The sequence below is a fragment of the Vicugna pacos genome, chromosome 14, assembly GCF_048564905.1.
Source record: "Vicugna pacos chromosome 14, VicPac4, whole genome shotgun sequence".
NCBI lineage: Eukaryota > Metazoa > Chordata > Mammalia > Artiodactyla > Camelidae > Vicugna > Vicugna pacos.
In genome coordinates this window covers 38243175-38387353 of record NC_133000.1, presented here as the reverse complement: position 1 = coordinate 38387353, position 144179 = coordinate 38243175, and positions in this window count along the sequence as shown.

Genomic DNA, 144179 nt, shown 5'->3' with positions numbered 1-144179 from the left:
TATTGGATTGGTGTTGTTATTGTTTAGTAAAAATCATACAGAGGTTTGGCCATAAGAGAGAAAGTTGAAATGCAGTCTTGACAATAACCAACTAGCCTGAGAAAACCTCACAGTTTGCACTAAATTTTTAATTTTGGAAAACTTAGAATTCTCTCTGGACCTAAGGATAGCCCTTGCTCTGGTATCAGATGTCATGTATATAAAACTTACATTTGAACAAAATGGAATTTTTCTTTGGAAACCTTATACCCCTTTAAGGCTAATAGCTTTAGCAAATGGATAATGGTTAGAGAGTGGGAGTTAGCTTAATTTTGTTACTTAAATTCATAACAATCTTTTTTCAGTGCCAAAGTTCTTATCAACAATAGCAGAAGCAAGGAGGGTTTTGGTTTTCTTTAGAAGCCCTCATTTCTCGAGTTGAAGATAAGAATGTTGGTGTATTTACCTTTCAGGTGATTAATCTAGTATGCAAGAGACCTGCTTTGCCAGATTAACTAAATTTGGAGTAGACATAGTCTCCCAGTTGATTCTGATCATTTTTACTAGAAGAGAAAGATCCTGCTTCACCTCATTAATAAGCATAGAGTTAAAAGTTATCTGGGTGAAATCAACATCTGTATGAAGATCCAAATTTTCTTTCTAAAGGATTTTTATATCAATTGAAATAGTCATGAAAAAGTTCATCAAATTTTTGTGCAAAAGCCTGAATTTTGTTTCAAACAGCAGACTTTGGAAAACCCTAGGAATTGCCCGAAGACCTCACTTAGTGATCATCTGAGCCTGATCATATAATGAGTTAGTGTGCTAGTCTCCTGGTTGTAATTCTACAGAACTTTCAGAATTTTCCCAGTTAGCAATTTTCATCCAATGCTGGATCTGGTCTTTATCAACAAGCATTTGAATTAGCTGATATAAATTGGAGGAACCAATTTGATAAGTCTAAAGGACTATTTCAAATTTCTAAGCAAATCTATGAGGAACTTTAGTTACTGTGGGAAAATCTTTGACTAAGGCTCACAGTTCAGCTTTAGTCCAAGGATTATAAGAAATTAAGGATTTAGCATCTAGATCCTCAGAAGGGATCTTTCTTTAAATTTAAAGAAACAGATTCTGATAAGCTCAGAGAAAAAGGGAGTGGAAAGAATATTAAAAAAAGGAAGTTCTCCTAGAGAATTATTATAGCGTGGCTGAGGGTATAGAGGATGGGTAGGTGATATAGAAAGGAATGTGAAAGATGGCACTGGAGGCAGAGCCTGAAACAAAGAAGTCAAGGAAAAATTGTCTGAAGCTTCAGGAGTTATTTTACCTTTCTTAAATAATTTTTTTGCCTTGGTTGATCTTAAAATCTTATTTTGCAGACAGGCAACTTTAGACTCTTGATAATGTTGGAAAGCCTCAAAATACTAATTAAAATAGACATACCATTCAGTTCTGGAAATTTCTGAGCTATTGTAGTCCAATTCAGTTTCAAGAAAATTAAGTTTGGGGATTTCAAAAAATTCCCCATAATGGTTATTGATATTCTAAATTGCCTTTGGTCAAGTCAGTCCATTCAGTTAACAGTGCAACTGAGGAAGAACTACCATTTTTAAATACAAAATTGGCTGAAGTACCTTTTGGGGAGACCCCCTCAGAATATTTAGGTAACTGGGATCCCATTTCTCTGGAGTTTTTATCTAGGATGAAAGAATAATTTTCAGAAAACTTAAAAAACTTATAGCTCAAGCAGTTCAATTGAAACAGCTTACAACTCAAACAGCCTGCAGGCCTATTTGCAGACAGTTCTAAGGAAACAGCCTGATCCCACAGGAGCCAGTCCAAAGGCTTCTCAGCCAATTTCCATAAAACAGCCACTATTCCAGATAAATGGGCTGAAGACTGAAAAATGGCACAGTTTTAATGAAGCAACTTCTGCTCTCAAAGGAAATGGCTAAAAGCTTTTCAAGCAGTTTCAGATGTAACAGTGTGATCTCAAAATCAGACTAAAGTGCCAAATGAATACTTACATATAGAATAAGACATTAACTAGAAAGGGCAAAATTTTAAAATAGGTTTCAGATTCTGAAGAGCTTCAAACACAAAGAAAGCATGAGCTCAGATCCAGGAGAAAGATGAATCTTCAAACTCCAGGGTTGATGAAAATAGAAAGTGAACTCAGTGGGAGGGCTACAGTAAGCAAAGAATCCATGTCTTTTCATTTGGTGAGTTGTTGGCATGAAAAAAAATAGTAGTCTTTATGTTTCTGGCTCTCTGATATTGTTGCAGTGTGTGAGAGCTCCCCCTTTTTGGTCTTCCAGCTGTGTTTAATTAATGTTTCTGTTTATTAATTTTTTTTACAAAACTATTAGAACAAGTAAGATAAGAATATATTCTTTAAATCCTTAGTGAGGAAAATAATTAAAGAAAATATATATAATTTTTCTAAGCAAAGAAACAGGAATTGGGAATGCAGAATGGTATCAGTGATGGTTAATTTTAGATGTCAGCTTGACTAGGTTGAAGGATGCCCAAAAAGCAGTAAAATATAATTTCTAATTGTGACTGAAAGAATGTTTCCAAAAAAAGGTTAGCATTTAAATCAGTAAGCTAAATAAAAAGATTAGCCTCATCAATATGGGCAGCAGCATCTAATCTGTTGTAGCCTAAAACAGAACAATCGGGCAGAGAAAAGGTAAATTCTCATTCTCTTTTCTTGAGCTGGGACATCCATCTTCTCCTGCCATTAGTTATCTGAGACCCTTGTTCTTGAACCATCAGACTCTAGGATTTATACCAGAAGTCCCCTGTTCTCAGGCCCTAAGCCTTGGACTGGGAGTTACACCATCCACTCATCCGGTTCTCAGACATTTGGATTTGGACTGAATTGCACCATAAACTTTTCTGATTCTCCAGTTTGCAGAAGGCAGACTATGGGCATTCTTGGCCTTCATAACTGTGTGAGCCAATTCCTATAATAAACTTCCTCATGTATAAATCTATATATACTCTATTGTTTCTATTTCTCTAGGGAAACCTGGCTAACATGGAATCATAAATAAAAATGGGTTTAGTTCCACTTTCCAATTTCTTATCAACAGATATTTTCAGAGCTTCTATTTGTAACAAGTCCAGTGCTGGGCACAAGTCCAGTCATGAGCACTGACAAGATTAGAGGAGACAGATGTAAATCAAATAGACAACGAGAAAAGATAAAATCACAACTACGATAAATGCAATTAATTTAAAGTATGTAGCAGTGGACCTGACACTGCAGGTCAAGGAGAGCTTTCTCAATTTAATGGCATTTGACCCAAGATCAGAAGTTTTCAAATGGGGTGAGAAAGTATTTAAGGTGGAATGGTCATAGAAGAAAAGGCTTTAAGATGAGAAAGGAAATAAAAGGAAATAATATTTCTACTAGAGGAAAGTGAATTTGCTTTGCATAACAAAACTGTATCATCATGCATGCTGTCTAAAAGAGATCTTTATGGAAGTTAAATTATATGGAAGGTGAAGTAAAAATAATAGGCTAATATATTTTAACAAATACATAGGCTCAGGTTTGATTCGAGTTTAACAGAATTGATCATTAGTGTTCTCAGGAAGAATAATTTTAAAAGTTGTGTAGGACTGTCAAGGTAGAAGTGAATAGGATTCTAGGGAGCTGAACAAGTGCTCAAAGGCCATTTTTTTCATGTAATATTTTTATTAAATAGTTGAAAGAATATAGTCACTGAGGATAGTGGATTTTAAAGGGTCCAAAATAACTGTATTATACTAAAAATAAGAACATTGCCAACTATAACTAAATCCATGGTATAAATATTTCTCACTGCTTCCATCACCACCACAGTAGTTTTCATAGCATCCTAATTGATCACTACACATTCACCCTCTTTCCTTTCAGCTTAACAATTACATGAGGGAGTCTGTAAAGATATAAGACAAACCACATATGCATGCTCAAAATCATATAATTGCTTCCTATGTAATTCAGAATAAAACCCAAAGTCCACAGTGCCCTGCCCTCACTCATTTTATCACCAACAGATATCATGTGGACTCAGACATGGCAAGCACAAACTCACCACAAGCCCTTTGCCCTTGTGTCTCCCTCTGTATTCAGTATTCTTTTTCCAGCTATTTGGTTGGATGACTATCCATTTCATTCATATCTTTGCTAAACTAACATATGAAAATTTATTTTTCAAGACAACCCTGTCTAAAATGGCACCTCCATCCCTCTTCCTTACTTCTCCTAGCCCTTAACTCTACTGATAAGCATTTATTTTTTGTCTAATGCCTGATCCTCACTATTAGAATGTAATGTTTATGAGAGGAGGCTGTTACAGGCATCTAGCACATATATGAACAAGCATAAGTGACTATGAAGAGAGTTTCTTACTTATTAAAATAGGAAATACTAAGCCTCATAAATAATGTATATCTTATATAAACTGGATATAATCCTAGTTTACATTTAGTAAAATACAGTTGTCTGAATTTTAATTCCTACCCTTGGCATCTCAAAATGTTCTAGGCAGGCCTTCTGATTCCCTAATATTACAGCTTCAATGATCAGAATTTTGGCATGAAAGGATGTGAGCTGATGAAATGTGAGTTCCTACAGAAAGGTACGGATATGATGAATTATACTCCAGAGATAAAAAAGATAAGTTAAGATGTTGTCTCCATTTTAATGCCATATATACTTATTTTTCCTCTATTAGGTTGAATAATTGAGAATTGGGCATATATTTAATCATTTTTGCTCATGCTTTGCTGTATTATAATAATCAGAAAATAATGTAATTTCCATAACTGAATGAAATTAATTCTGGATCTTACCATTAAATATGTTTGAAAAATGATATGCAAATAGCACACATTAGGGAAAATATTTTAAAATAAACTATAACATAAGGTTTTCCAAAAATGTAAAAGTTTATCCTGGAAAATATACAAACAAAGAAAAAAGAATAATTATAATTTTCAACAGTCTAGTTTAAGAAACAAAAGAAATGGGTATATTTGTACTCATGGTATCATAATTGTAACTTTGCTTTTTGAATCCAGATGTTTAAATTGCAAAAGCAATTTAAAATTCTCAATTTTTTTTCTTGGTTGAATGTGAAGACTCATTTAATTGCATTAATTTTGCAATATTGGGTTTTAATATGTTAATTTATACTACTTTTGCATATTTTTCAGATAATTTAAGTTTTTACTTTTAACTTGACTATATAAATGCAGAATAATATTTAGCTTTATTGGTTACAAAATATATGTGCCTCTCATTCTACACATTGCTGATTTCTCCACTTGAATTTTACAGTTGGTTATGTAGTAAATTATTACATAAAAATAGTCATAATATCAATGGATATGACACATATATTTAGTTTAAAAAAATAGATAAGTTAACATTGGCAGGATTTTATAGGGTTATATAATTTATATTTATTATTTATGGATAATTGGGTTAAGAGTTATTTCTAGAAAGAAAACTAAGACAACAATAGTGCAACTAAAACTTCTAGCTCTTACTCTGATGTTTTGCTCACAAATAGATAAACAAAAGTTGCTGTGACAAATTGAGTTCCTTTTTAATTGAAGTATATCTCATATCTGTGACATACACTCATTAAAGTGAGTTTATGAAAGACAATACAGAATTTATCTGTGCATATATATAATTATTGTTATTATTTATTGAAAGTTTAATGTAATATTTCTTTTTTTTACATTTTTTATTGATTTATAATCCTTTTACAATGTTGCATCAAATTCCAGTGTACAGCACAATTTTTCATTTATACATGAACATATATATATATATATATATATATATTCATTTTCACATTTTTTCTCTGTGAGCCACCACAAGATCCTGTATATATTTCCCTGTGCTATGCAGTATAATCTTGTTTATCTATCCTACAATTTTGAAGTCCCAGTCTATCTCTTCCCACCCCCCACCCCTTGGCAACCACAAGTTTGTATTCTATGTCTATGAGTCTATTTCTGTTTTGTATTTATGCTTTCTTTCTTTCTTTCTTTCTTTCTTTTTTTAGATTCCACATATGAGCGACCTCATATGGTATTTTTCTTTCTCTTTATGGCTTAGTTCACTTAGAATGACATTCTCCAGGAGCATCCATGTTGCTGCAAATAGCATTATGTTGTCAATTTTTATGGCTGAGTAGTATTCCATTGTATAAATATACCACCTTTTCTTTATCCAGTCACCTGTTGATGGACATTTAGGCTGTTTCCAAGTCTGGGCTATTGTAAACAATGCTTCTATGAACATTGGGGTGCAGGTATCATCCTGAAGTAGGGTTCCTTCTGGATATATGCCCAGGAGTGGGATTCCTGGGTCATATGGTAAGTCTATTCCTAGTTTTCTGAGGAATCTCCATACTGTTTTCCATAGTGGCTGCACCAAACTGCATTCCCACCAGCAGTGAAAGAGGGTTCCCTTTTCTCCACAGCCTCTCCAGCATTTGTCATTTGTGGACTTTTGAATGACGGCCATTCTGACTGGTGTGAGATGATACCTCATCATAGTTTTGATTTGCATTTCTCTGATTATTAGAGATATTGAGCATTTTTTCATGTGTCTATCAATCATTTGTATGTCTTCATTGGAGAGTTGCTTGATTAGGTCTTCTGCCCATTTTTGGATTGGGTTGTTTATTTTCTTTTTATTAAGTCCTTGGAGCTGCTTATATATTCTGGAGATCAAGCCTTTGTCAGTTTCATTTGCAAAAATTTATTCCCATCCCGTAGGTTGTCTTTTTGTTTTACTTATGGTTTCCTTTGCTGTGCAGAAGCTTGTAAGCTTCATTAGGTCCCATTTGTTTATTCTTGCTTTTATTTCTTCTAGGAGAAAATTTTTGAGATGTATGTCAGATACTGTTTTGCCTATATTTTCTTCTAGAAGGTTGATTTTATCTTATCTTATGTCTAAGTCTTTGTTCCATTTTGAGTTGATTTTTGTGTACGGTGTAAGGGAGTGTTCCAGCTTCATTGTTTTACATGCTGCTGTTCAGTTTTCCCAACACCATTTGCCAAAGAGACTGTCTTTATTCCATTGTGTATTCTTGCCTCCTTTGTCAAAGATGAGTTGACCCAAAGTTTGTGGGTTCATTTCTGGGCTCTCTGTTCTGTTCCATTGGTTCATATGTCTGTTTTTGTACTAATATCATGCAGTCTTGATGACTGTAGCTCTATAGTATTGTCTGAAGTCTGGGAGAGTTTTTCCTCTAGCCTCTTTCTTTCTCTTCAGTAATGCTTTAGCAATTCTAGGTCTTTGATGGTTCCATATAAATTTTATTATGATTTATTCTAGTTCTGTGAAATCTGTCCTGGGTAATTTGATAGGAATTGCATTCAATCTGTAGATTGCCTTGGGCAGTGTGACCATTTTAACAATACTGATTCTTCCAATCCAAGAGCATGGGATATCTTTCCATCTTTTAAAGTCTTCTTTAATTTCCTTCATCAATAGTTTAGACTTTTCTGTGTATAATTCTTTCACCTCCATGGTTAGATTTATTCCTAGGTATTTTATTACTTTGGGTGCTATTTTAAAGGGGATTTGTTTCTTTACTTCCTTCTTCTGTTGATTCATTGTTACTGTAAAGAAATGAAACTGATTTTTGAACGTTAATCTTGTAAGCTGCTACCTTGCTGAATTCTTCAATCAGCTCTAGTAGTTTTTACGTGGACCTTTTAGGGTTTTCTATATATAGTAGCATGTGGTTGGCATATAGTGACACTTTTACCTAACCTAATCTTTCTTATCAAGTCACTTTGTGTAGGAGTGTGGTCATAATTTTTACATAGGCTATATTCATCATAAATAAAATTATTGAATGAAAAAAATTAAAGTAATTAAGTATGTTGTTGCCAAAATTATCTTTTAAACTTTTCTCTGGAAATTGTATGAGTTCATAATCATTGATGCTTTACATACAGATTGTTACATTAATATTTGTAAGGGAACACATAAAGTGTTAATTTGCCTCAAGTCTTGACATTGTAACTAATTAGCAACATATGCTTTAGGCATATTTGATCCCTCAGATTTACCTTGAAGATTCTTTCACCACTGAACACTTTTTTTTCACCTTTTAGTTTTGTGTCCATCTTTACTTCATCATGTGCCTATCCAAAGCTTTATCTTTGAATTATCGCTTTTGGAAAAGCACATTTAATTTGAGTAGTACTAGATTCACTAAAATGTACACCATACAGGAGAAAATGAACACAACAAATTATCGATAAATTCTGTAGTGAAACTAGGCAGCTAATATCTTAAGTTTTTTATTTCTATATTCCTATAATTTAACTGCTTTATATATCAGTCCCCAGAATAACTATTTCTTTCACTTGTGGATTCAAGATAAAAAATATAGAAACTATAGCATACATCTCTCTTACAGGTTATGTTAGTCTGAGTTCTAAGGAGTTAGTTTATGTGACCCAAGATCTGCATTTGGCAAGTTGAATACCAGAGGAGCCAATTCTGGTCTAAAGTCAGTTCTGGTCTAAGTCAAAGTCTGAAGGCAAATGACTATTATCTCAGCTCAAAGACAGATAAAAAAAGAGAGCATTGTTTCTTACTTAGCCTTTTATTCTACTCAGGTCTTCAACAGGTTGTATGAAGCATCCACTTTGGGAAGGACAATTGGCTTTACTCAGTCTGTGTATTCAGATGTTAACCTCATCCAAAGACATTTTCACAAACAGACCAAAAATAAGGCTTAGTCAAGTATTTGGGTACCTTATGGCCTTGTTAAGTTGACACATAAAATTAACCATCACTTAATTTCACATTAATTTGCAAACAAAAGAAGTCAATATCTTCATGATTTTTAAAGACCAATTGTTGTTTAACATGGAAAGAGATATTATGCATTTTTCATCTAAAAGTAAACATCCTATTTTCCCTAAAATGTTTGCCTTAATCATTGACTTCTATATTATATAAAAATAAAGCAAATAAGAACAGACATAAAAGTTTTTTAAAACAATTGTGTCATTTTAGACTAGCAGTGTATATTATTTTTACAAGTGAATAATATAAATGTTTTAAAAAATTAATGTCAAAAACACATTATTGTTACTACATAGTAGGAGTAAATCTATTGAATTACCATAATATGTAATGAATTCCAAATTGAAATTTAGAAACATTTCATAAAATATTAAACAAATTTAAATGTATACTACATATATACTCATTCTGTTGAACTTATTGAAGGTCAACAAAATAAGAACTAGAAATTATTGGATTTTGCAGCTGAAAGGCTGTCTTGATCCAAACAAATGAAGTCTGAGTAGAATGATGTAGACAGTGGAGGCATTAAATCCTAAAGAAAAATTCACTCTGGACAATCAGGTGGCATTCTCTAAGAAAATAAAGAATGAATAAACATTGGAAACATTGGAAATGAAATGTGACATTCAAAGAAGTTAAAATATAACATCCAACTGTGGATGTGTGTGAGAACAAAGGTATGGGAAGAGGACTAGATATCCAACACAAAATATGTGTAGTTTCAAAAGAAGAATTCCAATATGTGAAAATAGACTTAAATTTGTGTTCAAATATCACACTGGAAGAATAGAAAGAGGAGTGGCAAGGATAAAAAATCTGAAAATGTGGATTATTTAGAGGTAACTGAATTCAACCAGAATTGATTATTCTAAAGTTCCAAACTGATTCTCATTTTCCCAACGATGCCCAAAATTTCTACCAAGTCCTTGGGATACTGTGAGGAAATTGCTTTCAATTGCATGGAAGAAAATAGAAAACTTAGAAGACCTCTGTGTTGGGACTAAATTTTAAACTCTTTACCCTACCATATACAGAAAGCTGAGGCCTATTATTTTTGTCACCCCTCTCATAATAATCATGAACAGGTAACCATTTACTTGATAGAGTGCATTAGAATGTGTGATTTTATTTCATTAGTAACTGATGGTATAGGTTTTAACATATGATTTAAGAACTCAATTATTTTTCAGACAAACAATACGAACTTAGAAAAAAATTTTCTTCAAGGGTAAAGTAATTTTGCATGTCTCATTTTACCTAAATTTAATAATAAATCAATGATGGAAAAATATGTAATGCCAAAGAGGATATAATTATTTAAGGATTTATGATGTTATATCATACATTTTTCAATTATGAGATATGTTTACAATATGCCTGGTAGCAAACCAGTAATTTCAGTAGAATTTGGCTCAGAATAAATATGGCAAATTTTCTAAGAATCTGTAAACAAGAGTTGTTAGTATAAGATAGTACAAAAATTGGAAATAACTGGGGAGAAAACAAGAATTAGTACTGTCTTAATCTTATTTAATATCCTAATTATTGTTAAAAGAGAGTAAATGCAAAGTCAGGAAACTCACAGATGGTACTAAAAGGGAAAGTAGATAAAATGCTAATAAGAACAATGAGATAATGAAATAAATTGAGGAAATAAAATGTGAGAATAATTTCCCCAGATAATATGAAATAAGGGAGGAGATTTTTTAAACTTTAGCACAATAATAATAAAAATACAAGGCAGATAGAGTATACTTAAAATAGAGGTTGAAGACAGTTTAGAGACTTAAAATTCCCTTACAAAGAACAATTTCAATGGATTTAGAAGATTAATGAGGAGAGATGTAAAGCTGAAACAGTGGCAGATCAGATCCTTGGAAAGGAATATAATTTATTACACATATGAACTCAAGACAAGGAAGATCTTGAGCTGATTGGAGGGGTAGGGGACAGATGTTGTTTCAAAATAGAAAGTGTTACATTGAAATTTACTATTTTCTATGATATACAGTTTGTATATCTTCTATTTGTGATTAAGACCCAGATATGTAATTGAATTCAGTGGCCATGAAATCCCACTTTAAAGATTCTAATAAATAATGACCTTGAGATAATTGAATACTAAGTATAAAAAAGCATGAGTTCAGGAAACAGATCAAGGTTAGGGTCTCTTACTCCATCATATATTAGCCATGCAGATTAAGCAAATTATTTGAACTCTCTAAATTGCAATTTTCTCATATATAAACAGAGCCAATACCTTCAATTTACACATCTGTAATAATTAGAAGGGTTAGTATATGCATAGAAAATACAGCACAGTGTTGTTGTGAGAATTAAGTGACAATAATATATGTAAAGTACCTAGAACATGACTTAGCACTGTATTTGCTATTATTTGTACTATTCTATGGTCTCAATATCATTTTGAGACAAACATAATGTATGTAAATGTAATGTAAATGTTCAGGGGGGTTTATTTCTAGTGAAACTCTTTCAATTTGGAAACATAGTAATAAACAGGTAAAGTGAGTTAGTATATGTCACATGCAATTGAAAGTATCCATCTACAAGGTTTGCCTTTTGCTATATTATTTAACAATTTTTCAACATGCAGAATAAATAAAACATGTAAAGATTTTTTATGTATACTTAACCTTTGAGATAAATACTTCTGAAATTATTTTGTCTGAAGCCATTGTTATCAACACATAGCCTTACTATTTATTTTAATAAAATCTGCTCTTTTTACTATGGCATGATTATCCTTCAGAGTAAAGTAGTCAAGTGAGAGTAATTGCGGACTACGAATGCTTTTAAAACTAGTGTTCCAGATCTGTATTCCATGAAGATAGTTGATGATAAAGTCTCCTGGGAGTTTTAAAAACACAGATTATAGGCATCTTCCTTGGAGATTCTGAACATCTAAAACTGAAAGAATAGAATTCCTGGCTCTATTAACTTCCCTAGGTCATTCATATTATGAGACAAATTTGGGAATTTTGTTTAAAGCATTCTAGTGGTTTCAGTTTGTGTCTTTCTTTATTCAGGGAAGAATCAAATGATCCTGTTTTATGATAAGAGAACAAAATTTTGTAAATGTTAAATACATAATTCTCATTCAAATATATACAAGCTTATATGAACATTCCGTATAACTCAGCTTAAGGACTGGCAGAATGATAAAGTGGTTCAAAAGAGGATGCAAAAGAAAGCCTGAAATTAGATTGCTAAATTGGATATAATATGGCTAATGTCCTGTAGGAACAATAAGCCCATCACTTTTTGGATTGTCTTGTCTTTTAGACAGAAATTATTTACATCTTGTAAAGCCTCCAGAGCCTTAAACTGTCAACATGTCTAGAACCTGTTTAATTGTAAATAGTGTGTCAGAGTTGCCTGTCCTTTGGAGACAGAGAAAGTCCTTAGATGAGCTTGTAGTGTCAATGATATTAAAATGATTTGCTGTCAATGTTTTGCCTCATTTCTAATGTATGGGTAATTTTCCTTAAGAATCAATAAAGTTGCATAAATCATGTATTTGCTTTTGTTTGTATTTTTTAATTTAAACAAACTCTCAAATAGCATGCATATGGCCTTTGAAGTTAAGAAAGAAGTGAGTTTCTTTTTTTTTTTTTTTCTTTAAGCGATTCAGCTACAGGTCTAAAATGTGAGTTGAAAACTGATTGTATTGAATGGCTGTATCTAACTCAAACACAAATCAAATGATAAAATTTGATCTGGGTTGGTTTTTTTTTTTTTTTTGCACTGTTTATTGAAAAGGATTTGCTGATTAGAACCCTCTGATTGCTAATTCTCAAAGAAAGGAAGCTAATGATAATGCATCAAGTAACAACAACAAAAAAAACTCCAATTTCAGAATTTGGAAAGCTACTATGAGTAAACCTCAAATGAAAGATTAAAATAGTTTTAAGTAAATTATCTTTACTATGATTATATAATTAACTGACTATTTCATAGCAATAAGTGCTTTTATGCATACTTTTTTCATTAAGAAATGTTTGTAGTTATGGAAAAATCTAAAGCTATTATTTTATTCACATAATGATGTTCAGATATTATAAATTCATCTTGATTATTTGATCTAAGCTACTCTTCAGTTCAATGATATTAAAAAATATGTAAATATTTTGTCCTTTTGGTGACCTTATTTACATAGACTGTAATAGTAATTGGTTTTATTATGCTTCTCAAAAGATTACTGGTTACCAAATTCCTTCTTATATGATTCATGCATACTATTACTTCAAATATTTTAGGTATCAAAAAATGTATATAATAAAAAAAATTTAGCATTATTTAAAAATAAGAAATGAGAAACATTCTCCTACCAATAAATGTAAGCATTGGATTAAACCTAAGTTACTTTAAGTTTACATATTGAACATGCATATGAACCCAACAGAATATCACAACAAATTACACAAGGCAGTTTTAAAAAAAGAAGTCCAAATATTTTATATATTTATCATTTTTGTGCTTGCCTATTTACCCCACTTTTTATTTTTCTATAATAAAATTATGAGATAATAGAACTATATATATTATATATAGTTAATATATATAATATATATATATATATTATATATATATATATTACACACACACACACACACACACACACACATTGATCCCTGCCCCCATCCCTGGCTTGTAATTTCCTAAGTGATAAGAGCTTCTAGCAAGAATCTCTCTTCTAATAGTTGGTCTTTGACCCTGATTTCTTACACAGAGTTCCTAAATCTCTTGGGATTTCTTGGGTGATGGCAGTGTTTTTTGTTCTAATGAGGTTACTCTTGGTGAGCTCCAAAATTGGGGCTGCTCACCAGAAAGACCAGTCATGATTACAAGCTTATACTTTTCAGCTCTGCTACCCATTCTCCAGAGAGGGGAGATGGCCTAGAAATGGCTGATTTTGCACATGTGATGAAGCCATCATAAAAATTCTAGAAGTAGGGGGTTCAGAAAGCTTCCAGGTTGGTGAACATGTAGAGGTGCTGAGACAGTGGTGCACTCAGAGACAGCAGGGACACTCTATGCCCCTTTCCATGCACTTTGCCCTATGAATTTCTTCCATAAGGATACTTATCTCTATCCTTTATCATATCCTTTTATAACAAACTGGTAAACAGGAAGTAAACTGTTTTCCAGAGTTCCATGAGCCAAGGAAGGATTCATGGGAGCCTCCAATTTATAGCCGATGGGTCAGAAGCACAGGTAACAATCTGGATTTGTGATTGGCATGTCAAGTGGAGGAGGGGCAGTCTTATGGTTCTGAGTCCCTAAACTGTGGAATCTGAGGCATCTCTAGGTAGAGAGTGTCAGAATTGTTAAATTGTATGACACTCAGTTGACACACAGAATTGTCTGGTGTGAGAAAAGACCTCTTTCATCTGATGTCAGAAATGTTACCACATGCCATGAAACTGGAAAACAACAACAGAGAAACAAAGGAGAAAAAAAGAAAAGCATGGAGATTAAACAATATGTTATCGAAAAAACAATGGATCAATGAGGAAACCAAAGTGGAAATTAAAAAATACCTTGAGACAAATGATAATGAAAGCACAACCACTCAAAGCCTTTGGGACACAGCAAAGGCAGTGCTAAGAGGGAAGTTTATAGCGATACAGGCCTTCCTCAAAAAAGAAGAACAATCTCAAATAAACAAGTTAACACAACACCTGAATCAATTAGAAAAAGAACAACAAAAAGCCCCAAAAAGCAGCAGAAGGAAGGAAATAATAAAGATCAGAGAGGAATTAAATGCAGTAGAGATTAACAAGACCATAGAAAAACTCAACCAAACCAAAAGCTGGTATTTTGAAAAAGTAAATAAAATTGACAAACCTCTGGCCAAACTCACAAAGAAGAAAGAAGAGAGAGCACAAATTAGCAAAATAAGAAAGGAAAATGGAGAAATGACAACAAACAAAATAGAAATACAGAATATCATATGAGAATATTATGAAAAACTACATGGAACCAAACTGGATAACCTAGAGGAGATGGACAAGTTTCTGGAAACATACTGTCCACCAAAACTGAATCAAGAATAAACTGTAGACTTCAGCAATCCGATCACTAGAAAGGAAATAGAAATAGCAATTAAAAACCTCCCTACAAATAAAAGTCCAGGACCGGATGGCTTCACCGGGGAATTCTACCAAACATACAAAGAAGAACTCATACCAGTCCTTCTCAAACTCTTCCAGATGATTGAAAAGGAGGGAATACTCCCAAACTCATTCTATGAAGCCACCATCACCCTGATACCAAAACCAGACAAAGACACCACCAAAAAAGAGAATTATAGGCCAATATCACTGATGAACATAAATGCCAAAATCCTCACCAAAATTTTAGCAAATAGACTCCAACAACACATAAAAAGATTATACATCATGACCAAGTGGGGTTCATCCCAGGGACACAAGGCTGGTTCAACATACACAAATCAATCAATGTAATACATCACATCAACAAGAGAAAGGACAAAAACCACATGATCATCTCAATCGATGCAGAAAAAGCATTTGATAAAATTCAACACTCATTTATGATAAAAACTCTTGCCAAAGTGGGTATAGAGGGAACATATCTCAACATAATAAAAGCTATATATGACAAACCTATAGCCAGCATAGTTCTCAACAGTGAAAAACTCAAACGCTTCCCACTAAAATCTGGGATAAGACAAGGATGCCCACTATCACCACTCCTATTCAACATAGCCCTGGAAGTCCTAGCCACAGCAATCAGGCAAGAGAAAGAAATAAAAGGAATCCAAATTGGAAAAGAAGAGGCAAAAGTGTCATTATATGCTGACGACATGTTACTATATATAGAAAACCCTAAAAGGTCCACAAAAAAGCTACTAGAGCTGACTGAAGAATTCAGCAAGGTAGCAGTTTACAAAATTAATGTTCAAAAATCAGTTGCCTTTCTTTACAGTAACGATAAATCAACAGAAAAAGAAAGCAAAGAAACAATCCCCTTTAAAATAACACCCAAAGTAATAAAATATCTGGGAATAAATCTAACCAAGGAGGTAAAAGAATTATACACAGAAAACTATAAACCATTGATGAAGGAAATTAAAGAAGACTTTAAAAAATGGAAAGATATTCCATGCTCCTGGATTGGAAGAATCAATATTGTTAAAATGTTCACACTTCCCAAGGCAATCTACAGATTTAATGCAATTCCTATCCAGTTACCCAGGACATATTTCACAGAACTAGAACAAATCATAATAAAATTTATATGGAACCATCAAAGACCTAGAATTGCCAAAGCATTACTGAAGAGAAAGAAAGTGGCTGGAGGAATAACTCTCCCAGACTTCAGACAATACTATAGAGCTACAGTCATCAAGACAGCATGGTATTGGTACCAAAACAGACATATAGACCAATGGAACAGAATAGAGAGCCCAGAAATGAACCCACAAACTTTTGGTCAACTCATCTTCGACAAAGGAGGCAAGAATATTCAATGGAATAAAGACAGTCTCTTCAGCAAATGGTGTTGGGAAAACTGGACTGCAGCATGTAAATCAATGAAGCTAGAACACTCCCTGACACCATATACAAAAATCAACTCAAAATGGATTAAAGACTTAAACATAAGACAAGATACAATAAACCTCCTAGAGGAAAACATAGGCAAAACATTATCTGACATACATTTCAAAAATTTTCTCCTAGAAGAAATAAAAGCAAGAATAAACAAATGGGACCTAATGAAACTTACAAGCTTCTGCACAGCAAAGGAAACCAGAAATAAAACAAGAAGAAAACCTACGGAATGGGAGAAAATTTTTGCAAGTGAAACCGACAGAGGCTTGATCTCCAAAATATATAAGCAGCTCATACGACTCAATAAGAAAAAAATAAACAACCTAATGCAACAATGGGCAGAAGACCTAAACAAGCAATTCTCCAAGGAAGACATACAAATGATCAAAAAGCACATGAAAAAATGCTCAATATCACTAATTATCAGAGAAATGCAAATCAAAACTACAATGAGGTATCACCTCACACCAGTCAGAATGGCCGTCATTCAAAAATCCACAAATGACAAATGCTGGAGAGGCTGTGGAGAAAGGGGAACTCTCCTACACTGCTGGTGGAAATGCAGTTTGGTGCAGCCACTATGGAGAACAGTGTGGAGATTCCTCAAAAGACTAGGAGTAGACTTACCATATGACCCAGGAATCCCACTCCTGGGCTTGTACCCAGAAGGAAATCTACTTCAGGATGACACCTGCACCCCAATATTCATAGCAGCACTATTTACAATACCCAAAACATGGAAACAACCTAAATGTCCATCAACAGGTGACTGGATAAAGAAGAGGTGGTATATTTATACAATGGAATACTACTCAGCCATAAAAACCGACAACATAATGCCATTTGCAGCAACATGGATGCTCCTAGAGAATGTCATTCTAAGTGAAGTAAGCCAGAAAGAGAAAGAAAAATACCGTATGAGATCGCTCATATGTGGAATCTAAAAAACAAAAACAAACAAACAAACAAAAACAAAGCATAAATACAGGATAGAAATAGACTCATGGACAGAGAATACAGACTTGTGGTTTCCGGGGGGGGTAGAGGGTAGGAAGGGATAGACTGGGATTTCAAAATTGTAGAATAGATAAACAAGATTACACTGTATAGCACAGGGAAATATACACAAATTGTTATGATAAATCACAGAGAAAAAAATGTGACAATGAGTGTGTATATGTCCATGAATGACTGAAAAATTGTGCTGAACACTGGAATTTGACACAACACTGCAAAATGATTATGAATCAATAAAAAATGTAAAAAAAAATCAATTCACTAAAAAAAAAAAAGAAATGTTATGAGTGCCATAGTATTGTGAGAGTAAAGGAGAAGCATAGTAAATGTAATGTTGGCTCAGGACAGAACACCCTTAAATGTTCCACAAGACATAATGATTATTTTAAATTAAAGTTTCTTAAGAAATGACTGATGCAAGAGGGACACTCTGACCGTCCTCTGTGTCACTCTGAGAGCAGAAAATATATCTGTTATGTGAAAGGTGCACTCCCCAAATCTGAAGGTAATGAGACACCGTTAACTGCCAGAGAAAAAATTCAAGGGGAGAAGCCTGTATAAACAAACTTTGTTACTTCTTTAATTTACTCTCCTAAGTCCATACTCTCTTTAGATTATTCACTAATTGAGTGCCCAAAATTCATGTTTTTTTGTCTTGTCAATTCCTCACAAATTTACCATTATTTGTCTAATAAGTAAAAAAAAAAAAAAACTGCCTGCTTTCACCACTCTTAAGTTCCCATTTTTATGAGACCTTCATGTGCATGATTAATATGTGTTTCTTTTTCCCTGTTAATCAGTCTAGTGCCAATTTAATTATTAGTCCACCCAAAGAACTCAAAATAGGTATTGGGGACAATTATACCCCTTCCCTAAGAGTAGGTTTCTTAAACAATTATCTTATACCATAATGTCAGTTATGAATGAATTTTAAGAGATTTGGCGTTGATTAGTAGTTACAGAATGAAATGTTTCAAAATTATTCTTTTTAAATAGAAAGGTTTATACACACATGCAATATACATGATACAACACACATATACATATGTATATGTATTCATTGTGTGGATATATATAACATAAAACATATGTTATGTTTGAATATATTTATTTTGATTCATAAATTTCTTACTTGTTTATTGTCCTGATTTTAATCATTATTTCTTGTGTCAGTGACTGACACTTCTCCTTTCAAATTGCTGTTTCTTACGTGTCATGACTAGGATTACACATACATCAGTATAATCAAAATATGATATAAATATATCATAGGCTGCAGAATTATGAGCTTTTCAATAAAGAATAAATGTATGAATTAATCTGTATTTTAAAATATCTTAATTTATAGTAGTTATTATTACAAGCAAAGGGTTACTTTATAAAATTATCTTTTAGCTTGTTATCCAGAAAGTGACATTTGCCAAAGTCTGATCCAAAGATAAATTTATATAACTATGGTTAATTTATCTCTAAACATGGTGGCTTAGATTAATTTAGAAGGGAGTCTTCTTACTTTCTCACAAAGAAAACCACATGATGCATACGTTTATGTTATCCGACGTTTTACTGTCAGAGGTTGATTTTTGATCAAGATCTATTTTAGTGAAAGTTTGACTCTCCAGTGAATCCTCAGAACTGCCACCAGATTCTCGGGATGGAAGAAAATGGCATTCATCAGTAGTGGAAATAGATAACTTTTAACGAAGCACAAGCAGCACATTCTTAGACTATGAGGCAAGTATTTTGTATTCTGAGTTCTTTCTGATTTTATGATTACATTGTCTTTGATGTGAAAACAAAACAGATACCTGTTAAAATATCCACTTTTTTTTTTTGCCTTTTCCTATTGCTAAAGGTAATGAGAACTGTGTAACATGAAGATGCTCACACAAAATTTCAATTTGTGGAGAGAAAAGATGTTTAGGATGGCAGATTTCATGCTTGTTTCTTTAGGTGGATAGATGTCATTTTTATTTTAACTAGACACCTCAGGTGTGCAAAGGTTTAGGGGAGTTTGTTTTTCCAACATGCCACAGAAGATGAAATGAATAATAAACATTATCTTTCAGTTATTGTTATTTATAAATTCAAATTCTTATTTTTAGCTAATAAGTTTCCTTCAAACATCTTCTGTAGGTCCATCCTTTGTCTTTATGAGATCATGTGGTCTATTTTTGTTAGTAAATTTTACTTCAGATTTACTCACATGTGGTTCAATGAGGTAAATCCCAACATATAATTAGCATATATAAAGACATTTTTCTATTGATTATTTTTATAAAATATCACTGTAGACCATATTAGCAAAGCCATCATACATCTATACAATAGAGGTTTCTTGTTCTTTATTTGCTTTTTTACCGTGATTCAATTTAATAAATGTATACTTAAAACAACAACAACAACAACAAAAACCTACTACCTGCAAAGTACAACTATGAGTTATAAAACATATTTTTATGAAGGTGGATATACAGGTGATACAAAGGTGGAAATACCTTAGTGAATCATTATCCTTGCAAAACAAATTTTATTATTGACTTACTAGTCCAATTATTTATAGGTCAATACTACATTCTCCTGTCTCATTTTTTGAGAGAGATTATGAATAAGTCATACTGACTCTTTTAAAAGAATTTATAATCAGCTTTAGAGATAAACATAGAAACAAATATTTGCCCCTTGAAACAGAAAGCACTATATTATAACGAAATACATAGAAAGGATAGTCAAAAGTAATGACATTGCAGAAAGCAGCTCTTTGCCTCTTTCCTGTTTGCCCATTTCTGTTCCCCTCTAACCTTGAAAGAACTTAATCATAAGAATGGGATCACTAGGCAATTTAACCTAACCCCTGATTTATGCTCTCCTAAATGCACATCATGGCTTATCTAACCTGTTGATTATTTTCCTAGATTAAAAGAAGAATAAAGAATTAAGCAATTAAAGAATAACTGGCTCTCTATCCCAAACAACCCTTTTAGCAATTTTGCAGGCAGATCATGCAGGCAAGGTCACACCTGAAGAGAAAGTCAGCCAGTCTGCATGCAATGGAGAATGATGCAGAATCCAACCTGCTGCCTCAATGATTCACTGAGATTCTCCCCCTTCTTTCCCTTTAAAGACTTTCATGGCTGAGCAGTCTTTAGAGCTGATCTTAGGACGTGAGTCTACCTTCTCCCCAGATTGCTGGCTTTTCTGATTAAAGCACATTTCTTTCTTATTGACACTTACTCTTGATTATTGGCATTTGGGTAGTGATTAGTTGATCTAAATTTCAGTAACATTAGAGTAATATGGTAGTCTAAATATCTTGAAAAATAATGCTGAAAACCTAAAATTTATGAGTTAAATATAAACTATATCTGTATAATATAAAATAAATAAATGCATAATATGTATGTATAAGTATATATAATACATGACTTAACTGTTTAGAAATTATATACAAATTTTCAGAAATCAAAACTGTGTAAACCTTAGCCTTGTCCACAGGTATAAACTTGAAAGAGGCTACTCTTAATTAGAGAAACAAGAAAATGTGTAATCTGTACATTTACTCTTGGTAAAGGGACAAAATCTCCCCTGAATTTATCTCAATTATGGCCAGCGATTTTGAACCTCCAGTTGTCTTGCAAAAGCAAATAGAATTACTCCCAGTTTCCTCAGGAAAAAAAGTTTTAAGGAATGTGAACTTACCACTCATCTAAAAACATCAGTCAAAAAGAAAGGACCACTTACAAACACAAAGATTAGAGTAATAGTTGACTTCTCATCACCAACAATGCAGTATTACAATTAACATTTTCAATATAAATATTCTTCACTAAAAGGACTTAAAATTTTTCATTAGATTCAGTAATTTTGATATTAAAAATCAATATATGATCATTTGAATAAATTTGAGAGCTAACATGGAATAATTTAATATTATAACATTTTCAAATAAAGTCACTACATGTACACCTGTTATACTTTATATTGCACAAACATTAACTATTTGTTTTATTGCACCTATGATTTTTCAGTTTTATATGAAGTTATTTAGAAACATTTCTTGAGAAGTATAATTTCTGAAAATCTATGTTATCAATATTTAGCCACTCACATATTTAACTGTTAGAGTGAGAATCAAAATTAATGCAAAGTTATATTAGCTCATGCATGAGGTACATATGTTATATTTAGATTACCTAAGAAAATAATTTATTTTTAGTTAACAATGTTTTGTTCTCAATAATAAATGTTTTATTATTCTGCTCAAAATACCATATATTTAATATACTTAATAGTAAAATCATCATTTTTATTTTAAAGATGTTTAAATAGATAGTATATCTTCAATTTTAGACTATTGCCAATATTAGAAGCAATAATAAAATAGATTAAATTCAAGCTTAAAAGCTTGAGTGCTAAAGAACTAAAAAATATTTTTAGTTCTTATTTGCCTGTAATTATCTTTTCCTTGGTGAATAAACATAAAAACAGAAAGTAAGGCTAAACTTTAATATTTATTAAAAATCAATTATACTAAACATTCAATTAGCAACTTTCTCCTACATACTATAAATAGAATGGTGTTTGTGAAACATAAATATCTGTACTCATTTGTTAATATTAAATTAACTTTATATAACTTATTTTTTATGATTTCATTTAAAATAGTATGTAATTTAAACTAGTTTGGCATGAATTTGGTGGAGAATCTTGGTTTCAGGTTTCATAACCAAACTAGAGTAATATCAAAATTCAAAGGGAAAGCTATGACTCGGGATTTTAAAGTAATCCTTACTATTCCTCAAATATAAAAAAAAAAAATTGGCATACATATGCAATCATTTGGGAAACTATTTTAATGTGATACAGACAACCAAGAGGTTAATCAAAAAGAAAAAGCTGTGGGGAATGAGCTAGTTGTAAAGTGAAATATAATACAGAACTGAAATGGACCAATGATAAATATAATGGTTAGAGAATTAATTACAAAATAAATAGCCACAAACCAACCTTTTAAGAACTCTAATTTACATACTAGAACATAGGAGAAATAAGGATGAGTAACAATTATTAACAATGTTCTGAAAAGTCTATAATTAGCACAAATAAAATAGTGAAATGTATAGGAATATCCTAGGTGTCATGGTCTGAACATTCATATGTTGAAAACCTAATGCCCAAGGTATTAGGAGGGAGACTTTTGAAGGTGATAAGGTATGAGGGTGAAGCCCTAATGAATGGGATTAGTTTCCTTATAAAGGAGAACCCAAAGAACTCCCTTGCCTCTTCTGATACGTGAGGACACAGTGAAAGGCATCAGCAATGAACCATGAAAAGGAACCTCGTCAGAATGTGATCGTGCTGGTTCCTTGATCTTGGACTTCCCAGGGTCCAGTACTGTAAGAAATAAATGTTTGTTGTTTATAAGCCACCCATTCTGTGATGATTTTAATAGCAACCCAAAAAGATGAAGATGTGCAAATATATAACTTTAGACCACAGATCTCCAAATATTCCACTGAGTAAGAATCTCTAAAAATCAGTGGCTTGGGGTCATTTCCATATAAATCCACCAGCATGTCATCACATATATACATAAACATTTGTTCAGAATATATGCACTTCAGCCCAGCCTCCAGCTATAAATCTGGATTATGGATGCACAACAAATAGAACTGTGAATTAGGTACTATCTCCAAGTGAAAAACACTAAATTTTGATAGGTTTAATTTTTTATTTGTTGATATATGAAGTTAAAAAGACTTGTACAAGTGATTTGCAGAACAACTAAATAAGAACATCATTATAAAGCTTCAGAGGAACAGAATACCATTAGAATCTGAATCATTAGAGTCAGCAAATAAATAAGAATTAAACTATTTTCCTAAACTCTGAAGTTAATATGAAAAAAATAAAGCATTTTAAGAGTAAAAATTAGCAGAAGCAGAGCAATATTACTAGATGAAAAAGAATGTAAGTAAACTAGAGAATGTTGCAAATAAACTAATTTTGCACCAATAAACTTGAGATTCACATTGAGATTCATATTTCATAATGATTCAGAGTAGGGAAGAAAAATGTTTAGCATGGAATAGTACATTAGTTGAAGTGGTGAAAAAATTGGTATTTCAGATCACAATCCAAAAGAATAGAATAACTATTCAAGTACAGAGATAAATGCATATAGATTTTGAGGGCATTTAAACATGAACCAATCTGAGAACATTCTAAAAAAGAGGGGAAATTATATGGCACAGATAAATGATAATGGTATATCTTATATATGTTAAGAATATATTTCATGATCTGAAAGTGACTTGCATATGCATATCAAAATCTTTCCTGCATTTCTGGTAAATTTAAGAAAAATGGCTAAAGCAAAATACATTCATAAAAATTACATTTTGCTTATTTGTTTTGTTGTTATTATTTATTCATTTTTAAGTTACAAAATCAAAATTAAAAATATTGCAAACATCCAGGGAAAAAAAAACCCAGATGGTATAAATATTAAATATAACTAGAAAGATCATGACAATGAAATCATCTTTAAGAATATTATGAAAATTAATTTATACAAATATATTTATTAGTTTTATTGAAATCCAGTTCATGTATAATACTATGTTAATTTATGTGTACTACACAGTCATTTGACAATTACATACATTAAGAAATGATAACCATAAGTCTAGTAACATCTATACCTGTACAGTTATTACAATATTATTGACCATATACAATACTTATGCTGTATATTATATCCTCATGGTTTATTTATCTGATAACTAGAGTTTTGTACCTCTTTACCCCCTTTCCCCCAACCTCCTATCTCCATCCCCACTGACAACCACTCATTTGTTCTCTGTATCTGAGTCTGTATTCACTTTGTTTTGTTTGTTTTGCTTTTTGGTTCTTCAAATAAGTGACATCATATGTATGTATCTTTTTTTTTTTTGGCTTATTTCACTTAGCAAGATACCCTCTATCCATCCATGTTATAAGAGACAGTATTTCATTTTTAATGGCTGAATAATATTTCATTTTATATCTTCTTTATTCATTTATTTATTGATGAATATTTAGATTGTTTCCATATCTTGGCTATGGTAAACAATGCTGCAGTAAACACTGGGGTGATATGTCTTTTTGAATTAGTGTTTTTTTCCTTTATGTAAATGCCCAGAAGTGAAATTGCTGGGTCATATGGTAGTTCTGTTTTCTAAATTTTTTAAGGAAACTCCATACTGTTTTCCATAGTGACTGCACCAAATTACAATCCCACAAACAGTGTACAAGGATTTCCTTTCCTCCACATACTCACAAAAACTTGTTATTTGCTGTTTTTTTTTTTTATGATAACCATTCTGACAGGTATGAGGTGGTATTTTATTGTAGTTTTGATTTGTATGTCCCTGATGATTAGCAATACTGAGTAACTTTTCATGTGCCTGTTCGCCATCTGCATATCTTCTTTGGAAAAATGTTGATTCAGGTCCTCTATTTTTAATCAGATTGTTTGCTGTTTTTGATGTTACATTGCATGAGTTTTTTGTGTATCAATCCCTTATTGATGTATTATTTGTGAACATATTTTCCTCTTCAGTAAGGTGCATTTTCATTTTGTTAATAGTTTCCTTCACTGTGTAAAAGCTTTTTAACTTGATGTGGTCCCATTTGTTTATTTTTGCTTTTGTTTCCCTTGCCTGAAGAGACAGATCAAAAGCAATTTGCTGTCAAAGGGCACTCTGCATATGTTTTAAGAGTTTCATAGTTTCAGGTCTTAATATTTAAGTCTTTAGTCCATTTTGAGTTTATTTTTGTATATGGTGTGAGAAAGTAGTCCAATTTCATTCTTTTACATATAGCTGTCCAGTTTCCCAATGGTGTTTATTGAAGAGACTGTCTTCTCCCCATTGCACATTCTTGCCTTTTTTGTTCTAGATTATTTGACTGTTTAAATGTAGGTTTATTTCTGTGCTTTCTATTCTATTCCATTGATCTATGTGTCTGTTTTTGTGCCTGTACCATACTGTCTTGATCATTGTAGTTTTGTAGTATAGTTTCAAATCAGCAGTTGTGATACCTCTAGTTTTGTTCTTTCTCAAGATTGCTTTGGCCATTGGGGATCTTTTGTGGTTCAATACAAATTTTAGAATTATTTGTTCTAGTTCTGTGAACAATGCCATTGGTATTTTGATTACGATAACATTGAATTTGTATATTGATTTGGGTAGTAATATCATTTTAACAATATTAATCTCCCAATCCATAAGCATATTATATATTTCCATTTGTTTTTGTTTTCTTCAGTTTCAGCAATATCATATAGCTTTCAAAGTACAACTTTTTAATGTCCTTGATTAGATTTATTCTTAGGTATATGTAATTGTAAATGGAATTATTTTCTTAATATCTTTTTCTGATAGTGCATTATTAGTGTATAGAAGCACAACAGATTTTTGAACATTAATTTTATATTCTGCTAAAATTTATGGAATTCATTTAGTAGTTATAGTAATTTCTTTTGGTGGTGTTTTTAGGATTTTCTATATATAGTATCATGTAAAAACAGTGACAGTTTTACTTCTTTCCAATTTGAATTCTTTTCATTAATTTTCTTTGTCTGATACCTGTGGCTAGGATTTCCAGTATTATGCTGAATAAAAGTGGCATGAGTGGGCATCTTTGTCCTGTTCTTGAGCTTAAAGAAAATGCTTTCAGCTTTTCATATTGAGTACAATGTTTTCTGTGGTAAATTATACAAATTGAAATGTTAACTTGACTTTTCTTGTCTAATTAATTAATTTATTATATATATATATATATAGCAATTTTATTTATTTATTTATTTATTTATTTATTTATTTATTTATTTATATAAAGCATTTTCATTAGCCTCATTATCACACAGAGCAGGAGGCAAGGGGAAAGATAGCAATTTAACTACCTACATAACATATATTCAAAATTTGTACTTAATAAGAAAATAATTGGTCATGAAATAAGAATTGAAGTGTGGCTAACAGGACAGATTTTGTGTCATATTCTGATCTATACATGCATACACATATATACAATATGTAAACTATATATCATATGTGTATATGTGTGTGTGTGTATATATATATATATATATCTTAAGAGACTCATTATTCTCTTGAATATACAAAAATAGTCTAGCATAATTTGAGGCAAAAAATGCCATGTTTATTTTATCATGGCTGTATGTTGTATGTTTTCCATTCCACTATTTAAGGAGGAGAAAATAATTATGGTTATTTGTAGTACACAACAGAACTAAAAATCTAAAACCATTAAAAAATTCTTGCATAATTCTATTGTCAAACCAATGGTATTACTATACCCTTATGCAAAATGCACTTCTTAAATACTAAATTAATTTTTAATTCCCCTTTTCTATTGTGTTGGAAATTCCAGTTCTTCTTTGACTTAAACTGGTACATAACTTTTAAATTTACTTTCTGGGATAAATATGCTCCTATCTACAATTCACCCATATATATTTCACATCTTATAAATTTTATGACATACATATATATATATATATATAATTTGATTCTGCAACTATCTGTTCAATAACATATTGGATATTTCTGATATAAACTATAAACAACAGAGGAACCTATATTTTAATCCAATATATTAACATATTATTTATATACAGTATAGTCAGTGCATATTACATTTTTGAAAATACTGTCAGAGGCAAAAAGAAATGTTACATACAAGAGAGAATAAATTAGAATCACAGTTGGTTTCCCTCTGGTATCATTTTACTTAAGGTTAAAGACTAGCAATTCTTGAAGTACAAGTGTAGTAGGAGAAAATTTTCTGATTTTGCTTTGTTTTCTTTTGGTGTGAAATATTATTTAACCTTCATTTTTAAGGATGTTTTGGCTACTTATAGAATTTTGTATCAAAATGTTTTTTGTCTTTTCTTTTCATTTTACTTTCAGCATGTTGACGATGCCTTTTTGCCTGCATTTTCTTAAATGCAAGGAAAATTCTTATGTTTCTCCCCTGTATTTAATATCTTTATTTTCTTTGTCTTTTTAAAAATTTATCACTAGCTTTTCACAATTTGGTTATAATTACTTGGAGTCATATTGTTAAGATAATGCTGAATTTTATTTTGATGAGCTTTTAAGTTTAGACATTGTTTCTTTGATTTCCACATATTTAGGGAATTTGACAGTATAATTTTTTAATTGATTTTTAATTTTTTTACAGTATCAAATTTATTGAAATCCATGGAGTCGAACTTTTATTCCAGAAACTGTACTTTTGAATTTTACAAATTCCATTAATTCAGATTTTTTTCCTTTCCATGGTGAGATTTCCCATCTATTCATTCACTGTGACCATTATTTAACATTAGTGTTTTAACACATTTATTAAAGTGGCTTCTAAGTACTTGGCTGCTCATTTTCCATCCGTCATCTCAAGTTTTGTTACTATTACCTATATTTTTTTCCAAATAATAGATACATACTCTTGATTCTTTGCATATCTATTATTATATACTGAATACATTTAAAAGTACATTATAAAGATTTTGAATTTGATTACTCTCTTTTAAAAAGTTTTTATTTTATTCTATTAGGCAAGTATATTTTGAGCTGAAAACCTTACATTGTGAAGGCTTATTTTATGGTTTGTGAGAGTATGACATTTAGGAAATCTAAGACACTTTGAAACTTGTCTAACTTGATGGGGCTTAAATTTCTCTGTCCTTCTTTTGGTAAAAAGCAGTTAAAATCTCTGATCAATTTTTCCAGCCTTCCAATTGTTTTCTTTGCTTTGTCCCTGTTTATGTTTCAAACCTATTTGGCTCATTGGATTCTCCCTCACACATGCCCACTGTAGTTGTCAACTAAGAATATGACAGGAATTTTATGGAGATATTGAGACTTGTGTTTCTCCCCTTTTGTGGGTTTACCAACATAATGTCCAGTCCCTATAGCAGCCCTAAATTTAAATTTTGGCCTCTTCTATTCAATTCAATAAGACTTCAGATTTCTGCATGAGTTCTATCTTCATTGCTCCTTTAGAACATGTCCTTGGGAGAAAGTGCTTTATAAATGTGAATGTGATGTAGTATGTTTTTATTATTTAAACCACCAGTGATGTCTGATTTTAATTATTCATAGTGCCTTTAAATATTTATTTTATGTGTTTTCTTCAAGCTTCATAATTCCTATCATTATCAGTAGGACTAATATTCCAATACAAGGTCATCTATCATAAACAGTATTATATTCTCTATGCTTTTATTCTTGCTACAATGGAGTATTTGCAATAGATATCTCATGTCTCCAAAAGCCTAAAACATTTACTATTTGGCTATTTACAGGAAAATTTGCATACCATTGATACAGTCAGTAAAATTATTCAAGAAGACATTCTTTCCAAGTGTAATAATAACACAATAACATTATACATCTATCTTCATAAATACTGTTGTGACCATATGAAAAGATTTTCAACTCTCCAAAATATTATAAAAGGTTAGTTTGAAATACTTGTAACTTTAAAAGATGCATGATATATTTACTTTGGTTAAATTTCAGGATTAACAACTCTATGTACAATATTTAGAAACATATTTACTCTTTGTACACTTTTTATTTTGCACATACATTTTGTGGAAAAGATGTAATTTCCTACTCTCACTGCAAGAGACTTCCACCCACATACATACTATTATTTTTTGCACTGCTATAACTATGTAGAGATTTTACTATGTAAATGTAAGTCATTACCTTCACTGAGATAAAATAAGTGTATACTTCAATGTTTCAAATATATATTATTATCTATATTAGAACTCTATTATTCATTTTAATCACTATTCCTTCTTTATCAAAAATCTTTTTGCCACTTTTGTAGGCAAAAAAAAAAAATGTATCCATGCCTTATCACGGTTCCATTTAAATATGACTCAGCAATTCAATCTAACACACGAACTGATAATTTAAAATTGGTCTTATCATGTTTGCTGGTGACTAGTCATGTTATATTTCAAACAAAACATATGAAAACTCTGTTGGATGTTTTTAATGCTAAATCAAATGAATAAATCTGAAAAACAAGATAATTAATAAAAATTATAAAAACTATTATTTCTAGATATATTCAAACCTTAAAATGACTAATGCATGAAAATTGCTCAGACTAAAATGAAATTCAAAAGAAATAACATGTTTTTCAAAAGTCAGGAAATCAGCACACTAAAATACTTTTATATTTTGACATGATATTTATAATAGTAGATAGTTAGATTTCAAATTAAAATTCTCATGGTTTTTCAAAATCAATGGTAATCTGCTTTCAAGAAATAGTCAAAAGAAGTTTTTTTGATACAGTACCTCTAGATGTATATAAGGAGCAGTATGATGTAGTTCCTAAGGACACAGAATCTGGAGCAAGACTGCCCACATTCAAAATTTGACACCACTAATTAACCATAGTTGTGACCTTAGACAAGACACTGAACAGTGTACGTTAGTTTTTCTTACTAATATAGAAATAAGAAAAGTATTTGCATCAAAGAGTTGCCCTGAAGATTAAATATATAGATGTATTTAAACATTTTAACACAGTGCCCAACACAATGGAAGCGAAATGTATTAACTTTTTCTTTATATATGTGTGTTATCATTTTAAATGGTCTCATATATGTTTTTTCTGTGATCTATAGGAATACCAAAATTTAAATACAATGGTTATGAATATATAAAACACTTAAATTGTGCAACAAATTCTGATGGTAAAAATCATAATTTAATACTTGTAAAAAGAATTTTCAAAGACTAACAAGGAAAAGACAAGTAATTCATTAGAAAATAGAAAAAATATGGAAGAGCAAATCCAAATGTTCATCAAATATATGAAATGATATTCAAATAGACTAGTATTCAAAGAAGCTCAAAGTTATAAACACATATCACTTTACCTTTTAGGTATGATTATAAAAATTTAGGAAATGCAACCAAATTTTTTATTTTTAGGGATTTAGGGAAATACTTTTAAATATTGTTGGTGTACATGCAGCATTAGAAATTTTCTAGAAATCTAAGGGAATATATGTACAATTAAAAATACATATACTTAGCATAGCCTTCCTGTTTTTAATCATTGCTAAGTAGCTTTTATCAGACAAATCCTCTTGCCAATGACAATTAACTTTTTAAAGACACTCTAGAGTGTGCAAATCAGATTAAACTGGAGGCTTAATGACCTTAGGGAAAAGGGAAACCCAATAGGTGATGTCTAGGTTTAACTAACTTTTCCATAAGGGCACTCCCTAGGCTGCTTAACACACAGAGTATATTGCTAAGCAGAAATTAATATGTCTTACCGGGTAGAAATATCATAGGTCAGAGTTTGGGACTACACAATAGCTGGAAATTGAAGGAAATGAAAAATCAAAGAGGGCAAGTTCCAAAATCTGAATAAACTCTCTCCAGTCTTCTGCTAGCTTATAATTTGGGCATACTTGGGGCAAGACCACAGGGTCCCAGGGAAAAGCTATCTTTGAAAGGTTGAAAGAACTGAGTTTAGATTTCAGAAGTTTACTGAGTGAGTCAGTTTCTGTCAATGTAGAAAAAAAAAAGATTGGTAAACAAGTTGAGCTTTTCATGTAAACCCTAGAGTTCACATTTTAGGAGAAAAGCACCTTGGACTAAGGTGTAGGTCCTTGGACACAAGGAAAATTACACTAAACCTCTACTTTCAGCCCAGACAGGATCAAGAGCATCTACTAGTAATCCCTGCTTTCATGAAATTCAACATTCCATAAAAGAAAATAAAAATCCAGATCTATCCTGTACAACAATGAGCAGTGTAAATACAAATTATGAGACATGTAATGAAACATCAAATTTAACCTAGAATCTAGATAAAAATGTTTTAAATACACTCTAGTTTCCTTAATGGTAAAATTAGCAGTCAGCAATATATTAAAAAAACAAAAACAGACAAACAAAGGAGACATATTGGAGTTAAATGGCTTAAATGAAATATATGACAAAAATAACATAAATGACAGGGAGATAAAAATGGAATAATATGATCTTATAAATCTTATATTTCTTACATTGTGCAAAAAGTGGAAATACTTATCTAAAACAAAATTCCCTGATAGACAAAGAAGAAATACAATGAGTAGCCAGACATAAAGGAGAAAAACAATAATGATTACTAGTAAAAAAAAAAAATCTAAAAAAGAAATTATGCATGTACAACCTTGAATTCAAGAAGTCACGTGGAAAACAATAACTGGAATCCTTAAGGACCTGAACAGAGTTTTCAGCTGCTGAACATCTCAGGGGAGACATGAGAATTTTAACACAGTAAAGAGGCTTCATAAGCTCTTGGGGCTTCAATACACCCTGCCTTAACAAAGCAATAAATAACCCTACACAAATTCAATATTATTAGCTATTCCTTAAACTACATGATAGAATAATGCAGTGCAGCCTCACAGGCATAGAGAAGAAACTTCTGGTTACCAGTGGGGAAGGGGCTAGAAAGGGATAAATTGGGAGTTCAAGATTTGCAGATACTAATATATATAAAATAGATAAAGAAGTTCATACTATATAACACAAAGAACAATATTCAATATCTTATAATAACATAGTGAAAAACAATATGAAAACATATGTATGTTCATGTATGGCTGAAACATTATGTTGTATATTAGAAATTGACACAACATTGTAAACTGATTATACTTCAATAACATATATATATGTATATATACAAAAAAAATAAATAAAATAAAATTAGAAACAAAAAATGCAGTGCAAATATCCTTAAAGGTAAATTTATAAAGGTAAACTTATAACTTTAAACAATTATACTGGAAGAGAAGGAAATTCATGATTAGCTATATATTTAAACATTTAAAAATGTTAAGCATACCATGTTATATTCACACAATTTAATATTTTATTAAAATAATTTTATATTGGGTTTAATGACAGCAATATGAGTCATTATATTACATGTGTAATAATTTATAAAATTATATATAAAACACAGAATTTAGTGAATATGAACAAGTTACATTAAATAAAAATATCATAATCTTAAGTATGAAAATACTTAATACAAATTACATTGGGACACAAATGCAGAAATATTATTTCTGCCTAGTGAGTTATGTGATTTTGTAGTTGTTTTAAATATATATATATATATATTTAATTTCCAAATGTTTCAATAGTTGGATGTGTACATTTAAAATGCAATTCAATAAAAAAAAACTTCAAATATCTCTTTTTCAATCTTTAATGATGTTTATTTCAGTGTGATTTCTGTATGATCTTCTTGTGTTTAGCTATCTGTTCTCCCATTTTTGAGACATGTGTCCAGATGAGTTTGCTACTTTGGATTACTCTGTCTGCAAGATAACTTAAAGTTTATTTTTAAATTCTTCTTTGACAGCTTGACTAATGCATAACTGGTTCAATAATATGTGAAAATATTAAGATCATGTAGGAAAGTTGACATAAATGTCCCATAATCAATCTCTAATGAAATATCTAAAGAAAGATAATTCCAAAGAGATTATTATGCTACATCCTTCATATAAAACATTTTAGAATAAGCTTCTTAAGAAAGGTTGACAGTATTATGTAAAATAAAGACAGCATTTTTGAGTTTGAAGTATATTGAATTTGAGTATTTTTCATTTGCATAATATTAATTTTAGACAATTGAAGATAAGTTCATACATTTCATACATTACAAATGGTCACTTTGGTGCAATTGCTTATTTTAAAATACATTATAAGTAGTTTTGAAAATCATCCTATTTTGTAGTTGTTCAGTTTCATGCAAAAAGAAGTTTTTTATTCATTATGTATTAAAGCCTGGGATTTCAGACTCTTATAGACTTCAGTTTCATAGGCAAAATGATTCTATTTTGCAGGTTTCTGATATTGCATTTAAGTAAGCATTTGAAAGAATAAATAGATGCATATTATGTTGACACTTTTATTGAATTACACTTTTAGGTTTCACTATCCATTTATAAAACCAGTACTGATATTGACTGCAACTTACTTATTTTTCTCTTTAGTTTTCCTGGTTACAGCCAAATATTATATTGTAATAATGTTTTTGATTCATTTCCTTGAGTATTACTCTCCAATTAAAGAGGAAAGAAAATCAAGATGTTTAGGTTTAAAACAGCCACACAAATATAGTAGAATACCCCTCATAATTATGTTAGTGTATTTACCTTTTAATATGAGTTACAGTTCTGATTTAAAAAGTGTTCATATGACTAGAAAAATTAGATGAAATTTATTATCTAAAGAATTTTAACAGAAGGCTCATTTTCAAGTCTATGGGCTAAATATAATACATATTCTTTCTGTCTCCACATCAAATTAATAGGAAACAGCATAAAAATCTTACCAAAATTAAAATTATCAAATATATTTAGTTGTAAAAAATATAACAGGTAATTCTTATAGTTCCAGAGGGCCTAAGGATTGTCTATAAACTTGAGGAGGCAGCAACAATGGCAAAGACTAGCAAAACAGATTAAAGATGAATGTTCTGAACATACAGTTGGTAGGAGTTATGAAGTAGAGAAAGAATATCAACAAACAGTAGCATGTTTATTTCGGGCACTGCCATGGAAGCAGAAAGTGCTTCAAAGTCTTGTGTCCTCAGATAAGCAGTAGCAACCCTAGTGTCCTCCAAGAGGACATTGAAAGCTTGAGAATTTGTCATGAAGTTATGTAGCATGGTTGCAGTTACCTACCAGCAATGGGGAAGATTCACCCAAGATGGCTATAGAAAGGACACACATTAAGAACTTGTAGATTAAAATATATATATATATATATATATAATGATGGATACCAATAACATTCAGATTGACTAGTAACATGAAAACAACTGAGTGGTAAATTAATAAATGGAAGTTGAACTAAGAATTCTTGCAGATAGCAGCATGAAAGGAAAGTTCAAACACTGAGAAGAGATTCATAAGTTCCAAAGTCCACCCAAGACACAGTAGAGAAAAAACAAAGCATAAAGACCTCATGGGGGAAAAGAAAAGAAGCATTACTTGAAGGAAAAATAGTTCAATATTTCCCCTAACGAAAATGTAAAAGTATTCTTCAGAATAAAAGAATAACAATCGCTAAGCAGGATTTTTTGAAAGGCTACATACACCTACACACATAATAGTAAATACTTCAACACTTTGTTTAAAGAGTCAATTTGAAAGATCATCAAAAAATGTCAATCTTCTCAGAAAGAGAAATCATATTGATATAAGATGTTTCCCAGCACTGACAATTTCAGAAAACAAACTGAGAAATTACTTTAAGAACAAATATTTGGCAGAGATCTCTAGAGAGATGAATTCAGACATTTTCAAATATATGAGGACTCTGAAATTTTATCAACCACATAGCATCTGTGAATGAATAATTGGAGGCTGTAATACAGCAAGAAGGAAATCTTAAAGGATTTAATACAAAGGGAATGTAATGGATAAGATGTCATATATTCTTTGGGTATTAAAAAAAACCCCAAAAAACTAGAGGCAAATAAAAATTTGAAAAACAACTGGCTATGGTTAACCAATACATGGTCAAGAAGAAAAAAATTCTGTGACCTATTTACTTTAAGTAAGTCCAATAAGTAAATAATCTATGCTTTTTCAGATACAGCAAATTTTTTCCATCTTTCCAGTGTATTTGCTTGGATACTTTTTATCTGAGCATGCTATGCAATAATTTTAAATTGGCTCTAAAATCTAATTTTGATTTTCTACCTTTTATAAAAGGAAAAATCAAATGACTTATTTGATAGTAATCTCAGACCAAATTGCTATTTTGGAGATTCGAGCATTCCATTCCTGACTTCGTTTTTGGCTTAATATGTTTTGTCGTTATTCCGTCTTACTAATTGTTTTCAGATTCATTAACTCTACTTTATTGTGTTGGATATTTTAAATTATTATTTGATATGTTACTATGTGTCTGTTCAGTACAGTTACTGTCTTATTCTTAGTTTCTAAATATATTTTGAAGGTGGGTAACAAGAAAAGAAAGATGTTAAGTTCTTTTTAGGCACAATGGCTCTAAATGATGTTTCTATGCCACATCAGAAGATTAGTTTTAGAGTGCTCATTTCCTCTGATCATACCTAATATAAACCCCAAAATGTATGATTATAAATGTGTGGTTGAAGGAATGATAACTCACAGAAAATACACTTTATGTCTGGAAGTACCTGAATAGAAAAGTCTTGTATCATTTTCTCAACATGGAAATTTTTATTTTCTGTGCTTTCCTTTCTTTCAGGTATTTTATACTTACTAATAATTAGTGTCATCAGACCTAGACAGAGTAACAGAAATCATTTACACTTGTTGGAAAACTAGAGATCACCACTGAGTTTCTACTGATTCCTGAATGATATTGAAAATTTTGCTAAGTGTTCCATAAGCACATAAATACTAGCTGAGAGACCAACTTGATGCATTTTCAAAAGCTTACCAGACAAAATGAGGAAGGATACTTCAAAAACATATGGAATACTACTTAGTATTTGGGTTCTACCTTAAAAAAAACACAAAAATGGGATATTTTACATATCTTTCTGCATTTTAATTGTTGATAAAATACATTAAAATATTTGTAGTTTAAGACAATAAATGAAAGAAGTTCAAAATTTTCAAAATCAGGAAAAGAGATTAAAATGTAATTCAAACACTTCAGATGATGGTTTAAATTTTAGTATCTTAGGCAATTTGGGTTGATTGTGGGGATCAACTTGCAAAGAGTTAGTCTTTATTGATCAAGTCATTATACCTGTTTTTACTCATTTTTCTAACCTGTAAAATAGGACTTTTATTTCTGGTCAATTATGATTGTGCTTCCATTGCCTCCCTCCCAACTTCCTTGCTCTTATAAAACAAAATCAAAACAGAAAACTATGACAAAAGAAAAAACAAAAAACAAAAACAGTGGTGCCCAGGCAGATCCTAGCAGGGGAGAAGAGAACAGGATGTTACAGGAGGGATCCTAAATTTCAGGCAGCTGCATTTGAATTCAGTCACTGATTCTCAGAGCAGGGGGCAGGCCCCTTTTGGGTTGCCCTTTCCATGAAGTAGATGAGAGGAAGAAGCCAACTTCTCCCTTCCTGCAGATACTGAGCAGTCATTATATCAACACAAAATGCTTGCAAGTAGGAATTGGAGTAAGGAGAAGACCAAACCCTTAGACTGAGGGTGACTTATAAAAAGATATGAAATTTTAAAAGAAAATGGCTAAGAAATTACGTGTGAAAGAGGAAAATCTAGAAATTACATTGTCTATAATGAATAGGCTGAGTGCTTAAAGATAATTTTTGCAGTTATAAATATAATCATTTGTTTTTGTGAAGATAAAGCTAATACTGATTTCAGATCAGTTAATCCATACAGTATGCATATTTTCCCTTATTATATTGACACACCACCTATAGTCTCCTATTAAAAAAGAACCTGAGATTGTTAATGTAAAAATGAAATACTTTGTTTTCAATCACAAGATATACCTCTAATTCCCCATGTCATCTGTGTATATGTTCATACAAAGTTATTTTAATTATTTTTACTCTTTAATATAAGTTGAACTGTCAATGAGCATTTACTGTAAAATAGAATCTACAATATTTTGCCTTTTTCTTTGAATTCCCTAATTGTTGATATGAAAATTTACTCCTTTTCTAATATAAGCAATACTCTAAGTATTCCTCTAGCTGTGCCTGATAAAGGTTGGCATGTTGTTATGGTTACTTAACTTAGTTCAACATATTTTCCAATATCCATTCTATTTCATCCATATGTGGTTATTATTCCCAAATTTATGGGAATTTTCAAATATCTTTCAGTTACTGATTTCTAATTTAACTTCATATTTGGTAAGAAACTATACTTTGTATAATTTCAATTTCTTTAAATATATTTAGACTTGCTTTAAGAACGTTGCTGAGCATGAAAAATGTTCTATGTGCATTGAAAAAAAATGGATTCTGCTGTTTTGGGGGAGGAGTGTTCCATAAACGTCAATGTGCTCAAGCTATTCTATAGTGTTGTTCAAGTTGTTTTTATTCTTACTGATTATTAGTCTACATGTCCTAGTACATATTAAGGAAGAAATATTGAAATCTTCAATAATAATTGTGGTTTTATCAACTTTCCTTTTATTTACACCACCTTTCTCTTTATGCATTTTGATTGTTTTTATACGTATCCACATTTAGCATTGTCATGTTCTTTTGATAACTTCTTGATATGTTTTTTATTATAAAATATCTTCATATTCTTCATCTCCAATAATGTCCTTCTCCCTAAAATATAATGCATTTATTACCAAAATGGCCTCCCAAGCATTCTTTTGATTAATGTTTACCTGGTATATATCTCTTTTCATCTTTTTCACATTTAAACTCTCTGTCCCTATATACATAAATAGTTGTTTTTATGGACAGTATACAGTTTGGTCTTGAATTTTTATATACTCTTAAAATTGCATATACATAGTCATATGTAATATAGATATTATATATTTAATTAATATATTTAAACCATTTACATTCAAAATGTAGTTTTTATTTTTCTAATAAAATTGAAAAAATTTCGAAAAATCTTCTTTTTGTTTTTGTTTTCTCTGCTTATTCTATCCTGCTGTTTTACTTCCTGTGTATATAGTTATCTTAGATACTTTGCAAGCATTTTGTTTGAACAGTTGTTGGTAGAAATTATTTGAGGCTTATTATGCTATGATCTATCTCCAAAGAGGATTTGTATCTGATTTTGCCAGGTGCTTAGAGGGAATTACTAATTGGATAATCTTAACCTATTTTCAGAGCCTTGAAACTTCTCTTTCTGCTTTCTCTGATTTGGACAACAGTGGTTTTGCAGTAAAGGAAAGAAGACTGCATACAAAGTCCAAGGAGGGGGGATTAGAGGAAAGTGATCAAATGCACAAACTTCCAGTTATAAGACAAATAAGTACTATGGAATGTAATGTGCAACATAATGATTATACTTAACACTACTGTATGGTATATAGGAAAGTTGTTATGAGAGTAGATCACAAGGAGAAATTTTCCTTTGTTTTTTAAAATTATATCCATATGAGATGATGCATGTTAACTAAACCTCCTATGGTAATCATAGTATATGTAAATCAAACCATCATCATACCTTAAATTTATACAGTGAAATATGCCAATTAATTCTCAATAAAACTGGAAAAAAAATTCAAGAAGAGAGAGAACTTTATTCTGATAGTTCACCACAGTCACTGCTGCTTCTGCAATATATGAGCACTGCCATGCAGCGCAGACTGCTCCTAGAAAGTTTAATACATGACTCTTGTCTGCTGCCCTTGAGATTTGCTTGCAAGTTTAAGTAGTTGACCAAGCAACAACAGTGTTCTGTATTGGGAGAAAGTTACAGCATGTGTAGTTCATACTCTGATACTTAGTGTTCCTCAGAGCCTAATTACTATGTCAGTGTGGCAAAGCCAATAGCTAGCACCAGCCATAACAGGTAAGAAAACAGTGGTGTATCATATGTGCTTATGAAGATGACCACCAGTACAAAACATCTTTTACTCAAAATATTTATTACTGATTTTTTTTTTTTTATGTTTCTTGCTGAAATGCCGTGGTTAAGTCAAATTAGCTCATCCATGAGAATGTATTTAAGTTAAGATTTGATGAGATTTTACTGCTTTTCACATAATTTTGTGCCTCCATTTAATAAACATTTTAAAGGCCTAATATCAAATGCTTAATTATCAACCTCATATATTCTTAAATGTTGTGTAAATATATTATCATTTTTAAGACCATTTCCATTTCCATTTTGGAAACATATGATGTTTCTATTCAAGTGTAAAATTTGTTTTTGCTGAATACTTTGAATTTTATATGAACTGTCTTAGCTGTCACTTTAAGTTGCTGAAAATTAATTTATTCTAAAGCTATTAGATATAACTATAGGTAGTATATTTAAATAATAAATATTTATTAATTTTAATGAGTCTTTAATAAATATGAAGTGAAAAAGATATAGAAAATAATTAATTAATACAAAAAAAATCAACCCATAACATCCTAAATTGTAACTTACAATACAAAAGTGCCATGGATAGAAATAAGAATATTATGCCTTTAATAACACTTGTTTTACATTATTCATAAAATGATTAAAAACATCATGTAAAAGTGTAAGATAGTACCTATAATAATAGATTGTGACCAATCTACTTTTTTGTTTTTGTTTTGCCTTAACCCTGGCTGGAGTGTACATATATATACACATATAATAGATTAACATCTATACATTGCAAATGACTTAGTAAATGAAAACATAATTTTTTTTTATTATACTTGTCTATTTTTTCAGAAAAATCACGGAGTAAATTTTCTAGCAGTACACTTCACAAATATTCATTCACAAAGAGTATATGCAGGAATTCTTTTCAATAACTTCAAAGATGATGGTGTTCTTAGTTTTTCTATTTACAGTGTAATTTTATTTCACTTTTCTCTTTCTAGGTAAAGCACTATAGTATCTAGATTTATTACAAGACAGTGTTTATATGTGAAGGTTTAAGATAATAGTAAATTATCATTATTTTTAATCCATTATTTTAACAGTTTAGAATAGATAAACTTTCTACGTATATTTTTAGTGTCCTTTCTATGAAGCAAATACTAGGTATTCACTTTTCTTGAAAGAATTGAAATAAGTAAGTTTTAAAGTAACATAATAAATTAACACTAATTTGGAAATTCTTAAAAATTACTTTTAAAGGTCTACTGATGATACAGCTTCAGTGGGTCATACTTAAACTGATGGCGGTGGATCATAGGACAATCCGGTAATTGAAATATTTTTCTTTTTTTTAACATTTTTTATTGATTTATAATCATTTTACAATGTTGTGTCAAATTCCAGTGTTCATCACAATTTTTCAGTCATTCATGGACATACACACACTCATTGTCACATTTTTTTCTCTATGAGTTATCATAATATTTTGTGTATATTTTCCTGTGCTATACAGTGTAATCTTGTTTATGTATTCTACAATTTTAAAATCCCAGTCTATCCGTTCCCACCCTCCACCCCCCTGGTAACAACAAGTCTGTATTCTCTGTCTGTGAGTCTATTTCTGTCCTGTATTTATGCTTTGTTTTTGTTTGCCTGTTTGTTTTCATTTTTGTTTTTTAGATTCCACATATGAGCAATCTCATATGGTATTTTTCTTTCTCTTTCTGGCTTAGTTCACTTAGAATGACATTCTCCAGGAGCATCAATGTTGCTGCAAATGGCATTATGTTGTCAGTTTTTATGGCTGAGTAGTATTCCATCGTATAAATATACAATATCTTCTTTATCCAGTCACCTGTTGATGGACATTTAGGCTGTTTCCATGTTTTGGCTATTGTAAATAGTGCTGCTAAGAACATTGGGGTGCAGGTATCATCCTGAAGTAGATTTCCTTCTGGATACAAGCCCAGGAGTGGGATTCCTGTGTCATATGGTAAGTCTACTCCTAGTCTTTTGAGGAATCTCCACACTGTTCTCCATAGTGGCTGCACCAAACTGCATTCCCACCAGCAGTGTAGGAGAGTTCCCCTTTCTCCACAGCCTCTCCAGCATTTGTCATTTGTGGATTTTTGAATGACGGCCATTCTGAATGGTGTGAGGTGATACCTCATTGTAGTTTTGATTTGCATTTCTCTGATAATTAGTGATATTGAGCATTTTTTCATGTGCTTTTTGATCATTTGTATGTCTTCCTTGGAGAATTGCTTGTTTAGGTCTTCTGCCCATTGTTGGATTAGGTTGTTTATTTTTTTCTTATTGAGTCGTATGAGCTACTTATATATTTTGGAGATCAAGCCTCTTTCGGTTTCACTTGCAAAAATGTTCTCCCATTCTGTAGGTTTTCTTCTTGTTTTTCTTCTGGTTTCCTTTGCTGTGCAGAAGCTTGTAAGTTTCATTAGGTCCCATTTGTTTATTCTTGCTTTTATTTCTTCTAGGAGAAAATTTTTGAAATGTATGTCAGATAATGTTTTGCCTATGTTTTTCTCTAGGATGTTTATTGTATCTTGTCTTATGTTTAAGTCTTTAATTCATTTTGAGTTGATTTTTGTATATGGTGTCAGGGAGTGTTCTAGCTTCATTGTTTTACATACTGTTGTCCAGTTTTCCCAACACCATTTGCTGAAGAGACTGTCGTTTTTCCATTGTAAACTCTTGCCTCCTTTGTCAAAGATGAGTTGACCAAAAGTTTGTGGGTTCTTTTCTGGGGTCTCTATTCTGTTCCATTGGTCTATATGTCTGTTTTGGTACCAATACCATGCTGTCTTGATGACTGTAGCTCTATAGTATTGTCTGAAGTCTGAGAGAGTTATTCCTCCAGCCCCTTTCTTTTTCATCAGTAATGCTTTGGCAATTCTAGGTCTTTGATGGTTCCATATAAATTTTATTATGATTTGTCCTAGTTCTGTGAAATATGTCCTGGGTAATTGGATAGGGATTGCATTAAATCTGTAGATTGCCTTGGGAAGTGTGAACATTTTAACAATATTGATTCTTCCAATCCAGGAGCATGGAATATCTTTCCATTTTTTAAATTCTTCTTTAATTTCCTTCATCAATGGTTTATAGTTTTCTGTGTATAATTCTTTTGCCTCCTTGGTTAGATTTATTCCCAGATATTTTATTACTTTGGGTGCTATTTTAAAGGGGATTTTTCCTTTACTTTCTTTTTCTGTTGATTTATCGTTAGTGTAAAGAAATGCAACTGACTTTTGAACGTTAATTTTGTAACCTGCTACCTTGCTGAATTCATCAATCAGCTCTAGTAGCTTTTGTGTGGACATTTAAGGGTTTTCTAAGTATAGTAACATGTTGTCAGCGTATAATGACACTTTTACATCTTGTTTTCCAATTAAGATCCCTTTTATTTTTTTTCTTGCCTGACTGCTGTGGCTAGGACTTCCAGGACTATGTTGAATAAGAGTGGTGATAGTGGGCAGCCTTGTCTTATCCCAGATTTTAGTTGGAAGCTTTTGAGTTTTTCACCGTTGAGAAATATGCTGGCTGAAGTTTTGTCATATATAGCTTTTATTATGTTGAGATATGTTCCCTGTATACCCACTTTAGCGAGAGTTTTTTTACATAAATGGGTGTTGAATTTAATCAAATGCTTTTTCTGCATCGATTGAGATGATCATGTGGTTTTTGTCCTTTCTCTTGTTGATGTGATGTATTACATTGATTGATTTGTGTATGTTGAACCAGCCTTGTGTCCCTGGGATGAACACCACTTGGTCATGATGTATAATCTTTTTTATGTGTTGTTGGATTCTATTTGCTAAAATTTTGGTGAGGATTTTGGCGTCTATGTTCATCAGTGATATTGGCCTATAATTCTCTTTTTTTGTAGTGTCTTTGCCTGGTTTTTGTATCAGGGTGATGGTGGCTTCATAGAATGAGTTTGGAAGTATTCCCTCCTTTTCAATCGACTGGAAGAGTTTGAGAAGGACTGGTATGAGTTCTTATTTGTATGTTTGGTAGAATTATCCTGTGAAGCCATCCGGTCATGGACTTTCATTTGTAGGGAGGTTTTTAATTGCTACTTCTATTTCCTTTCTAGTGATCGGATTGCTGAAGTGTTCAGTTTCTTCTTGATTCAGTTTTGGTGGACAGTATGTTTCCAGAAACTTGTCCATCACCTCTAGGTTATCCAGTTTGGTTCCACATAGTTTTTCATAATATTTAAGTATGATATTCTATATTTCTATTTTGTTTGTTCTTATTTCTCCATTTTCCTTTCTTATTTTGCTAATTTGTGCTCTCTCTTCTTTCTTCTTTGTGAGTTTGGCCAGAGGTTTGTCGATTTTATTTACTTTTTCAAAATACCAGCTTTTAGTTTGGTTGATTTTTTCTATGGTCTTGTTAATCTCTATTGTATTTAATTCCTCTCTGATCTTTATTATTTCCTTCCTTCTGCTGCTTTTTGGGGCTTTTTGTTCTTCTTTTTCTAATTGATTCAGGTGTTGTGTTAACTTGTTTATTTGAGATTGTTCTTCTTTTTTGAGGAAGGCCTGTATCGCTATAAACTTCCCTCTTAGCACTGCCTTTGCTGTGTCCCATAGGTTTTGAGTGGTTGTGCTTTCATTATCATTTGTCTCAAGGTATTTTTTAATTTCAGCTTTGATTTCCTCATTGATCCATTGTTTTTTCAATAACATATTGTTTAATCTCTATGCTTTCCTCTTTTTCTCCTTTGTTTCTCTGTTGTTGATTTGCAGTTTAATGGCATTGTGGTCAGTAAAGATGCTTGAGATTATTTCTGTCTTCTTAAATTTGTTGAGGTTTCTTTTGTGCCCAAATACATGATCGATCCTGGAAAATGTTCCATGTGCACTTGAAAAGAATGTATATCCTATTTTTTGGGGGTGTAATTCTCTGAAAATATCCACCAAATCTAGTTTTTCTATTGTAGAATTTAATTTCTCTGTTGCCTTGCTTATTTTCTGTCTGGAAGATCTGTCTAGTGGTGTTAATGCAGTGTTAAAATTTCCAACTGTGATTGTATTCCCATCAATATCCCCCTTTATCTCTGTTAGTAATTCTTGTATGTACTTAGGTGCTCCTATATTGGGTGCATATATATTAACGACTGTAATATCTTCATCTTGTATCACTCCTTTAATCATTATAAAATGTCCCTCTTTATCTTTCTTTATGGCCTTTGTTTTAAAGTCTATTTTGTCTGAAATCAGTACTGCAACACCTGCTTTTTTGGCTTTTCCATTTGCATGGAATATCCTTTTCCATCCTTTCACCCTCAATCTATATGTGTCCTACTCCCTAAAGTGGGTCTCTTTTATGCAGCATATTGAAGATTCTTGCTTTATTATCCAGTCTGCCACTCTATGTCTTTTGACTGGAGCATTTAGTCCATTAATATTTACAGTAATTAATGATAGATGTGTGTTTATTGCCATTTTGAACTTATCTTTGCAGTTGAATTGGTATATCCTCTTTGTTCCTTTCTTCTTCTTTTTGTGGTTTGGTAATTTTCCTTTGTATCATCATGGATTTTATTTAATTTTTGTGACTCCCTTGTAAATTTTTGACTTGTGATTACCCTTTTTTGTAAATCTATTAACCCATTACTATAACTGTTTTATTAAACTGACAGTAACATGATCTCAAACCCATCCTACTGTTAAAAAAATTTAAAAAAGAAAGAAAAAATATTCTATATTTACCTGCCTCCCTCTCCCACTCTCAGTGATTTGTATGTCTTCTTTTATAATTTCGTGTTTTCTTTATTTGCAATTCATGAGTTATCACCTTTCCAGTTGTGAGTTTCTCATTTCTGTAGCATCCTGCTGCTTTTCTATTTAGAATAGCCCTTTCAGTATTTCTTTTAACATGGGTTTAGTGTTGCTAAATTCCTGCAGCTTTTTTTTGTCTGTGAAACTCTTTATTTCTCCTTCTATCCTAAAGGATAGCCTTGCTGGATAAAGTATCCTAGGCTGCATCTTATTTTCATTCAAGACTTTGAATGTATGTTGCCACTCCCTTCTGGCCTGTAGTGTTTGTCTAGAGAAATCAGCTTAGAGCCTTATGGGCGTTCCCTTGTAACTTACTCTTTGCTTTCTCTTGCTGTTTTTAGAATCATTTCTTTATCCTTGACTCTGGCCATCTTGATTATGATATGTCTTGGTGTGGGTCTATTTGGATTCTTCCTGTTTGGGACCCTCTGAGCTTCCTGTGCTTGGATATCTGATGCCTTCTTTAAGTTTGGGAAGTTTTCAGTCATGATTTCTTCAAAAACCTTTTCAATCCCTTTTGATCCTTCTTTCCTTTCTGGGACCCCTATTATGCGAAGATTGGGATGCTATATATTATCCCATATGTCCCTTATGCTATTTTCATTATTTTTTATTTGTTTATCTTGCAGTTCTTCTGAATGATTGCTTTCTATTGCCCTGTCTTCTAGATCACTAATTCATTCCTCTGCATTATCTAGTCGGCTTTGCACAGCTATTAGATCATTCCTCATCTCTGTCAATGAGTTTACCCATTCTACTTGGCTCTTCTTTATAGCTTCTATCTCATTTTTAACATATTTTATATCTCTAAACACTATCTCTTTTAATTCCTTCTGCAATTTGATCACTTCTTTTTTGAAATCTTGATCTAGTAGGCTATCAATGTCTATTTCATTGATCTTTCTTTCAGGGGATTTCTCTTTTTCTTTTAATTGGGAAATGTTTCTGTGCTTCTTCATCTTGCTCATACCTCTCTGGCACTGTGGTTTATGGAGTATCACTTGTCTATTTTGGATCTTAAGTATTTTATCTATCTAATGCCTATTTAGGAATAGAACTTAGGAAAGAGAAGAAAAAAATAAGAGAGAAAGAATTTTAAAAGAATGGAGAAAGAGGGTTTGAAAACAGTGTATAATGAATAATAGAAGAGCGAGTTGAAGCAGAGTATTAATCGGGTTGAGACGTCCTTTTAAAACCTTTAAAAAAAAAAGGGGGGGGACATGAATAGATGTATTTGAAACCTGAGTCTAATCAATAACAGGACATCAAAACCCAAGAGAAATAGAAATGAATTAAGAAGTAAAAAGTAAGAGAGTAATAGAAAATTGAACAGGTAAAAAGAGATTTAAAAAATAAAGGGGGGGTTGTCGGTTTTCTCCTGGCGTCTGTGTGCTTTAAATGTGAAGTCTTTCTGTCTTCGTCCTGTTTTGGAAGCTCAGCTTGTTTTCAAAGGCCGTCCGTTGGCGCCCTCTTCTGTGCTGCTCTCATCACCTGTAGGCAAGCAGATCGCGCCTCCTCTTAACAGGGTGTCAGGTGCAGCTCTCCTCTGCTGTGGGCGGGCAGGTCACTGCCCCTCTGGATGCCGCAGTCAGATGTTGCATACTGGCCAGGTAGGAGGGCGGGTCGTGCACCCTCCCAGCACCTCGGTCAGAGGCTATGTTCCTGCCCGAAAGGTGGGGGGCCGCTCTCCCTCTACCTGCACCGCCGGTAGCTCTGCTGCTCAGTGTGGCTGCGCGTTCCGCCCTGGTCGGCGCTCCGCATGTGGGAAGACAGACGGACAGCCTTGTCCCTGCTCTGAGCCAAATCCCATCTCCTTGTTTGTCTTTGTGAAGCAAGTTCTCTGAGGGACCATAATGGAAGGATCCTATCTGCCCTGGCCTTTGAGGCTGCTGAGCCCTTCGGTGCGGATGCAGGTTTTGCCCCCGCCCCCGCCTGGGTGCTAAGCATTGGAGGATATGGCGGCTGTGCCTGAGCCCCGTCTCTCTTCCCCCAAAAAGTTTCTGCGGGTTTTCAGAAATGGGGGTGTGCACCCTTCCCCCTGAGAGCACATCAACCTTGCTGTTTTATGGAGGGCCCATTTGTTCTGCCCTGTGCACCCACAGCCACGGCGCACAGCCCCTTGTAGTCCCCCGGGGCTGCCTCCGTGTAGCTGCCCCTGTCCTCTGCCCAGCTTGTACAGCCTTGTCCTGCCCGCCGCTGCCGGCCTGCATCTCAGGCTCGGTGTCGGGGGGACGCTCTGTGCCCGCTTAACTTAGTTCTGTCAGACAAGGGCTGCTCTATACAGATCCGAGCCTCAGAGGCTCCCCCTCCATCCGGCTGGCCTCTCAGTTGGAGAGGGGAGACCCAGGGAGAGAGCGCCAGTCCTCCTTTGCTGCTCCCTCCCCGCGGGACCCGTTGCGGGCTGCTATGCCTATTGTTCTTTCTTTTTTCCTATTCTCCTACCAGATTTTTGGTGTCTTTATCTTTTGAAGAGTGCGATGTTCTGTTGGAGTTCCACAGGTGCTCTGGTTGGCTGAGTGGTTCTGTAGATGTGTGTCTTGGTGTATTTGTGGGAGAGGGTGACTTATGAGCGTCCTTCTACTCCGCCATCTTCTCCGTCTCTCCAAAATATTTTTCAATAAGCCTACTTATACTTCTTTCATTAAAATTTATATTTAGAATTTGGTGTGAGTATTAAAAATGAGAAAAAATGTAAACATTTAAAATGGAGATATATAATGTAATGTAAATTTGTATAAATATCTAACACATAATTAATTATAGCTTTATACAAAATTCAAGGTTTTCATGTAATTTTTTTGAAAAATAATGTGTATTGGGGTTAGAAATTCTGACCCCAAAATACATGCTGAATTTTTTGAAGAATATAATTTCTTAATAAACTATAAAAATTATTCACTTAATAGGACAACTTTTGAAGTCTTTTCTGTAATTTTGTAAAAAATAATTTCAGTTAAAACTAATAATTTACTTCAGTTTAGTATTTTTAAATTATGTTTGCAAGATACATTTTTTGAATTTTTATTATATTATTCTTCAATAATAAAGATGAACATATAAAACATATAAATATAAACATATATGTCAGTCATTATTATATCTATCATCTAGTCTCTCCATGTGTATATAAATGATGCCAATACTAAAGTCTATTTTATTGATTCTTATCTTTGATATTAGAAAAAAATGGTTCATGATAATATACAAAAAAATCACAAGATGGTTAAGTGATTTAAGAACTGTTGCTTATTTGTTAAATAATATTTTTAATTGAATATTAAAAGTTCTGCTCTAAATCACTCATATTAAATCATAAAACATATAATGCCATTAATTATTTTAAAAAGACATCAGTCTCAAAGTTTTTCAATAGCTTAAAAAAAAAAAGAAATCTAGTCAGAAATAATACTTTTATCTTTAGCTCTTTATATCTAAACATTTACCAAGTGCACTTGGAAAACAGGCAACAATGGTAATAATTAGGATGCTTAAATCGAAATTTTGAATGTTCAGCATAGTCTGATTCTGACAATATGTTTTCTCAGGCAGACTGTCACAGCTTGGGCCTCAGCACACTCAAGTGCCATTCAGAGAGTGTACGTTTTGCCTGATGGAATTTGGTGTAACCGTAGCCCCTTTTGGACTACCAAATACTATCAACTTCTATGTGTACCCTAATGTAGGAAACTTTGGAAAGCAATGAGTTAAGGTGTGACAGTGGAAATTGGTCCCTGAGCTTAAGCAGAAAACAAATTCATCAGAAGTAGGAAGATCATTTTTCAGAACTAGTGGGAGAAACACTGGTAGAAAGGAAAACAGCAAAACATGGTTAAAATTTTCTTCTTTAATGTGGGGAGTAAGGGTGAAGTTTGTGAATATTGCAACAATGATGGATCTGCTTAAAATGGACTTTTATATTCTTTTAAATAATGGGGAAAATATAATCTACATGCTCCCAAATCAACATTAAGGACATACAAGATGGTCATTTGTAAGCCTTAGAGTATGTTATATGAGGAATTGAGGGGGAAAAAAAGTGCTATAGCTTGAAGGCCTGCAGGACATGCTGACTTAGAAGGAGTCTCAAGGTTACTTTTGTTATGTTTAACAGTAGAACACCAAGGCCCAACTCTGAGTGCCCGGCTGGGTTCCAGCAACATAAAGGCCTAGCTAATGCCTATTCCAGGTCAGCTCCTGGATCTAATACTAGATTTTTATCTTTCTCAAAACAGCTGATATGAATGCTCAGGAATTGCAAATTCTGTTTAATTTTGCCCTCAAACCATCACTAACACTACATCCAGCAGAAGGGTTTAGTAAGATTAGAGTACAGTGTGATGCTGGATCCCGCTGAAGACGAGTGAAACCTGGTGAGGAGAGCCCAAGTGATGAGCAATAAAGAAGAAAAGTTGAGTTTTTGGGTGACTAACCTATAAAAAGGTGTAACTTCATGGAATTGGTACTGATATTCTCAGGGGTTCGAGAGGTATCAGTGCCATTTAGAGTCTTCTTGAGACTGATATCTCAGGCAGGATGCTCTGCTGTGCACAAGCATGTGTAGGCAACACCTGTAGCTTGTGTGGACTTTTTGGTTTCTACCTTGAACCATATGAAAAACTAAGCTGATGATCAGAGAAGAACAGATATTCTAAAAATGTTAGTGCTCTTTAGAATCTCCCCGATTGCAGCAGAATTGGAGTTTGAGTCGGGCTCTAAGTTATACTCTCTGGAAAATATGAAGCTCTAAGACTTTACTCTTTAAACTATATAAGGTTGGTAAAGGAAATTACCTAGATGCATAGGTTATGATAGCATATGGGTTGGACTGTAAAAGATCTAATATAATATTTTACTTTTATCATTCTGTTAATAATATAAAATATTTAAAAATTTTTGAAATTGTGGGTTTGCTAACTTGATGCAACATGAAACAGTTTTATGTTCATTCCTTAAGTGAAATATTATTTTGATAAAATAATATAATTAAGTTTAGAAGAAAGAAATAAAATGTAGTAAATAAATTCATAAAGTAAATTTTACTAACAAAGTTTTAATTAAATAATGAAAAGAGGAAGAAAACTTTCACAACACAATTTTTAAAAAAGCTAAAATCCATAATAATGATTTTTTAAAAAAGCATCTGTTAGCCAAATGTAGTGAAATTGGCACTCAGGTCTAGTGGTTTATCTTCTTTACATAGCTGCACCAATATACAGAGAACTGAATGATCCTGATACAGACAACTTTGATGATTTTGATTTTTTAACTTAGTATTTGTACATACAGGATTAATATTGAAGCTTATCCTAAATATAAGGGATTCATGGCATTTATTCTGTACATTTTAACTTTAAAACCCATATCAGTACAAAATAGTGGCTCCATATGTCTATTTTGTCCATTTATCAGCTTGGTCTTCCCTCTTAGAAATACAGAATATTTATGTTTCTCTATATGACAACATAGACAAGTTACTTCTGCTTAAGTGTCCAACTGACCTCATTTTATTTTTCTGTGAATCTTCAGTCCCCTACTTTCCCACTTCCTGTTGATCATGGGTGAGTTAGGAGGTCTTGGTTCTATCCCAAATCATGTTACTGTATCAGTAATTCTCTAAGTTGTTCTCCACTTCTCCAGTTCTGACTATACTAGTCAGAATTCAATTTCAGATAACAGAAACCATTCTCTCTAGCTTAAACAAAATAAAACAGTACAGGGATTTTGCACTTCCAAATTTACTTTAGGCTCTGCATAAGCATATGTTAGTTGAGGTGGGGAGGTCTGGGAATCACTCAGCCCAATAATGGGTTGACCCCTAAGGGATCTGCAACTTCTGCCTCATCTTCTCACCCCAGAATGAAGTGCCCATAACTACCATGTAGAGAACAAGTAGCCACCAGTATGATTTTTGGCTCCAAGTGACATAGCACCTGTTACAATAAAGTATTAAAATGAGTGGTTTGTGCACAACCTCCTCCTATCCTTACTCAGTCCAAATTTAAATCTCACCTGGGTGAATCTGAGCATTGCTTAAGTGAAGGAGAATTGTTTTTTAGCTTTGCAAGCTCTGCATTTCAGGAAATTACACTAGTAAGTGGTTGGAATATATGCTGAGTGATGCAATCTATTGTATTAGCTGTAGTGACCTATCAAAATCCAAATTACCTACTCTTGTTCCTAAGCTTTCTCAACTATAAAATCATGTGACTGGATTAGAAAATACCAAATATTAATGCTAGTTGAAGCATTCTATGAATATAAGTAGTATGAAAAAGCATATTAAAAAATGGTCAAAGCTAAGAATGGGATGAATCAAACACAAGTATCAAAGAAAATATTGAAGACTATAAATAATAAAATGTATGTAATTATTGACTACAGTATTAACTTAGAGTCTTTAAAACAAGAGTGTGCTTTTTTAAAAACACATGATTTAAAAAAAAAAAGAAACCAGTAAGATCTTTGATACAAAATGTGAAAACTGTGCTGATTCTGGTGTTATAACTGCTAATCTGAACAAGACCTGCCAACAATCTCTTGAGAGTAATCAGTTCAAATAGACAGATGCATGTACATGTGCGTGTGCGCATGCACCCACACACACACACACCTTTCTCTAAAAATCAAGATGCAGGCAATGCTAAAAATGATGTAGTGCTGTCCAAAACTAAATGATTCTAATATCTACTGTTTAACTTATAACAGCTTCATTCAACACTCATAAATGCAATTTATGCTTTCTGGTTCTGAATCTAAGTAACAACAAAAGTATAAAGAAAATTTGTATTGTGTTATCTAAAAAAAATGATCATGATTGCAATTTGTTTACGAAGGGAAATTCTATTTCCCTACCCTGCAATTAGTAGACTAACAAAGATAGCATTTGAGAAATATTGCTAATTAATTGTTAATAACCTGCTGGGAACATAACCAAGACAGACACTAAATCGCAAAACTAGTTATCAAGTGTGTTGGAGCAGAAATGATTTAAGGATTTTAATCAGAATCCTTTGTGCAAAGTATTTATTTAGCTTGGCTACCTAAATAAATGAGTCATTAAGTAAAGAATATAATCTGAAAATGGGCATGGCCAAGCTTAATTTACTAGACATAAAGTTCTTTGTATCTTCTTGGTTATTTTAAATAATTTTTCATGATTTTTTCATGATATAATTTGGTATTTTTGTAAGTTATAACTATAAAAATATTCGCTATTTTACTTTTTACTTCTACAGCTTTACAAACATGTCCAACAACTAGGAATCCCTAATTACAACAACTAGATTAATCCATATGATATTAATGGATATATATGGAATTTAAGAGTCAATAGAAATATTACAATACATTCTGTGAGGTCTGTTTGAAATAGTCTTGATTAACAAAAAGACACAAAAACTTGACAATAAAAACCCCAGCGTTTTTCCCATGCAGTCCTTATATTATCTCCTTACATCTTTAAAATATTATTCATTATAATTTGATAAAGATTATACTTACTTTAATCCTTTTCCCATTTTCTTCAGCTATCCCTGAAGCATTCATTATCTATTCTCCATTTTCACTTTGACATCAGAATCTCACTTCCTAATATTTTCCACATTGATTAGCTTTATCAAGTTAAATTTAGTTATCTAACAAGTTTAGTCCATAATATGTTTTGCTATAGAGACAAGCTATGACAATTTATTTTTCTGTTTATTCAACCCATATTAACATCTTATATTGCATGTTCCAACCCAAAAGCTGAGACTAGAACATTGATTCTACAGACTGAGTCAAGTCCTTCTGACACTTTTATTTTAGTGAAAAAACTACACTTGATGTAATGGTTAGCAATGATGAGTGCCTTGAAGAAAAAGAAAAATACATTAATGATTTAGAGGGTGGAAGGAGTTTGTTATTTTAAATAGGATAAACAGGAAGAACAGAGTAAATAATAGAAAAAGAAATTAGAAAATTATTCAGGAGACACAAAGTCTTACAAGTGATTATAAGTACTTGAGATATTATTTTAAGTCTTATGGGTAGTTATTGGTGGGTTTAAGCAGATGACTAGATAATTTGATTTTCTTTTTGAAAGGATCACTTTGATTAATATTTAGAGAATTGACTCCGGAGGCAAGAGAAAATGCAGAAAATTCCCTTAAGAGAGTGTTTCAGAGGTCCAGGTGTGAAACCAGAATAAGTATAGTAAGAAGTGATACATTAAAAAATAATTTTCAGTGAGCTTTAGGACAAACTTTTGAGCAGAAGGAAAATTGAGAGTGTAAAAGTAGTCTTTTAGCTTCTCAGTACAAAAGCATGGTTAAAGCAAGACACTGTTAAAGCAGAATAATTAGACTCATCATACCTCTTATGAACATCTAAAAGGATGATTATGGCTGGCTCTTCTAAATTTTCTTGTAATTTTTTTTTTGATATTTCTAAACCCAGTGTTAAATTTCTACAAACTTTGTCTTGCTTTTATTATGTTTAATTTGCAATTTCCATGTTTATGCTTTTTTTGTATTTAAATTCTTTTAAACCATTTTTTAGAACTAAGCCTTACCCAAATTTTTAGAAATAAAGATAAATTTCAATTTCTGACTATTCAGATTTAGACTATTGAGGCTCAGTAGTTTTATGTTATTTATTTAGTGTATAAAAATGTAACATTATTTTATATTGCTATGAACTCAAGCAATATAAGGAGAAAAACTATATAGGAAGGAGATACCTAACAAATGTCAGAGTTATGGTTACTTCTGAGAATCAAACTCAATGAGTCTATGCTTAAGAATATCAATATTCAAAATACATATTAAAATAATAAAACAAACCAATATGAAATATCCAGTATTATAATGGTTGTCTAAATTAATCTAGGAAAAGTATGGCCATGAAAAGTACAAGTTTAATGCAAGTAACAAATGTGAAACAGATTATAAAGAAAGATAAAATAAGATAAAATATATTTTCCATGTGTAGGCTCTGTGTATGAAATGATGAAGTAAACAGATGTGATCCTTGCCATTTTAAATCTCTAGATCTCATTTAAGAAAGAGATAGATACAACCACTAATAGATAAATACAACCACAATTATTAATGCTGATTGCAAACTGGAAAATGTGTATATAAAGGAAACTAATAAAGAAAATTAATTTAGATAAGGAAATATTCAATTCAGATGTCTTTGATAAGACTTATTTATTTAAAGTTGGAGAATGAGTTCAGGGAAAATGTGAGAATTTGTCAGAGACTAGCTGCATTCCAAAAAACAGGGAGGTGAATATATTTTCTAAAAATAAGACAAGGAGGTAGAGACATTTGATAATTATGGAGCACATGATTTGGAACAAGTCTAATGGAAATGTTTAGTTGAGATGGAGTCCTGGGAGATGAGATGACCAAGGGTTTAATGTTTTGGTAAATGGATAAACAGAAAGGATTTAAAATATGATGATAGAAACAATGGGCCAAGATCATAATAGAAATGAAGCAGGAAGGATTAAATGCCTGTGAGTTAAGAAGGGGATAGTCAAATGTTCCTAATATTTTTGTCCCTCCAATTTCAAATGAAGGTGCAACAGAGTACAATGCACTTTCCTCTGGTAAAGCAGCTACTGGAAAGCAGCTGCTTTCCTTTATGGTTGAATCTACAAATTTCATAGAAGTATTTGTATGTAGGTAGGCAGGAGCATTTCATTATTTATAGAGGTTTGGATTTTCTAACCTGAGGATCCAAGGCAGTCAACTAGAAACTGATTAGTTGTATGTGAGTTCCACAAGGGAACCATATACAATGTCAACAAATAAAAATCAATACATATGTTTTGTTCTGCACACTGCCAATGAACTATTAAATGTAAGGAAAAATGTTCCATTCACAATAAAGAAATATTTTGAAAATGCTTCTAATAATATACTTTAGAATGGAAAAGGAGGAAACTTAATTAAAAAACATACAATCATCACTAAAAATCAAGAGACTATATATATACACACATATAAAGATACATATTTACATATATGAGATATTAGTGAATGGGGGGGTCTTAAACTATTTTTAAATGTTATAAATTAATCTATAAATTTGATGCAATTTTAGTTTACAACTCAACAGAATTTTTATAGAATTTTATATACACAAAAAGCTAGTTTAGTTTTTTTAAAGAATAATTAGAAGGGAATTATTTTACATTTGTATAAAATTCATTACATAATTACAGTTAATACAACAGCTTTGTATTGCTACTGAAAGTGAAACATAGGGAAAACAAAACCGGAAGAGATACTCCAAAAAGAGACATATGTTTAGATGGTTCTATCAGTTAGGAACAGCTTTAGTCTGTGATAGAAGCCTGGGGAGGGGAGGTTACTTGCTGGAGTCAGTCCTGCTGGGAACAGTTATAATTCATAAATTGTGGAGGGCTCAGTGTGGCCTAGTTTGAGAGATTAAAAAAAAAAAAACTGAGGGCCCAATATTTAGGAGATTCCCACACTGCATGGATTTTTACCACCAGGAGTTCGACGAAGTTCTCAGGGTGAAGAGCAGAAAAAGATTCCCCTGTTTTTCTGGTGAAAGGAGAGGGAAATTAACCATTTTGAAATATGCCCAGGAGATTATGCTCTTTTTAACTAAGAACTGCTCTTGAAAGAAATTATTGCAGCTTAACAAACTGAGAAACTTCCAAAACTAACTGATCTAGGGAAAGGGAAATTACCCATTTGCAATTGATCTACTCATCTTGTCTCTACTAAGGTGGGGTAAAAACTGAGAAGCACTTGTGAAAGATCATAGCTTAGAAGCAAAGTTTCACTAAGGGACCATCACCTAACAAACAATTTTAGAATATTTGCCTCCCTTCACATCTTACCACCACATCAAGTAGATTGCTGTATAAAAATATACCATATAAAAGCTATAAAAGTAAGACTTATCTTATTTACAAAGTCTCTAGAAACCCCAACACAACAAGGGAGACAGAAACAAGGGCACAAAAGAAAGTTTCAGACATTGACACATACACCTATATAGCACACAGTAAACACAGCCTAACTTCTAGCCAGATAAACATAAATGTCACACAAAAGGCTTGTTTATCTTAGTTCCTTTTACTTGTAACGTGGCACCTGACTTTCAACCAAAAATGTAAAAGGCATATTAGAAGATACCAAAATATATTTCCAAGTGGAAAATGGGGGATAGAAATCAGTTAGGCAATCTTTTTCATTTTCATTTGTATGTGAATTTTTTAAATATAAATATGAGAGGGGCAGGGATGAGAAACATGAAAATCTAATCAAAGTCTGCCATATGTTTCATTTTTTCCAAGTCTACCTTTTACTTAATGGGAGCAGAGGGAGAGGTTAGAAGCAGAAAAAGTGTGCTGTTTGGGGACAGGGAATCACCATTACAACCCATAAAATATTGTCTACATAACCACCTTTAATGAAATAAATATTACAAATACCACTGTCTTTACATCTTGGCAACTGATGTAATTTTTCATGCTAATGTCAGTTTTATACTCTAAAGTTCTAGAAAACAGGAATTATATCTCTAATGTGCTCTAGTCCATGCACTGCACAGATGGATATTTCCTTTTTGATTGAGAGATAAGTGTAGAAGTTGTCATCCTGGAAACCTTGTAAATGGGAAAGGACACCTTTCCACCCTGTAATATCTCAAGAACAACTGAAAAAATGTTCTTTAACTGTAACAAAAATTAACCTGCACGCTAAGTCTAAGCATAAAAATTTCATTATAAACGATACCTATAAAAAAAAGTGTGATTGACTAGAAACAGTGGCCTGTAATGAAAGCTGTCTCACAAATCTCACACTTCCTACCACAAAGAATGAAATACACACCCCATGTTCAGGTAACATTTCTGAGTAATATGATAGAGTTTGCAATATAATATTATGGACATTGATTTATTAATATTGATTTCTACATTGTACAACATAGTCAAAGCTCTTTTCTTTTGCTTTCTTTCCTAAGCAGATCAAAATAAAAACAGTGAATTATGGATTGTGAGCTGTCTTGATTTTTGATGAAATACCAACAAAGTGACTTTTCAATGTCATATTTTATCAACAATAATTAATTGCCTTAAAAGTGTACATTCTAATACAAGTTTCAGTCATTTTACATTTAAACATGGCTCTATTTAGAAGCAATAAAGTTTGAAAATTTCAATTGTATGTTTTAAATTGCATAAAATAATTTTATTTGTTATTTTAAACACTGGAAATTTAAATGTAACCTAATTACATCATAATACATGATGCAATACATAATTATATCATCATGGTATCTCTAATATTAAGTCAATTAAAATTGACTTTTTAATAGATTTTTATATTTTTAGGGAAAAGTAGATTTTTATTTATTTTCTATCTGTTGTTTTGTAATATATCAAGAGAGAAAAAATATATTTTCATGTTTTCAAAAAATCTGTGAAGGAATATTGTACCTATAAATTAAAATGATTAATATGTAAATAAATTGTCACTATATAAGATTAGATACTCTTAAAATTACTAGTAGCAAGAAAAACAAATTTTGTGAACTTTTCAGAATCTCTTAGTAACATAGTATATATAATTAAGGAAATTATAAAATATTACTTCACACAATAATTTAATAACAAAAATTATATTTTTGTAGAAATAAGAGTTATCCTAGGTAAAAATATGTTTCTGTTAGTGTTCATTGTACCCTTAATTACTTTTGATAACTTTCCTCTCTATTCTAAGAGACTACTTCATTCAAATTTTCATTCATTTTTCTCTATCAATACCTATTTCCTTTTTAACTGGCTGTATCCTGATTGCCTAGTGTCTTATTCTACCCAATCTGCCTAAGATTTAGCAATCTCTAATTTAATTTATGGAAATTAAAACATATTGTTTCATATCTCATTTTGTTAAGGACTTATATTCTGTTCGTGAGAAATCCCTTCATTATCCATTTTCGTATGCTAAAGCGGGTCAGTACTGCAGTCCACAGACTGAAAGCTACTTAAGAGGAATAACATTTATATCTTTGTCTCTGTAGTGCTTAGGGTAGTGAATCCTTCATATGCATATATCTCTAAATATGTAATGTTATTAAAGTAATATTTGATATCTTCCTAAAATTTTATCTAAATTTTGAAAGGTTTTGTTTTTGACCCAAAACTTCATATCCTGTTAATAACAATAGAAATGTTAGCTTACACAGATTTGTTCCATGGAATTGAAAGTCATGTTCTATCCATGCTCCCCTCTGCATTAGCCAATATATGCAATTTTCATGCCATAGCTATTTTCATTTAAAAATATAAATATTGATTGAGATCTCTAAATAAACATAATTCATATTTCACTACATAAAGGAAAATACTTAGTTTTACATAGAGGTGATTTCAAGGAGCTTATATATGGTATGTCTGCAAACAAGACATCTGCTGTAAATATTCCTTGCAATAAGTTTTTCTAGATTACGTGGGATGATTTGAAAATATCTAGTGCAATGCAGTTGACTAGATTGACTCTGAAAAATCTATCACCAAGAAATTAGTAGGATGCTGCATAGTTACTCATAGTTGTTCTACTTATGTCATTAAGTCAACCAAGATTACTGGAGCACAAAATGAACATGACAGTTATTTGGGCAGACTCATCTGAATGGAAATGATTATGCATTGATCAAATCAGATTCTCTAGGGCTTGGTTGTTATAAGAACTGAAATGTTTGAACTCATCACATTTTTTTGTTGATTTGTTATTTCTCTATCTAGCTTCTCCCTGATACAGAATTCACTGACTGAAAATCACTTTAAGAAGCAATATTTGTGCATTTTTGCTGTTTCATTAGACTTTACTCTGAAAACTTAAAAGCTAAATACAGTACTGTTGAAATTTTCAGGTTGAAGAAAATTCAAAAATGAAAGTATTATATGTAACAATATTTTTTAAATTTTCAAACAAAAACAGATTGATAGATAATGTGACTACTTTCAATATGAATCAGTATTTTAAAAAATCTTCTTTGCTATACATTTCCATAAATTTAAAAAATCACATTGAGTGAGTGTGTGTATGTGTTTACGTTTATAATTTTCAAAAATTTATTGTTAGCAGTTGTAAATTAGATATGCTTTGCAGGACTGAATGTATCAAACCTTATTTTATAAAATAAAAGCCACTTGAACTGACTATTTTTCCAGGTAGCTCTTTGGAAAAATAAAATATGGACATTAAATACCCTTAAAATAGTAGTGATTTTATCTTTCCATATCTAACTGGTCAACTTTATACTGACAACTTGTCTCACTCTCACTCTTTTTCTCTTGTCCTGTGGAGCCTAGGAATTAATGCCATTAAATAGTTGCTCTGCAAATGATGAAAGGAAAAGGCACTTCATTTCATGAAAAGGCATAATTGAGGAGACAAATTTTAGACATAAATTTTATCATTTTATAAGAATCTGTAATGGAAAAACAGCCAGTAAAATCCATTTTTTTAACTTCCATCCCCCAAATTTACTTCTGCTTAAAGATTTGTTTGTGTTGCGATACCATGTACACATACACACTGTATGCGGAGAGAGCTGATGGCTACTCTGAAACTTTATTAAGCTGCACAGTCTTATATAGCAAAGAAGAATGACAAGGGAAATGGTTAACAGGCAGCACCTGGCTCAAGGTCAGAAGACCCTTTATGTTTTGGTAAATCATGTTTGTGTTGGCACCAGCGAGCCTTACAGTTTATCAGGGCGGAATGTATGAGAAATGGCTGCTTTACAACATTCTTCTTGGACTCAGGTGTCTGTGCCTGTCTTAGGTTGCTCCCCTCTGAGGATCTTACCCATCCTTGGCTAACCAGCCTTCTCACATCTGAGTATGCACCTTTTTATAACTTGTTTACCATTCTGGCCCAAGGTTCATTCCTTTGTTCCCACAGGCCTACAAGTTTCTTTGCTCCTCTATGTATCAGCCATAATGAATTAGTTGTTTATATAACTTACTTCATGAATATGAAGTATTTACACTGTAATTATCTAGCAACTTCTCTATGTAATCAACTAAAGACTTGTCATGCTCAACACTTTTAAAATATATATAGCACTTATACCAATACCTGGAACTACAACAATACTTATTGATTTGATTCAACTGAATTAAAATGTGAGGGACTCTGCATTGATATTAGGATCCAGGGAGGTCCTGAAGCATTAGAAGAATCAGAAATGTAGGTGCAATATAAGATGGAAAATGTAAATAGCTATTAGTGTGAATGTGAAACAAGATATGTAGGTATTCTCTTAGTTTGGGTTGTTAAAGTAAAGTTATAAACTGTTACATACAACAGAAATGTACTTCTAAAAGTTCTAGAGGTTGAAAATCTGATGCTGGGGTGCGAACATGGTCGGGTTCTGGTGAAAGTTGTCTTCTAGGAAGATGACTGCCAACTTCTTGCTGTATCTTCACAAAAAAAATCAGGCGTTGACTTACTTTGGTTGTGGATGTTAAGAAATGACATGCTAAAGTTTACCACTTTAAAGGAGAAGGAGTCAAATATGCGTGAAATAAAAGAAGAAAATCAGTAATAGGTAACAAAGATAATTAATTCTCTGAAGATCAAAATCTAGTTATCATCTATGAAGTGGCAAACTCAACTCTGCTGAAATCTGTGTTTGGAGAGTTTTAAAAGCTGAGGTGTGGGATCATAGGCCACCACTGTTTGCTAATTTGCTTTGCCCAAACAAAAATAAAGCTTCTCATATCTTCATGACAAGAGAAAGCATTACAACTTGAAGCAAGACTGTAAAATTTAGACTCCTATCCTCACATAGAAACTGGGAGAGAGTGGCAATAACATAACAAAGTGATGGTTGCCAGGTCCTTGAGAAAGTCCTTCCTGCTGTGAAAAACTAGCAAGAAGCTTTAAAATAGATAAACAAGTTTATACTGTATAGCACAGAGAAATATATTCAATATCTTGTAGTAACTTACTATGAAAAATAATATGAAATTAATATATGTATATTCATGTATGGCTGAAGAATTGTGCTGTGCACCAGAAATTGACAGAACGTTGTAAACTGACTATAACTGAATAAAAAAATTTCAAAAAGAAGAAGCTTTAAAAATATTTACATCTCAAGGGTCAGAGAAACAAATTATAATTATAAATTTTCTGAAATAAATGTTCTAAAAAAAGGAAATCAGAGGCTAAAATCAGGAAGAAGGCTGTTTAAAGTTCAGTCAACCTGAAGGGAACATTAAAGCTATCTTGATCACCATATGCCAAAAAAGACTTGAGAAGACAATATTCTAATCTGTGACCACCCTTTTCACTATTCCTTTATCAAAATTGGAGAGAACTACTCTACCAACTGTGGCTGCTATTTTGAAGAACTGAGAAGAAATACAATTCTTCACTGACCCCAGATTAGCTTGCAAGGGCCACTGAAGAATCAGTCTACCCAAAGGATTACTTAACAAAGAGTTCAGATTGTGAAATCACACTGACAGGAATCAGAGATTTTACATAATATCGATTATACTGAGAATCCAATGATTTGGGAAATTGTAAGATACAGGTGAAGCATGGAAAATCTGAAGCTGCCAGTTCACTTCCCTTGGCCCTTCCTCACCACATTAGAAGGAGTTTTGGTTCAAGTTTAATTGCAAGCATTATGTAATACTTAAGGGCAGCATTTGAATGAAAGAAGCTTCTTCATCCAGTCACGGATGATCTCCATTTTATCATCGCTACATACATCACTACATGGCAGTTCCTAAAAGACACAGTTCTGAGGTTTTTTTCTTTTTGAGAAGCAATCTACACAGATATGGCACATCTTAGCTAAAAACACTTCAAAGATAAAGAATATTCTGGTAGTAAATACTATTACATCATTAGCAGGAGATTTATCCTTAAGTATGTTTAAGTAAACAAGAGGACTCTAACTTGCCATCTTTTCCTTTCTCAGATTCCTCTTGGAAAGGAAGGAAATCAATTTGAGAATTGTGTGAGTCCTTTCATTTCCAGTTGCTAAATGTAGCCCTCCCCGATACCTTTCTATTACACTGCTAACCTTTAACCACCACTATAGAAAAAGAAACTCCTTTTCAGTTAAAGCACATGCATGTAACTTAAACACAAATAACTGATATAAGGGAAAGCTTTCTGGGGAAGAATTTCAGAAAGATTTCCCTCCCAATATGTGATGTGTAAGGAGAAATCCACATTATTCATTTCCTCCATTTATACAATTTCTGGTGAAGATATCATCTGTGGGACATCAACTGCCATCTCATTACCATGAGGCCAAAGAATAATAAAGAAGCTGACTCAGAGCTCTGGCATTGTTGAACAGCTGAGGATTTCCAGGAAATTCTATAACTAGGTATAGTGTATGAGACAATACATTGTGGGAGCCAAAGATTGGGTTAACAAATTGTAAAAATCCCAGCCACTTATCTCCTTAAAGAAGATGTACTTAGCACCTGCCTTGAGGTTTTAGCAATGACCCAGGCCCCCAGCTATAAACGCTCAGCATGCCTGCTGTTAGTCTTCTATCCCCAAAACAGCCTTGGGCTGGAATGGGAAAAAGCTGCAGACTCAGAGGTGAGAAGGCTGGTTAGCCAATGATGGGTAAGACCCCCTGAGGGAGCAACCTAAGACAGGCACAGTCACCTGAGTCCAAGAAAAATCTTGTTATGCAGCTGATTCTCATAGGTTTTGCCCTAATAAGCTGAAAGTCTCAACACGATTATGATTCACCAAAAAGGGTCTCCTGACCTTGAGCCACACACCAACAATAAACAAAGCCTTTGTACTCATTGTGATCCCACCCTGTCCTCCCCTAAATTCCTGCTTCAACTGTACTCAATAAATATGAGAGATTTGAGAGGCTCAGGGATTTGGCTCCTGACTCCCTCTCGCTCTCTTGACTTTTCCCCAGAATCTTGAGTAATTCATTCCATCTTGGTGGGATTTCTGCTGGACAGAACCCACAACTGGTGATGAACCCACAAATGGTGGCCCCGACCTGACAGACTATGCAGAGACGGAATGGTACGTTTAGTTGGAGAGAGAAACTGCATCCGGATCCCCATAAATTTCATCCCGGTAAGGGAACAGCAACGTCTGCTCGGGGTAGTTGCCAGTGTGTCTAGATTTCAGGGAGAGCCTTGTTTTCTTTCTCTTTCTTACTATGGGTCAACAACTATTTAAGAAATAAATGATTTACCTCCACACGTTGAAGCAGCTGCTGAAAGCAGCTCATTGCACTGTGTCGGAAGAGCGACTTATTAAATTGTTATGAATGGTACAGGAGACTTGTCCCTGGTTTCCAGACCATGGAACAGTCAATTTAGAACTCTGGGAATGGGTTGGTAAGAATTTAAAACTTAGACATAAACAAGCGGAAAAAATCCCCGCTTCCATTTTAACTACTTGGAGTTTGGTATGTACTGCCTTATGTCCCTTGTATTCTTCCTTGCAGAATAATTATGCTGAACCTAAATCCCATCTTTTCCCTTCTGCTCCTCCTAGTTCTTCTCCCCCAGTCCCTTCTGCACCATCTGCCCCCCTTTCACAGGAAATCAATCTACCGTTGCCACCACCTCCTCCTACCTCTCCTGAGGAGTATGATTGTAAACAAACTGCTATGGTACAATGTTTTACAGAAGGCTTACATTTGGGAGAGCTACATGCTTACCCAGTGATTGCAGGGCGTGGGCAAGGTGTTAAGTATGAGGCTATCCCTTTCTCGGTTTTCAAGGAACTAAAAACAAGTATTATAGAAAATGGGACTCAAAGTTCATTTACTAAATGTATTCTTGATAACGGTTGGAAATGCATATGTTATGACTCCTTGGGATTGGAGAGCTCTTGTAAAAACTGTCTAAACTCCTGCTCAATTTGCTGTTTGGTCTTCAACTCAGGTATTGTTGCTTCTTTTACTCTTTCTATCGCTTCCTTTAAGTACAGGGGCCTATCTGTATTGGGCCCATATTATTGATCCTCTGGTTTTCCGGCCAGTCACTTGGTGGGATGCAGACCCCCCACTCAGCACTAATAACACTCAGTGGACTGGAGGAGTCTGGCTCCTCCTCAAAGTCACTTGTTAGAAAATCGTGATTGGATGATGTTAAATGAAACTGCTTCTTTTATCTCCTCTTACCCCCCAATTTGTGTGTCTAATGTCCCTTCATCCTTTCGCTTATGTGCTAAGACACGTACTTATTTGTATTGTTTACCTAAGACTGGCACAAAACCTGCTAACTTAACTTTCATTTTTGCTGCAGCCATTGACATTAATCAAACAATGTCTGCAGCCTTTCCTCCACCTGTTGCTCATTGTCATATGTCTGAAGAATGGAGTTCTCATAGTCAATCCATCTCTTGGGTCCCTTGCAGGGCACCCAGTCCCCGTGGAGCCCCACTTTTTAACTATACAGTCTATGATTGGGGCCCACAAGGATATCTTTCTGCTAATCATACTTGTATTGGTTTTGGCCTTCCAGCCACCTCCCAAGTAACCTGGACAGATGGGGGACTCTCTGTCCTATTTTATGCCTCTCTAATTCTCATGCCCATAGTCCCTGGCACATTAATCTCTGGCACATTGCTTTACCTTTCTTTCCCAGGACTTTTACCACATGGTATGTATGTTACTAACACAGTTGTTAATACTCAGTTTTATTGTATTGATTTAGACTCTCATGTCTCCGATCATGTATTATTGTGTACTACTCACCCTTATGTTTTTCTTATGGCATCTTCTATTCTTAATGTTACATTAGAAGATGGGTTTTATACTGCGCATGTCCGGCCTCAGACCTGGTACACTACTTGTACTAGCCCAATGAACATTACTTCTCTCAAAATCTCACAGGTACTCATTCTAAAGTAACAACCTCAAGTTTGGCTACCTGTTAATTTAACCCGCCCCTGGGAGGGCAAAAATGGTTTTGTTAAATTAACTCATGCGATTTCAAAGTGGAGACCAAAACGTTTTGTTAGTTGGCTGATTGCTTTTATCATCTCAGCTGTTGTTATTCTTGCTACTGCTTCTGTAGCAATAGTGTCCCTTACTAAAGCAATCCATACTGCTCAGGTTGTTAATCTGTTATGACTAATGTTACACAGACTATGGTAACTCAGCCTCAAACTGATGATGGAATTATGCATTGGCTTCAGGCCTTGGAAGCTGCTTTGGAATGGCTTGCTGACCGACAACAAGCCATTGTCAATTGCCAGCCCCTGCAGTGTGATTGGCAAAATGATAAGATATGTGTTACCCCTCTTAAATATAACCACTCCCGATATTCCTGGGATGTTATTAAAAAAACAAATTCAAGGAGTTTTTTCTTCTGATGTACAAAATAATGTTGATACTCTTTCCACCTAGCTGCATCAGCAGCTCATTTACATTCAAAAAGAGACTCAAAGAAATATGGAACAGGAATTATACGATAATACTAAATGGCTTAACCCTACCAACTGTTTTAATGGCCTCAACCTCCGCATCTGGGTTATTGTTGGATTTTGTATAGTAATCGCTTGTGTTTTTCTTATAGTCTGCAAGGTAATTTACTCCCTCCATGCCTCTTCAAATCAGCAGCATCAGGTGACGTTGTCCCTTCTGCAATCAAGAATGATCTCCTTTAATCAAAACAAAAAAAGGGGTATATGTGGGAGCCCATGATTGGGTTAACAAATTGTAAAAATCCCAGCCACTTATCTCCTTAAAGAAGATGTACTTAGCACCTGCCTTGAGGTTTTAGCAATGACCCAGGCCCCCAGCTATAAATGCTCAGCATGCCTGCTGTTAGTCTTCTATCCCCAAAACAGCCTTGGGCTGGAATGGGAAAAAGCTGCAGACTCAGAGGTGAGAAGGCTGGTTAGCCAATGATGGGTAAGACCCCCTGAGGGAGCAACCTAAGACAGGCACAGTCACCTGAGTCCAAGAAAAATCTTGTTTAGCAGCTGATTCTCATAGGTTTTGCCCTAATAAGCTGAAAGTCTCAACACGATTATGATTCACCAAAAAGGGTCTCCTGACCTTGAGCCACACACCAACAATAAACAAAGCCTTTGTACTCATTGTGATCCCACCCTGTCCTCCCCTAAATTCCTGCTTCAACTGTACTCAATAAATGTGAGAGATTTGAGAGGCTCAGGGATTTGGCTCCTGACTCCCTCTCGCTCTCTTGACTTTTCCCCAGAATCTTGAGTAATTCATTCCATCTCGGTGGGATTTCTGCTGGACAGAACCCACAACTGGTGACGAACCCACAATACATCATTTTTATTAGTCATAATTAGTCAGATATTGTGTTAATTGCAGCTGATATTTTCAACTGATACCACCACCAGAAAATATTTTTTTAACACCAAACCCACTGACACACAATATTCTAAGTGCAAAATTCTAACCCATCTCATATCCATGATATCCTCAATTACTGCCTGTATCTAATCTTATCTGTTTATTTTTATCAAAAATAGAATAATTTGGACTGTACCTTGAAATACCAGCTTATCACCTACACTACTGCACCCTTCCAGAATATCTCTTGAAACTCCAAATTAGTTCATAAGCAAATTTTTATTTCATGTATTATTCAATGTGTTTAATTGAAATGTATCACGTACCCTCCACGCACAACATTCTCTCTTAAACTATCTTTTCTTTTACTCTTAAACTTCTTAGATCCAGAAGATGAAGTAAGTGTCCATTTTGCTCTCTAGCAATGTATCCAGATTTCTGTTCCTTCTTTTTGCAAAAATAGTAATGCTTTTAATATCTGTAATATTGTATGTTCCTTCTGTCATTTATACGTTCCAGTTATGATAAGTCAAGCATCCATATTTATTGGTATTTTGAAACAAGTGACTGGTATTTCCCTCATTGCATCATTCCATGGCATGAAACATCCTGAAAATATACTTGCTTTGTTTTCTGGAATGACATCAGTGAAAAGTCTCATAGATATAATTGTTATAGCTTTCTGCATATTTACATAATGTTATAAACTATTTCCAGGTTATTGAACTATTAAAATGAAGGAAATAAATGTAGTGATTTGGTATTCTCTTCCAATGCTAATTGGTTGAATTACAGAAGCATTTTACAATTTATGTACTGTTAATTTCACTTCAAATTTTTCCTGAAACTAAAGAAATTCTTGCCACATATTCAATAATTAAAGACAAGTAGTCAGAGTGATTTACACATTCTTAACTGATACACTGAATTAAAGTGTGCTACATTTGAAGCTTCAGGAATAGAAATATTTTATAGGTGTCCTAGCTGGAAAGAGATGAAAATTTGTGTTGAAATTGAAACTTTTCATTATATAAATCAGCAGTAATTTTACATAGTTTATAGTATGACTTTATATTGAGAATATTTTAATTTTAATAGAAAGCATTATTTAAACTGACTACCAAAAACCACAGTAAAAATCTGAATAGTTTATTTTGACATTTTTTAATTTATGACATACATACTTGAATTTAGTGTTTATAATATAAAAATTACACAAGAGATAGTGAATTTAATTAATTTTTAAATGAAAAATAATTTTGAAACATATTTTGCATCTCCACCAAAGTTAAACCAATTCATACAAATAGATGAAATGATGGGTTATGGGTATAAATATTGAAGAAAAATGTTTTTGACAGCCAATTCAGCAATTGTACTATCTCTAAATGTTTACAACAACTTGGTCATGTAAATCTACTTTTCACATTTAATGTTATAAAACCCAGATACAAAGAATTATATGTTGTCAAATTTTAGCATCTGAATTGAGTGACAAAGTGAATGTAAAATACATAATGGATTTTTAAGATTTAGTATGAAGAAAAGTTGTAGTTTCATTGTTTTTTATATAGATTGAATGTTGAAATAATATTTTGATCTATTGGGTAAAGTACATTTAAAAATTTAATTCTACCTGTTTCTTTAGACTTTTCAACATGGCTACTAGAAATTTTAAAGTTGTGGCACCCATTATGATTCTATTGTACTCAAATTATCTAAACTTTGTTGCTACTCAAACTGCACAATCTCTAAAACTTTGTTTTCCAAACTCTGCTATAAGAATACACCCTCAATTCCAATCTTTCACCTCACTATACTTGTATCTAGCACTGCCATGGGACCCTCTCTAGCACTTGAATTAAATGCTCCCCAAACTGTCAGAATGTGTGTTGTCAGTGTCCCACTTGTCCAGAAAGCACATGAAATGGTGTATTTATAATATTTCACTCTCAAATGTCTAAAACTCATGTATCTGTCTCTCCTTTCCTTTCTTTCCCTTCCCTGCCCTTCACTTCTCTTTTTTCCTCTCATTTCCCTTTCCTCCATTCCTCTTCTCCCTTCCTTCTCTTCTCTCCTCTCTTCTCTCCTTTTCATCACATCTCTTCCTCTCACTTTCTCTCCCTTGCTCTTCCAAGTATTTCACCTGGAAAATCTTCCTTGCAACTTGAGCCTACCTACACAGCTGCTCCGTATCTTAAACAAAAAGCATAAGTTACTTAATAACTCTGCTGTTGCATTTCCAGAAAGCTCCATGACTTTTTTTCTGAAGTGACTACATTGCACCATTTCTTTTATTTTTCCCCACACATACTCAAAACTCTGTATCATTACTTGCAAATGATGTACCCTTATAGTCACACTTACAAAAAAATCGTCATGTTAGGATCCACTCTTCGCATAACCAAGAATTAAATTGCACCAATGTTTCCATTCAATTTCAAAGGTACAATCTTCACTTATGCCTTAGATCTCATCTTCTCTCCCCTATTCAATGATATCACTCTTTTGGTTATCTCCTCATTTTTATGTATCACAAAATTCCTTTCCTCCCTACTTAAAAGACATATCTACACAAAGTGCCTCTGTTTTCTGCAACTCTTCCTCCTCATGCACTATAAATTTACTTCTTTTCCTAACATGCCACTTACATTGTACTTTCCTAAGCCACCACTCATTTTCTTATACTAAATTCATAGATGTATTTCTGTTCTCTTAATTAACTCTTCTCCTTTGATTCTTTAATATTACACTCTACTGTTTATAAACTTATCTCTCACAATCATTTCAATTTTCTTTCTGTCTCTTTTTCCTCTAAACAACTCTAAATCTCAGACCTCTTTGTGGTCTAGACCTCATATCTCTTTTTTTTAAAACCTCTCCTTGACAGTTGTTATGTTTTTTTACTGCTTTTTTTATATCATTCCATTTTGAAAATTCTGATTTTTTTCTCTCCAATTCAATTGCTTGATTTGAGTTCAGACTTATATTTTCAACTAAATTATTGAAAAATCCTCTTGGATGTCTTATACACATTAAAATATCCATTACAATATTCTAGACCTCCCATCTTTCATGTGTACATGTGTGCACATGCACACACACACATATCTCCAGGCATTGCAATTCAACGAGTAGTGCCAATTTACATGAATTACTAAGTCCAGAAGCCTAAATGCATATTCATCCTATAAGCAAAATATAGCTCAAAATATGTCCATTTACCTGAAAAGTGATGGCCTTCATCTTACTGCAAGCCACTATCTTTTCTTGACTAAATTACTGTTCTATTTCCCTAAGTACAGTATCCAAGTTCTCACTTCTCCTTACTTTACTCCTCTTTCAAACCAGCAGCTGGATTGAATTTTCAGAAAAAAGAAGTGAAAAGATAAATATGTGTCTTAAGTAAATTCCTTTTATATGTTGGTAAGGAAAAAAAAGAAAAACAAACAAAAACTTATCCCAAAGTCCCAGTTTAAGTAGAACGCTGTATACCAAGAAATCTCATCTCCACATAGTCTACTTCATCACTTGTCCAATATATTAAAAAATAACTTTATATACTTTTCCTTCAGTTTCTCAAAACAGTTGAGCCAGGACGGAGGGGGCAGGGCACAATCATTGAAGAATGATACAGCAATTGAGGATAGGACAAACCTATTAGAACCAAGACGGCAGAAGATTTGACTTCCAGTAGACCTTGAAACTCATGGCATACCCACAGTTGCCATGATAGTTCCTAGGCTGACCATAAAAGGTCAAAAAGTAGGTGAGGGGGATGTTTTCTGGAAATCCTCACCCCTTTCCCAACATAGTTGGAATAAGCCTCCTTATTAGCATATGAAATTACCAAGCCCATAAAAACTAATAACTCTGCACTCTCTCTCTCACATTCTGATATGGCCTGCACTCTGTCTGTGGAGTGTGTATCTCTCTAAAGAAACTTGCTTTCACTTTACCATGCTTACCTCTTGGATTCTTTCATGTGCAAGGCAAGAACCTATTCTCAGAAAGTGCAACTACTTAAAAATGTGTTGAATAAATCCCCTGAATCTTATGAAAATGCCTGTTACAAAAAAGAAAAACTTATTTCAATATTTTAAGGATTTTTCTAACAATGCTTACCAGAAATGATACAATGAATCATCATGTTAATGTGGAACTCATCAATGAAACAGCAAAATCAAATATATTCTCAAAAATCCTGGTGTTTACTTTATCTGTTAATAGAATGGAAAAATATTATTCTAAAATTATTGTTCAACAAATATTTCCCCCAAGTTTAAATGTCAAAATATTTAAGAGTTCCAAAAGGGGCTAAAATATATAAATAATTTTTTAATATAAAATTTTGTGTAAATAAAACCAGAAACAATGTGGAGAGTGGTATTAGTAGTTTTTTATTCAGTGTCATTTGATGTAAATCACTAAAAGTATATCTTCCAACTTTACATGTTATACAATATTAATTGAATGCTAGCAATTTTAAGTTTGATATCTTTTAACAGAGAATTCACTTCAATTTTGTTCTTCTCTGACAAGTCATAAATAAGCTGAGATGGTTTTAGCACAGATTGTTTTGCTAATATTCCCCCAATATGGTTGAAGCATATCAGTAATTCACACTTTATTTTCAGAATGCAGTTTTTAAGGCACAGGGCATATAATGGATGCTCTATAAATATTTGCTGAGTAACAGAGTTATCATCTATGATAACTTCAGGTTACTTTCAATAATATGTTGCCAAGAACAAAGTAATGGGCACATTCATATTTGAAAGTCAACCACAGTAATTAACATTTGCAATTTTAATTATAGGGCATCATTTACTAATTACTATTAATAATTTTGTACCAGCAAAATAACAAGGACACAGTAATAGTTATAGATCTTGTAACCATTTTAATTGGTGTTCTATATCTTCAAGTATTATATGTCTTTATCTATTCATCATAATTTTCCTGAGCAGAAGAAACAGACTTAAGTGTTGAGAGGCAGAATTTAATTAGTAAATATATTCTACATAAAATATCTTGGTAAAACAATATATTGATAACATAATTTAAAATAAAACATATTTGGAAAAGAAGCAAGATTGCAGAGTAGGGGGACGCTTGTACACCAAATACACCAAAACTCACATCTACAGATCCACTCAGCCAACCAGAGTACCTGCCGAACTCTGACAGGACATTGCCCTCTTTGAAAGACAAAGATGCCAAAAATCTGATAGGTGAAAAGGAAAAAAGAAAGAGGAAAAGCAACACAGTGTGGGATCAGTCAGGCGGGGAGGGAGCGACAAAGGAGGATTGGCACTTGTTCGCTGGTTCTCCTCTCTCCAATGGAGAGGCCAGCGGGATGGAGGGGGAGCCTCCGAGGCTCAGATCTGCCCTGAGCATCCCTTGACCGATAGAACTAAGTTAAACAGGCACAAAGGTTCCCCGCACACCCATCCTAAGATGCGAACTGGCAGCTGGGGACAGGGACTGGCTACCTGAGCTGGGTGGAGGACTGGGATGGCTGCACTGAGGCAGCCCCAGGGGACTGCAGGGTGTTGTGCACCATGGCTGGGAAGGGATACAGAGCAGAACAAACTCAGTCCCCCATAAATTGTGAGAAAAGCAAAGCAACGTGGCTGATGTGACCTGGGGGAAGGGGCACCATAGCCTTTGTCTCAGACCAGCAGCACCATTAATGGAGCTTCTCATGAGAAGAGAGGTGGGGCACAGCCACAGATACAGCCACCATCATATCCTCCTGTGTGCAGCCCCCGGGCAAGGGAAGGGGCAGGGCCAAGACCTAAATCTGCACCTAGGGGCTCTGCAACCTCTTGGGCAGGACTGAGACTTGTTTACAGCCCGAGGCATATAGGATTTTTTTGCCCTGGTCCCTCAGAGAGCTTGAACCACCAAGACAAACGAGGAGTTGAGATTTGGCATGGAGCAGGGGCTGGGTTGTTCTGCAGTCTTCCCCACCCAAGCCCTCCTATGGAGCGCCACACCAAGGCAGAGTGGGCAGCTGCACAGAGCAGCAGAGTGACCAGTGCTGGGAGAAGGCGGGCAGCAACTTGCCTACCTGGCAGGAACGCAGCACCTGACCATGGTGCTGGGAGGGGGCATGATCCGCCTACCTGCCTCACCCAAGCACAGCATCAGACTGCAAAATTGATAGGGGGAGTGACCCACCCGTCCACTGGTGCCAGAGAAATATGAGCAATATGAAGAAGCAGAGGAACCACTCCCAATTAAAATATCAAGAGAAATCCGCTGAAAGCATAATCAAGGAAATAGACATTGGTGACCTATTAGATCAAGATTTCAAAAAAGGAGTGATCAAAGTACTGAAGGAACTAAAAGAGATAGTGTTTAGAGATATAAAATATATAAAAAATGAAATAGAAGCTATAAAGAAGAACAAAGTAGAATTGGTACTCATTTGCTGAGATGAGAGCTGACCTAAAGGCTGTACAAAGCAGGCTAGATAATGCAGAAGAATGAATAAATGACCTAGAAGACAGGACAACAGAACAGCTGTGAGATAAACAAATAAAAAAAACAATGAAAACAATATAAGGGTCCTATAAAATAATATAAAGCTTGCCAATCTATGCATAATAGGGGCTCCAGAAGGGGAAGAAAAAGCAAAGCGGATTGAAAAGCTATTGGAAGAAATCATGACTGTAAACTTCCCAAACCTAAAGAAGGAATCAGATATCCAAGTAAAGGAGGTTCAGAGTGTTCCAAACAGGAAGAACCCAAACAGGCCCACACGAAGACATATCATAATCAAGATGGCCAGAGTGAAGGATAAAGAAATGATCCTTAAGGCAGCAAGAGAAAAACAAAGAATGAGTTGCAAGGGACCCCCCATAAGGCTCTCAGCTGATTTCTCTACACAAACACTACAGGACAGAAGGGAGTGGCAAGATACATTCAAAGTCCTGAATGGAAAAAAGATGCAGCCTAGGATACTGTATCCAGCAAGGCTATCCTTTAGGATATTAGGAGAGATAAAGAACTTCACAGACAAGCAAAAACTACAAGAGTTTAGCAACACTAAACCCATGCTAAAAGAAATATTGACAGGTCTACTCTAAATAGAAGAGAAGCAGGATGCTACAAAAATGAGAAACTCATAACTGGAAAGGATAAACTGCCATGAGTTACAAAAAGAATAAACACAAAATTCTAAAAGATGACATCTAAATCATTAAGAGTGGGAGATGGAAGCAAGGAAAGCCACTGTGGAAAACAGTATGGAGATTCCTCAAAAGACTAGGAATAGACTTACCTTATGACCCAGGAATCCTGCTCCTGTCCATAAATCCAGAAGGAACCTTACTTCAGGATGACACCTGCACCCCAATATTCACAGCAGCACTATTTACAATAGCCAGGACATGGAAACATCCTTAATGTCCATCAATGGATGACTGGATAAAGAAGAAGTGGTATATTTATACAATGGAATTCTATTGAGCCACAAAAACTGACAACATAATGCCATTTGCAGCCCATGGATATCCCTGGAGAATGTCATTATAAGTGAAGTAAGCCAGAAAGAGAAAGAAAAATACCATATGAGGTCACTCATATGTGGACTCTAAAAAAAAAAAAAGGAAAAAAAAAAGGAACACAAATACAAAACAGAAACAGACTCATAGACGTAAAATACAAACTTGTGGCTTCCAAGTGGGTGGGTGGGTGGGAAGGGACAGACTGAGATTTTAAAATGTAGAATAAATAAACAAGATTATATTGTATATCACAGGGAGATATAAACAAGATCTTGTGGTAGTTCACAGTGATAAAAAAACGTGACAATGAATATATGTATGTTCATGTATAACTGAAAAATTGTGCTCTACTGGAATTTGACACAACATTGTAAAATGACTATTACCCAATATAAAAAAGTTAAAAAAATAAAACATATTTGCATGGTCAAATTTTAAAGGCATATAAAAATCAAAAAACAAAAATAATGTATTTTACTCACTAGGAAATTTTTTAGATGTTCTAGGTGGTGTTTATGCATTAGGAATGAGTTTGATAAAGATCTTTAAGACCTTTTTCAAATATATTGTTAATATACTATATATAACATAGTATTTTATGAATTATATTAAATTATATATATATACTATTATATTGTCATAGTTCCCAATTCGACAACCAATAGGAGGAATGTAATTTAGCATACACAAAAATAAGCCAAAACGTTAGTATGCTGCAGATGGGATTAGAAATTGGTGTAGCCACTATGGAAAAGAGTGCTGCAATTCCTCAAAAAACTAAAAACAGAACTACCTTATGATCCAGCAATTCCACTGGTAGGTATATATCCAAAGAATTTGAAAATATTAATTTGAAAAGATATATGCACTGCAGTGTTTGTAGCAGCATTATTTACAATAGCTAAGATATGGAAATCACCCAAGTGTATATACATCAACAAATGAATGGATAAAGAAGATGTGATACACACACACACACACACACACACACACACACACACACACACGGTGGAGTATTACTTGGCCATGGAAAAGAATGTAATTCTGCCTTTTGCAACAATGTGAATGGATTTAAAGAGTATAAGCTTAGTGAAGTCAGGCAGAGAAAATACTCTATGTTATCACTTTAAATATGAAATCTAAAAAATAAATGAATTTGTATCATAAAACAGAAACAAACTCACAGATACAGAGAACAAAGTGATTGTTACCAGTGGTGAGAGGGAAGAGGAGAGAGAGGAGCGAGCAATATGGGATTAAGAAACACAAACTACTATGTATAAAGAAGCAACAACTTATAATGTACAGCATAGGGAAATATAGCTATTATTTTGTAATAACTTTAAATAAAGTATAATTTATAAAAATATTGAATCACTATGTTGTACATCTGAAACCAAAATGATATTGTAAATAAAATATATTTCAATATGAGTAAATAAAAATATAAACTGAACATGAATTTTATAACATTCATAACACAATTTCATCAAGATATTTGAAGAATAAAAATCTGCTTTAATTTATCATATGTAAATTTAAATCTAACTAGTTGATCTAATAATGTCTTATTTTATCTATAATTTTATTTAATACTTTAACAGCAAAATAGCTCATAAGAGTATTTGCACAGATTCTTGTTTGAAATCCTTAATAGTAAAAATGAATTACAGTCCAAATAAACACTCAACTTTTTTTACAAACCAACAAAAATGCATATTATATAACATATGTCTTTGTTATACCAATTTAGTAGCAAATTACATAGCTATAGGTTTTCTCTATAATTTTTAAATTTTCCATCTGCTTATTGACAGTGTCATTTCTGTACAATACTGAAAAAATACTAATATGTCATAATATATGGGCAAGATGCTATTTTTAATGAGTATATTATAATAATATTTTCAAATGCTCATTTGTGAAAAATTGTATTTCATATAATTTTTTTAAAAACTTAAACTATATATAATAAAGAAAATATACCATTAAGTTATTTGTATAAAAATGTGTGCATAATACCACCAATTATAGTAATCAAAGGAAAGTTCTTTTATGCTACCATTTCATACTACAATTCTCTTGCATTTTATAGTTCTATTCTGCCAGATAACAGATGTCATCTGCTTTGTCTTAGTGATGATAAATTTTATCTCATAGTTTGCTGGGTAAATTTTTCATGAAAATTAATTTGCTCAGTCATGTACTGGGTCCATTTCATGGAACATAGAGGTGACTACTGGAATCCATTCAAAGTTCAAAGCAAGATACATATTTAACAACAACCTACAAAGTGAAATCGTAAAATTTGGATTTTTCAAAACAATTAATTAAAGAAGGGTTTAATAGACAGTATTTGAGCCATACTTTTTTAAAGTGAGACACTGTTGTATCCAATAGTAAATACCTAGTATTAAATACATTTAAAAGATAACATTTATTGTTATATATGAAAGAACATTTTTAAAATAAAAATTAAAAAGTCAACTTTTTATATCAGTGGGGATAACTATTGGAGGAGCAATTCTAATGAAAAAACACAATAAGTCAATAACATCAACCAAAAGTAGTTATCATTTTTTAACTCAAATTTAACCATCAACAGTCATCAGCTCTGTGAGAAAACCTGAAAGCATAAAATATAAAAATCAATATGAGATAACCACTGAGTAGAAGATGAGTAAGTAGTAGAAAAAGAAGACTAAAATATCTTGTGCAAAGAGGTTTTGGAAATAATTCCATGGAAACAAACAGGAAAGAAGAATAGGGATGAGAAGAAACATTAGTTGAAAATACAAATTATGATTTCTACAATAAAAATTTCTATACAAAGGCTTGAATGTGAACGTATACCTAAATTAATTTATCAGAAGATAAAGCAAATTGACAGGTATTTGTAAGAATACACAAAGAATAAATGGAGAAGGACCAATATGAAAAAAAGATTCTGAAAAGAACTGAAAAAAAAAGAAAAAAAGAAATGAGTAAAATTATAGATAGGAAGAAAACTGTCAAAGAAACAATAAAGCTGAAGAAAATATGATTGTAGAATGAAAAGAAATATACTGTGCTGATCAAGGTAAAAGTAGATATCAACCTAAATACTTCAGATGAATTATCATTTTGGGAAAAAAATAATTAAAGACACTAATAAGGAATCTATAAAGGGAGTGTTGAAGCCTATTGATGAGAATTCCTGCATGCTAGGGAAAACAGTTGACAAATATTTATAGTATATAAAGAAAATTATTTTGAATGTAGCCATTATTACCCTGAAAATATGAGGGTAAACTAGACACTTTCAAGTATGAATGAACCTTATCTCTTCTGAGAAAATCTAGGTATGTACTTCAGAAAAAATAAAGTTGGAAAAAATCAGGATAGAGTGGGAATTAAAAAGCCAGCACTGAAGGTGGTGTTATAAATTGTGCAAAGGAGTTAGCAAGCAAGCAATCTCTTTTGGGAAAAAAATGGTATAAATAAAGTAAAACAACAAATAAGATCCATGAGAGAGTAATAATATAAGCAAATTATTATTTGACAGAAAAGGAAGTCAATTTATGCACCAGAGAAATTATCATTTGTTTTCTAATTTATGTGATTAAAATATGAAATCAGTTCAAGCATTGCAAGAATTAAGTCTTTTTTAACATTTTTTTATTGATTTATAATCATTTTATAATGTTGTACCAAATTCCAGTGTAGGGCACAATTTTTCAGTTATACATGAACATATATATATTCATTATCACATTTTTTTCTCTGTGAGCTACCATAAAATCTTGTATATATTTTCTTGTGCTATACAGTATAATCTTATCTATTCTACAATTTTGAAATCCCAGTCTATCACTTCACATCCACCTGCCTCTTTGGCAACAACAAGTTTGTATTCTACATCTATGAGTCTATTTCTGTTTTGTATTTATGCTTTGTTTGTATTTCTTTTTTTTTTTTTTAGATTCCACATATAAGCGATCTCATATGGTATTTTTCTTTCTCTTTCTGGCTTACTTCAATTAGAATGACATTCTCCAGGAACATTCATGTTGCTGTAAATGTTATTATGTTGTCAGGTTTTATGGCTGAATAGTATTCCATTGTATAAATATACCACCTCTTCTGCATCCAGTCATCCATTGATGGACATTTAGGCTGTCTCCATGTCTTGGCTATTGTAAATAGCGCTGCTATGAACATTGGGGTGCAGGTGTCATCCTGAAGTAGGATTCCTTCTGGATTTATGGCCACGAGTGGGATTCCTGGGTCATATGGTAAGTCTATTCCTAGTTTTTTGAGGAATGTCCATACTATTTTCCACAGTGGCTACACCAAACTGCATTCCCACCAGCAGTGTAGGAGGGATCCCCTTTCTCCACAGCCTCTCCAGCATTTGTCATTTGTGGACTTTTGAATGATGGCCATTCTTCTGGTGTGAGGTGATACCTCATTGTAGTTTTGATTTGCATTTCTCTGATAATTAGTGATATTGAGTATTCTATCTAGATTTTAAGTCTTAAGAGAGAATAGAAAAAGTTTATTAGACTTTGACATTGACTATATTCTCATACAAACTGCATAGGAAATTACACAGCCTTGACAAATATTATATATTCAATACACTGTAAATACTTCTATTTTGATTTCAACTTTTAGGATTCACCAGTAGATAGTACAATTAAATGTTGGAATAAGATTACAGTGGAAACTGTAACATTAAATCAATAGATGACAAGTGTGGGGATGTGGGACTTAGGGAGGTTATATGGATAGAAAGATATAGGCACTAATAGTCTTTCACTTAATTAGCAAATACTGTCAAATGTTGACAGAACTTCAAATAGAGATTAATATTAATATCACAGGTTTGAAATATGACTAGTAAGAAAAACTGCCATTTGTTCTAAAATTTGGGAACAAGTTGGGAAGGAAAAATAGAGAATGGCATAAAACATTGAATACTCTTCTTTCTTACTAGGGAAAATAGACATGATGTAAAGTTAATAAATAATACACAGAAGCATAAACATACAACATAAAGTTATATCAAGGATTGGCTGCTTCAAGTGACAACCTGGTAAAAAAGAATATATATCTTACTTTATTTACCCTGGGTGTGTTATATGTTACAGAATCATTCTTGGTACAGAATTATAGAAAAAAAATTAAAGAAAATAACAAATATCAACAATTTCTGATTATGAGCTTAAACTATCTACCTCTCTTTTTACACAAAAAATCTTAATTTTTGAGTGCTTATTGCTTTGCTTTTTTGAGATGAGATGAGATATGAATGATCTTTCCCTTTAGGTACTAAAAACATATTTTTATTTCTGACTAACTTGATGAACAAATGGAATTTCACTTTGTACACTTCTGAAATAAAGAGCTTGGTCCATGTTTACCATGCATGATGACTTGGGAGTTCACCAACCTTATTTATTGTTAACCTTGTGGTTTGTATGCTGAACTAGCATTTATTTTATGAAGAAGAGACATTACCCTGTCCTTTTCTCAATCATCATCTGTTTCTCCTTTCTCCCAATTGCCACTGCTTTTCTGCCAGAAAGAGACCTTTCCAGTTTCCTATGAGGCATTTTCTCAACAACCAATCCTGATATTCTCTTTCCTAGACATTTTCTCCCATGCCATTGGCATGTGAGTGCTGGCAGCTTGGAGCCCAGGAAAGAAAGAGCTCAGTTAGCTAAAGAGCACCACTCCCCACTGCATTAAAGAGTAGGAAAGAAAAAAATGGATAAGAGAAAATTTGAGGCTAAGATAATATGATTATTATTAGGGCTACAATCTTCTCCATAAATTAAGTGAAAGGGAAAGAAGACTTTAGGAGTACAGAATTTAATGACTATGGTTCAGACTAACCTGAGGATTCAGAGAGAAAATTGCTAAGCAGCAGAGTCACCTAGGTTTATTCATGAGAAAGGAAAATTTGAGGGTCTATTTTGAAAGAAGTAAGAAAAGCAATGATGGATGATTGAAATAAAATAGATAGGGTGCAGACTAGTAATGGAGCATTTCAATTATCATATTGATAACATGTAATTGATCTGAAGTTCATATTTAAAACCACTGAAGATTCAGGTGTACATGATACGCAAGACAGCAGAGAGCATACAAATAACAAAACATAAAAATAAAAAATCTAAAGTAACTTTGGTCACTAATTTTACTACAGCCATAACATGCGTGTATATATATATATATTTTTTTCTATCAGCTATCATTCAGAATAATTTTCAGTGTATTTGTTAAGGTTTTTTAATAGTCCAAAGATTTGAACAATCAAAGTGCACAATGATATAGTTTTGATAAAACAAGCCTACTAAAGGATGATTACACAGTAGCGGAAGCATATCCTTTAAAAGTATGCAACCCCTATTTTACATTCAGCTCAAAAAGGATGACTTATTTATTATTTAAAAATGCACTGAAGGTATGACTGTCAAATCTGAGGAAAGATATGTTGTGCTTACCCACACAGATCCTAAATGAATAGTTATAAAAGTGACATTAGTGTTGTGCTATTCTCATGTGTAATTATATATTCCCTGTATGTTCCTAACAGGTTAGAGTTGAAAAATCTCTATTGAAAAATGAAACCATATTTGGAAAAGATGTCAATAACAGCCACAAAAAATACTTCCTTTTTAATCCTCAAGTTTTACACAAACATTGAATGAAACATTCCAATGTAAGCCACCCTAGTGCATTATTGACAAAGGAAGCACCATAAGCAGTCTGTTTATATTTTTACATTATAAAGGGAGTATCATTAAATATCTGAAAAGGTCAACTGAAATGTCTGGAATGTACAATTTGGCAGATGAGCTTTCTTACACTGCACTGCAATGAATTTAAATCTCAAATATAAGGTCTGAGAGATATACCTAGAAAAATAATATATTTCAGAATAACTATTTTTAAAACAAATTCTAAATAGCAAAACTTAAGAGGAAATTCTCAATGTACTTCTTGAAATTAAGCAAAATAAGGATTTATACTAAAATAAGGCTATTATAGACAGAATAGTGTTATAGAGTTTATTAATATTCAAATATTTGATGAGAAAGATAGTAGAATACATGAAAGAATCCTAAACTCAACATCAACAACATTACCATCAACAACATAAATGGATATTGTTTTGAAAAAAAACAAAAGTTATGAATGAATTTGCATGTGACAGAAGGGGGATTAGAAGTGAATAATAATATATAAAAAAGTAAAACCTGTCTAATAATCAGATTAATATTAATACTAAGTTTATGTTTCTATTTATGTTTTATATTTTAACATGCAAAACTTTAAAACCATTAGAATAGCTAAAATAGCAAAGTTGAGAATTACTAAATATTTGCTTAGATGTGAATAAAGGATGAAATGTAGAATTTTTCATTAGGTCAGAAAGAGAGCAATGTAGTCATTTGAAGGGCAATTCCCAAAATTAGTTAAATTGAGGAAATGTATCAATTAAAAAATATGGAGTTTGTCATTTATGTTGATATAAACACAAAGATAAAAATGAGTATAATATTTTCTTAAATTTTTGACCTAAAGCACAATATGAAAAATAAAAGTATAAAATAAATAACATTTACTTCCTCCAAATCAATATAAGAAGGAAGCTTGAATAATGAAATTTTATATAGATCTAACACAAGTCAGGACAAAAGAGGAAACAAAGAAGTGAAAACAAAACAAACCAAAGAGAGAACCCAAAATAAGACAGTAGAGATACATAAAAATATGTCAATAATCACAATAAAAGAGATTTGGTTTTATCTATAAAAAGCTAGCAGCTACTACAATTTTAAAATCTTTACATGTAAAACTTATTTTAATACCTCATGAGTAGAGGAGAAATTATAATGGAAATTATAAAACATTTATCAATAAATAAAAATTGAAAATTATATATAATAATTTGTAGGATGCAAATAAAAATATAAATCTATAGATTCATTAATTCATTAAAATTCAAGGACTATCGAAAATAATTCACTCAAGCATACAAGCTAAGATACTAGTTGGAAAAACCAGAGAAAAATTCAAGGAAAATAAAAGAAATACAATAATAAATACAATAATTAATAATGTAATAAATTAATTAGATGTGAATTTACACAATTAAATACTTTGAGGTTTCAATTTGGCAGTAGAAAGACTGTGTCAATCTAGACCCAGATTTTCCCATTTGGTCATTCAAGTTAAATCAAAAGACAGAGACAGAGAAATAGAGAGAATTTCATTCTCCAAAACGTATACCAAAAATAGGTTAGGGGCCATCTCATGACATTACTAATAAGGTGTAAGTTGATGGCAGTGAACTTGCACACCAGAAGATTTAACTTTAATAAATACTGTATAGTGACAGCAGGCTGATGAATACAGTTGGTGAAAATTCCTTAAATGCCAAGAAAGTAGAATCCAGAGGAAAAAAATAAAGCAAATGTTTTCTTCTCTAGTAAGGCCCCACCTTAGTTGGGGACCACTGTGGACACACCCGAGATCAAGTTGAGAAACACATGGCCACTGGAAGGAATTGAAAAGAAATGTGTGAAAAATTCAGAAAAAACAAAGGAGGTAGTATACACATTTTTCCTATTGATTTTAAGACACAACATTATTTTATATGATGTTATTATTTACAACTTGATAACTAATGACACATTCATCAGGACAGTCATGTGCAACAGCTCATGAACAAAGTTATGAAATATGGAGATTAACATCAATAACAAAGAATCTTTATAAAAACAGCAATATCTCACACATATATGATACTAGGTTCAACCTTTAATAAATGTGGGCAGCCAATAAATGACATATTTCCTGACACTCAGGGCCATTTGAGAAAGAATATAAATTATATACATACAAGTCATCACTTGTCTTTTTTTCTGGTTACCTAACACGAACAACTGAATTCTCCATCAAAGAAAAAAAATCACTTTTTTATCAGAGGGAGTGTTGGCACTGGCTCTGATCCTCCCAAAGGAGCCAATAATTAAATTTTCAGGAATTTCATGAGTCAATTGTTAAAAATAGCCATTTCTGAGAATTCAATTTTATAGCTTAAAATGAAATAAATTATATAAAACCAGAGGTAATAAATACTAAAAATACCAAGTTCTAATTATTTTGTTTTGAATTCCAAACTCATTCTGCTCACCACATGACAGGCCAATGAATCAGGAGATGAGGTGTAGGGGCAAGGAACAATAACTTTTTTCAGAAAGCTGGCAGACCAAGAGAATGGCAGACTAATGTCTTGGAGAACCATCCTATTCCAGTCAGAATACAGGCTCTTTTTATACAAAAAACAGAGGATGTGTTATGTTTGGTTGTTGCAAACTTCTTGCTGTAGGAATTCTTTGTTCTTGCAGGCTATCCATGTGGGTCAGGTCACAGTGTCCCTGTAATCCTCCAACAAAACAAAGGTTATTTTCTATTCTGCAACTTGTTATCTTTATATAATGCAGAAGTGTTAATATCCTTAAATGTCAGAGCCTTAAGAAAAGGCTTTCCTGTTTACCAGACAGGCTAAAGGCAACATTCATTTACCAAAGGTGCAGAGCTAGCAAGAATAAACCTAGAAAAAAGGGCACAGTGGTTAAAACTAAAGGAAAATATCCAGTATAGAGTCAGACTTGTTCTCCTCTATTACAGTTTAACTAATGTTGCTAATTTCTTTGCTCTTGAGGTTATTTATATTCATGTGTCTGTAGTGTGTAAATATTCCATAATAGTTTTCTGTGGCACATTTATTTCCTTCTTTACATTTAAAGACACCTAATGGGTAGCTTTGATTGTCCATAGTAAGAGTCTTTACACCACAAAAATAGATATCAAAAAAGATATCAATTGGGATATACTTTAGAGTTTTGTGTTTTGTCTAGACTTAAGAAAGTAATAGTAAAGTATTAAGAGATGAATTTAACTTAAAAGCATAATCATATTTGCAGCTGTTACAATGGAAATAACATAAAAAAGAGACGCTATTCTAATTTGTGAAAGCTATTAACTAATTCAAAATGAAGTGGCTGACACCATAGAAAAATAAATGGAGTCAAATATGTATCATTATTATTTCTCTTTATCTTACTCTTTAATGTTAAAAAATTGACCAACATCGGGACTATATTCATTCATAAAATGCAATCATAATTTGGTTAAAGATGCAAGCATTTGGCAAAAATTAATTGACATCTTTTATGAGAGACAATTAACAAAATAGAATTCACAATATAAACTAGTGCATATTTTACTATTGAATGGAAATTATGGACTGCACATCATTTACATCATAAAAATACATAATAAACCATATATGATAATTTTTAAAGAGCTAGTTTTTAAATTTTCCCCTCCAGCATGCTAATGATTTTGAAGCTGGTGGGTGCAACCCGTGTTCCAGATTCTTGTCCTATCCCAGAAAGAATTCAGAGATAAGACATAGTGGTTAAAAAAGTAAAGTGAGAATTTATTAAAGGATGGATAGTAAACTCTCAAGAGGAGAGCAGGCAGGCTCAGGTGAGTGGCTGACCTGTGTTTCATTGGCAAGTTAGTTTTATAAGGTGTAAAAATGTGTGGGTGAAATATTCATAGGTGAGGGAAGGGTTTGGGGTTGTATTCCCTGATTATCATTCCAACTCCACCTTCCCAAAGGGAGGAGGGATTTTTGTCCTTGTTTAGTCTAAATGGAAAGTGTCACGGCATCAGTGCATGATGGGTACTTCCAATCTGCAAAGCTAATTTTATTGAAATGAGAGCATAATGATAAAAAGGTTACATTCAGACACTGGAAATTTCCTGCCCTTTCTCACCTTTCTTTGTCTGTCAGTCTCCAGGCCACTCATCCCTAAAAATTATGACCACTTATCAACCCAATGGTTCTTGCTTTTCTTTCTCTTACCAGGGACCCCTGGTGTTTACATAACTTATGATTTCTTGCATTTGACCTGTGCCCCTCCTTTCTGCCCAATTCCTGCCGTTTGGTCTGTGTCCCCTTTCTCTGCTCATAACTAGCTATCTGCCTGCTCTAACAAAACTACTTTTATTATAATTCTGACAAATGAAAGAAAAAAGTTTTGATGTAAAGAAAATTCCTTCTTGATACATGTTAGGTTAATTTGGTGGTGGTGGTGGATATGTGTGTGCCTGTATGTATGTTACTTACTGATTAATTTTCATGTGTAAATTTCCCTTCTACCACGTCTTTTGACTTTTAAATAGTATTCATTTATTCTAATCTTTCAAACAGTGTACATTTGTTCTAAAATAAGAATATGGTCTACATTTCTCTACTGATATATATTTTCCCAACACATCTATTCATGCATGATTTCTCCACAAGTGTTTTACTTCAAATTTGTTTCCATGTTTTTTATTTAGTTGAATTGATTAATTTGTTATATAACGTTAAATGAGCTATTTTTATTAATCCTGATTTTGGAATATGTTTTAAATTTGTGAAGTTGAGGTCCCCACTGTACTCTTCTTGGTCTAATTTATATAATTCTTATTTGAAATTCTATAACCATATAACTTTCAGAATCAGTCTGAAACCATATAAAGTTTCTTAATTGGAATTGTACTATGTCCATTATTGAGATATAATATTTTATAATAATATATCATTCTGTCATTAACAAAACAGATATATTCCTTTATATCAGTCATTTAATTTTTTCTAATTGAAATTTAACAATTTCCAAAATTTAATGGGTTTTGTTTTCAGATCAATTCCTAAATACTTAACAGTGATCGTTTGTGCTGTGAATGTATTATTTTTCCATTGTATTTACTACTGTGACAGGAAAATGCTGCTATTTTTTATGGAATATACATATATATATTTAATAACCATGTTGAGCTCTCTTATTGAAAAATGTTTTGATTAATTCATTTCTATTTATAGTAATTTAACATCTTCAAAGTAAAATAGTATTATCTCTCTGTTACAAGACTTATCTCTTGTTTCTGTTTAACTATATTTTATTGGTTATAATCTCTCATACTATACTAAACAATAACAGTAATAGCAGCTATTCATGTCTTATTACTGAATTCTAAATAAAGGGAATCCAAATTTCCCCATTAAATATATATATATATATATATATACACACATATACATACACACACATATATATACATATATACATAAAGATATATATATATATATTTTTTTTTCTAATCTATCCAGCAGATACTCTTGAGCAAGTTCCTAACTGTCTCTATTAAAGGAGACTTGTCACAGAAAATATATTGAGCATCATCAAATTATACCTTAACAGAAAGCTATGTGATCATTTGTCTTCTGTGGTATTTTAATGCAGTGAACTAACATATGCAGACTCAATGTTAAACTGTCACTCTGGGCCTGAGATTAAACAGACATGTCATGGTGTAATTTCAGTCTAATAATCATTCCTCTATTGGTAATCTATACTTTTTGGGATGTTTTAAAGGTTTTTGTTTTAAATTTTGGGTTCTGTAGTTTTATTCCAACAGGTCAAAATTGTATTTATTTGTTTTTACATCTTCTGGTTGAAACTATTTGTGTCTTTGAAATTATTGCTTTAAGTATTGATTTTCTTCTATTCCCTGCCTTTTCTTTTTCTATAAACAAAGCATTTATCAAAACATTTTAGTCTATTCTATGCCAGATGAATCTTTTTCATCTTTCATACATTCCGTTTATATCTATCTATGTTTTGTGTGTAATTTCCTCAGACCTGTATCACCAATTTAAACTTTCTGTTCATATTTTTCAAACAACTAAATTACTCTAGTGAAGTCTAGTTAAAAGCACTATTATTTTTCATTAATAAAAGTTACATTTAATTCTCTTCCATAGTCCCTGGTCGCTTTGATAGTCTTTTATCAATTTATCTTATATTCAGTAAATCCTATAATTTTTATACATATTACATATTTTAATATTTGTGTTTCTTAGTCTTTTTTATAGCCTGTTTTATTTGTGATCTTTTTTATGTGTATGGATTCATATTTCGGGAGCTTTTTCTGCAGTGTTTGTTTAAGGCTTCTTGTCTCCTCCCCCATGCATCACATTCCTAATTTTTCCTATTTATTTACATCTTAAATTAGTATGGCTCATTTGACATAATTGATGAACCAACCCTGACACATTATCAACTAAAGTTTTTAATCTATTCGTATTTCTTTACTATTTACCTAGTGTCCTTTTTCTCTCTAGAATTCCATCCTACATTACGTTAGTCACAATTTCCATTAGCCTTCTACTGTTTGTGACATATTCCTAGACTTTCCTTATTTTTGATGACCTTACATCTTTGAGTATCACTGAACAGGTATCTTGTTGAATATCCCTCAGTTTGAATTACCTGATATTTTATAGTGATTATATTACTGTTATAAGTTTGGAGGAAAACTACCATAAAGGTAAAGTACCATTTTCATCTTATCTTATTAAGATCACATATTATTAATATGCTTTATCATTGATATTGACCTTAATCATCTGTCAGAGATAGAGTTTGTCATGTTTCCCCATTGTACAGCTATTCTTTTGCTTCCCCTTTTTATTCTGTGTTCTTAGTCACTATTCACAGGGTGGGTGGGGCAGGACACTTCTTACAGTTGAGATATCTACATAAGTTGTTTGAAATTGTTCTGAAGAGGAAACATGTACTTATCCCTATTTATTTATGCATTTATTCATTCATTCAATTATTTATATTGGTAGGGACTCATAGAATTTATTTTATATTTTGAGTTATAATATAATATTTAATTTGTTGCTCAGATTATTCCAGCTTTAGTCTTTCATTTGGCTTCTGTGTACCCTTGACATAGCTCCTTCATTTTGTGTGTGTTGGTGGGGCAGGGATGTTGTACATTTGTCTTTTGAGCACACTTTTACATTCTAGCACTACAAGGCTCATCTTGTACATTTTCTGTACCAGTCCTAAAATCAACTACTTCTGGTTTCTTTTGTGTAGAATATTATTAGAAACCACTAGGAATGTTGTTATGACTATAGGGTTATTGATTCTTGCACTTGTGACCAAAAAAGAAGAAAAAAAATATATGTGTATACACTAACACATTTATAGACACATAACTACAAATATTTATTTACATCTCCAATTGTGTCTGTATTACCCCATGTGAGTTCATCCTGTTGTCTCTTACTCTAGTCTGTCACCACACAATTTATTCTAGCCTCTTTCTCTTAATATCTAATTCCCTTGATAATCTGATTATCTATAAACTCCCATTCCAAAATAGACAATCTCACTCAGAACATTCACCATCCTTTAACTTAAATATTTATTTCCAATATACAAACATAATAGTAGAATTATTAACTACTATTCCTGTGCAACGCAACCTTATCAACTAGGATACAGTACTTGGGCAACGTTATTTGCTGTTAGTCTTACAAGTTGCACTCATTTTCAAAGTTACTTAAGCCAGCACCTATTTTCCCTGCTCTCTTCAGTTACATTTATAATACTGTTATATTGTTTTTTCCCCCACATTCTGTATTACTTATTGTGATCCTCTGACTTTCTAAAATGATTATTTTAATTAAATACATCAATTCACTCTTTTTGACATAATGAGTGCATGGGTTCATGTACCCACTATTAAAGTATACTGAAGAATAATTTCATCACTAAGAACTCATGGATTTTTTACATATTCATTATTTATAATCAACTATTTTAATTTTCCTCTTGATCAGGAATCTTGGTTTATTTTTGCAGGAAATGATATTTTGCTCCCAAATGCAATCTACATCCTGTTTTTTTCTTTTCATGATTTTAATTCCAGAAGCATTGACTGATATCTCCTTCATCATTCAATAAATAGCTGTTAGATATCAGATACTTACCAGATTACAACTGCCATCAAAGTTGCTGGTCACCTCCTTAAAACATGGAAATTATTTTGGATTATCTGAATGGATCTAATATAATCACATGAGTTCTTTAAAAATAGAATGTCAGAAGGGAGAGGTCAGAGAAAGATGGGCTATGAAACAGGTCAGAGTGATGTGACATGTGAAGAGTTCAACAAGCCGTTGCTGACTTTGAAGATACAGGAAGGGGAGCACAAGCAAAGGAATTTAATGACCTAAATGTTAGAAATGGCCCTGAGATGACAGCCAGCCAAAAAAAAAAGATGTGGATTTTTGTCCTACAACTTCAGGTAATTGAATTCTGGAAACAATCCAAATGACTGGGAAACGAAATCTCCCCTAAAACCTCAGGAAAAGAGCACAATCCACCCACATCTTCATTTTATTACTGCCTGACTCTTACTGAATTTCTGACCAAAAGAACTATAAAATAATAAATGTAGTGGCTTAAGACACTAAATTTGTAGAATTTATTAGAGTAGTAATAAAAAACTATTTCAGTTCTGGAGAATATTAGCCCCAATATCATTAAAATGTTTTGAAGTAACAAATGTAAATCTTATAAACAATATTTAGATATTTTACAATGTATTTGCTTACTATTTATTCTTTCATCTCACTTCTTAGTTCTGTTAACATTTTCTTATTGGTGAAATTAATTTTCTAACATTTCTTTCAATAGTCTGTTGGTTATAAGCTATCAAATAAAATATTGTACCTGATAAGTCATATTACAATTTTGCTGTTTCTCCTTCAGCAATTTGAAACTATTTTTTTGTTTTCTACTTTTGTCTGTTTTCTTTTAGATAATCTATCTTTCCTCTTTAGAAGATTTTTTAAAAATCCTTCATGGCTTGCAATTTCACTGGATATGCTTAGGTGAAGATTTAACTTTATGTTCCTTGTTTTTCACTTAGTGTGTACTTTCTGACTAAAAACCAAGCTAGTCTTTATGTTAGAAGGGAAAAAATCATCTAGTCTTTATTTAAATAGAAGCTGTCTATATTATTCCTTGTATTATCTTATTTTAAAACATGTATTGGGTGTTGAAATTGTATTATAGTCCCTCAAATGTATTCTCCTTATCACATATGGTTCTTTAATTTTTTAATCAACTTATTACTTTCTATCCACTGTCAATATTTCAGTCTTTCCTTTAAGGTTTAATTCATTTTAAGCATTCATTTATGGTATCTCTAATCTTTATTTTTTTTACAAATTATTCTTATTTTTGTCTAATTGTATTTTATCAGGTATTTCTTCTTTAAAGGATAGAAGAACTGCTATTGTCTGAGATATCTAAATATATTATAAATTTATTTTTCAAGTTGCTCTGGTTTCGAGTGGCTGTGCTGCCAGAGGTCTGTGCTGCCTCTGTGGCACTCCCTGGGTAAGGACCAAAAATGGCTGCTGCAACCTCACACAGACCATACCCCAGGCACCCCAGTGACCTTTATGTTGCTAGATCGAATTTTTCACAGGATCCCCTTGCAAAGACGTGGTGTAGAGTGAGTAGGACCAGAATGCTCACCTGGCTCTGATTACAGAGGTTTGGGAGGTGGCAGCCACTAATGGAAAGCTTTCTCTGCCCTGTCTCTTGGCAAGCCAGCACCCACTCACTCCTTGAGAGTGATGTCTAGGTTTCTCCACCCCTTCTATCTGTCCCAGCAGTTCCCCAGCACTGAAGGGAGATTGTCTTCTTCATGTAGAAACACCAGAAGTGAGATGCTCAGTCTGTAGTTTGACTTGCTCATTCTCCAAGGTAAGAATCCACCTGAGTGGGCTTTCTTTTTCTCTGCCAGGGTCAAAAAAAAGCAATGAATTTTTTCCAATCCTACTTAGTTAAGTGAGAATCTTCCTTGCAGTCTTGGTTGTATTTTTTTTTTTTTTCTGACAGTTTCCAGTTAATTTTCCATGAGAATCGTTCCACAGGTAAATATACTTTTGGTGTGTTTGTGGGGTGAGGTGACGTCCAAGTTTGCTTACTCTACCATCTTGTTCCCACTACTCTAGATTCACATTTTATTCATTTTAAGTATCAATTTGCAACAGTCACCTGATGACTTTGTATTGAAAAATTTTATATAAGAGTCAGGGCACTAAGAGGTCCTGTTTGGAATACAGAGCTAGAATTTAGGATTGGAAATAAAGTTGAATATTTTGAAAAATACAGTAAAGTCTATGAGAGAAGTGAAATGAAAATATAAATTTTACTGAACCAAAGAGCCAAAGCAAAAGATGAGCTATACATAACTTCACTGAAGACACTATGTTTGATGGCAGATTTATATCCAAAAGATAAAAGGGACAGGATTCCACAATGGTAGGGTAGAAGGATGCAGTGCTCACTGTGTTCCACAAATACAATAAAAACTACAGCTACATATGAAACAATCTGCACAAAATGCCTACTGAACTTTGGTAGAATATGTAAGACCAAAAAAAAAAGTAGGAGTGAGTTAACATACTAGAAATACAGGGTGACTACAAGTAGAAAGCATACACTAAAGTCACAAAAACCAAAAAGAAAAGACATTAAGCCAATACAAAAGAAAATTGTGAAATTACAAAAACAAAGGAACAAATAAAAAATACCAAATCAAATGGAAAACCATTGACAAAGAAAATGAACACACAACAATAACTGCCTTAAATGTCAATAAAAAATAATGTCAGCAGAAAATGAAAGATAATAAATATCAGGGAGGAAACAAATAAAATGGTAATTAAAAAAATGATAGAAAAATCAATTAAAATAAGAGTTAGTTTTTTGAAAGAGTAAACAAATGTAACAAACCTCTGGCCAGGCTCACTAAGAAGAAAAGAGAAAGGGCACCAAAAAATAAATACATACATACATACATACATACATACATAAAATAAAAATGGAGGAATTGCAACCAACACCACAGAAATAATAATAATAATAATTAAAAAAACAGGAAAGAATGTTATGAAAAATTATATGGCAACAAACTGGACAACCTAGAAGAAATGGAAAAGTTTCAAGATACATACAGTCCACCAAAAGTGAATCAAGAAAAAACAGATAATTTGAACAGAGTAATCTCTAGCAGCAAAATAGAATCAGCAATAAAAATTTTCCTGCAATCGAAAGTCCAAGACTGGATGGCTTCTATGGAGACTTCTACCAAATATACAAAAGAGAACTCATACCAATTCTTCTCAAACTCTTCCAAAAGACTGAAGTGGGAACATTCCCAAATTCATTCTTTAAAGATAATTTACCTTGATAATAAAAGCAAAGACACTACAAAAAAATAAAATTACAGGTCAATGTTGTTGATATATATAGATTTAAAAATGTTCCGCAAAATGTTAGCAAACATAATCTAACAGCATATGAAAAGATTGTACAATGTGATTAAGTTGGATTCATCTTAGGAACACTAGGATGGTTCAACATTAATGTGATACACTACATCAGAAAATGAAAGGACAAAAATCACATGATTACCTCAATAGACGCAGAAAATTAATTTGATAAAATTCAACAGAAATTTATGACAAAAACTCTTACCAAAGTGGGTATAGAGGGAACATATCTCAATATAATAAAAGCTATTTATGACAAACCCTCAGACAACATAATAATGATGAAAAGTTGAAAGTCTCCCCGCTAAAATCTGGAACGAGACAAGGATGCCATTTCTCACCAATTCTATTCAACATAGTATTGGAAACCCTAGCTATAGCAGTTGGACAAGAAAAAGAAATTAAAAGAGATCCAAATTGGACTAGAAGTGGTAAAATTGTCAGTGTGTGGATGACATGAAACTATATGCAGAAAATCGCAAAGCTTCCACACAAAACTACTAGAGCTGTTAAAAAAATTCAACAAGGTAACAGGAGACAAGATTAAAATACAGAAATCAGTGATATTTCTGTACACTAATAATTAAATAACAGAAACGGAAAGTAAAGAAACAATTTCTTTTAAAAATCACACCAAAAATTCTTAGGAATAAATCTGACAAAGAAAATGAAAGACTTCTACACAGAAAACTATAAAACATTAATTAAAGAAAAGATAATCTAAGGAAATGGAAAGTTATAACATGCTCATGGATTAGAATAAGTAATATTGTTAAAATGGCCACACTAGTCAAGGCAATGTATAAATTTAATACAATCTTTATCAAACTACCCAGGACATTTTTCACACAACTAGAACAAATAATCCTAAAACTTATATTGAATTACAAAAAGTCCCAGAATTACCAAAGTAATACTGAAGAAAAATAATGAAGCTGAAAGTGTAACCCTCCCAAACTTCAGACAATACTACAGAAATACATTCATTAAAATAGCATGGTATTGGCCCAAAACCAGACATATGGATCACTGGAACAGAATAGAAAGCCCAAAAATAAACCCACACACCTACAGCCAATTAATCTTTGACAAAGGAGGCAGGAATATACAATGGAGAGTCTCTTCAGCAACTGGTGTTAAAAAAGCTGGATAGCTACATATAAATCAAATAAATTAGAACACTTAGTCACACCTTACACAGAAATAAACTCAAAATTGGTACAGACTTAAATAAGAGACAAAACTCTATAAACTTCCTAGAAGAAAGCATAGGTAAAACATTCTCTGACATAAATCTTAGCAATGTTTTCCTAAGACCGTCTACCCAGGCAGTAGAAATAAAAGCAAAAATAAACAAGTGGGGTCTAATTATATTTACAAGCTTTTGCACAGCAAAGAAAACTATAAACAAAACAAAAAGGCAACCTACAGAATGGGAGAAAATATTTGCAAATGATGTGACTGACAAAGGTTTAATTTCCAGAATATATAAACAACTCATACAACTTAATAACAAAAGCAAAAGAACAATGCAATTCAAAAATAGGCAGAACACCTAAACAAGCAATTCTCCAATGAAGACTTACAAGTGGCAAATAGGCACATGAAAAAATGCTCAATATTGCTAATTATCAGATAAATTTAAATCAAGACTACAATCAGGTATCATTTCACACCAGAGAGAAGCCCATCATTAAAAAGTCCACAAATGATAAATGCTTGAGAGGACGTAAGAAAAGGGAAACCTCCTACACTGTTGATGGGAAAGTAGTTTGGATCAGCCATTATGGAAAATACTGTGGAGACACTTCAAAAAAACTAAAAATAAATTTACTCCATGATCCAGTAACCCTACTCCTGGGTGTATATCTGGAGGAAGCTCTAATTTGAAAAGATACATGCACCCCAAAGTTCATAGTGGCAGTATTTACAATAGCCAAGACATGGGACCAACCTAAATGTCCATTGACAGATGACTGGATAAAGAAGTTGTGGTGTGTGTACACACACACACACACACACACACACACACACACACACACACACACACAATGGAATACTATTCAGCCATAAAAAATAAAATGATGCCATTTGCTGCAATATGGATGGACCTGGAGATCATTATACTAAGTGAAGTAAGGTAGAAAGAGAAAGAAAAATACCATAAGATATCACTTCTATGTGGAATCTAAATAAAAGACACACATGCACTTATTTACAAAACAGAAACAGACTCACAGACATAGAAAACAAACTTATGGCTACCAGTGGGGGAAAAGGGTGGGAAAGGATGTATTGCGGTTGGACATTTGCACATGTTAACCTCATATATCTAATAGATAAATAAATACATATAGCACAAGAACTATATTCCATATTTTGACAAAGAATTACAAAGAATATGAAAATATGTATGTATATGTGTGACTGAAACATTATGCTGCACACCAGAAATTGACACAACATTTTAAACTGACTATACTTCAATAGAATAAATAAATGAATAAATAAATACAATTAAAAAACCCATGAAATACCACCTTACACCTGTCACTTAGCAGAGCTGATTCTCATCCTTTGATGCACTTATTAAAATTATTTTACTCAAATAAAAGCAGAGTAAACTAATTGCCAGGAAATACATGTGTCAGTAACTTCTAAAATTCATTTACTCTTCAAAAACTGAAAACTGATTTTATAAATGAGAAAAACTATATTAAAGTTGTGCACCTTTTCCAAATATTAAAAAATTGATAGAGATAGATAAACATCTGGCAGAATACCCAAAGCTTCACACATTTCTACTTAGGCTTCACATCAGGTGGATTCATAAGGTGCAAATAAAACGTTAATGTTGGCACTCCAAAACACTGTGACACTTAATAATTAATTGATGTTAACAAAATGAGTGTCAGAAAAAGCAAAAAGAGAGCAAATATCTTTTCTTCAAATCCCAGTCCAATAAATCTTTCAGACAAAACTTCCTTTGTGGAAAATTTACAAAACCCATGTTTCTCTTTAAGACAGTAGGTATCTCTTATATGATATATAAATCTTACATAATTGGGTGTTCCAGGACTTTTTCCAAATTTTCTGCAAGAGGCATAATTTTTCAGGCACACATCTGCCATAAGTAAGAAATAATAAATCTTAGAACAATTATCCATGAGAACTTAATCTTATGATTTATGCAGTGAAAATAATTTGACAGTAGAATCCTTGCCTCATGGTATGCATGTGTGCATGTGTGTGGATGTCTATATACTATATTGAATTTTCATTCATTGTTGAAAATTATGGGCATAGGGTAATTTCTTCCAGTCCCTTAGTCATTTATTTATGCTAATTTATTCAAGGTGGCATAGGGAGTTCTGACTGTAAAGTTTGAACAGTATAAAGTCACTGCTGTTGATATAATTTAAAATAATCGCTCTTTAAACTGCAGTTTCACATAAAGCTGTAACATAAACCTTAGACAGTTTCTATGACAAGTAGCACATACCTCATGATTACTGAGTTATTAGCTGCTTTCTATTTTCCTTCCATCATTGCTATGTTGCTATGGACATTGTTTGTTGGCTTGTATTTTCCCACAAAGCATAGTTTCAAGATAGAAAACAAACAAAAACACTTAATCCCAAGTTACTGTTTAGATATTAAGGAATGCATTTGTCAAATTTCAGTTTTTTTGAAGGAAACAAATCAACTTATTTATTTCTTCATTCAGTCAAATATATTTGTTAAACAGTTGCTATAGAACAATTGTAGGTATATCTGAACTTCACAGAGAAAAAGAGTCTTGTATAGCCAATATGTACTAAGTAAAGAAATAATTACACACTAGGATACTGAGGTGAGGGCCTTGAGGAGAGTCTTATCTAGTTCTAAGGCTTCCTTTAGGAAATAACATTGGGATGGGAAACTAAGAAAAGAATAAGAAATATCAAAAATTATGGAGAGAGATGAGGTTATTCTAAGCACACCCTAATAGGCAAATCCCATGAGGCAAAATGGAAACTTGAATTGAAGGTCACCATCTGAAGCACAGTATAGAAGAGGCACATGGGCCTATTGAAGTAAGAAGATGGAAATTATTCACATCATAGAGGAGAACACAGTCTATGTAAAGTATGTTGTCCTTTATGCAAAGATAAATGAGAATGCAATCCAGGGTTTCAAGGAGGGAATCTTATAATCAATTTTGCTTTTTAACAATTCCTTTTGCTCCTCTGGTTAGTGTGGTTTACAGAGGGATCAAAGTTAATTTGGAGAGCAATCCATAGGTTATACCAGAGGCCTATGAAAGAGAAAAATAATAGACTGGTTATATTTAGGAAACAAAATTAATGGTTTGATTTCAATTTAGTTATAGAAAATAAAAGAGAGGGGTGTGTCCATGTTGACTCATAGGAATATGGATATAACAATTGCATGGATTGTAATAAAGAAAAATAATTCAAGAATTATTAAAGGAAGAACAATTATAAAATAAGCATTTGGTCTCATCAAAAAATCTACAAACAACAAATGTTGGCTAGGCTATGGAGATAAAGGAATCTGTACACTTTGGACAAGAATGTAAATTGGTGCAGACACTAGAGAAAACAGTATGTAGGTTCCTCAAAAGACTAAAATAAAACAACCATATGATCCAGCAATTCCAATTCTGCATATGTATCTGGAAAAAACAAAAACAATAATTCAAAGAGACATGCTATAGCAACACTATTTACAATAGCCAAGATATGGTAGCAACCTAATTTGTCCATCAACAAATGAATGAATAAAGATGTGGTATATGTATGTGTGTGTGTGTGCTATACAGTATGAACTTGTTGTTCATCTATTATCTATACACACACACACACATACACACACATATATAGATATATAGATATATACTACTACTCACTCATAAAAAAATAATGAAATTCTGCCAATTGTGAGCATTTACATGTCCCTAGAGAGTATTTATTTTAGTGAAATAAATCAGAGACAAATACTGCATTATATCACTTATATGTGGAATCTAAAAATTGAAACAAGTGAATATACATAGCAAAATGGAAATACTCATGGATATAGAAAACAAACCAGTGGAGAGAGAGAAGAGGAAAGGGCAAAATAGGGATATATGATTTAGATATACAGACCACTATATATATATATATAAAATAGATAAGCAATAAGAATATAGTGTATAGCACAGAAAATTATAGCCATTACATTATAATTGCTTTTAATGTAGTATAATCTGTAAAAATACTGAATTACTATGCTGTACACCTGAAACAAATATAATATTGTGAATCAACTATACTTCAATTAAAAAAAAGCAATATACAATGTAATAGTTGATTCTTCTTCATGAATGTAAATTATTTTCCAAAGTAATAGTTATATATTTCTCCATCTCCAGAATGTCAAGTACCTTAACTTTAAAACAATTGCTATTCTGAATAACAAATAAAGCATATATAAATATATAATATGCAATTACTATATTAAATTATTGTATTTCTAGGACAAAAATGATTATCATCTTGCTATGAAAATATCAACACTTTAAGAAATTTCCAAGCCACTGCTGAAGCTAACTCAAAGGAAAATATATATTGTAAATATACATATATCTGTATATATATATATATATATACACACACATGTGTATATGTATATACATGTGTATATGTGTGTATATGTGCACATATATACACATGTATATATACAAAAGACACATATTCATATATAAGTATGCAGCTATGGATTAAATTGCCTTCATTACTAAGTTACCAGATGAGAAGCAAAAAAATTTCAAATCAGGCAAACAAACTAGAAAAAAATGCTTTAATATCTCTAATTTAAAGCAGAATTTGAAAACATTTTAATAATTGGTACAAAGAGAAATACATATAGGAATATGATAGTTTTCCTAAAGTAGTAAATTCAAGGTGTTATGTTCATTTTATTATATAACATGTTGATAAGTTTAGACTATTTTATGGTAAAGTTATAATGTTAATTATTTACCCATATATTAATTATATAATGTACATAGACATAAACATATTTTTGTGATTTTAATTGCTTATATTTATGAAAGCATATTAAATTAATAAAGTTTTGAAGTAAGAAACTAATAGTTGAGCACATTACTGGTTTTTGAATGTATTTTTTGTGTTTTATCATGATCAAATATGTTTTAATGCATACACTACTTTTACAAAAGCTAGTGTGTCTAATATTCAGTTCAATAATGCTTTACTGATATTAGAGCCCACATAAACATAAGAGATATGACACTTTTGAAGCTAAGATAAATGCCCTAGTCTACTCAAAACTCATATTGTTAATTTCTATTAGATTATTATTGTTTTTATTTATTTTTTATATATAAAATATGTTGGGATAGGTTTATTATAGATAAAATCTTTTAGCTTTTTCTTGCCTGAGAAGTTTTTTATCCCTCTGTCTGTCGTAAGTGATAATCGTGATGAATAGAATATCCTCAGTTGCAGGTTTTCCCCTTTCAGGACTTAGAATATAACATGTCACTCTCTTGCGGCCTGGAAATTACAATAGAGAAATTAACTGATAACTTTATGGGGATTCTCTCATATATGACTAATTGTCTTTCTCTTACTGCCTTTATATATATATATATATATATATAAATGAAGTTATTATATATATAATATATATATTATAATTAATTATATACAATTATAATTAATATATATATATATAAATGAAGTATAGTCAGTTTACATAATTTGCAATGTTATGTTAACTTCTGGTGTAAAGAATAATGGATCAGTCATAAGTCACACATGAATATACCATATTAATTTTCATATTTTTCACCATAAGTTGCTTCAAGATATTGAATATAGTTCCCTGTGCTATACAATATGAACTTGTTGCTCATATATTATCTATATATTAGTTAGTATCTGAAAATCTCAAACTCCTAATTTATCCCCTTCTACCCTCTTCTTCCCTAGTAACCAAAATTTGTTCCCTATGTCTGTGAGTCTGTTTATGTTTTATAAATGATTTCATTTGTCTTTTATTTTTTAGATTCCACAAATAAGTAATGTCATATTTTTTTTTCTCCTCTTTCTGACCTACTTCACTTAGAATGAAAATTTCCAGGTCCATCCATGTTGCTGTAATTTGCATTATTTTATTATTTGTTATGGCTAAATAGTATTCAATTGTACAAATATATCACAACTTCTTTATCCAGTTATCTTTCAGAGGACATTTAGGTTGTTTCTATCTCCTGTCTATTGTAAATAGTGCTGCTCTGAACATTGGGATGTATGTATAGTTTAGAATTAAACTTCCCTCTGATCATGTGCCCAGGAGTTGGTTTGCTAGGTCATCTGGTAAGTCTGTTTTCAGTCTTTTGAGAAATCTCTATACTGTTTTCCATAAAGGCTGCACAAAACTACATTCCCACCAACAGTGTATCAGGGTTCCTTTTTGCCTACAACCTGTCCAATTTTATCACTTGTGGACTTTTGAAAGATGGCCAATCTGACTGGTGTGAAGTGATATCTTCTTGTAGTTTTAATTTGCATTAATTTGATAATTAGCAATAGTGAGCATTTGTTTTCATCTACCTATTCACCATTTGTAGGTCTTCATTGACAATTTGCTTGTTTAGGTATTCTGCCCATTTTTTGGATTGGGTTGTTTGGGTTTTTTTTTTGTTGTTGTTGTTGTTATTAAGTTGTATGAGTTGTTTATATATTCTGGGTATTAAGGCTTGCCAGTCTCAAATTTTGCAAATATTGTCTCCCATTCCTTAGGTTGTCTTTTTTGTTTTGCTTATGATTTCCGTTGCTGTGCAAAAGCTTATGTTTTATTAGGTCTCATTTGTTTATTTTTGCTTTTATTTCCATTGCCTGGGTAGACGCCCTAGGAGATCATTGCTAAGATTTATATCAGAGAATGTTTTGCCTATGTTTTCTTCTAAGGGGTTTAAAGTGTCTTGGCTTATGTTTAAGTCTTTAAGCAATTTTAAGTTTATTTTGTGTATAGTGTGATAGAGTATTCTAAATTATTGATTTATATGCAGCCGTCCACTTATTCCAGTGACATATGCTGATGAGACTGTCTTTACTCCATTGTATGTGCTTGCCTCCTTTGTCAAAGATTAATTGACCAAGAGTTTGTGGGTTTATTTCTAGGCTGTTTTTTCTGTTCCATTGATCCATATGTCTGCTCTTGTACCAATACTATGCTGTTTTGATTACTGTAGTTCTGTAGTATTTGCTGAATTATGGGAGGGTTATTCCTCCAGCTTCGTTCTCTTTCTTCAGTATTGTTTTGGCAATTCTGGATCTTTTGTGATTCCATATAAATTTTAGGATTGCTTGCTCTAGCTTTATGAAAATTGTTCTGGGTAATTGCATAGGCATCATATTAAATCTATTGATTCCTTTGGGTAGTATGGCTATTTTAAGAATATTAATACTTCTAATCCAAGAACATGGAATATCTTTTGATTTCTTTAACTCATCTTTAATTTCCTTAGTCAATGTTTTGTAGGTTTCTACTTATAAGTCTTTTACTTCCTTGGCCAGATTTATTCATAACTATTTTACTGGTTTGGATGTGATGTTAAAAGGGATTGTTTCTTTACTTTCCTTTTCTGATATTTCATTTGTAGTGTAAAGAAATGCCACTGGTTTCTTTACATTATTCTTGTATACTGCTACCTTGCAGAATTTTTTTTTTTATCAGCTCTAGTAGTTTCTGAGTGGAGCCTTTTGGGTTTTCTATATATAGTGTCATGTCATCCACATATAGTGACAATTTTACCTCTTCTAGTCCAATTTGGATCCCTTTTATTTCTTTTCTTGTCTTATTGCTACAGCTAGGACTTCGAATACTATATTGAATAGAAATGGTGAGAGTGGGCATCCTTGTCTTGTTCCAGATTTTAGCAGGAAGATTTCAACTTTTCATCATTGAGTATTATGCTGGCTGTTGGCTTGTCATAAATAGCTTTTATTAAGTTCCCTCTATACACACTTTGGTAAGAGTTTTTGTCATAAATAGGTGTTGAATTTTATCAAATGCTTTTTCTGCATCTTTTGAGATGGTTATGTGATTTTTGGCCTTTGTCTTGTTGATGTTGGGTATCACGTTGATTGATTTGCAAATGTTGAATCATCCTTGTGTCTCTGGGATGAACCCAACTTGACCATGGTGTATAATCTTCTGATGTACTTATAGACTGTTTGCTAATATTTTGCTGAGGATTTTTGCATCTATGTTCATCAATGATATTGGCCTATAGTTTTCTTTTTGGTAGTGCCTTTATCTGGCTTTGGTATCAGGGTCATGGTGGCTTCATAGAATGAGTTGGGAGTATTTCCTCCTCTTCAATCTTTTGGAAGAGTTTGAGAAGGGTTGGCATGGGCTTTTCTTTGTATGTTTGATAGAATTCTCCAGTGAAGCCATCTGGTTTTGGACTTTTGCTTGCAGGAACTTTTAAAATTGCTGATTCTATTTCACTTCTAGTGATTGGTCTGTTCAAATGATCTATTTTTTCTTGCTTCAGTTTTGATGGACTGTATGTTTCTAGAAACTTGTCCATTTCTTCTATGTTGTCTGATTTAATGCTATTTAGTTTTTCATTGTATTTTTTTATGATTTTTTTGTATTTCTGTTGTGCTGGTTGTAATTTCTCCATTTTCATTTCTTATTATATTTATTTCTCTTTTCTCTTTTTTCTTCTTGGTCAGCCTAGCCAAAGGTTTGTCAATTTTGTTTTTTCTTTCAAAAAACCAGTTCTTGTTTTGATTTTTTTCTATTTTTTAATCTCTATTTTATTTATTTCCTTCAGCTGACTTTAGATTTTGTTTGTTCTTCTTTTTCTAATTCTTTTAAGTGGTAGTTTAGGTTATTTATTTGAAATTTTTCTTATTTTTTTGAAGAAGGCCTATATTACTATGCACTTCTATCTTAGTACTGCTTATGAAGCATCCCATGGATTTTTTGCGGTTTTGTTTTCATTGTTGTTTGTCTCAAAGTATTTTTTAATTTTTTTCTTTTAGTTCATCATTGAACAATTGGTTTTTTAGTAGCATATTCTTTAGTATTCATGCTGCTATTTTCTTCTCATTGTTTTTCTGTTGTTGATTTCTAGTTTAATGCCACAATGGTCATAGAAGATGCTTGCAATAATTTCTATCCTCTTAAATTTTTGAGGCTTCTTTTGTGCCATATTAAATGGTCTGTCTTAGAGAATATTCCATGTGCACTTGAAAATAATGTATATTCCTTTTTCAGGGGAATGTACTGCCTTAAAAAAATCAACTAAGTCCAAATGTTATATAGTTTTTCATTTAATATCTCTGTTTCCATATTGATTTTCTATCTAGATCTGACTAGTGATGTTTGAGGTGTTAAAATCTGCTATTATTGTAGTCCCATCAATTTCTCCCTTTATGTCTGTTAATATTTGTTCATATGTCTATTATATATTTAGGTGCTCCTATATTGGGTGCATATATTTTAACATGTGTTATACTCTTATCTTCTATTGCTCCTTTGATCAATATGTACTGTCCTTTATTGTTCTTTATGATCTTTGTTTTAAAGTCTATTTTGTCTGATATGAGTATTGCTACTCCTGCTTTCTTATCATTTTCATTTTCATGAAATAGCTTTAAACTTGTAGTCATACAATCTCAAATACATCCTAAAAAGAATGAAAAAAAGAAAAAAACTTTATGTTTTCTTGTTTCCCTCTCCCACCTTTTATGATTTTGATGTCCTTCTTTACATTTTCATGTTTACTCTCTTCAATTCACTGTAGTTATCCTTTTCTAATTATAGTTTTCTCCTTTCTGTTGCTTCCTGTTTCTTTTCTATTTAGATTGGAGCTTTCAATATTTCTTTTAGTATAGGTTTATTGTTGCTGAATTCTTTTAATTTTGGATTGCCTGTGAGATTCTTTATCTCTCCTTCTGTTCTAAAGGAAATTCTTGTTGAATAAGTATCCTAGGTTGCAACTTTTTTCTCCTCAGGACTTTGAATATATCTTGTCACTCCCTTTTGGCAAGTTATTGTGTAGAGAAAACAGCAGAAAATTTTACATGGGTTCCTTTATAACTAACTCTTAATTTTTCTCTTGATGCTTTTAGAATCATTTCTTTATCTTGAACTTTGGCCCTCTGAAATATAATATGTCTTAATGTATGTCTGTTTGGGTTTTTATTGTGTGGGAAATTGTGCTTCCTTGGTTATCTATTTACTTTTTTAAATTTGGCAAGTTTTCAGCCATGATTTCTTCAAATATCTTTTCGATCTCCTTTTATCTTTCTTCTTCTGAGACCCCTACTTCGCATAGATTGGCACACTTTATACTATCCCATAGGTCCCTTATATAGCTTTTATTGGTTTTCACTTGCCTTTCTGATTTGGTAATTTCTGTTACCCTGTCTTCTAAGTCACTTATTCATTTCTCTGCATTATCTAGTTTACTGTTTACTGCTTTTAGTTAACTTTTATCTCAGCTATTGAGTTTTCTGAGTTTAATTGCCTCCTGCTTATAGTTTCTCTTTCCTTTTTATTGTATTCTGTGTTTCTATTCATAGTCTCATTTCCTTCAGTGCTTTTATCACCCACTTTTCGAAGTCTTGATCTAGTTGACTGTCAATGTCTATTTCATTGATCATTCTTTCAGAGGACTTTTCTTGTTCTTTTATTTGGGAGTGGTTCCACTGCTTCTTCTTTTTACTTATATTTCTCTGGCTCTTTAGGATTTAGGAGTATCAGTTACCTACTGTGGACTTCAAGGGCTCTTTTTTTGTTGGGATCATTCCTGTGTAGACTGTGTGCATCTAATAATTTTGTCATGAGGGCTAATTTTAATATGGACAGCTAAACTGGAAGAAAAGCCACTAAGTACTCCTCCACTGGAGATGTCAACCAGGAAGTGCCCTGTATGGTGTTGTCTGTCATATGTTATCCAGGATTACAGAGTTCCCTTTGTTGATGCCTTCCTTGTCCCCACCTTGGAGTGTCAACAACCTACTCTGGTGTCCCCCAGTTTCTACACCCACTGAGGCACTAGTGCAGATCCACCAAGGCCAGGCACTAGAACCCACCATAGCAGGCATGCAGTCACACACCAATATTCATGGTGCGCTACAAGGTCAGTGCAGACCACACTCTGTGCCCACATATGGTACTCAGGCCTGCTTGAAATGCTAAACCCACTCTTGCAAATTGTCAGAACTTTTCTTAAAGAGTTGGATTCACAAAGGCTCCAGCGGAGCAAATCTGCCCCTCTGCCTGGGGCTGTAAACAAATATCATTCCCATCAATGAAGTTTTAGGGCCCCTGGGTATGGGTTCAGGTTTCAGCCCTTTCTCTGCCTTGTATCTCAACACCAGCAATTGTGATGGCTATGACTGAACCCTGCCTCTCTTCTCGTAAGAACACACCAACAATGGTGCCATGCTAGCCCTTTGGGCAGGAGGAAACAGAGGCTTTGGTCTGTCTGCCTTTCACTTCTTCCCACTGCACCAGCAGTGATGCTTTTTTATAAGGGTTCCAGGATTTTCTGCTCTAGACACAGCTCACACCATACTCCAGCCCCCTGAGTTTGCCTCTAGGCAATTGTCTCCACCCTTCTCCCCAGGATCATCACCAAGTTCCAGAAGCCAGTCCTAGCTTGCTCCCACCAGCTAACATCTTGGGCCAGGGGTCACAGGGACTCTCTGCTCCTTTCTGTCAGCTCTGTCTGCCATGTGGCTGCCACTTTCTCCTCCAAGACTCAGAAGCCCCCTTTCTGTTCTGCTGACCTCCTTGCTTCAGAGGGGACATCACATTGTGAGGGTGTTTTTCCTCCTTTGCCACTCCCTCCCTGCAGAACAGGTGCCACACCATTTTCCTTTTCCTTTTTTTCTCCTACCTATTCTTGTGAAGAATCTTCTTATATTTTGAAGTAAGAGATATCCTGTCAAAGTTCAGTAGATATTCTGCACAAATGAATGGGCCAGTTGATGTAATTTTTGTTGTATTTGTGGGAGTGGAGTGAGCTGTATATTATTCTACTCTGCCATCTTGGCACTCCCCTAATTCTAATTACTCAGCAGCTATAAATATAAACTTTTTTGTCCTCTTCCCCAGACCACCAACATATATAAGATTCATATTTTGCTATTCTCATGGATATTGAAATAAATTGCTTAAATTCATATAGATATTCTTTCTTAGAATAAGGAAAAAGTACCAGGTTTATTTTGCTTCTTAAGATATATTATTTCTAATAAGCTACTGGTTATTCTGATCTCCTGATTTTTCTTCAACTACCTCTTCTTCAGTGCCTATCATCTGCTTTATTTCTATAGAGTAAGCATATTAATAATGCTTAAAATATACTAACAAATTAAATATCTAATACATCTTTCAATGAAACATAAATTTCATAACTTTTTTTAGAAAAAGGTATGTCTATCACTGTAACTTTTCTTATGCATTTAACACTGAAATACAGGATTTAATTTTAACTAACATTTCTGGAAATAATTATATTGTTCTTCATCTATTCAGAGATACTAGAGGATGATATATACCTTTTGTGAAAGGTGTGGTCTCTATTGCAGAGTCATACATTCAAAGACATAAGCAGAACTATATCTATTAAACCAGCATTATTCACCATTAGTTTTTCTTGAGATTTATGAACCAATCACTAAAGTTTTACACCTTTACTTATTTAAAGCTATATTTTGCTGAGCTGAGTTTTTCCTTAAAATATTAGTACATTAATTATTTTTGAAATGCCAAACATTGAGTTAAGTATTTTGATATGCAAAGTTGGGAAAGAATCACTCAATGGCTCATAATCAAGACCAGTGTGCATTGTGTGTGTAAAATAAGGGATGATATAGATGGCAACTAAACAAATAATTTTAATATATGAAGTGTCATTATCAGCATTATAAGTACACAGGTGCACATGAGTGCATACACACACACACACACACAGAGTTATATAACTGATATTGGCCAGAGGAGTCTTCTTGAGTTAATATGATAGATAAAGAATTGACATGAATTTTTTTAAAAAAATCTATAATTTTTGTATGGTTTTTTAAACTTTGTCTCACTGATAGTGACTTAGCTTTAATGATAATGCTTTAAAATATTATCTGAACACATTTAGTTCAACAATGTTATATGAGTGAACTCTTCCTTTTTCAATTATTTCTAAATATAACACATTTATAAATATTACATATTTAATTTTAATTTTAGTATTTAACACTTCTGAAAATAATATTGTTCATTTCTGAATTAATATTAGTAATTGAAATATTATTTACTCTATATTGTAGTAGTGAGGATTTTATCAGAATTATAGGAAGTTAAGAAATTGTGACTTTAGATGTAGATTCTGAAATTATCAAAAATAGCCATTGATGTTAGTTTTTTTTATTTTAAGATAAAATCAATAATTGGAACAATGTAATTTACTAAAATGCAAGACTATTTTAGTAAGTCTATGAAGTCTTGTATCTTCTAACGTGTCTTGAAAGTGAATGAATACAGAAGACTTGTTTGCAATGAGGGTGGCAATTCTACTAATTAACGAATGTCAAAGTTAATTTCTTTTACATTCTCTGAACACATTATTATAATATTATTAGCATATATTTAAATCTGCATACCCTGGAAATGACAGAATTAAAAAGAACTGACTTCTATGCTACGGATAGATTTGAAGAATGAACATTTTTAATGTGTTGTAGAAACTAGAAAGTCCTCACGCTAACAATGCCACATATGCTTTAAAAATTACCATTTGATATGTTAAATGAGCACATTTAGATACTATACTCAATGAAAGGGTTATCCATATAAGAGCTATGATATGTACCAGTGAAATATTTCCCTTAATCCCCTGCATTTGCTACCAAATATAATGCCAACACCACCAACAACAAAAGCTTTTCAGAAAATGATATTTACTTTCTAGGGTGTTTAATATAAAACAGAAGGTAAGATTCTTTGATATTTCTAACTTTTTATTGTAGTTTAAATTCCTCATGACGTTTGCTGGTTTTTTAATCTCAGAAAGTTTAGGACTGAAGAACTAGTGATTCTTTTTTAAAAAAGAAAAACACAAGTATAATTTACATTAAGAAAACCAGCTTATGAAATTCCTTCTGTAGAAATAGTGTTCTAAAAGAAAAATTATACTTTTTAAATACAATTTTATTTTTCTAGGAAATAAAATAATATAATACTACTCTTGATTAATTTTGATCATTCTACAATTTTTCAACATTTTTTATTGATTTATAATCATTTTACAATGTTGTGTCAAATTCCAGTGTTCAGCACAATTTTTCAGTCATACATGGACATATACACACTCATTGTCACATTTTTGTCTCTGTGAGCTACCATAACATTTTGTGTACATTTCCCTGTGCTATACAGTGTAATCTTGTTTATCTATTCTACAATTTTGAAATCCCAGTCTATTCCTTCCCATCCTCCGCCCCCCAGTAACCACAAGTCTGTATTCTCTGTCTATGAGTCTATTTCTGTCCTGTATTTACGCTTTGTTTTTGTTTGTTTGTTTGTTTGTTTTTTAGATTTCACATATGAGTGATCTCATATGGTATTTTTCTTTCTCTTTCTGGCTTACTTCACTTAGAATGACATTCTCCAGGAGCATCCATGTTGCTGCAAAATGGTGTTATGTTGTCAGTTTTTATGGCTGAGTAGTATTACATTGCATAAATATAACACATCTTCTTTATTTAGTCACATGTTGATGGACATTTAGGCTGTTTCCATGTTTTGGCTATTGTAAATAGTGTTGCTCTGAACATTGGGGTGCAGGTGTCATCCTGAAGTAGATTTCCTTCTGGATACAAGCCCAGGAGTGGGATTCCTGGGTCCTATGGTAAGTCTATTCCTAGTCTTTTGAGGAATCTCCACATTGTTTTCCATAGTGGCTGCACCAAACAGCATTCCCACCAGCAGGGTAGGAGGGTTCCCCTTTCTCCAGCATTTGTCATTTGTGGATTATTGAATGATGGTCATTCTGACTGGTGTGAGGTGATACCTCATTGTAGTTTTTATTTGCATTTCTCTGGTAATTAGTGATATTGAGCATTTTTTCATGTTCCTTTTTATCATTTGTATGTCTTCCTTGGAGAATTGCTTGTTTAGGTCTTCTGCCCATTTTTGGATTGGATTGTTTATATTTTTCTTATTGAGTCTCATGAGCTGCTTATATATTCTGGATATCAAGCCGTTGTCAGTTTCACTTGCAAAAATTTTCTCCCATTCCGTAGGTTATCTTCTTGTTTTACTTCTGGTTTCCTTTGCTAAGCAGAAGCTTGTAAGTTTCATTAGGTCCCATTTGTTTATTCTTGCTTTTGTTTCTTCTAGGAGAAAATTTTTGAAATGTATGTCAGATAATGTTTTGCTTATGTTTTCCTCTAGGGGGTTTATTGTATCTTGTCTTATGTTTAAGTCTTTGATCCATTTTGAGTTGATTTTTGTATGTGGTGTAAGGGATTATTCTAGCTTCATTGTTTTTCATGCTGATGTCCAGTTTTCCCAACACATTCTACAATTCTGTCACATGTATTTTGAGCATTGTTTTAAAGAGCTACTTTATCATTACCTCTTCCCTTTAGAGTGTATAATCATTTATGAATGCACACCAAGAAAATAACCAGGAAAACCAATGACAAACTATTTGACTTTCAAAATATTTTTCCAAGCCTATGACTTTATATTTTCTAAATCAGTGAATGAATAAAGATTAAAAATCATTATTCTTTTTTGAACAATTAGGAGACATACTAAAAATAAATAAATAAACACACATTGAGGAGTAGAGGACTAAATACTTATATTTTTAATTTAAAACTCTTATGCATTGTTAATCTGTTTATGTGTTTCAAATGTGAGGTGGATCTTTCAGGACTAAAGATTTTCACAGAATATAATGCATACAAAAGAATTCTTCCCAAACTACAGGTGTTTTTCAAATCAAATTGCCTAAGCCTGGCATTATATGAGGACAACTACAAGAGTGATTATAGTCAGTACTGAGTATCTGCAGATGTGAAACCTGCAGCTATGAATGAGCTTATATAGAAGTACTAGATACTTTAAAGCACTTTTCAGATAAAATTATGATTTCAAATAAATATGACACATTTCACTGTCTTTTCTGATTGAATTACTGTATTCTGTTGATTCTATTTTGTAATTGGCTTTATTTATTTATTTATTTATTTTTTGATAACTTTAAGCTTAAAGAGCTAAAGATCTACTCCATTCTCAGAAACAATTAGTTCATATATGTAAAGAAAAAAAGTGCAGTATACTATATATATATATGTATTTGCATGCAATATTATGTGTATATGCAAACTGTAATAATTTTACCTAATAAAACTAATAAAAGAAAAAATACTTATAATTGCCTTTATAAATATTTATACATTGATCTCACAATCAAGACAGACCATATTATTTCAAATAATTTAGAAAATGCTTAATGATCTAGGATTAGTGTACTTGAATTTTCTTTATTTCATCCTAATATTCCATCTTCTGAATTTTGAAGACTTTCTGACTATAGAAAGACTCTAACACAAAATTAGTGTTGGGACAAGAAGGACATGATTACACACCTTGACCCACAAAGATAAAATGATAGATTTTTGTTATTTGAAATAGTTCTTATTCATAGATATTGATCTGAAAAACAAGGTAAGCTAAATATTGGTACAATGATTTTACATTATCTTTCTCTCTAGGGAACTATGTTTATATATCTATGATTCACCTATCTTTTCAGCCTATACATTCATGCCCACATCGATAGAAATAATAACACATGCCAAAAAGTTTACACAATTTTCAGTTAATCCTTGCAGCTTCATAAAGTAATAGACATTATTATGCCCACTTCATCTGTAAAAAAAGAGTTTGAATGTTCAATATGCTCAGATTACATCAAGTCTATACGAGCAGATCTGCAATTCAAGCTCAGTTGTTTAAAGTACAGAACACTAATTACTTCAATTAAACCTGTGGATACCATTAAATTAAACAATATATTGATATTTTACAATGATAAATACATTTCATCAGTTTTTCTCAGTTCTTTTGTGAGGTGTCCAGTTCTTCCAGTCTTTTAAATCCATCAAAAACATTGATGTTCCTATATCTTTAAAGAATCCATGAGAATATTCTTAAGAGGAAGATATAATATGAGTACCTGATGGGCCTGGAAAGGATAGAGTCAGCTCTTGGCAGTGCATGCCTAGTAAGATGATTCCTCTTAAATTCTCTTCCTCTGTCTAGTAGTACCTGCCCAACAAAGTGGGATAATAAATGACAAGCGTTTTGCAATCTAGTTTTTAACAATGACATGCACAATCATCTACTGAAAATAACCATTTTCACATCAACTCTAATACTTTATAACATCACAGTGGGTAAATTTACCATTGCAGATTTAATTAGTGACATGAGACAGTGTTCCCAGGAAACAGATGTGAATGAACATGGTATAATCTTTCTGGAAATCCCTTTGCTCATGTCCATTTTACCTCCTATCAGTCTTACCAAAAGTTTTGCCAATGTGTAACATACGTCAATAATTTCCTATCATTTTCCTATCAGTTTCCTTGATTTTTCTCCAGGCTTTTATAATATTTTCCATAACATTTTCCATCTTTGTACAATAACTTCCTCTTCATCTGCTGCCCTTTCCTTCCCCAACTGCCAGATCAACATATTTTGTGTTTTGCTGCCAGAGTATCCAATTTCTGGTAAAAATATCTGCATCATAGTCATGCTGCATTTGGCAAACAATAATGGATCATTATAAATACATGCTCAGCTTATAAGTATGCTGGTCAACACTTATGGCAGATCTTCATTGGGTAGATTTTTATCATGACAGCTGGGCTGATTTATATGGTTAGTGAGGTTGAGTATTGACTGGTTTAGTCTGGCTTCACCTAGAAAGACCTTGGCTACTAGTTTGTCTCTACATTTCTCTCACCCTCCAACAGCCTAGCCCAGGAACGGCCCTTCATGATTTCAGATGCATAAAAATTCAACACAGACATGAAAAGGCTTTTGCAAGACATTACTCTGTAATAGCTTTGAAGAACAGATTGGCCAAACGAATTTGTGGCAGGGCTCAGGTCAAGAGTGGCAGTCCTGAGAGATTGGTCAAGATGGCAGAGTTGAAGGATGTTCGTAGCTCACCTTCTCCCACAAATACACCAAAACTCACATCCATGGACACACTCAGCCAACCAGAGCACCTGCTGAACTTTGACGGAACATTGACCTCTTCAAAAGACAAACATGCCATGAATCTGGTAGGATAAAAGGAGAAAAGCAGGAAGAAAAAGCAAAACAGTGCAGGACTGATCCCATGGGGAGGGAGCAGCAAAGGAGGAACAGCACTCATTTGCTGGGTCTCCTCCTCTCCAATGGAGAGGTCAGAGGGATGGAGGGGGGAACCTCTGAGGCTCAGATCTGTATGGAACAGCCTTTGATCAACAGAACTAAGTTCAATGGGCACAAAGGGTCTCCAGAACCCACAGCCCTAGAGACAAAGTGGCAGTGGGGGATGGGAAAGGCTGCCCAAGCCTGTCAGAGGACTGGGGTAGGCTGCACAGAGGCAACCCAAGGGTACTGCAGGATGCTGCACACCATGGATGAGTGGGAACACAGGGCAAAACAACCTGAGCCCTCCATAAAATATGAAAAAAAAAGGCAACCTGGCTGGTGTATCCTGGAGCGGGGGAAGGGTGTCATACACACCATCTCAAAAACTCTCCAAACCAGAAAGGCAGGTCTCAGCCACAGCCACGATATCCTCCTGTACTTACCACCTAGGTGGGGGGCGGGTTTAAAACCTGATTCCATACCTAAGGGCTTATCAGCCACAAAGGCGAGAAGGAGACTTGTTTACAGCCAGAGGCAGATAGGATATTTCTGCCCTGGTACCTTTGAGAACTCACACTTCAAAGATAAACAAGGAGCTGCATTCCAGCACGGAGGAGGGCTGGGGCTGTTCCACCATCTTCCCGGAACCTGCCTACAGAGCATGGACCTGAGGCAGAGTGGGCAGCTGCACAGAGCAGGGGAGGGACAGGCACTGGGAAAGGGCTATTGGCCACATGCCTACCCTGAAGGAGCACAGCACCTGACCTCCATGCTGGTAGAGGATGTGACCCACCCACCCACAGTGTAAGAGCACAGCACCTGACCAGCATGTTGGGAAGGGGCATGATCTGCTTGCCAACCAGCACTGGGAGAAGCACAGACCAGGGTTGCCAATGGAGAGCCTCTGGAAGCAGTAAGCTGAGTTTGTGCAGCAGGGCAAGGACAGAAAGACCTCTCGATAAAATCATTAAGAGAACACAGTCTCCACGAGAACACATCCACTTTTTATTATGTTTTTCTTTATTTCTCTATTCTATTTTCTATTACATTTTTAATTTTTAATTTGTAAACAATTTTATATGTCTCCAGTTTTAATCCCTTTAAAATTCAACTCAATTTCATTTTTATTTCTCTTGATTTTGATCTCCTGCTATTGATTATACTCAAGTTTCAAATATTTTTCTACTTTTCTAAAGTTTTTCTCAACTCAGTTGTTATTTTCCTTCAACTTGTTCTTCTGTTATTGACTATATGCTGTTTCAAAGCTTTTTTTTATTCTTTTAAAATTATCTTTTAAAAAAAATTATTATTGCATCTGCTTTAGAAAGCTAAATAAATAAACTCCTTAAGGACCACAATAGATATCTGATACTCCATAAGCCACAGTGCCAGAGAGATAAGAGCAAGAATAAGAAGCAGAGGGATGACTCCCAATTAAAAGAACAAGAGAGACCCCCTGAAAGAATGATCAATGAAATAGACATAGATAGCCTACAAGATCAAGATTTCAAAAAAGGAGTGATCAAAGTACTGAAGGAACTAAAAGAGATAGTGTTTAGAGATATAAAATATGTCAAGAATGAAATTGAAGCTATAAAGAAGAGCCAATTAAAATTGGAAAAAACATTTGCTGAGATGAGAGCTTATCAAAAGCTGTACAAAGTAGACTAGATAATGCAGAGGAATGAATAAGTGACCTAGAAGACAGGACAAACAGAAAGCACCCAATCAGAACAGCTGAGAAAAAAATGCAAACAATGTAAGGGACCTATGAGATAATATAAAGCATGTCTATCTATGCATAATAAGGGTTTCAGAAGGGGAAGAAAGATCAAAGGGGATTGAAAAGGTATTTGAAGAAATCATGATTGAAACCTTTTTCAAACCTAAAGAAGGAATCAGATATCCAAGTACAGGAAGTTCAGAGGGTCCCAAACAGGACCCACAGCAAGACATGTTATAATCAAGACAGCCAGGGTTAAGGATAAAGAAATGATCCTAAAGACTGGAAAAGAAGAACAAAGAGTGAGTTACAAGGGATCCCTGATAAGGCTTTCAGTTGATTTCTCTACAGAAACACTACAGGACAGAAGAGAGTGGCAAGATTTATTTAAAGTCCTGAATGAAAAAAAGATGCAGTGTAGGACACTGTAACCCACAAGGCCATCCTTTAGAATAGATGGAGAGATAAAGAACTTCACAGACAAGCAAAAACTAGAAGAGTTTATCAACACTAAACCCATGCTAAAAGAAATATTGAAAGGTCTACTTTAGAAAAGAAGCAGGTGCTACAGGAATGAGAATTCATAATTGGAAAGGTGATAACTACCATGAATTAAAATAGAATAAACATGAAATTATAAAAGTAGACATCTAAATCATAAAGGGTGGGAGAGGGAAGCAAGAAAATGTAGAGTTTTTTTCATTTTTAAAATATTTTGTTCTCAGTAGGATAGGTTTGAGCTAAAGTAATGAGTTAATAGACTTACAAAAAAGGCAAATGATAAGCCAAGAAGTTGCAAGAGAGTCATAAAAACTAATTGAAGTCCAAGATAATACAAAGAAAAATTACCAAACCACAAAAGGAAGAAGAAAGAAACAGAGGAAATACCAAATCAACTGCAAAAATAAGTTCCAAATGGCAATAAACACATACCTATCATTAATTACTATAAATGTCAATGGACTAAATGCTCCAATCAAAAGACATAGAGTGGCAGACCAGTCAACAGAGCAAGAGCCTTCAATATGCTGTATACAAGAGACCCACTTTAGGGAGAAGGACAAATATAGATTGAAAGTGAGAGGGTGGAAAAGGATATTCCATGCAAATGGAAAAACCAAGAAAGCAGGTGTAGCAATATTGATTTCAGACAAATAGACTTTAAAACAAAGGCCATAAAGAAAGATAAAGAAGGACAGTCTATAATGATTAAAAGAATAATACAAGATGAGGATATTACACACGTTAATATATATGCACCCAATATAGGAGCACCAAAGTACATAAAGAAATTACTAACAGAGATACAGGGGGAAATGGATGGGAATACAATCATTGTCAAAGATTTTAACTCTACATTAACATCACCAGACAGATCTTCCAGACATAAAATAAATAAGTCAACAGAGAAATTCAATGATACAATAGAAAAATCAGACTTGGTGGATATTTTCAGAGTACTACACCCCCAAAAATAAAATATATATTATTTTCAAATGCAGATGGAATATTTTCTAGGATTGATCATGCACTTGGGCACAAAAGAAGCCTCAACAATTTTAAGAATGCAGAAATAATCTCAAGCATCTTTACTGACCACAATGCCATGAAACTAAAAATCAACTACAGAAAAACAATGGAGAAATTAGGGACAGCAGGGAGATTAAACAACATGCTACTAAACAAAAAAACAATGTGTGAATGATGAAATCACAGTTGAAATTAAAAAATATCTTGAGATAAATGAAAGTAAAAACATGAACACACAAAATTTGTGGGACACAGCAAAGGCTTTGTTAAGTGGGAAATTTACAGCAATACAAGCCTTCCTCAAAAAAGAGCAATCTCAAACAAACAATCTAACCCACCAGCTAAAAGAATTAGAAAAAGAAGAGCAAAATACCACAAAAGTCAGTAGAAGGAAGAAAATAATAAAGTTAAGGGAGGAAATAAATAAAATAGAGATTAGAAAAAAACAATAGAAAAAAATCAACCAAACCAAAAGCTGGTTTTTTAAAGAGTGAATAAAATTGACAAACGCCTGGCCAAGAAGAAAAAAGAGAGAGCACAAATCAGCAAGATAAGAAAGGAAAATGGAGAAGTTACAACAAATAACACAGAAATACAGAATATCACAGGGGAATAATATGCAATACTATATGGAAGCAAAATGGATAACTTAGAGTAGTTGGACAAGTTTCTGGAAACATACAGTCTATCAAGACTGAATCAAGAAGAAACTGACTAAATCAAATTAGCAATATAAAAACCTCCCTAAAAATAAAAGTCCAGGACTGGACGGCCTCACCAGGGAATTCTACCAAACATATAAAAAAGAACTCATACCAGCCCTTCTCAAACTCTTCCAGAGATTGAAAAGGAGGGAATACTCCCAAACTCATTCCATGAAGCCACCATCACCCTGATACCAAAACCAGGTAAAGATACTACGATAAAAAGAGAATTACAGACCTATATCACTGATGAACATAGATGCAAAAATCCTTACCAAAATATTAGCACATAGAATCCAACAGCACAGATAAAAGTTTATACATCATGATCAAGTGGGATTCATCCCAGGAACACAAGGCTGTTTCAACATATGAATATCAATCAATGTAATACATCACATCAAGAGGAAGGACAAAAACCACTTGATCATCTCAATAAATACAGAAAAAGCATTTGATAAAATACGACATACATTTATTATAAAAATTCACACCAAAGTGGGCATAGAGGGAAAATATCTCAATATAATAAAAACTATATGTGAAAAACCTACAGCCAGCATAATACTCAAGGGTGAAAAACCAAAAAAGTTCTCTCTAAAATCTGGGACAAGACAAGGATGCTGACTATCACCACTCCTATTCAACATAGACTTGGAAGTCCTAAACCCAGCAACCAGGCAAGAGAGAGAAGTAAAAGGGATTTAAATTGGAAAAGAAGAGGTAAAATTGTCACTATATGCAGATAACATGATATCATACATAGAAAACCCTAAAAGGTCCACACAAAAACTACTAGAACTAATCGAAGAATTCAGCAAGGCACCAGGTTACAAGATTAATGTACAAAAATCAGTTGCATTTCTTTACACTAATGATGAATCAACAGAAAAAGAAAGTAAAGAAACAATTACCTTTAAAGCATCACCCAAAATAATAAAATACCTAGGAATAAATCTAACCAAGGAGATGAAAGTCTTATACATGAAGAACTATAAACCATTGATGAAGGAAATTAAAGAAGACTTTAAAAAATGGAAAGATATCCCATGTTTCTGAATTGGAAGAATCAATATTGTTAATATGGTCATACTGCCCAGGACAATCTACAGATTTAATGCAATCCCTATCAAATTACCGAGGACATAGTTCACAGAACTAGAACAAATCATAATAAAATTATATGGAATCACAGAAGGCCTAGAATTGCCAAAGCATTAATGAAGAAAAAGATAAAGCCTGGAAGAATAACTCTCCCAGACTTCAGACAATACTATAGAGCTACAATAATCAAAACAGCATAGTATTGATACAAAAACAGACATTTGGACCAATGGAACAGAATGGAGAGCCCAGAAATGAACCCACAAACTTTGGGTCAACTAGTCTTTGACAAAGGAGGCAAGAATATAAAATGGAGTAATGACAGTCTCTTCAGCAAAGGGTGTTGGGAAAACTGGACAGCAGGACAGCAGCATGTAAGTCAATGAAGCTAGAACACTCCCTTACACCATACACAAAAATAAACTCAAAATGGATCAAAGACTTAAACATAGACAAGATACAATAAACCTCCTAGAAGAAAATATAGGCAAAATATTAACTGATTCATACATCTTAAAAATGTTCTCCTAGGGCAGTCTACCCAAACAATAGAAATAAAAGCAAGAAAAAACTAATGGGACCTAATGAAACTTACAAGCTTCTGCACAGTAAAGGAAACCGTAAGCAAAACACAATGACAACCAACAGAATGGGAGAAAATTTTTGCAAATGATGAAACTGACAAAGGCTTGATCTCCAGAATATATAAGCAGCTCATACATCCTAATAAGAAAAAAAACAAACAACCCAATCCAAACATGGGCAGAAGACCTAAACAAGCAATTATCCAAGGAAGACATACAAATGATCAAATAGCACATGAAAAAATGCTCAATAGCACTAATTAACAGAGAAATCAGACTCAAAACTGCAATGAAGTGTCATCTCATGCCAGTCAGAATGGCCATCATTCAAATGTCCACAAATGACAAATGCTGGAGAGGCTGTGGAGAAAAGGGAACCCTCCTATACTGCTGCTGGGAATGCAGTTTGGTGCAGCCACTGTGGAAAATAGTATGGAGATTCCTCAAAAGACTAGGAATAGACTTACCATAGGACCCAGGAATCCCACTGCTGGCATATATCCAGTAGGATATATATATCCTACTTCAAAAAGACACCTGTACCCCTATGTTCATAGCAGCACTATTTACAATAGCCAAGACATGGAAACATCCTAAATGTCCATCAACAGATGACTTGATAAAGAAGATATTGTATATTTATACGATGGAATACTACTCAGCCATAAAAAGATGACAATATAACACCATTTGCAACAACATATATGTCCCTGGAGAATGTCATTCTAAGTGAAGTAGGCCAGAAAGGGAAAGAAAATACCATATGAGATCGCTCATATGTGGAATCTAAAAAAAAAAAAAAAAAGAACATAAATGCAAAACATAAACAGACTCATAGAGACAGAGTACACACTTTTGGTTGCCAGGGGGTGGGGGGTGGGAAGGGACAGACTGGGGGATTGAAGTTTGTAGATACTCACAGGCATATATAGAATAGATAAACAAGATTATACTGTATAGCACAGGGAAATATACACAAGATCCTGTGGTAAGCTCACAGTGAAAAAAATGCAATAATGAATATTTTTATGTTCATGTATAATTGAAAAATTGTGCGCTATTCTGGAAATTGTCACAACATTGTAAACTGACTATAACTCAATAAAAAAAAAAAAAGGAAAGAAAAAGAAAGAAGGAAAAAAAAAAGGAGTTGCAGTCCTTTCAAGTTTACATGGTAAGGACTGGGGTACCTGGAGGAGCAAAAAACTGGAGACAGTAAAGCAACAATTCTCCCAAATACATATGTGGACTTTTTAAAAAAAATTTTATATGTTATATTATGAAATATCTCATTCTACAAAGCCTTCATTGTGAATGTTTCCAGATGACCTACTAAATCATTTTGTCAAGTTATATACTCATGGAAAAACTGGTTGGATATAGTTCAAGTTTACATTTATTTTATGCACTCCTTCATATCTTTGTATATTGATTTTTATGTTTCATTCAAGACCATTATTGAAATGCTGTATTTAAGACATCTGTCTTTTTCTGTGTATAGTTTTATAATATCCTTAAAAAAATACAATACATTTAAAGTTCCTTTTTCTTTCGTCATTGCTGCTATTAAGATTGCCCTCCATTAGATGTTCATTTTATTCTTTTGTTTTAAAAATATTTGTTTAATTTATAAATAACCATTACATTTTGGAAGTATTATTTCCTAATTGTTAACCGTCAAAGCGTTGAAATGGCCAATGTGGGAATTATGACTAGGTTGGAAGAAGCCTGTGGGATGGATCAAAAATGTGAGGGCTATTAGTCCCTATACATTACAAAGTAAACTTTGGTATGAACCAAGACAAAATTCATGATGAGGAATTCCAGGTTGGCAGATCGGACCATGACAGCGGATCATATAAGGAAACAGAAGAAACTTAATCCAAAATTTGTCATATGATAGAATTAGAAACTCTGACATAGCTTTTAGATAATAGTAACAATAAAATATAGTGTTATTAGACATGTGCTATGTTAAAAGTGCTCTTACACATATCTATTAATTTAATTCTCATAATATCCTCTATGTGTATATACACACAGTGAGTTTCTCTAGAATATCACAAACTTTCAGGGCTCATTTTCTTTGTCACTTGATTTTCCAACTTTCTGAAATGTTGTATCAATATTGTTTTTTTCTTGAAAACCTCTGATTCATTATTCAGACTCAGGTCAAACAGCACTTCTTCATTAAAACTTTCCCTGATTTATCCAGGAAGAATAAGCTGATCATCTGTAATCCTGTAACAGTCAACCCATATCTTTTTGCTTACTATATTATGTTTCAAGTTCTATTTGTACTTGTCCTCTCAGGAACTTATTTTTTCTTTTCTAAGCTCCTTATCAGCTTTGTAAAGTACCAATTATATTAACTTGGGGTCATCATGTTATTTGAGTTTCTACCCTGACAATTTAGAATAGTTTCTGGTAAATATAAGACTGAACAAACTCAGGTAAAATGAGTTAATAAGGGAACCTGAGGAGTTTTTATTTCTTTTTTTTACTTAACAAGAGTTAGCCACCAAAAACAAGGGAAATACATACTAATAAATTAACTTCATTTTGCAATGCTCTTATTTATCATGTCAGAAATTATTAAATTACAATACTTACAATTACCTAGAGAGAAAACAACCCTGCCTTATACCCTCTCTATTGATATGAATTCTGTATTCTGAGGAATCGTTATTCATATATGGTATTTTTGGAAAATACGTAAATATGTTAAAATGTTAGTATCACCTCACATTACAGAATATTTTTCCTGCTCACTTTATCAATAGACTTACCAGAAGAAATAGCAGATTCTGAATAACTCCCTTCTGTTTGGTACTTCTCAATTAATTAACTTCTGAATGTGTGAAGAATAAATTTTCAAACAATAACAATGACTTTCAATTTTTTTTTATTGAACACAAAATATGCTTATTCATCTCACACATTTAGCAGTCCCAGGCATTTGCAGAAACAGATGTTCCTGGGAACATATCTGCATACAGACATCAATATTATGCTTATCTCATACATGGAGCTTTAATTTCTAAGCTAATACTAAAATCAACATGCAGAATGTTTCAGTGATTTATATAGTCCTTCCTTTAAGTAAACTGGAAAACAGTTCTCAAAAGCAGCCAGACATATAACAGACCTGGAAGTGCAGAAAAACCATCAATGGATTTGCCAAAGAACCAGATGCTGTCTTTGGAAGAAAATTTCCCAGCTTGGCATTGGGTGCTTACAATGTCATCCAAATGATTCTTCCACACTTTGGAAGGCAATATTTTCAAACAACCTAAGCACACAAAAATCCACTTGAATAGCACTAAAGCTAAAGTGTGATGAGTCTTTGGAGACCAGATTAAGGTGTACAAAATACACCTAGTACTTGTGTTCTTTTTTTTAAATTTAGTCTTGAAAAAATTTCAAATAACTTTTTTAAAGTGCTTTAAATGAAATTAAGATAGAGAATTGGTTCCCTAGAACCGATTACACAATTGGTTCAATAGAACCAAGCAATCCTCAAAGTATATAAAAGTACTTTCCAAGCCTCTTACACTTGTAGGGTATGACAAAATCAGAATCAGAGGGGTAACTTTATTGGGGAATTGTTCCAGATAAGCCTGTGTGTGTGTGTGTGTGTGTGTGTGTGTGTGTGTGTGTGTGTGTGTGTGTGTGTGTGTGTTACATTTTGTATCATTTTAGTTTTATGATCATTATTCCAAAAATCTGATAAAACCAGTAAAACTCAGTTTACTATACTTTAAGGACTTTAAATAAAGACACTAGAAAATACAAGAGGAATCTACAGCACAAAATAAAATATGGGCCTGAACAAAAATATTAGGTGAGTTTTTTTTTTTAATTCTAAATACCAGGTAACAGTTAAATATTTAAAACTAAACTATTTTTCTTAAACTGTTACTAGTAATATTGACCCTCAATTTTTTGTCTTGCTCAGTGTTGAGACCTTTTGATAAATATTTTTACACTGCACATAACTTTGAAAGCACCTAACTTTAAATAAATATTTATTAATTTATTTTTTCCTAAAAATAATTACTCAATTGAGACATTATAGTTAAAATACAAAGGGAAGTTCTCTATTTTTGTAAATGCATATAAACATTTTTTTTATTGTACTGAGAATCACTTGATCTGATTAAGTGGATTGAGTAAATGTTTGGGATTTGTTGCAAATTTTGGAACATTCTTTCTGTATCTCCAAAAGTGATATATTATTTACTATTAATAGCAAACACAAGTTATTTCTGAATATTGTTGCCTGGCATTTGATTACTCAATTAAGGGATTACACATTAATTAATTTACTAGACGTGAAAAAATGTTTTTTTTTTAGCAATTATTTTTGAAGCAATGTGAAAGGATCATCCAAAGACACAGAGAATTAATTTGAGATTATTTAAATGAATAGTGCTTTAAAGCCTTTTTTTTTACTTCTACATGAAAATTATAGAGGATTTTTATTTAAGTTGCTTTCATTAAATGAGGATGGATTCCTGTGGACACAGAACATCAGGAGAACAAAGATGATGCATTCTTAGGATCAAGACTTTTTGACAAGGTTATCAATAGCTGACTTCCTCAGCAGGTCATTAGAGCCTACTATACATATATAAGCACATTTAGCCGTGAAGTCATCAGACATAACAGACTCATCCAAGCACCAAACTAAGAAAACAGCTAAGAGCTTTGCACAGACACAGATGTTAACGCTAAAAATTGTATTCCAGACCTTGGCATCTGTGTTCTTTACCACTCAAACATCTCCTTTGTGTAGCTCAACTGCTGGCCCTATATAGGGACATAAAGGAGAAGGGAGGATGGGGAAAAAATATGAATTACATTAATTCTTTCCTGTAAATACACTGCCAGAGTTTAGTAATTTTATTCTCTATCTTGTTAAATAACGGGGAATAGAAGTATTTCTATATAATTTATATATAATATAAATTATGAAATACTTTATATGAAATTTATATTATATATAAACTAAGGAGTTCTGTATTGAAGGCAAAATTCTGACTTAGATAAAACATAAACAAATCAGGTTAAAGGTATACACTTCTGACATTAAAATGTAGTCAGAGATATAGTAATTGCAACCAGCTTCCCACGACCAAGGCATTGTTTTAAAAAGATTATCATATTTAGAAACTTGAAATATATTTTTCAAAGAATAAATGTTTTTTAAATATACATTTTAAAGTGTAAATGATGACTTTATTTATATCACAAAACATTTTATCATAGTAATTTAAGTAGCATACATATAACATATATTGTTGACTAATATAATGATATCTTTCTTGGTGTTCAATTATTTTTCAAATCCCAATGTCTTTTAATGCCACATTTTCTGGATCTAGTGCTCCTTATTCATTGCCAGCACCATCATGCCAACCCTCTCCTCAGCCAGATACCAGTAAATAAACAATGGGTAAACAAATCTCCACTAATGATCCTTCATTATGTTAAAAATTTTTATAGGAGCAATTCATTTCTAATTACTGAAATGTATAACCATAGGTGCATATAAAGTGTACAGCTTTGCTAACAGGGACCAAAAGGGACTGATTTATCCTTTCCCCTTCTAGTAATGATCATCTGCAATGAAGCAAATTGTTGTAGTTGATGTATAATGTGGCACTTTAAGCAGTTAATAGGTGTGAGTATTAACTGTCAGATAATTACTCCATCTACTTCTTCATTTTGTTTGTCTACATTGTTCCCATTCATTGCTAAAAAAGAAAAAATAAGGCAGCCAGAATAGATGTAAGAAATGGGAGTTATAGGAGTAAAATAATTAAATTTTAGTATATTGACTTAGATATAATTACATACTAATTAAAATAATATTTTAAATATAAAGTCTTTAATAATCAAACAGTTATTTTATCTGAAATATATATATATATATATGTATATATAAATGCATAATTTTTTTTGGTCACTTGGGATGGTATCTTTGACAACTTTGAAACTTCACTTCAGAGGTATAAATAATGGTACATGAAAAACCTTCTAAAGATAAGAAAATGTTTTCCTCAAACCAGCAAAGTGTATTATCTTTATATTCTTTAAATTTTGAAGAACAGCTATTTACAAACTGAGGAATCACTTAGCAATCATCCCAAGATTTTGATATACAAATCTGCTCTTAAGTTTATTGTGTGTCAACATATTTTTAACTGCAATCCTTTTGTGTTACGATTAACAGAAAAAATTCTATTATTACACAAGAAATTTGAAAGAATTAACAGAAAACTTCTTTCTTTGTAAAGAAAATTAATAGAAAAATGAATGTTTAAAATATACTAACTCATTTTTAAGGTATTCTTCTTACTTGAAGAATGTTAATTTTATCTTTATATTTTGCCAAAGGCAAAGTTCTAAGTTAAACAATGTGAAATTCAGCTGGAAAAATAGAAAATCTCTATTATTTTTTAATTATGATGGCCATGTTTTTTATGATGTCATCTCTGTATAGATCATCAGCCTCACAATTGCGTTTTATCATTTAAACATGCAATTCATGACCCCCAACTCTAAAACTAGTTAATCATATTCTTCTGCAGGAATCTGCATTTTTTAACAGGCAGTCCAAGTGATTCTTAAATTGACTGAAATTGATGAATCTCTTTCCACAGTTCATTTAATTTAAAATTTGGTAATATGAGTTATAGACTATACATGACAAATGAAAGAGGGATCAAGAAGTGATACTCATTTCCAAATCATCCTTTTTTAAAGACTATTCTTTCTGGAGCAATTTTTGTTTCACAGCAAAATTGAGAGGAATTATAGAAATTTCCCATCTATCCCCTATCTCCACACATTCATAGATTCCCCATATCACCATCCCTCCACACACCCCCAGAAAGTACATTTGTTGCAACATATAAACCTACATTGACATGTCATAATCACCCAAAGTCCAAACCTTACACTAGAAATCACTCTTGGTCTTGTATGTTCTATGGGTTTTGACATTTGTATAAAGGCAGTTATCCGTCATTATGGTACCATACAGCATATTTTCGCTGCCTTAAAAATCCTCTGTTCTTTGCTTATTTATTTCTGCCCCTTATCCTAACACCTGGCAACTGATTTTTATCGTGTCCATAGTTCTTCCTTTTCTAGAGGGCAATTTAGTTGGAATCATTCAATATTTAACCTTTACAGATTGGCTTCTTTCACTTAGCATTATGCATTTAAATTTCCTTCACATCTTTTCATGACTTGATAGCTCTTTTCTTTTTAGCATTGATAATATTCCATTGTCTGGATGTACCCACAAGTTATTTATCCAGTCATCTACTGAAGGACACCTTGGTTACTTCCACATTCCTTCAAATTTCATGAGCAGAGATATCTGGAAGTAAAGAGGTGACACTCGAGGGTTGGCTGGGCTTTGGATCTCTGTGCTCTCACAAAAAGAACCACAGTATAATTGTTAAGAGTCCAGCTTAGTTGTTATGATAACTTTGGTCAAACCTGGTTCTCATATTTATTAACTTATTATCTTGGGATATTTGTTTAAACTATTTGAGCCTTGGCTTCTTTACCCACAAAATGCAGAAAATATTTGAAAATTAAATATAATTATTATTATTACTTAGAAGACTGGCCATAATATCTCATACCTATGCTAATATATTTTGTTATAGGGTTACTATTAATATTTTTATCAAGTATAGCTCCAAGTAGTTAAATATAGCCTCTGCTTTTACGGCAAAGATTTTCATACTTTAGCACTGACTTGAGTACCAAAAATGGACATCTGTGATCATCTAAGTCAGAATAAACCTATTAAAACTTGTATGTTGGTATTTGTCCTTGATTCTATTCTTTCTGCTGTTTTTTAAAAAATGTTTTATCTTTTTAATATGCAGCGATAGCAGATCAAGCTTTTAGCTTTTAACTGCTTTATTTTCCAAATACAGTCTATTCACCCTTGAAATTATTTCTTACACAGCTTTGTAATACATTTTCTAATACACATAATTTTATAAGGATTAATTATCATTATGTTACCAATTGCATGATGTTGCTGATGAGATTTGGTTTAATTATTGAAGGAAACTAACTGCATGTTGAATGAGAAGATAAAAACTCATGACTGTGTAAGTGTTGGCAACACTTGTTATTGCCTTCACTTAAAAGGAATAATATTTTCCAACTTTTAGACTTCTTTGTAAGCTAACCTTTTAATAGATACTGAATTCTAAAGCCAATTCATTAATGAGCTAAGATGAAATTTTGGAATTTATTTTGGTAGGGAAATACCTTTTACTTAACCATGGGAAATATTTTAGAATACACAGTCATTGAGAGCATGAGTCATTTAAACGGTTTTAATCCTTTCATTTTCAGTTGTCATGGCTGTTAAACAAAAACTGTTATGAATTCTATCATATTTGATAATTTATTTATGATTTGTCATTTGATGAATCCATTTTAAAGGATACTAGTGACCTTTAAATATATAGTATCTATATTACAGCTATCATACTCTGTTCTGCACAGTGAAACATGATGAACCTCTGTACTTCCAAAGCTACTTTGTCATATATGTTGACAATTATGTGCAATAAAGTAGTATAGCAAACAATGACATAAAGTTCACAGATGCTTATCACTCTAAACAAGACAGATTTTATGGCAGTGGGCCCCACAGAAGCCAGTAAAAACCATTTGAAGTGTCAAAACGTATATATTGTTCAATAATGAAATACTTCTTTGCAATTACTTTATGTGAAAGTAATCCCTAGGAAGGAAACAATTTAAAGGGCAAACTCAAATGGAGGAGTGAAGCTGCTTTAGCTGATACATATGTTTTAGAGGATTTAATTGTAATTGAGGAGCCTGAAGCTGATAGAATGCAGTCTTTAAATATCTCCGTGTTGCATGGGACACACTTCCTCCTAGATTAAGTCATAATAAAACACATTATGTTTCATAGGAAACATAACCTACAGGTTATCCTAGCAATGTTTATTGTTTGTTTGTTTTTGAAATTTATAATTGTTTAAAATATGCATTCTAAAAACTGAATTCAAATATTTCACTCTTGATCAGTTGCTGCCTACTCAGGAGTGAACGGTAGCCATTCTACTGTACAGAAATGAATTTGCACCTCAGTGAGGATTCACACCTGGTTAGGTAGTCAGGCTAGGTTAAATGGATTTTGCCCCAGGGAAGATAAGAGTTATCACCCTATTGAATCTGTTCTTACCATTTGAATCTGAATCTGAATCAGGGAACTAATAAGGGACAGCAGGGAATATCCAAGAAATGACCTACTTAGATCTTTTTGCTATATATGCTCATGATGGCATTTAAAATGAACATCCTTATCTTCTATTGTATTTAATATAGTACAATTAATTAAAACCATATTTACAGATAAGTTTTTTTTCTCTCTCTTCTGATAGTGTTAACCTAAATTGCTAGCAATATTCCTACTGGGTAAGAGTATATGTAATGTTAATTTATAGCTGTAAAACTCCCAATAAACATTCTGCTTTTATATAAAAAACTAAAAAGACTTAGGTAAGAGAGACTATTGCAAAAAGAGGAGAGAGCCTATTTCAGTAGTGGAAGGGAGGCCATGGCACTAGGAAAGAATTTTGACCATGAGATCTACAATCATCTCAAAGGTTTTGCAGGAAAGAGGTTTTCTTTTATAAGGGAGCAGTAAACAAGGCTGGAAAGAACCAGACTCAGACATGTCTTTTTTTACTGCCTATTTTCAGGGGGAGTAATGGAGAAAGTGTTATTCCACATTCAATACTTGATCAGACTGAGCACGACCGAAGTTTAAAGAACTGAAATGAGTGAAGTCTAACTAAATTTTGGTCAAATCGTATTAGTAAACATTTTTTTTTCTCATGGGTCAGTGAGGACAAACTGTTCAGTTAATAATTTATGAGGCAAAGAATGGGAATTTGGAGGGCCTGTGTCTGGCCTTGACATAAGCAGTTAAGGAGCAGGGCAGGGGGCATCCATTAGTCTTATCTAAATCATAGGGAAAATGATGGTTCTTTGTATTAAGCCATTTTTCAGAACAAGAGAGGTTGGGGGACTTTCTTTACAATTGCTGTATTCCAGGAGCTCAGGACTCATATAATACTTAACATTGTCTTCCCCGAGTCTTCCATGCTTTCCAATCATACCCTCGTCTTCAAATATAGCATGCAATCCATATGCTATAGATAATGTCATTTATAATATAATATTCTCTATATTATTTTAATATCACTTTGATCTTTTAGTAATACAATTAGTCTGCATTTTCTGAAAATGTTTTAAGAGCACTAGTGAAGTGGTAAATCTACTTTCTAACTTTCCCCAATGCCCTCTTTCTCTTTGTCTCTCACCTCTGTGTCTTAGATTTCCCCATCAGTTCTCTCACTAGTCTCACTGCCATGTCTTGTTCATTGTTTCCCCACCCCTCAATCCTTTTCATGCCATATGTCCCAAGGTCAAATTTATGTTTCTAAAATGCAAAAACTTCCATGTAATCTCATTGTCTAAAACAACTTAATGACTTCTAGTATTACTGGACACAATTCAAACTCCTCTGAATTATATAATTGATTATTTCAGATAGGTGCCACTATAATAACATACTACAAACAATCTTCGAACACTCAAAACCCTTCTGTTACTTTTGGTAGTTATTTGTCCTATAATGATTTCCTCTCACATGGAGAAATCCTGTGATTCTTTTAAAAATGGCTTTAAGTTTCATCTCATTTGCAAGCTTTGCCTGGAGAGTTTGATGATATTTAGAGGCTTCTTCTGTACTCTAATGTCACTCTGAGATACACTGTCATTAAACCAATTCTTATCCTGTAGTGTAATGTCCTAAGAAATTGTAAGCACCTTAACATCAGAAGCCATGCCTTTTTATTTCTACAGTCAAAAAGAATTGTCAACACATAACTGAAAATCAATTCATGCTTTTTTATTTTAAATGAAGAAAAGAAGTAAACTTCTTTTTTAAACAGGAAAAACAAAGATCATCCAGATGAAATGTCTATATTTTCCCTGAAGATTATTAGAAACAGACCTTTTAAACCTTCCCCAAATATAACATTTTCAGAGTGCAGAAACAAAAATAACACTCTGCATTATGTCCACATAAATTATTTCCTTCTTTAAGTCTCCATTGCTCACTTACATGATAATGGAGATTGGCTATGGGGAATGCTATTTACAAAAAAGTAAAAATTTACAAAATTTAGTATTAGCTTTTAAATTTTTTATTGTATACTAATTCCCATTTCTTATAGCTCACATTTCTACTGACTACTACCTTAAAATTTTTGGTGTCCATATCTATGTGCATTTTTAAAGGATGTTACTAAAACCTAGATGCAGCACATTTGTGTTACTTTTGCTAGTGAAAGCTGATTCAGAAAGATTAGTGTCAAATCTTTGAAATGTTACAAAGGTAATTTTTTCATACTCTAAAATGATAATTTTCTTCCACAAAGTTAAATTTCCTCACCTGGTTTCAAGTAAATTGCTATTCTAATTTGACCTATCTTTTCATGCCATATATAAATTATATGTTGCTCCTAAATTCTATCAGTTTTCACCTGTCTTCTTGAAACTGCTTACTGACTTAAGTACTTTTGATTATGAAATTTAACTTATAAATACGGAACTTCATTTTGTGGTATAGATTCTAAGCAACTTTAATTTCTAACCATATACAAGTTGGAGAAATTATACTTATCTCTAAGAAATATAATGAAGAAAATTGATCTTGTTTATTAATAAGAAAATGCAAATACAAATTCCTTCAGTGTAGGACTGTGTTAATTGTGTGATTCATATTAGCACTGAAAATGTGATTTATATACTAAATTGCTGAAAACATCGTGTAGATTAGTCTCAGAAACTTATTAAACTTATGTTTTGTTTTCTTTGTCATAGTTTTATAGTTATATGAAGTTGGTTTGATGTAATAAGTAAATTTGCATATTAAAATTTGAGAAGAAATTTAAACCATCAAATCTTAAAGATTTTTATATCTTTTGATCAAGAACAAGAACTGAAAATACATGGGAAAAATATTTATCTCCTTTGTACCTCATTTGTTGTATATTTAGACATGTATATACATGACCATAACTCATTTGTTAAGCTTTCGAATTTCCTTATTGGGCTCTGATACTAAATTTGAAATGTGAATATATTCTTAAACTAGTGTTATAGAATAACTATTTCCTTTGTACATTTGAAACTGGTTTAAAATATGTGCATGGTAAAGAATAAATTGTTTAGGAAGATGTAGCATGTTTTCAGAAACAATAAATATTTTTACATTATGACAAGATAGTAATAATTTTTATGATAGAAAGGGAAAACAATGCTGTATGTTTAGAAGCAGTCAAAATTACAAAATGTGCTTTTTCAAACCTAAAGTGTCATTTGTTTTATTTTATATCTACCTCCAACACAGACTGGCAAGTGTTTTACCAAATGAACAAATGTGAACAAGTGTATGAAAGCAGTAGCTGTAAATTGCTTTTTAAAATAGCATCATCTATGACACACAAAGGATAAAAATAAATTAAAGAAGTAAACTATTCATCCCTATTGTTATGTATTCAACATGAATTTATTGTGTGCTTTCTATTTCTGAGCAGTTTGCTGGACAGCAAGGCATAAAAGTTGGATAATGCTAGGAATTATACATACAAGTTATTATGGTAACATAAAATAAATACCCTACCCTTTTGAGAGGTTAGAGAAACATTTGCAGCAACACATTTTTTTGAATTCAGTTATGAAGTATCAGAAAGAGACAATCATATATAGTGAAGAGCAAATCAGTCAGAGCAGAGAGAACAGAATGTCCAAACTCTTGATAATATAAAATATCCTGACCCAGCTTGGGAATTCATCAGCTGCCTATCACTGGAGAGCAGTGTGGAGGAACAGGGCAAAATGTAGATATGGACCAGAATGTGAAGAACATTGATTGCTAAGCTAAGGTATTCAAAAATTTTTCTTAAAATTACCAATGTATTTTTTAATGACTATTATGCTGGACCTCAGATGTTATTGTCTTTATTGTACTCAGCTATATTATCTTCATATGGAATCTCAATAATTTCAGGGTTTTTTTATTTTTTAAAACTTTTAAAAATGTATTTATTTTAATGGAGGTACTGAGGATTGAACCCAGGACCTCATGCATGCTAAGCGTGCACTCTATCAGTGACCGATACCCTCCCCCCATAGGAAATACTTTAAAAATACATTTGCGGTATCTTTTATTCTATTGCATTTCTACAAAAGTTGATTTCTGTATGCAACGCCACTTGCGCAATTCTTATTGATTGCTAGTCACAATTGACAAGAAGACCAAGACCCAGCAACTCAGAAGAAAGCAACTGAATCAGGAACATTCTTCTGCCCTCTGCCATATGATTTTCACTAACTAAAATAAGTATTGTAAAGCCAAAACCAAAACAAAACAAAAACAACTGAGTCGTATTAATATATGAGCACAGAGTACAAAGAGGCAAAGCCAAGATAGGAACCTAGATAAAAGCAAGAAATTTATCAGGATATGCCTGTATTATAGCTTAGGAATTAAGACCAACACTTCTATTAGTGTCTTCTTTTCTCTTTTTTTAGATTCCATTATGAGTGATTTCTCTTTCTGGCTTACTTCATTTAGAATGACAATCTCCGGGTCCATTCCTGTTGTTGCAAATGGCATTATTTTATTCTTTTTTCATGGCTGAGTAGTATTCCATTGTATAAAATACACCACAGTTTCTTTAATCCCTCATTTGTTAATGGACATTTAGGTTGCTTCTATGTCTTGGCTGTTGTATAGAGTGCTGCTATGAACATTGGGGTGCATGTATTCTTTTGATTTAGAGTTCACTTTGAATATATGCCCAGGAGGGGTGTTGCTGAATCAAATGGTAAGTCTATTTTTAGTTTGTTGAGGACTCTCCATACTGTTTTCCATTATGGCTGCACCAAACTGCTTTCCCACCAACAGTGTAGGAGTTTTCCTTTCCCTCCACACTTTGTCCAGCAATTATCATTTGTGGAAATTTTAATGATAGTCATTTTGACTAGTGTGAGGTGCTACTTCATGGCAGTTTTGATTTGAATTTCTCTGATAATTAGCAATATGGAGTATTTTTATGTGCCTATTGACTCCCGTGGGAGAACACTGCTAAGATTTATGTCCAAAAATGTTTTGCTTATTAATGTGTTTTAAAGCAAAAGATTCTCATGGGAAGATTAAAATTATAGAAGAACCATAATGGCATTATTTAGAAGGCAGACTTGAAAAGGAATAAACTGAAAATACAGAGATAATTTAGGAAGCTCTTACAATAATACATGTGAGAAGTAACATTCACATGGAGTAATTGCTATCCATGGGAAGAAAAAAGGAAGGAGTATATGAGAGGTATTAAATTGGTTAGCTTGGAAGTTTACGATTGAGAGAGAAATATCATATGTCGATTGGCTCCTAATTTTCTGGAGCTGGTAACTGAGAAATGGAGATCTTATTCACAAGGACACAGAACAAAGAAAGGGAAGTAGAACTTGGGAAACAGATGATTTTTAGATGGAAGCACTTTTGTGACATCAAGATGAAAATTACTCTTGGTCATACATAAGTCTACTATATTACAAGGTAGAGTTATGATGAGTTGTATATAATCACTTTTAATTTAGGATATAAAAATACATATTTGTGTTAACATTTTTAAAATAAACATGGCTTTGTACAAAATTTCAAGCACTTTTGAAAACTGTGTGAATTCCATGTACTTTGTCTACGAGAGAGAGCAGAAATGAACAAAAGGTCAAGTCTTAGTTGAAAATATGTTAATACAAACTAAAGAATTTTAACCCAGTCATTATAATTAGTGGCATTAAGTATTCACATTTCCCAAATAATTATTTTGAATCTAAAGTTACCTGGGGTATAATTTACCCATTATGTTGGTCAGTTGGTGCTTAAACTAAGTATTGAGAATGTCTCTGAAAAAGGAGTTACTTCTTTAATGCTTCTAAATCCTGGAGTTATGGATAGAATTTGTAGGATTGGAAGCAGTACCTAATGCTATTAAGATTTTGAGAGAAAAAAGGATGCTTGTACGATATACTTACTTCAGTCAGGATAATTTGTCTGTAAATAACCAAACACAAATGCAAGTGGCTTAGAAAATGAGTACAGAGTATATTCCGTTTAATAAGATCTTGGAAATTGGGCAACTTTTCAGCTGTCCACTCTTCTATTCTCAGAATCTTGACTTTTGTCCTCAGATGTGTCTTTCTGAATTAAAATGTCTGTATGGCCCCAAACAAAGACATGAAGAAAGGGACCTTTTTCTTTGTATGTTTCTCTCTTTGCATTATAGGCAGAAATGTTTTTCTGATTCTCCCACAGCGTCACCTTCCTGTGCCATTTTCCAGGTTTTCTTCACATATATTCCATTAAAATAATTGCTATCAAGGAGGATTAAGCTTTGCACTAGGAATGGGAGAGACTGACATTCTTCTAGAGCATCAAGCATTTACAAATCCTGAGTTCTGTATTAATGAAAAAGAAGAAATGGCTATTGGATTGGCAACCCAATATATTGGCCACAGCTTGCTATATTGAAATACTTTTTTGATATTAATGTCAATAACTGTAAAATGTTGCTGGGATGAAGTTTTCTGTAATGTACTTGAAACTTCTAGAGGGAAGATCTTAATTTCCTTGGTTTTAGTTTCTTCAGAATCTAGCACAAGACCTATATTATAACAATGACTAAGAACATTTTGATACAGTGAGTAAATATATCTATTATTTAATTCCTTCTCAGTGATGTATGATTATTTTATATGACTTTTTATTCTATACTCCATCTACTAAAAACAACACCCAGAAACTCTTCATTGAAAATGCTCACAGCATTTTTTATAGCTGTATTGCAAACATATCTCTCAAGCCTTAATATCCTAAACATTTAAACTTAATATCTATTAATTTTAAAACATATTTGACTTATTTTTTCTTGTTAAAATAGAATAGAACTGAATTTATCCTCTCACCCGAACAACTAAAAATTATAAATGACATAAGAAACAGCAAATTTACAAGGTATTAGACATCAGGAAACAAAAGAAAATGGTTGAGATGAATGGCAAATAAGGGGAGCTTTATTGTTGTTTCAGCTGAGTAATATCTCTAATACTTAAATCTTATCCTTCTTGTTGCAACCATTTTCATTTCTCTACATTTCCTGATGGATCTCCATGGTCCAGCAATTTTATAATTCCTTGAAAGTTGTCTTCAGCATCCTTTCTCTTCTCTACTTTGTGCAATTAATAATAGATAACCATTCTGTTATGAGTTGAATTACAGCCAGTCTTTAAAGTTCATATGATGAAGACTTAAAATCAGTACTTCAAAATGTGACACTATTCCTAAATACGATCATTGATAAGATGAAGGTGGCCCTGGATCCAACATGACTGGTGTTATCATAAAAGAGTGGAAATTTGAACACAGAAACCTGCCCACTGTGAGAACACTAGATGAAGATGAGAGTTCAGGTGATGCTTCTCACGCAAGGAAATGACAAAGAAATGCAAAAGATTGCCAGCAAGCCACCAAAAGCTGGGCAAGAAGCATGGAAAATGTTCTCTTTCATAATCTTCAGAAGAAGTCAACTCTGCTAACACCTTGACCTTGGACTTCTAGCCTTTAGAATTGAGACAATAAATTGTGTTATTTAAGCCACCTAGTTTGAGGTGGTTTGTTATACTAGTCTTAGGATACCAGTACACCCTGATGCACACCCCAGTTTTCCACTTCATATCAATAACCATTCAGATAGATTTTCTTAAAAAGAACAGTGCAATAATTTAAACATATAGCACTAATTGTTATGATCATCAAACTTTATTAAACAAGAAAGGCAATGTTTCAAGGGCATCTAAAAACATTATGTCATAGCCTCCTTAACAGTTTTTCATACCTTCTAAATTTTCCAGCAGCTCTTAACTTCTCTGTTGCCTTATTTTTAGCTGCTGAAATTTCTTGTACTATGCTCATGAAATATAAACTATGTTTCTTTAATTAAACAAATATTTATTGATTTCTAATGAATGCTAGACCTATTAGAGCTGTTGGAAACACAATAATGAATACTTTCTCACTAAGCATACACTGTAGGAGACATTAGGAGTGGGAAATAAACAATGAGTAAGATAAGTGCTGATTGTAAAAAATTATTTTACCATAATAAGAAATGAGAAGAAGTAGAGAATATGGGAAAATACATAGCTTACAAATTACTTATAAGATTTCATAGAAACAAGTCTGAAGACTGCTAATTAATTTCAGACCTAAAGGAGAGTATTGTGGAAGTGTAGGTGAAAGGATATTTGAGGAACAAACAGTGTCTGAAGGTTCAAGAATCAAGATATATTTAAGGATAAAAAAATAAAAATAAAGACAAAATGTGACTAAAGCCGCAAGATTGAATCAGAGGGAAAGGGTAAGATATTTTATAGAAACAAGGACATTTTATTATAATGCTTTTTAGACCTAAGTAAAGGGTTTTATTTTTAGTGCAATGGTAAGTGATTAAAAAGTTTTAGCATTAATCTGACTTGATATATTTAACATTTATGATCAACTTTACTGACTATATAAATTCTCATGTATCATCAAAGTTGGAAACAAAAGGAGGAGTTTGGGTTGGGGGAACTAAAAGTAAAGCAGAATAAAGAAAATGACAGAAACCTGAGAGCAAGGCTTTATAGAGGACATTTAGATCAGGAGTTAGTAAAGTTGGCAAAAAAACAGATATCTCTTTTTTTTTTCAATACCAGGTATCAAGTAGATGTCTTCAACTTTAGACTGCCTATGTGCATAAGTAAAAGTATAGGAGAGGGAGAAGAGAAAACATTCCAAATAGAAACTTTAATATTAGAGCAACTGAATTTGAATACAGAATTGACTATTTACTGATTCAGAAATAGATAAACTTATAAACCAGAAGTGATTCATTTTGAAAAAGCATTTTCCTCCCCTTCAATAGATGCTATGAAGGCTGATAAACTTGCTAATTAGTTAGAGAAAATTACTGAATCAGTGTAGCAGTGTGCAAATTTACACTGTTACCTATTGCCAATGACAAATGAATACTGCCACTGTGAAGCAGTCAGCAAAGTATGAATTTTGTCCAATAATTTAGTCTATGAAAGAAATATCGATATCCAGATACATTAAGTAAATATGCAAATGTAAGATGAATAAGTTGAAATTGAAAATATTTTTGGAATTCTGAAATATTTATCGATTAGCAAATATTTGACTACTCAGGAAGGTATTCTAAAACTTATCAAATACTCTTTATCAAAATATGCTAAAGTGTATAGTTAATGGAATTCAAAGAACACCACCAACCAGTCACAATATGGATTAGATGTTAAAAGGTAAAATAGTTAATAGATAAACTGCAGATTATTTTAAAATATTTCCATAAAATATGATGTAAAATTATTTTAATATATTGGACATTAGATTAGTTTAAAAAGTATTGTTTTTAAAATTCTTTAGTGTAAATTTTCCTCATTAAGTAAGTAAAAATAATGAAAATAAAAATCTAACATGTTATTACTACCTTATCTTAAAAAGTTTATATTTATTTCTGATTCAATTTTCATTGGTATACCTTCTCTTACTATTCCCCAAATTCATACCCTTTTCTAAAATTTTATTTTCCACAGAAATGGTGAAGCAAGATAAAAATGGTAAGTTTGAGGTGATTATATATCTGTAACACATAATTTTTTGTTTATAACTAAAATTTCCAACATAAATTGTATTAGTTTCACCTTAATAGTCAAACTACTTTCAATCCATTCCTAAATCATTAAATGTTTATAAATATAACAATTTATTGAGGTTTTGTCTCTTAGGCACACTCACACACACAAATCAATACTTCTTTTAACTTTGGAAACAATTAAACTCCTTAAAATCCTAATAGAAGATACATCTGTCCAGTTTTCCAAATATGTAGAATGAGTGAATTGGGATATGAATCTAACACTAAAAACATGATAAAATTAAATCAAAGAAGAGTTTCTTTAATAAAATGTAAAAAATAAATTGTATCATTATTTTCTGTAGACTAAAGAGTCCATTCAGATTTTTAGAATTTAATTTCTCTGGTGAAAAACATTAAAAGAAAGTGAAACTTATTTCTTCTAGGAGAAAATTTTTGAAATGTATGTCAGATAATGTTTGCCTACGTTTTCCTCAAGGAGGTTTATTGTATCTTGTCTTATGTTTAAGTCTTTAATCCATTTTGAGTTGATTTTTGTATATGGTGTAAGGGAGTGCTCTAGCTTCATTGTTTTACATGCTGCTGTCCAGTTTTCCCAACACCATTTGCTGAAGAGACTGTCTTTATTCCACTGTATATTCTTGCCTCCTTTGTTGAAGATGAGTTGACCAAAAGTTTGTGGGTTCATTTCTGGGCTCTCTATTCTGTTCCATTGGTCTATATGTCTGTTTTGGTACCAATACCATACTGTCTTGATGACTGTAGCTCTATAGTATTGTCTGAAGTCTGGAAGAGTTATTCCTCCACCTCTTTCTTTCTCTTCAGTAATACTTTGGCAATTCTAGGTCTTTGATGCTCCTGGAGAATGTCATTCTAAGTGAAGTAATCCAGAAAGAGAAAGAAAAATACCATGTGAGATCTCTCATATGTGGAATCTAAAAAACAAAAACAAAAACAAACAAACAAACAAAAACAAAGCATAAATACAGGACAGAAATAGACTCACAGACAGAGAATACAGACTTTTGGTTTCCAGGGGGGTGGAGGGTGGGAAGGGATAGACTAGGATTTTAAAGTTGTAGAATAGATAAACAAGATTACACTGTATAGCACAGGGAAATATACACAAAATGTTTTGATAACTCACAGAGAAAAAAAGTGACAATGAGTGTGTATATGTCCATGAATGACTGAAAAATTGTGCTGAACACTGGAATTTGACACAACATTGTAAAATGATTATAAATCAATAAGAAATGTTAAAAAAGTGAAACTTTTAATGTAGTGATAAATGAACTTCTATAACTATATATAATAAGATACTATAAAGCAATAAAAAACAGATACATGCTGTTAGTAAGAATAATACCAATAAAGAAAAAAGCATAGAAATATTAATAACTAATAAGGTTGCAGAAATTAGAAAATGTTCTTTTATAAATCTTTTGATAACATTTTTCATTTCAGTTTAATGAGAACATAGTAATTTAATTTATTTTAATGAAATGTTAGAGAATAAATTAAACAAAATCAGACTCATAATGAGTAAATTTAGGAGGAAACATAGAACATTGTGATGAATTGCTAAATGCTTAGAAAGTAATTATTGAAATTACTGGATAATAGATCTAAATTTCAGTACAAAGCTAGAGATATTACAAGGAACAAAAGCATCTTCTGAAAGGTTTCTCATTAATCAAGAATTAATCAAGAGTAACACACAAAATTTGTCATTCAGTATCAATAGAATGTTGTTACTTCCACACTCAACCTCAGATTCATCTATTCTACCTCATCAAACACTTCTCTTGGGTGTGTGTGTGGACGTGTGTGTGTCAGGGTTTGAAAGATTATATTGATTTCAGGTTATTTGATACAATAAAAAATGAACAAGCAAAATTGTGACAACAACAAAACACAAGAGGCATTTGTCCTGCTCAAGCCTATTCTACTTGTGGTGTTGATGAGGGCATCACCTTTTATTGAACAACACATAGCATTTTGATTATCCTGTTGACTAGGAAAATAAAATATTCTAAACTAAAGTTAAGTATGAATGTTGAAGAAAAACAAAAGTCAGTGTTCTTCAGAGAAATTTAAATACTATTAAAATGATGTTTTGAACTGACTTGTAGAAAGACAGGAGATTAGTCTGGCTATCAAATACTTCATATACTGTGTTAACCACATGGATTTAAACAAAAAGCAGCATTCTAAAATTAGTAGCTATATACTATTTTTAAAATTTAATGACATTATTTCTGATATTACTCACTGAGCATTGCATTAGAATCACACAGATATGTCCAAAATCATCATTCTTCATTTTTCATGCACAGATAACTAATGTTGCAGCACATATTTTGAGTGATTCAGCTGAGTCACAAAGATTCTTTTCAGTTGTGTTTCCTTAGCTCTGGCCCTTATGCCTCCTATAGAGTGAGTTCATAATGACAGCTCTACAAATACATGAATGAATGAATTTTTCTCACACACTGGATTGGGACACCATGTGAGGAAATGCTGCATTGAAGTGAGTTGATTTAGTAGTGTAGCCCATAGGCAAATGCAAGATTCTTTACTTTTTTGTAAAATGTTGAAAATTTTTTACCATGTTATTATATATGGATTATCTTATTCTTTATTTCCATTTCACAAATATGTCTTATTTTTCTCACCATTCACTTACTTCTGACTCTATTGAAGTTTATTTTATTTATAAACATATCAATTAAAAAAACTATCTGAAGTCAGCAATAACTGTGTTAATTAAAGTAAATTCTTTACAGATTTATCACTTACTACCTCCATCTCAAATAATTTTCTTTCCTATACTCTGGCTGTTCCTCTGTTTCTTTTGTAGAAAATATGTTCTTTTGCATATGCCTTAAATTGTATTTTTACAATATTTGACCTAAATATCTCTCCCTCCATGTACTCCTTGGATAATCCAATAAATATCCAAAGGTCAATGGTCATATATATTTGCGGTATCTTTCAAAACTTAACTCCTACCTAAAACTCTCTCTTGAATTTTGAACAAGTATATTGAACTTATACTAGACAGAAACATGTATAAAACTTTACATAAATTCCTTCTCTTAAATTACATATTTTTGGGGAAATGATCTTCATTTATTTAGTTTCCATTTCAGAAAAGTGAAAGAGTCATCTTTAATTTCTTATTCCTACTTATATCTCAAATGCAATTAAAAAGCCTTATCAAAATTTCAGCACAAATATTATCCTATCAGATTATCATCACTGCTAACACCATCTTCTGGTGACTGAACTCATCTTACTGTTTCCTTTTAAAACAGAAGTGACTAACTGATCCTCAAAGAATCTTTTTTTTTTCCTACCAAAGCCAGTGTGTTAGTCAGCAAGTTAAGTCAGAGAAAAGTAATCAGAGTAGTAGTATGCAAATTTTAAACCTCCTCCAAGTGACAAAATGACTATGTAACTGTTAAGAAGTCAACAAAATATGATTTTCTTCAGTAATAATTGGAAGAATTTATGTAGCTAATAAACTGGCATCAAAACCAATAATAATCCATAGTATTAATAATGTAGGTATAATTAGACTGAAATACAATTACTGTAAGCCACATTATCATAGCAATTTCTAATGAATTAGACAACATGGATTACAATGTAGTTGGTAATATCAATATCTATATGTCTTCTTTATGTACCATATATATGTGTGTGTGTATATATATATATTCCAAACTTTTATAGACTCTACATTTAAATATATCATATATAAAAACTTCTCACAATCTCCACATCTGGCAGACTAGGATAAGCCAGCATCTTTTTTTTTTTAAACTGCTGTACTATATAATCCAGGCCAAGGGTTGGCAAACATTTGTTTTTAACATTTTTTATTGATTTATAATCATTTTACAATGTTGTGTCAAATTACAGTGTAGAGCACAATTTTTCAGTTATACATGAACATATATATATTAATTGTCACATTTTTTCTCTGTGAGCTACCATAAGATCTTGTATATATTTCCCTGTGCTATACAGTATAATCTTTTTTTTTACATTTTTTATTGATTCATAATCATTTTACAGTGTTGTGTCAAATTCCAGTGTTCAGCACAATTTTTCAGTCATTCATGGACATATACACACTCATTGTCACATTTTTTTCTCTGTGATTTATCATAACATTTTGTGTATATTTCCCTGTGCTATACAGTGTAATCTTGTTTATCTATCCTACATTTTGAAATCCCAGTCTATCCCTCCCCAACCCCGCCCCCTTTTGGTAAACATTTTTGTGAAGGGGAAAGTAGTAATTATTTTAGGGTTTCTGGCTAGGAGGCAGAATTGAGAATATTATGTACATACACACAATTTTTGTGATCTGCAGTAGTTCTGTTCTATACAGTTTCCATGAACATTGTTTTAGTAATACTAAACCAGTGCTCCTGTAGAAAATACAAGATTAGGCCCCTGTGAGCCTCTGATAACAACATTTTTATCAATCATTCAATACTTAAACTTGTTTTATATGTGTTTCTGTTTAAAGATACCTTATTTATTGTACACCATTGATTAATTAGTATTGAACTCTCAACCAACAGCACTATCATTTATGCCTGAAAGGATGTTATCTGAAATGTATATTTCCTCCATTATGCATATCACAGGCAACACTAAACAGAGCATTAACACACCTTTGGGCGTCATTTTAAAAAATGAAATCACCAACAAAATGCACAAGAGTGTGAAAAATCTGGCACTAAACAGACCAGAATAAGACACTTGCTTACAATATGAGAGTTGAAGCAAGCTAGCAGATTGTGGCTTTGCTTAACCTCAGCTGGGAACATGCTAACAGGACAACTCAATCTTCTGCAGCTCTGTATGTGTGCACATCTGCTGATGATTGCTAAAGTGCCTCCAGTATAGATTTTGGGGTTATAAATACATTTTAGTGAGTAGCCAACTTTGCAAATATGGAATCCATGAGAAATGAGGACTGTCTCTACTTATGTGACCACTTAAAAATATAAAAACAATTCTTAGTTCATCACTTTGTAAAAACAGGCTGTGTGCTGGATTTGGTTTGGTGTCTGTATTTTCCTGACACCTAATTTAGACTACTCCCTTTATTCATTCTCTTCCTCCCAGATTCTGCAGTTAGATAAGTAAATACTTACCTTTCCCTAACACAATTCATGCTATTTTTTGTTTATATTTATCCAAAGGATTCCCATTGTTTCTATATTAATGTCTAAACTCCTTACTGTGCTCCACAAATTCCCTAGAAATGTTCAGGCTTGGACCTCTCCCTTGCTCACACTATTCCTATCAAATTCACTTTCTCAATGTTATTAAAATACAACAAACTTGCTTCTAGACCAAGGTCTTTGACCAAACTGCTTCTCCAGCATGGAACACTTGCACTTCAGATCGTTGTAAATGAGTTCTTTATATCATGCAGGTGTCTGCCTACTGTTCCCTAAAAGAGAAGCCTGCTCTCTAAAATAGCTATTGAGTTTCTCTTGTTTTTATGTTGAATTAATTTCTGTAGTGTTGTTCATCATTACCTGATACTACATTAATACTCATTTATTTATTTGCTTGTTTTCATTCACTGTTTCCTCATGAGGGCAGAGATCTCACTGGTGTTTGACACATGTCTAGTCTAGACAACATCTTGGCACTTAGCAGACACTCAATAAATATTTGCTCAATGAATGGGTGTTAAAAGATTACACTTACTCTGGTATTTTACCCATTGTATTGTGAAGACATTTACACAAATCATAAGAAGTGGAAAGAGTTTTATTGAATCTCATTCATATCTTACCTTTACATATTTAAATCTTCTTTAGACTTACAATGTAAAATTGCTCAAATCCTATAAACTTTCCAAATGGTTCTGCTAGTATTTAAATTCCTTGCTACAGTAAGCTATATAAACTTCTTTTTGTCTGACCATTTTCTAGCTCCTGGAGGTCATTTTGTCTTGGTTTTTGGCATTACTAAGCTGTCTAGTATCTTCTAACTAATTTCCCACTAAATATTAATATTCTTTATCTCTTATTTTTGTAAATCTTTAAATGATTGGTAATTTAATAACATCTACTAACTTGATATTAAAATTGTGGTCCACAGATGAGCAGATCAGCACATCAACATCATAACAGCAATGGGGAATTTCAGTCCATATCCCACAAATACTGAATCAGAATCTGTATTTTCAAATGATCCAAGGGTTATTTATATGACTATTAAATTTTAGAAGCACTGACAGTGGGCTAAGAAGGTAGGATACCAGAAATTAATGGTATGTCTCTTAAGTGTTTACTGAATCTAGTTGGAGAGCCAAGTAAAATTACAAAACACAGTGCTTGTTATTCTAGAAATGTAGAGAGCATACTACTCTATGATCACTCTGTAGGATCACAAACCTGTCCCAAGGAAATCAGAGAAGGTTTGCCAAAAGAGGTAAAACCTGGAACTGAGTTAAGACTTGGATGAAGAGGAGAATGCAATTAGTCAGTATTAAGTAAGTATCTGAAACAACAAAGATGTGATATTCTTCTTAAGGACAGATGTCAGATCATAGTCATCTTTTACTCTCAGTAGTAAATTTACATCCTTAGTAAATGGATGAATGAATTTACTTCATACTCAGTGCTTCTCTCCACCATTAAATCTTTGCTAACCTAGTTGCTATAAATGTGAAAAAAAATCTTCGCTATTAATATACATTATATATCATATTTGTGGAACAATCATAATCTTCTTTACGAATTTTTTTTTAATTTTCAAGACAACTAATTTCATGTTTGAACTGTTATTTCCCCAAACTTAGTATGATGTAATTGAACGTTAAATATCTTCTAATTATTATACCAATGTTAGTCTGTTCTCTTTGTGAAGCTAAGCTGCTCCATGTCGTAGTTGTATTTGTTTCCAGTAATGCTGGAAAACAGATATTTGACATTTTGATTTTGTATTTGGTCAATTTAAGTGTTGATAAAACAGGAAGAAAAAGAGTCTGCAAAAATTATAGCAAGGTGTCCAAATCTATACTGTCTATACATGATGACTTTAATTTTTTAAACTATAGAAATTTTTGTAGTTCTCAACTATCAATGAATGTTTATCTCAATAATTTTATGTGCTGTTTTTGAGAGACATATGCATAGAAATCAATGCTTTATTACTGGTTTACCTTTAAACAAATATCCCCCCTTTTTATTTTTTCCTGGAAAAGTTATTCACAATATAAAAAGCTATTTTTTCATATCATACTTGCTAAGTACATGTAATTCAATAGTGATGCCTTGAAATTATAAAAAGAATAGCTACATTTCTCTTTTAAAATACGTGGTATTGAAATCATTTCACTATAACACTGACAGTGAAGTTCCTTTTGGATTTAATGCCCTCTTAAACTTTTTTTTTGAATATATTCTGTACCAAAAGCAGCTAAAATTAGGAAAAATTGCCTTTATGAATTATGGTAATACATTGACTAGCAGAGATTTGGTATTTGTGAATTGACCTAAGTGTGTACAATGCTCTGGGATATAAATTGCCTAAATTTTAATAAACTTGATGTGCCAAAGTTCATTTTCTTTAAGTACATATACAAATATTTCCCACCATGTTTTAAACTCTTTACTGTCAAGTCAAGTATGACAATGACCAGGAATCAATGCTATTTCTAATTTCATTAATCATACTATTCTGTCTAGCAAATTAAAGCTAACAAATTCACTTGGGAAAAAATATACTTGTATTATCTTTGGGGTAACAGTTTCTTACCTACAACCTGTAAATTTTATCAATATTCCAAAATCCATACTTATTAAAGAAAAAGACCTATAACAAGTATAGTGCTACAATTTTTATTGGGTTTCCTTTGCACTATAACCAGGCCTGCAAGTAACAACTCAGTCTTCAGTCCAAATCTGAGGAAAGATTTTGATATACTCACGTCAAATATAGGTTGTAGTTTATATCTTTTATCTAGAAAATAAATTGCTATTTCAAATTGTTTTCTTTCCCCTAATACTTCTATTGCTTCACTTCTACTTTAAATTAGATTTATATACATATATGGATGCCATCACAAGCACTTTACCTACAATAAGCTATATAATATATAAAATTAATGATATGAACAGATTTACAAAATTGTATAATGCACATGGGGGCTCTGTAATATTTTAAATGT